Here is a 144,179-nt window from a genome sequence, read left to right on the forward strand (position 1 = left end):
GACATGAAAAAGTAAAATAATGTATTCAAATTGTATTCATATTTGGTTAATAGCCTATTTCCCAATGACTTAGTAAAGCAGGAAGGCATCATTTGGACTTCTTGTTGGGGTAGCCTAACTATTTAACATTGTTTATTCACTTCTAGGCTGCACTATAAACTTGTAAAATATAGTTGTGTTAAAATATGATTGGTACATTTGAAATGAATTCGTATGCATAATCAAAGCGACAGGCACGTTTGAGCAACTTCCTTGTCTTCAAGTAGGTCGGCTCTCTTCTGCCATCTTGCGTCGTTTTGAGTGACATGCAACCAGATAGTTACATTAAGCGTCCACTAGTAGGCTTGGCTACACATGAGGTCGGTGGAATAATTCTCCTTCAAGGGGGATTGTGCAGAGACCGCACTCACAAACCAAATATACCAATCTTTAGATCGGGATTTGACATCAAATAGAATAAAGAGAGTTATAGAAACGATACTTTACACAGACAGAAGCGAATTTCTTGGTTTTGTCCTCTTTCACGGTCACTCAAGGTCAAACGCGATCTTGAAGCGAGAGCTTCTGATTAGAGAACGGCCTAGTGTTTTACGATTCCGAAAAACCCGGCGGTCCTTCCCAGTGACGACATAGGCTGCTCGTTTTACAGGAAGGCTCTTTATTGAATTGTTCTCGCTCTGATAGGCACCCGGGACATTGAGCGTGTGTTCCCCATCGTAATTGTCTGTCGGAGGCAATACAGTCACTGAAATACATATCTATAAAATAATTCACCCTTGTCCAATGATCTAGATTGGCTGTCACCAAATATATATTAATACAAAATAAAACTCAGGAGTTATTGGAAAATACTTATTCGCAGTGTGCAGTTTTGGTTCCAATTTGAGAAGTAGGCCCATATGCCTACATGCGTTTGCATGATATTGAATTGATCAACTGGCTTAGTGGCTTCGTTATAAATAACAATGTTCGTCAGTCCTAATAGTTTTTAATTAATCCATCATGAGATCACGGGTTGCCTATCGACCATCTTTACATATCGATGTTTGATTGCTTAACACAGGTGCTGGTAGGGCCTACTGTAGGCCATGTACAGTAGACTATACAGTGTGCGGTTCTTCATACTTTTTCATTGATGTTTAAGTGTGAGACTACACTGCCCAACAGGTTAAACATGACGAAAACACCCTTTCCATTCAGAATGCAGTTTATTAGATATTGGGCCTTTTTTCAAATAAATAGCATGTCCATGTAATATACTGCATGCATGCCAAGTAGGCAGAGTGGAAACCAAGGAAAATAATTTATGAATATTCTCTTATCAGCATGTTAATTTAATCACAGGCTTTTTCAGGCTGAAGTAATAACCAATCAACTTCTCCGTCTCCCAGATTCCAGAGGGATCGTGAATAAGGCGGACTCATCATTGAGGACCCCATCCTTGCATCTTTCATGGCAGAGGGGCAGAGGGGCAGAGGGGCACACCAGAACAATACATCTAACGGCTGTGGACTAATAGAGAGAATGGAACAATGATGAAGAGGAAGATTTTTGGATGACATTGAAAGTGACTTGATAGAATTGTGGGTTGAATTGAAAACCATGTCTATTGTGGTCTGATATATCAACATGTTGGAAGAGACACTCTGTACAGGGTGTCATTGTTAAGCCCGATTTTGACCATATTATTTGGATTAATATGCTAATTGCAAGCAGACCATCAAAATCATCAGTGTTTGGGCCAAAAGTGTGTAAACTAGTCAATTTGGTTGTGCATCAGCAGTTGTTCTCTTTTGTCAGTCACTGACAGTCACTCAATTAGCGGTCAGCTTACACATTTTAGATTGATACGTTATTCTAGCCAGTTATCTAAACTTGTAGTAATCATATCTGAGTACCAACCTGAAATGCAGGGCACGTGCCCAAGGGCCCTTACCCCCAGGGGGCCCCATTGATTTTGTTAGTCACTCTCACTCATAGCATAAGTCATGGCAAAATGTATAGAACTGCAGGAAATTAGCTATAAAACTGCAACATTTTCTCTACACTCCGTGGCAAAAGGTGTAGAATTGCAGGAAATGAACTTTAAACGTACATTTTGTTCTCGGCTGTCATAAAAAATGACGCCCCCCAACCAAATATCGCGTAGGGCCCCCAAAAGGCTAGAGCCGGCCCTGGATGGAGTAGACAAACACATTCTGTGACGAGTTTGCTTTTCACATTTGTTCTTGTGTAAAACAATGTTTGGTTGTTATCTCCATGGACAGTCTTTATACTGTGTCCATCATAGGCCCCATTATAGACAGATGCTGCAGTGAAACTTAAATGTCTATATCTGGGCATTTGTGATTAAAGCTAGTATCCTTAGTTGCTACATCCATTTTTTGGACTTATAAATTGAGGATATATACCCATTGATTCTTGAAGAATATAACTTAAATACCGCATGAGCTTTGTTAAACGGTTGTATCCCACCAGAACCCAAAATATAAGCTTGTTTTAGTCCAACGTTTGTGAACAATATAAATGTAAATAAACACTGTATAGCTTTAAAACATGGTTACAACAATCATTTTGACATTATGGATGGTCAGTCCTTGGATCCATAGCTCTGTCTATGAATTTGATAGTGGTTACATTTCCCCAGGCACATCCCTGAGGGTTTTTTGTGTGTGACTAAAACATAGGCGGGTAACATCTTTTTAATTGTTTAAGTTAAGGATTCTAACTTTAAATGGTGACAAATGTATCAGTAATGTGGCAATAAAAAGACAGAGTAGATTCTCACTGCCTTATTGTTTTAGGGGCAGACACCAGTACTCTCCACTGCAGACCTTGGCAGACATAAATCAGCTTTTAGTTAATGTTCTTACAGGTGATGTTCTGGTGTCTCTATGGCAATTCAGAAAGCTGATTGAGAACCGTATTACTGATGAATGTGTTTATTTTTTTATGACCTGTTTTTCTGCTTGCATTTTGCTATTTATATTGATTTGTGTATTTTCTGTCATTTATGTCATTCAGGGCTCATCTGTAAAAGAGACATTGGTCTCAGTTTGACTCCTTGATACGATTAAGGTTGAATAAAAATACAAATAAATACAGGAGTCAAAGTTAGGCAACACTGTCACCTTCTGGTCATAGGATTGTATTGCACACCGAAGGCAGACGTTTTCTCCAACTGTCACGTCTCTCATTCAGTTTGCTTGGCGAACAGTATTTCAACTCAAAATATTAATTCAAAGGCATAGCTCTTTGCCCGTTGTCCATATATTCGTGGGATAAATAAGATGGCTTCAGCGAAATATAAAATACAGAGCAATTTTGAAATACAAGACTTTTAGATTGAGAGCATCTCATTGTGATGGCGCTAATGGATGTCTTCAATGCAAATGTTATAGAATTAATCCATTGACTTTTGAAAGGATAACTCATCATGCAATACAAATGATTTAAAGTATGCTGTTCTGAAATCTACTTATAAAGATGCAATTAAAAGAAACAAAAGCAGTCTTATAACACTCATTACCTAGAAGCAAGCTACTTAATAACAAATAAATAACAATAACAAATAACAATCAATGTACCCCGCCTTCTTCTCTCGCCTCACCTCGTTTTCGAGTTATGACAATAGCAATTACGATAATAATAATAATAGAAAATAATAATGACGGTAACAACAATAAAGATGCTTCTTAAAAAAACAGTCAACAATACTGCTACTGACAACAACAATGCTATTATTGTTGTTTTTAAATTGTAATATTTATCACAACAATACATGCAGGATATTGAAGTATTGAAAATGATGAAATACATAGCACTATAGTATATAATATAATGTTCATAATGTGTGAAACACCCTGCATTAAGCACAAGGCAATCTATTCCGTGTTGTTTAGATTCCCCCTCCTAGTTCAGCTTTGTAAATATAAAATGAGGATTTCATATTGAACGACTGCTCGGCTCTTCCATTCATGCGTTAGATGCCAAAATGGTCATCTGCCAGATAAGACTTGTTAAAGTTCAAATGTGCCATTCCATTTCTGGTTTACGACACAGGAAACGTATAATTGATAGCAGAACTTGCATGTGGGTTTGTCCATGTCCGTATGTCCCAAAGTTAACCACTTACTGTCGTTCCCACTGGGCACAGACGTCAGTTTAATGTGTAATTTTCATTTACATTTGGTTTAGTTGTCAACTAACTTGAATTTAACGTGAAATCAACAAAACATGTCACCATGTCATTCAATTTAGGTTCAAAGTTGGGTGAAAGAAATATTACGTTTCCTTACATTGACGATTTTTTGCAAATCCAATCAGTTGTCCACGTTGATTCAACATCATCACATAGTTGTTGTTGTTTTTAATGACGTGAAACAACTTTGATTCTACCAGTTTTTGCCTAGTGGGTTATTTCTCTTGTATTTTGCACGGAGCATGGTAGATCTATTTCTAGATAGTATTTCAAATGTGTGCACCGCTGAAGATTCTTACGGTATTGAAGGTAAACTTTCAGTTCTAATAGCCATTTTTGTGTATCTATTGCGTGAGTAGTCGAAACGACCGTAAACAGAGGAGATTCAGAATTCGCCATGGGCCTAGACTACTATGCTATATGAATTGTTTCAATCCTTGACCTACGAATAGGCTACTGACTTCGTCTATACCAGACAAACAGGTATACCAATACCCGTGTTGGTAATTTGGCAAAGGTCCCATGCTGGAACATATTGACTCGTGTTATTTTGAGGAAGCAGTGAGTAGCACATAGTCTATGTATAGCGATTTCCAGTAATGTAGCCCATGCACTCAACTCTTTAGTGCACGCGCTCGACCTTCCAACCTCAAGGTTAGACTTTTGCATTGTGCTGATTATAAGATATGCAAATCAGCTCGTTATAATATGGTTTAATTCTACTAATGCACTATTTGACTATTCTCAGCAAGCAATGCACTCACAATTCTATTTTCATAAAAACCAGTCTTTTTTATATAGATAACGACTCATGCATGCATGGACAGCCCGGTGGGTTTGTCTTTAAAAAAAAGCCCAGCATTCCAGCTTCGAGAGGAAATATCTGCATAAGATCGATTCCATTACCTTCCAGAGCAGCGGCATAGTATTTAGAGCCTTTATCAGCTGTAAAACTTTATAGCAATCTGGGGGCTCCGTAGTCATGGATACAGTTATACGAGTTTGGCTGTCGTTAGTGTCACCATTTGGAGAGCAATTATTTGTGATTATGAAGAAGGAATGTTCGGAATATATAAATTGTCGTTCCTTCGTTGCACAAAAAAAGTTGGGTCTAAAATTGTACTTTGCATATAAGATGGTAACCTATCTGGGCTCCTAGGACATGGCCATCATTCCAAGTTCCCCCACAAATGTTTAATTGCTTTAGTGCAGCCCGCCAGAGAAAAAGTAAACAGCCGCATGAGACTGGGGTTGTCAACGTCAAAACTGCAGTTTCTGGAATACGAACGAGGCCAAGGGCCCGCCGGAAACGATTGGATTCGTTTTTGCAAAGGAAGATACGAATTCGTTTGGTTTTGGATCAAGAGGCATACAGCTTTAATCCAAGGATGTTTACGTCAATACGTGAATATCCTCGAAGTGTGGTAAGTTTTGGTCACTTTTTTTGAGTGTAGTTTTACTGTAGGCTAATGCGTCTTCCCATAGCTTATTCTTGTTATTATTTACCATCCCATGGGGCAGGCTTTACAGGAAAATATGGGAACAGTTCATCCCACGAGGCTACGTGTTCAGTCCAAGTTAAAGCTACATTGAATGATGTAGCGTAGGCCTACTGTAGCATAGGTAAATTATATATAATATAAACAATTTAAATATAGGTGATGCTTGTATAGACATACCTATGTTAATGACAAATGTGCAGGCCTATGCAGTACTAACGCCGAAGCAGTAACAATTGTCCGTTTTTTCTCAGTTTTAACATAGTTTTTCTTCTAATGTAGGCTATATTTTCCTCAGACACGGTGCTTATGTATTCTTCTGTCGAAGTCTGACCTTAACATGTGTAGGCTAATAGACTTTATCATGAAATATTAGGCTATCAGTTTGCAATAGTGCTTTTGTTGATCAATGTGCTTTTTAGCAAAACGATTACCTGCAACGAATCTATCATTTCTAATATCGGATAGGCAGTCGCAAGGGCCTATTGGTTTGCGAGAAAGAACATGTTTTGTTACTCGATTGGAATGTAGGCAAGTTATGTTTCTTAGCTATGTGTTTCATATGTACGAAATATGGTTATAGCATACGGACCTTTTAGTTTTGATCAGTTGGCTAGTCTATAATTTAGTGACATGTAAGAATTAAGCTACATATTTATGTATTAGTTGCACGCAGTCTTTGTTGTCTGTCCAAAGCCAAAATGGTGTATTAGTTAGCCTGTAAATGCAGTGCATCAAGAAAGGTGTATAAACCTCTAGGCCCTACAAATTCACAATGTTATATCTGTACCCACTATTCAGCGTGTCATGAGCCCTTCGATTGAGTCAACTGTACAGTGACATCTGGAGGCCACAAAGGATGTTGACTCGGGGAGATTTCCAAAACGTTCAAATGTCCCTTTGTTTTAGTAAACCTCGTTTTAACTATAACCTTTACTTGCATTCAGCAGTATCTGTATTCTCTGTCAATTTTCAACATGAACATTGTCCCTTAACTTGTTTTTTCTTCATCAAACCTTTCACATCAATGCTGTAGACTTCTCCATTGATTGGGCCTTGTTGAAATGAGCACTAGGCCTGCCTATTTAAGATACATATTTTGCGCATACTTGGCACTAAAGAGCACATGTAATTTTATCGTTGAGACATACAGGTGTTTTCATTTGTTTCTAAATTCAGAATTTACGCACGTGTTTCGAAATGAAACTCTCCATTTGTTTTGTACACTGCTGTTACTCGCTGTTTATTATCGATGCATAGTCACTTATAGTCACCCCTACCTACATGTACAAATTACTTCAACTAATATGGACCCCGGTATATAGCTTCTTTATTGTTATGTCATTGTGATACTTTTTATTATTATTGTTCTTTTATGTTTTACTTGAGTTTATTTGGTAAATATTTTATTAAACTCTTCTTGAACTGCACTGTTGGTTAAGGGCTTGTAAGTAAGTATTTCACGGTAAGGTGTACACTTTTATTCGGCGCATGTGACAAATAATGTTGGATTTGATTTAGATTTTTTTAAACATACCAGCTATGCCAGCTGTTTTCTTTGCGCAATATTGCCTAATCCAGTAAAATGTTGCTGCTTAAAAAAGTACAATACTTTTACAATTTGAGGCTTAGTTATAACCCAGACTATGGGTCATGGCATTTAATTTCGTGTCATTTCAAACATGTAATACTAGATAGCCTATATCGAAAACTCTGCAGTTCGTTTTTACTTCAGCTCGTTCGTGTGCCCAGAAAAGGCCTATCCTCTAACCAAATATGAAAGACATTAAATTATTGTTTTCATGCCATGTTAAAGTGTCTATAGGTGTGACTGAAATAGTACTTTACATAAATGACAACAATTGTAGATTAGCGATGTGTTGCTAAAAAGGTAAGAACATTATAACTATTGTTGTTAATGCTATAGGCTTTAGTTGTTACTATTGTTATCAGTATTGTATTATTACTAAACAATACAGCGTCTAAAAATACATTTACAAGATGAATCCTTATATATTTTATCCATTGTTGGAAAAATTCAAGATTGTCTGTAAAGCTGGAGGGTTTATGTACAAACAATAAAACACAGTTTACAGAATATAAATCATCAACAGCAATGACTCATTAGGTTATAAGGAGCCATGGCTAAGGCACTGTATATAACCTGTACTAAAACACAAATAAGTGTGTGATTGTACAAAGTATGAAGTAATCATCCATTTAAAATAAGATATGTGGTCATAATGTCTGCATAATGATGTAAGTGATAGGCTATTGCTAGGCATGCATTTGAGCTAATAACTCTTGCGATGTATATGACATTGCTGCACATTTCGTCGAATTTATAGGCATAAATCTGACTGATAAATTGTTAAAATTGCCATTTTAACAAAGGATTGTAGCCGAAGCGAAATGATGCTTCGACTGTGTCCAAAATATAATTGAATGCAGATATTCCATCTAGCAGTGAACAACATGTCCATCTCTGCCATTTTGAAAGCCATTTTGAAAACAACTCTGCTACTTCCATTGACACATTGGCAATATGCATTTAATTAAATTAAAGATAAGCTATGGCTCTATGAGAATGGATAAGAAATCTGCAACCTATTACAGAAATCAATTAAACATGAAGTTCTGGCAATAGCAGATATAGGCGCTTGAATTAACCAGCACCGCAAGGGGAGGAGCCTGCCCGTGAACCCCAGACGCTATTGGGTCCCTTGCAGGAAGCTGCTCGCCAGACTCTTTTCGCGAAAATATGTCCTAGCAATGTCATTCTCTGAGAGATTCGTTTTCACGGCGTCCTTGGTTAACTCTTTCGTGGACTGTCGTCCAAAGGAGCCCCCCTCTGTCGCCCACCCTGACCCGGACCGCAGAGTCCAACATAACTGGTGTTCCGTGCCAAACACGGCCATACCCGGGACAATGAACCAGCACCAGCCGTTGCAGCCGCAAGAAGCTATGGCTCAGCCTCGATACCAATACCACCAGGGAATACTGAACTGGGACGAGCCACACTTGAGCCCGGTCCGAGTGCCGCAGGTCAGTGCTTGCCCTTACAGCGCGTCAAACAGAAAAGACGACTCCTCCTATTTGCTGCTGGAACCGGACAACTACTCAAAACCGTCACCGGACGTGTCTGCCTTCACCAGACTAATGTCAGAGATGGGCTCCATGACGGGTGGTTCTGGTCCAATTCAGGGCTACTTCCGCCCGGAGCAGTCATACTCCGGGTTCAAAGTCCAGGAGTACAACAACAGCGTGCACGGCTTGCACACGACCAATCCACCGCGCACTCCCCACTCAGTCTCGAGCCATTTGTACCACTTGAGCTTCCCGGTGCTGCCATATCCAGACACTGACATCAAGCGCGTTATTGATGACTTAGCGTTGGGCAGCAGTGAGTGTCCAGCCCAGAGAAGCGACAGCAGCAGCATCACCCTGGCCAGCAGTCAGACCAACACGGAAGACTTAGTCATAGGTTTACGGCGAGACAAGCCCCCATCAGACTTACCCAAGGGCGATAAAGGTCCCAGACAGGAGTCGCAAGGTGGGTAAATGGAATGAAAAGTTTTTAAAAAAGCTCTGAAAAGATAGAACGCGACCATGGCAATAGCCACAGGAAAACATTATCCGGTAATCGAGACAAGGTGTTTTTTTTACTAAGGCTGTTAAAGGGAAGAGAGAGGATAGGACAAAGGGAGCCATTGCTCAAAATTAATTTATTGCACGGAACTACCCTGCCAGGCTAAATTGCACTCGATTTTACTGTGCGCTCCTTTGAACATCAAAACAGCGGATGTCTCCTTTGTGTTTAGGGACAGTTAGCTAGGTGTAGCCTACAGTTGACTGAGGGCCCAGGTTTATGTGAGGGTAGGCTATAACCGACTGACTCAGTCTCACAATAAAATGTAGGCTAAAGCTAATGCTAGCTTCTATTTGCCTGTTGCAATGCTAGATGCTATAGCTAACATGTATATAGTTTCGAAAAATGAGCACTGAGAGGTGCCGTAAAATATCCAATTTAAGAACGGGGTCATATAACACGGACGTTAACCAATGAACCAAATATTTACATATTTCAACTCAGGTTGTAAAGTCATCACACATGACAATATTTGCCATTGAGTGTTCAAAAATTACGTAATTTTGTTCAAAATAATACTTTTCTTTCCAACTATAAGATGTTTGTCAATAGTAAATGTCGAAATAAGTTGTACAACGGCATTTGGCATATTAAAAATAAATAGTCATTATAGGCCTAGTGAAACAGTTTAATGGGTCAACAACAACCCATTTCTACTTAAAATGTTCAATTAATTTGTACATTTCTGTGTGAAATCGTCTGATTTCTATATCCTACTCAGATTAGAGCTTTGTCATATAATGATTTATTCAGTAGGCTAGCATCATTTAGCCTAACAATAGCCTATGCCTCGCTGTAAGGCTACACGCCATTCACATCATCTGCTACATTCAGATAGACTACTACTTAGCTTTTTGTCCATTTACAAATTAAACCTAGGAAAATATTGAGATGTGTAATAGATTTGATGCAAACATGGGTCTAGCATCGTTTTTTGTTTTACGTATGGGTTGCTAGGCAAATTGAATTTACTCCAGTAGGCACAGCAGTCGTTAAATTCAGTACCATACTTGTAAGACCTATTCCTATGCCTCTCCTATGCATGTCTAGTCCTACATAATTTCCATTTGTCCTTTTGATAATAGTTTGTTATTTTGACAGTACCCAATTCACGCATTCTACCCAAGTAGAATGTAATTAGTTGATAACGTGATAACAAACCCTGCATTTCAGAAAACTGCCAGAGAACTAGCAATCAGTGAATTAGAGGAGAAAATAGAACACAAAACAATTGTACTACCTCTCTCACACACACACACACACACACACACACACACACACACACACACACACACACACACACACACACACACACACACACACACACACACACACACACACACACACACACACACACACACACACACACACACACACACACACACACACACACACACACACACACACACACACACACACACCACACACACACACACACATAAGGGGGAGAGAGGCATGCCATGTGACATTATATCCCTTAATAAACTGAAATTCTCAGCCAGGTAATGCCCGCGGAAGCATTATAGAAATGTGCATATCCTGGAACAAAGAATTTGCGTTCTGCCAGTCTACCACTAAAGACTTGTTTTGTCTTGTTTTGACAGAGGATGCAACATTCGAAAATGATGCAACCTGTGGATGGCTGTGGGCGAAGGCGGGGAGGAAGAAGCGCTGTCCTTACACCAAATACCAAACACTGGAGCTGGAAAAGGAGTTCCTCTTCAACATGTATCTGACTCGCGATCGCCGCCTGGAGATCGCTCGCAGTGTCAACCTCACTGACCGTCAAGTCAAAATCTGGTTCCAGAACCGCCGCATGAAGATGAAGAAGATGACACGGGAACACAGAACCAGGGACTCGGTCACACATTTCCCAATCTGATTCCTCTCAAACATGGTGTGCAGAGACAGGCCTACATGTACGTGACACGAGATGACGCAACGTCAATAATAGGATGGACCATATACTGAAGGATGTGGTAGAGGCCCTGATCTGAAGGGTAACCTGGATGAAAGTACTATCTATGTCCTATACACTTTGCATGAGGATGTGGTGGCTGTTACCGGTTACACTTGCGTTTTTCCACGAAGGAGACATATCGGCGAAGCTTTTTCTTTCTCCATACCCCTGTCCCGCAACACCCTTCATAAAAGCACTTTATTTGATTATTGTCTTGTAGTTGTTTGTTGATAGCTCAATAGAATGATTGCAACGTTGCTTAATTTGTATTTTTGCCAGACATAGGCTACTGTCTTGAATCGAAGACTATTGTTTACAGTTCATGCTAGGCTATGGGAAGCCAATTTGAAAGGATCACTTTATTTAGAACGTGAGCACTATTTTATTTATTTGCGGACGCAATTGTATTTGTAAGCTTTGAAAAATGTGCACCAGTAAGCACAATATTTTGAACTTCAATTTTGTAAAATAGGAAGGATTTAAAACATTATTTCTTGTTTATACGGAGTTCTTTTTCAGATAGCTTGACTTGAAACAAAGAGTGTGTTGATTACAATAATGCATGATTGGATGTATAAAAATAAAAAACATGTTTTCTAAATGAGAGCATTTGAATTAAAGGTTACTCTTTCCGTGAAATAGGGAAACGTTTTCTTACGCACATGAGCCCTTGACGTTCCAAAAGGCAAGCCTGGGATAGAATATATATTTTTGTCTTGTATTATCAATGTTTGTTTTTATATAGTTTCGCCACTTCACTTCTGCTTCAATAAATATTCCCCAGTTCCCATATGTCTTAGTTTGCAACTTCGATATGTGTAGATAGATGGAGAAAAACATACAGCTGCTGAAATAAATATTTTCCCCACCATTACATTTAGTGTAATTGTTGGGTACATCCCATTGCAATAATTACTAGTTCTAGACACCTATTTACCACCCTTAGCCCATCCCTCTTCCTAGTAGCCTTCTCCTACCAGGTCATATGAGCTCGAGTAATGTGATTATTCTTCCTGTAATGACGATTGTAATTGCTGTAACTATTATTATTACGCTAGTATTTGTGGTTTGCAGTAGCCTAGTTGTATGGTGTAATGTTCTTATCCTAACAAGCAATGTCAATGCATATATTTGGTTTATGCAAGGTCTAATTGAAAACAATTTAATCTGATTTAGGAGTGATTCATTGTTAGACAAATATTTTAAAAATAATAATATATATAATATACTTTTCTGAGTTTAGCCTACATTTATCTTGTGGATTTAACTTTATTTCCCCATGTTTCACTAGCTGGGTTCAGTGGCCACCATTTACTGTGGCCAACCTTCTGAATTCAAAATACATGATTTTTTCCCCTCTTTTAAGAAAATCAGAAGCCAAGTTGCAGATGCCAGAGTTTCCGCTGCTGTCTTTCACGCCCCCTTGGGAACAGCGTTGACCTACAAGCATACCACATAGAATTTCCTCTTATTTTTGTCTTCCAGATTGTTAGAGATTGGTCGAGCTGGAATTATGATCTGGTCTGTGGCATTTATAGGCTAGAAATAAGAAGCAACGTATAGCCTTATGCCAGATCATCGTGATAACTTTTGCACGTAGTAAAAAAACGAATAACGTACGTGTATTTAGTGTTTACATAAGATTATTTAATCCCTATTGATTCCGTTTTTATCTAGATGTATGTATTCATTCGACGTCATTGACGTGATCCATGGTTTCATTCTGCATACACTTTCTATAATATTGTTTGAATATGAATATTTGATGGGCAACACATGCCGCAACTTCCCTACAGTGGACACTGGATATGCAGCTATTGGCCTTTTATCTCAAAAGGAGACTGTGTAGCGTCTCCTGCTATAGTATCGCCATGTTGAAGAGCGCACGATTTTACTGACGCTGTCTGCGGTCTCCAGATTTTTATCAGGGGCAATTGACAGGGCATTTATTGTAGACTCAGGAAGTCAGGGTAGCAGATGTGTCCCAGGGATTATAGTACTGTACTTTTCACTACAATATTATTGCCTGGTATTGTGGCTAACAAAGACGTCCTAACGTGCGTTATATGCCTTTTTGTGCATGATTGAAACGGCATGGGCATGCTACTTCCGCTCCTATTCTTTATTCCCACTGTATTGCAGTTTGTATCTATCCTATGGGAACTTGTCCAGTGGCTCAACCAGGTTCTCTGAAGGTCTTTGAAGAGAATATGTGAGACAAGCTGTTGTGTGATTTAGGTAGTTTCAAGTTGTTGGGCTGGACGCGTATCACAGGAACCTGAAACTACCTGAATTACTCCAGTAATGCACATCAACGCTCTTGCGTAATGGACGAATGCAACAACAACGAAAATACGCCGTTTCCACATGACTGCGCACGACCCTACATTTTGTAATTGCACCAAAAAAAATTGCATTCAATATTATCTAAAAGAGTTGTTATTGTTGACATGTATTTCGTCCCAAGAGTCAATTTATTGCACATGGGCGTGTGGAGAGTTAAATTGCTAATTTAGGCCTCCCCCAAAATGCCTGCGTACACTTGGGTGTGATGAACGCTTCTTCTAAAATAATAAATTTTATGAAGTACAGCAGGACCAGACGCTGTAAACCATTTCCATTAAAGACACCAGCACCAGGCTCTACCTCATGTTCACCCCAGCTTGTTTATACTTTGCGTCAGGGGCAAGGCTTACATATAATTTGCAGGCCATTTAATAGCACATTAACATTTACCGTCTACAATACATTTTCTAACTTCTATCTTGTTTTAACTTTGTAATACAAGACAAATATCATTCACCATTTTAAAATATAATTTTCTGCGTTGTGAACACAAACTTCTCAATAAAGCAACAAAAACAAACTCAGAAGCCACATATGCTTTTGATAAATGCGTTTATTTCTTACAGATAAATGTTACAGCATTACTATTGATGGTCTATATACAGTGCCTTCAGGAAGTATTCATACTCTTGACATACGACATTTTGTTGTCTTACAGCCTGAATTCAAAATGGATTAAATGTTGTTTTTTTTTCTCCCATCTACACACAATACCCATAAAGACAAAGTAAAAACATATATTCTCAAAATTGTTGCAGATTTATTACATTTTAAATAGAGAAATATCTAATTTACATAAGTATTCACACCCCTGAGTCAATACATGTTAGAATCCCTCTTGGCAGCGAATACAGCTGTGAGTCTTTCTGGGTATGTCTCTAAGAGCTTTGCACACCTGGATTGTACAATATTTGCATATTATTCTTGAAAAAAATATTCAAGCTATATCAAGTTGGTTGTTGATCATTGCTAGACAACCATTTTCAAGTCTTGCCATAGATTTTTTAAGCCAATTTAAGTCAAAGCTGTAATAAGGCCACTCAGGAACATTCAGTGTTGTCTTGGTAACCATCTCCAGTGTATATTTGACCTTGTGTTTTATGTTATTGTCCTACTGAAAGGTGAATTTGTCTCGCAGTGTCTGTTGGAAAGCAGACAGCCCCAGGTTTTTCTCTAGACATTTTCCTGTGCTTAGCTCTATTCTGTTTCTTTATATTCTAAAAAAAACTCCATAGTCTTTGCAGATGACAAGCGTACCCATAACATGATGCAGCCACCACTGTGCTAGAAAATATGAAGAGTGGTACTCAGGACATAAAGTACATTTCTTTGACACATTCGTTGTAGTTTTACTTTAGTGCCTTATTGCAAACAGGATGCATATTTTGGAATATTTGTATTCTATAGAGGCTTCTTTTTCAATCTGTCATTTAGGTTAGTATTGTAGTGTAACTGCAATGTTGATCCATCCTTAGTTATTTTCTGAGTGGTTTCCTTCCTCTCCAGCAACTGAGTTATGAAAAGACGCATGTATCTTTGTAGTGACTGGATGTATTGATACACCATCCAAAGTGCAATTAATAATATTCAATGTATTTTATATTTATTTTTACCCATCTAACAAGTTGCCCTTCTTTGTGAGCCAACGGAAAACCACCCTGGTCTTTGTGGTTGAATCTGAGGGACCTTACAGATAATTATTTGTGTTGAGTAAAGAGATGAGGTATTCGTTCAAAAATGTTAAACACTATTATTGCACACAGTGAGTCCATGCAACTTAACATGTGACTCGTTAAGCAAATGTTTACTCCTGAACTTATTTAGGCTTGTCATAACAATGGGGTTTTCATTTTTAATTAATTTGTAAATGTTTCTAAAAAACATACTTCCACTTTGACATTATAGACTATTGTGTAGGCAGGTGACACAAAATCTCAATTGAACCATTTTAAATTCAGGCTGTAACACAATAAAATGTGCAAAAAGTAACGGGGTGTAAATACTTTTTGAAGGCACTTTCCGAAGGTACATCTTAATCTATAACCCAAGAGTTACCATGAATGTTACCACAGGAATGTCTCTGTTGGGGATATGACTGTTACACGTGAATGGCTGGTACACTTTCTCTTGTTTGTTTTGATGATTTCATGGGAAAGAGTATAGACTTTTTGGACTGGTGCAAAGAGCGAGGCCCTCGGGGGTGTGTGTGTGAGTTCTGTGTTGTGTGTGTGTTTGAGAGAGAGAGAGAGATCTGTCATCGTGAAACCTAACAACGTCATTAACTTGGTCTGAAGGCGGATTCTTACACGTTCAATGGCAATGAATTTAAAACAGATTAGGCCCTATTTGCCTTTGCATTCTGCATTTCAGTTGGCATTGAAGCCTATTATCTACTTCCCCAGAGTTAGATGAACTCATGGATACTATTTGTATGTCCCTGCATACATTATGAAGGAAGTTAGAGGTAGTTTCGCGAGCCAATGCTAACTAGCGCTAGCACAATGACTGAAAGTCTATCGAGTAGCATGCTAGCAGTTACTATAGAGTTCCAGTCATTGTGCTAATGCTAGTTACCAATTGCACTAACACTAGTTAGCAAATTCCTTCAAATTGCACGCAGAGACATAAAATGGTATCCATTAGTTAATCTGCCATTGGGGAAGTAGATAAAGGGTTTCATTGCCAAAATCCTGAAGTATCCCTTTAAGGCTTATCCAGAGGGGGCTCACAGAAAGATGACAGAGTATGTACATAACGGTCATTAACAGACATAGTGTGTTTGTATACAGTCATGTCAATCTTTCAAACTTCCACATCTGTAATATTATTTCAGCAAAGTATTCACGAAAACACGACCCTTATTTAGACGCTAGCCGAAAAGGCTAAAGGCATTTGCACTTCAACTACAACTTCATGATACTGCGTTATATATATAAAAACAATATATATATATTATTTGTCATTATATTTTATCTGATCAGGATAGATAATGCAGTCCAATATCTTAAAGGCTGGTACTTTACATTCCACATAAATGTAACGCTGATTTATTGTGTCTAGTTATTGCTCAAACAGTGTTACTGTTTACTGCTTTAGGCTAGTAGCAACACTCCCCGAAAGAACTGCAGACTGCATACAGGCTAATATTAGCTGCATGCTATACTAATGCTGAAGCTTCTACTACTAACCTATATAGGCCTACTGCTGCTACTGCTTGCTTCATATAAGGCACCCCGTAAGGTTCTATATAGAATAGAATTGGTTCCATATAGAACCTTGTATGGAATGGAACCCAAGAGTTCTATATAATAATAACATATGCCATTTAGCAGACGCTTTTATCCAAAGCGACTTACAGTCATGTGTGCATACATTCTACGTATGGGTGGTCCCGGGGATCGAACCCACTACCCTGGCGTTACAAGCGCCATGCTCTACCAACTGAGCTACATGGAACCTTACGGGGGTTCTACATATAAGCTTTAGGGGTGCCATGTATGAAACAAGCAACCCTTTTTGGTTCTATCCAGAACTTTTTTCTACGAGTGTAGGCTACTCACAAAACGTATTTGATTAGCTCTCTTGTCTTTAAACACTTATAAAGAACTTGAGCATAATCATAAGGTATCATTTAATTTCCACGTCACTAGTGTTGCCCATAGCTTTGGAGAGGCTATATGATAGCTGTTATAACTCCTGCCAATATCAGGTTTCTTATTGAAAAGTGAGGGCCTCTGTAGTAGAAAGAAATATCTGATGATGAATTATAAGTTTGGATAAATATGTTTAATTTGATTGAACCATTTTGCGTTATCAAATCCTTATTATTGTAACTTGTAGGCTTATCTGCTTACCAATGATTACATTTTGTTACAATTTCTGTATTTCTCAATTTGCCATGTTAAATTGTATTTGGCAATATGTATTATCAAAATAAATTAAGTATAGTCTGAGTCTAATTTGTGTACATTTTTATGCTCAATGCATTATAGTCTACTACGATAGTCTACAACAATTAATTAAACGTTTCTCTTGACATTTTTTAAAAACATTTCGTGCGGTTTGCAGATAATGTTTTCAATGTTTACTACTCCAATGTATCTAATTAAATTGTTGGCACTTTGCACAGCGGGTATTTGGTGGAGTTCGTTAATTAAATGATCACTGCAACATTCAAACCAGTGGTAGGCAACATGCAATGCTGTTTTTTATTTAACCTTTATTTAACTAGGCAAGTCAGTTAAGAACATATTCTTATTCACAATGGCGGCCTAGGGACAGTGGGTTAACTGCCTTGTTCGGGGGCAGAACGACAGATTTGTACCTCGACGATTCGTTCTAGCAACCTTTCGGTTACTGGCCCAAAGTTATGTAGTGAAAAACATTCAAATTACCTTACATATGAGTCTCATCTACCCAATACCCCTTTCGCATGTTTTCGTGTTTTGCAATTATCATATATTTTTAACATAACAGCTGTTAGGCTATTTAGTGCTCAATAAATCTGCAGACATGTTCGAGTGCAAACACAAGGCAAAATTTTATCAGCCGTAGGTATTTCTATATTGCTGTTCTTTTTGCGCTTGATAGGAGTTATTCTGAAGCTGAAATGCATTAGTTGCTAGCACCTGAGACAGTGGAAGGCAGGGAGAGCAGTGAAGGCCGAGGCCAAAGCTTTGACCCGCTTGAATGTGACAAGTCATGCACAATACGTGGAAAGCCGCCAGAAATAAATATGAACTGTCTCCAAAACCGTTAACTTACGAGTCTTCTTTGCTTTCCCCTGTAACAGTAAAATGGTTATCTTCCGCTGGGTTTTAGAATATCCTGCTGTAGTCTCATTAGTCTCATTTCTTCCGTGTTTACTTTTTGTGTCTGAGTGTGAAGTGAGCGTTTTTGTCAGTGGCAGGAATGCTACAGCAGAGTCGTTTACGGTCCCCGCCACAGGCGATATATCAGGTCTATAAAAATCAAAGCTGCCTGATGTAGCATTTTATTATAGTATTAAACGACCAAAAAAGTTCAAGTAGTTTATTCTATAAAGACAGGGGATTGGCACGCAGTAGTGTTTAATGCGCTCGTTAAGAAACATGACTGTTAATCTGCCAATAAAGCATGAACATAGACATTTCCTACACCAGAGGAAACTCAGACGGAAGTTTGAAGAAAACAAACTAATAAAGGTCTAAAACCTGAAGATCTGAAACATAAAACGTGATAGGCAAGAGAGATGCATTTGATTTGATTTGACATCCAGAGATGAAAGCGATAGAGAAATAATGGCGCCTTAATAGTATTGTGACGTTACTTTGATTCTGATGCCGTATTGGGCATTCATACACATAATATATTGGATAAGGCTTATTGTATTCAATGGCCTTGTTCCATAAAACGCATGCATGTATCAGTTTGATTAAGAAAATAATGTGGTCGCTTATTTGTCGTCCATTGTTTCCAATATGCATTTATAATATCCTCGGGATCCATAATTTAACTGGATATTTCTACGACAGCCTATAGATACCCACATATATATGGACGCACTCCAATTTTGCATATTGCATAAACAAGACAATTTATTTAGAGAGGAAAATATGTACAGTGCTAGGAGAGGTGCAGCCCCTTGGCGGATTGATTTACGCCCCATTGACGCTTTATCAGGGTCGTGAAAAAAGTCTGACCAATCATTTCGCTCCGAGCGCACAGCCCCAGCAACCCAGCTCTACTTTGTTCGTGCGCTCGTTGAAGGGGAGTCGCGTAAAAAAAACGACTTCTGTCCTTACATGTTTTGAATTCAATGAACCGTGTTTTGTATAATGTCCGAGAATGTCAATTTCTGGAACTCTGAGCAACTATTATGTGGACTCTATAATAAGTCACGAGAGCGAAGATCCGACCTCAGCCAGGTTTTCCAATGTACAGTATTCCAACTCCAGGCAACCGGGGGGACATGGCGAGCATCCCGAATTCCCCTCTTGTAGCTTCCAGCCTAAACCTCCAGTTTTTAGCTCGTCCTGGAGCCCTTTCAGCCCCCATGCCTCCAATGGCTTACCAGCGGTTTACCATCCATACATCCCGACTCAGCCCGTGCCTTCCACCGACACCCGATACATACGCACTTGGCTCGACTGCGCTCCGCGCTCGGAGTCCCTCACCGGGCAGGGACAGGTCAAGATGGAGCCGCTACTGGGACACCTCGGGGAACCCCCCAAAATCGGTGGACACGAGTACATTTTGGAATCCTCTTCGGCAAGAGAGATGAATTCCAGCCAGGGCTCCGGATTCGAGGACAATAAGGATATTTGTGAAGTTAGCGAAGACAAAGACGGGCCAGATCAAAGTAAGTTATAAAACGAGGAAGTGAACAGTCTGTAAAGCTTTTAATGCGGTCATAAAACAGGAACAAAGAGATTGCGAGTCATAGAGGCTCACTACCAAATCTGGTTCCCGTAGTGTGCGTCTAACTTACTAGGTATGTTTACGTTCTAATTATTATCATACATTTATACATACATCTAGTCAAGGTATGGATGATACTCTGTTTTGGATTAGTGCGACATTTCACGTGCGCGGTTTTCTGCGCTGACCTGCCTTAGTTTTGGGGACCAACTGGTAGTGAATATAATTTTACTGCAGCCCTTTTCACACTGAGTTGTGTAAGTTTTGGCACACAGCCTCTGAGAACAGGTTCTCTGCGCTCAATTGCACTTTAGTGCCGTTCATTTTCTCAGCAGCTTGTTTTAATCCAGTAATAACTGAACAACACCTCAAGACAAGCGTCCCTCTATTGAACTACGTGCCAAGAGTCTATCCAATGCAGAATTAGAAGTTACCAGAGAAAGGCCCTCTTAACTCTAGTCAATATTTGAGTGTAAATATCCTCTCTAAGGGGAAACGTGTCTTTATTTCATTCACGTCTGATGGCAGTAGACTATTTATAGACGTTTAATGTCGTTTAGAATGTGGAGTGTGGGGGATTGGGCTATATGTTCGTTTCTTCAATTATTATTTTGGCAAAGAAACCGCATTGACGACATTTTCTGGAAAGCAAGTTGTATTGATGCCTTTGGGACTGCTGAGTGGGCAAGAGTTTCTCTTTGACACCAGAAAAAGAATCTGAAACATTTGCCAAGTGAGACTCTCAGTTGTTGTTTTTTTTACTAGCAGACTCATTTGTCTGAGCTATATGACATTATGTGGAGGATGTCGGCCACTACTCTCAGTTGACTCACTAGCCATGCCTATGGTTGCCTTGACAGAATAAAAATACTTTTCTGTCCTTTACCAACACTGCCTCATAAGATCAGGCTGGCTATGAATCAAGCCTGGAGCCGAGTCGGAGTAGAAACCTATTTATGTGTGCTACTCTGCAAAGCACGGTCTTGTTGAAATAGGCTGTGCGTGCTCGCCCGGTAACGTTTTGGTGCACCGGGAAACAGAGATATACCACAAATATAGGCTATCTGAGGCATAACCTTAATTGGATGGGTCAAGGTTCTGACTGATGGTCATTTTCGAGTAGCATGGACTGACGGTGGTGACGAACATTGCTTTTAATCCACAAAATGGGTTCACGCAAACGTGAACTCTCTAATGGATGGTGCGCAACAGAATTCCCCTTTGTGTTGTCCTGGGCGGCATTCCAGAATAAACTACGTGCAAAGGCAATGAAGTTGGGAATTACACGTCCCTCTTTGTGCTAGCAGCGGCTCGTGAGTGAAAAAAGTTATTGCCCCATAAGTTTATTAAGTTATAAGACCAGCCAACATCACTGTTAATTGTTGTATGTTGGCTCCCTGGGACAGGTCGGGGAAAAAAATATATAAAATACGATGCAACCTTATCGTAGAGAAATGCAATAACGAATCTCTCTTGGCATATACGAAAGGTCCATTTCTCAGACTATTAAGGTAAAATTGCAAAGAGACATGATGGTATTATAACGGTCTGTAGCCATTTTGTTTTTCCATCCCAACATTCGTCACAAATCAGACCCCCACCCCATGATTATCCAGCGACAATACCCTCTTAAACTTGCATTGTTGCAGATCATGTCTTTGAGCTGTCTCATAAGTATTTAGATGGCACACCTCTATCTCCGACGTGTCCGCCGGCAACGGATAGGTTTACAGGGTTATCAATCATCCCCGGGGGGTTATTTCCTTTCATGATAAAAATAGGATTTCATCATACGATTTAGGATATTGGAGACCGTTGATGTGGTATTAAAGTGCGTGTCTAGGGGCATGGGCCGATTGGATTTCCCTACATTGGTTGCATGTATGTAGCCTAGGAGAAATGGCCAACGGCTTCAATGAGCCCAGACTTGTTTTTATCTGTAGAAATGCCCAGATCCATTGGCCACAGCTATAACCCTTCACATATCCATACGCGTTATGGAATAGCACTGGATGGTTTGTCATGCAGTGACAGGAAAATCCCTGTCTTTGCACGGGATGAATGACACTAGGTGATTATGTACTTGGGGAATGCGAAGCACCACTTTGCGTGTCACAAAGCCCACTTCTACCTCTAGTGCCCCGGAACAGGTATTGGTGTCCACTTGCAGATGCAATCGTTCCAATGCCATGCCTGGGAGATTTATATCCCCACTGCCTTTTGAGTAATCACGGTATTCTCAGTTTAAGCTTTTCAAGGCCATTTGAATGCCAAGGTAGCCCAACATGCAGGCTCTACACAGTGACGTTATACCAAAAGCAATTGAGAAGAAATGTAGATGGGCCTACATGAAAATACATAGCATGCATTCCCGAGAAAGCCACCAGAGAGGAGAGGCGTCTCCACGGAGACAGCAAGAAATATTTCCCCTGGAACATTTCCCATAAAAAGGAGATCATCCTCTTTCCAAAGCAACCGCATTTGAGGGGGACTGCATTTTTGTTTGGGTTAGCCTCTGTTGCTCACTATACGTCTCTCATAGTTCGAATGCTTTTGGCTCTGTTGGGGGAGGATTGCTTCTCCTCATAAGGATGCTGTGCCTTCTTCCCTAATTGCATTCGGCCTGCTAACCAAGCTGAAGGGTGGAGTGCATTGCAATGATTGGAGGTTTTGACCAACAACAACTAAAAAACTACGGTATACGGATAATCATAGTTTACGAGATAACATCACATTCCAAGTGTTCCATCCACGTAGAGTGCACTTCTCACAAACAGAGTGATTTTCAAGGTCTAGTGGGGTGAGGAACACGAGGACCTTTTCCATTCTCTTTGTTTTTCCCCATGTATGAAATTGTTACGGTAACGTGAAAAGACACCTTGCGGTCCAGGAAGTACTTTCATGGTAAACATGTACAGTGAAGGAACTGCCTGTCCTCTAAACCCATTTACAAGACCCACAAAGGTCACCTTCGGCCTGAGGGGAGGTGAGGAACTACTTTCCTCTCTTCTCTTCTCTGCTCCATTACATTACCGAACACTGTTCCATTTGGAGCAATATGAGACTTGGCTTTTGATATCACTTTAACTCAATTATGTATAGCATTGGCATGGAAATCTGGTTAGTACGCAAGCATGTTTGTATTTAGTTATGTCATTAGGCTTGCTAGTCTCGGGCCTATTCTGGTCTGTGTTTGTTTGCCATTTACTAAAGGTGTATGTCTGACTTTCCCTTGCAGATGACCCCTCTGCCAACTGGTTGCATGCCCGGTCTTCCAGGAAGAAGCGGTGCCCTTACACGAAATACCAAACCCTCGAGCTCGAGAAAGAGTTCCTCTTCAACATGTACCTCACCCGGGACAGAAGGCATGAGGTAGCACGCTCGCTGAACTTGACCGAGAGACAAGTCAAAATATGGTTCCAAAACCGACGGATGAAAATGAAGAAAATGAATAAGGACCAACCCAAGGATTAAGAAAAAAAGGGAGTTATATTAAAAACACCACCATCACAAAGAGTCTGCTTTCGCGTGACTTTTTCCTTAAATAGGCATACATGGACTGTCATGGGTAAAGTGGGGATGCAGGAAGCTTGTTTTTATTATTTTCCATATCGATGTGAAAAACACCCTCTGATATTATAGAAGCGCAGACCTGTAGAGAAAACTCTTATGGTCCTTTGTAGCTGAGTTGGTATAGCATGGCGCTTGTGACGCCAGGGAAGTGGGTTTGTTTCCCGGGACCACCCCTTACATAAAATGGATACACGCATGACTGTAAGTGCTTTGGATAAAAACGTCTGCTAAATAGCATATATTACATTATATAGTAGAAAGGAGGGTGGATTCACGCGGCTCTTTCTCAAGCACTACTTTGATCACTTATTGATTGCTTTACGCATGACACCAACGCTTCATCAGGAGAGGCATGGAGGTGCTGAAACGTCGGTTCCGTGTGGTCATTAATACATAAGAGAAACGGTTGTAGTTAAAGGGATTGTGCGACCTGCATTTATTCTTATCTTTTAGTTTTTTCGCCGCTCCATTCCTCTCTTCAGCTCCATAGATGCGCCGGACATAACTGGTCTTTCACGAAAAATACATTATTTTATTATTCGAGCAGCAGTTCCCCCAACTCAGTCGCCCCAATTATGTTATATTGTAAATCGATTAATAAGCTAGTGTAAGGGGTTGGCCTATTATTATTATTATTATTATTATTATTATTATTATTATTATTATTATTAGTGTATTATTTATAATTCCTTGTAGAGTCACATCCCCCAGAGCCCCTTTGACTGGCTCGTATTTAGTAAAATATCAGGGTTCCATGTATTTGTTGTAATCCCTTTAAATACTAACTCAACAGGTATGTGCACACTCTTATATGTATCTCTTTTTTCTACATGTGCATCATTTTACCTTCAAGTTCCTTGTGCGTAAAAGTGCGTAATAACCTAATAAGGGTTTCATATGGAAAGGTCTATGGCATAGCTCTCCAACCCTGTTCCTGGAGAGGTACTTTCCTGTAGGTTTTCACTCCAACTCCAGTTGTAACTAACCTGATTCAGCTTATCAACCAGCTAAATATTAGAATCGGGTACGGTAGATGAGGGTTGGAGTGAAAAGCTTACAGGACAGTAGCTCTCCGGGAACAGGGTTGGAGAACCCTGGTCTATGGGGTATTTATCCTTTAACATTTCCTTGCGGCCAATGTTACTATTTCGTTGAGTAATTGCTAAAAAATAATTTAAAGAGTTTAAGCCGCTACTGAGAGTAAATATTTTAGACTACTTTGATGTGGAAATTAATCAGGAATACGTGTTTTCGGGTAGATAGCGCGACATGGTATATTTCCTTGAACCATCATATGCAACATGCTAGTTCACATTCAATATGGAACCTTGTTCGTGATTGGGATTTAGCCTAGTTTTATATAGTTCGGTCTGCCAATATAAGGTCAGCAGACCCATTGGCCTGTAGCCAACTTGCATTCATTTAATGACTGTGCATTCTAACAGTGGAACGTTTTTAAACATTTACGTGGAAATGAAAGGGCCTTCAATAACCCGCCCGTTTACACTTCTCTCGTTTTGATATATGCCATAAAAAGATTTACTCATATGCGCTTAAATACAGGATATAACATCCGTCGAAGAAAAACAAGCCTACATTGTCTAAGAATAAAAATGTTTACATTGTTAGCGCATGCCTAATATCATACTGAAATGTAATTTATTTCTTTACGTTTGTGTGTTTTGAAAATGAAATCTATTTGAAGAAAAGCAGTTTTTGGATGGTAATATTTCTAATTGATTGTAAATAGACCTAGGTGAATAACCTCGATTGTTTTAATTGGAATGAGTTGCATATGTTAAAAATGGGTGTTTTGGGAAATGACATCGGAGTTGAATGAGCAGAAGTCATTTTTCCAGTTTTAGATATTGTTTACATGTTCTTGTCCAGAATGTATTGAGCGTTAATTGATTTAACCGTGTTGTCGATACAATAAGGAATGATGTACTTATTTGGTGTACATGTATTTTTGTTTGTTTGTTTGTGGGAGTACTTACAAACATCCTGGGGAACTCTTATGATGCATTTTCAGTGAGATATGAAATGGGTGGCGTTTCTGGAGTCGCGCGCATGGCTGTCCTTCATTCTGAATATTAAGGAGCATTAGACCCTATTCTCTCCATGCGCTCGAGCCTCGCAGATTTCATCATAGAGGCCTTCAGGTCATCTCAGTTGGACTCTTCATTTTTAATAACAACAACGCTGTTAAGCACCGACTCCAGAAACTACTAACCCCCTCTCAGTCTTTTTTTTATATCACATTAATCTCTTGTGTCTCTCATGTAAATTGTATTCAGTCCTGTGTTGTTTATCTGTGAGATAGCACTGCTGATGTTGGATTCGTATTAAAACAATAGTTTACATTAGAACAATGTCTCGGCACTTTTTTACTGCTATTGATAACTTCATGGAATTGATCTGAAATTAAAATGAAAATAAAGCAATTGTATTTATGATAGCCAATTCATTTTAGACAGTGAGAAGGTCTCGAGAGTGCGCAACATAGGGTGCATATGCGCCTTCTCTGCGTGTGAGTGAGAACAAAACAAGTTTGAGCCTTTTCATATTTCCAAATTCATTTCATCTTTTAGGAGGAGCATGTGTTCAAAATATGTCTCGTGCGCCGGAGCATTTGTCTTGAATTGTACTTGAAGGAAAGGAGTCAATTTGGCCAAGTGTGCACATGGTTCCCTGAAGAAGATAGCCCTAGACCCTAGCATCCATTAAGATGACCCTATGGCAATGTTTATCTTGAAGTCTTCATCTCATACGTTTATGAAAATGAAAAGTTTTGGTTATGTGTATTTAAAACGTGCCACTCTGGGTAGAACCCGGGAAGGAGTTGGGGAAGGACATGGAATTAAACAAATCGGCTGTGCTGTATTGTGCGTGGAAAATACTAATCATGAGGCCTGTGACACACGACTAGTGAGGTAGGTTATGATTCTAAGGCCCATGTTCCATTTTTTTCCAAAGATGAACGCAAAGAAAACTGCATGATTTTTGAATGCGTCTTTCCAAAATATGGCACGCCCAGCAAATGCCCAACCCTTTGCATAACGAGTCCATACATTATATTGAACTAAAAAGCAGTCTATTCATGAACTTGGATTAAATAGTTCTATAGACATTGCGCATATTTTGGTACAATGTGGTGCATAATGATTCAATTCATACCCTATATCCTTCTGTAACATCCTATAATAAACTACTATGCCAAATGTTTCATTGATTTATTTTCAGAAATGGAAAATAACTACATGGGCGTATAACTCTGGAAACTGAATATAGGCTACATGAGGTTGAATGCACAATAACATTGTTGGGTGTTATTCTCTGAATCCCTGCAGCCTGTAGTAATTAAAATATATCTTGAAGTTCGGGCCAACCAGAACTACTGGCTTGCAGATGTGCATCTGAGACATTGAAGTTTTTTGCGTCGCCAAGCATATGTGAATAAAAGGCCTATTTCTTCTTAAGTAGGCTAGGGGGTCAGTATTGGTTATTACGGGTCTGTACCACCCAATCCTGGGCCTGTTATGGTATTTTTCAAGAGGAAACAAACAGCAAAGAGGATATGGGCTTTCGTTTGGGGAGGAGGAGATGGGGAAGCCGACTGTCATAAAAGGGAGAAAGAAAATGCAATGCGGTGTGCCGCAATAAAATAATATGACTGCAATAAAACTTTATAGGGTATAAATTTCTGAAGGTTAAGAACTAAACGGCTGTAAAGCAAACACCGGGAGAATGAAAAGTTTCAAGTCCTCCTTAATAACTGTTTCGAGGTGTCGTGGGGTAGGCCTAAACCACGTTCTAGACTGGGGATTTACGTTGTTCCATTGCGTTTTGTCGTTTATTGTTTGCTGCGTTTGTTGTTTACGGATTCCACTAGGAGTGGGGGGGCTTGCGTGGCCAGGTCTGGACTTCCAGATGAACCGCCGGAGTCCAGTGTTCTCGCAGCCTCCCTTTGTTTCACTTCCGAGCGCATCCTGGCCGCCCTACAGCAGTGCCATAAAACGCCACAAAAAGATTCTGGCGAGACGTCTGACATAGGGGAACCTTAATCTGTATACAACCTCGCGCCCAGGCTAGGCTGGCCATTTTGTGGCAGAACTTTACATTGTTAGGTCACGGAATAGGTTATAATAGGTGGTCAGAGTGCAGCTCTCTTACTTTTGAAAGCTCTGTTTTCCCATGTTCTCAGTTTGTAATTCTGTTGTATGACAGTATGATTGGATTTTGCAGACATTCATTGAGTAAAAAGGCAAACTCCTGGATAGAGTAAATAAAATGTATCATGGCAATTTTATCATATGCCAGATTGTCATACCAAATCTGAAATAACAATGGTCGTTGCAACCTCTTTTTGACAATCATTACCACTCGTCACTATTTGCCTACAATTAGCCTAGCTCTACGACACTTTTCAAAGAAAATACCAGAATTATAGGCTACAATTAGGCCAAACAATAATAACCAGAGATTAACGAATAGTACTAAGTCAAATGTATACTATACTGTCTCTAAATTGATTTGGCATTTAAATCTCTGCAAGCTACACTTCTCAAATATGTGCATAGTCAATGAATGTTTCTATATACATACAGATTTGTATTGTGACCAAGTTTTTTAAAGTTTTTTTTTGTTGGTTTACAGGTGAAACAAAAAAACAAAAACCAACAGAAATTACATAAATGCCCACCCCTCCGCTTCCAACCCACAGGACCTGCTTACATAAGTACACATATTAAAAATCATGACTTTATACTGCCAAGTGTTGCAGTCCATAAGTTAATATTCTCTACTTGTGCACCATGTAGTCGAGAGATCATATGAACAAATGTTCCAGGAGTACCCTGGGGGCAGAGAATACAGACAGGGGTTGAGTTTGTCTTCATATGGAAAGATTTTTTGGAGTCGCATAACTCATATGGGCTAAATGAATATTATATTGTCTCTAAATTGCTTTGACTTCTCAATCACGGCAAGCTTGACTTCCCAAATATGTGCGTAGTCAATGAGTGTTTCTATTCACATTGTTGATTATGTTTTTCCATCAACTTTGGCAAAAGTATGGAAATGATCATTTCCTAGCATGAGCGTGAGTCAATGTTCTGAAAATAAATGTTCGGATAATTCTTATTTTCGAATATGGTTGAAGCATAATTTACCCTCGTGTTTACACGTCATTCGTTTTAGAAATAATGAATAACCTCACTTGCCATATGATTACAAAGTTACATAAATATTTTTACATTTTCGTGTTTTTATTTTCTTTCCTTACAGCATCTCAAATGATATGTTTCATTTGTTGTCTGCATATTATCAAATGCAAGTTTTGCTTTCTACTAGGTAGATAGCTCATAGTGTAACAACCAAATGAAACAAATACGTGTTCTATTATTTTCCACAATATGTAGGCCCATGTAAGGTAGCTAATTATTTCTTACAAAAATACGTTTATAGTCTACATATAGATATTCCTCAATTAACAATTAAATAGACCTAGATAATGACCCATTTTTAGCAATATTAATTCATCTAGACGGCATTAGGCCTGTGTATAGACTAACATGTCTTCAGACTGTCTTCAGACTCAACCAGAGGAACAGCCCTTGTAGCCTATATGTTTTTTTTTTTTTTTTTTTCGAAATAAGGCCTATACTTTCACTGTTTAGTTGTGAAATACCTTCATTATGTGGGTGTATGTGTCGTGTTTTATAGAATCATAAACTGGTAATAATCTGAAATCCCTGCGGCACACCTAAAAACGGCCTCTTGATGGCGATGTTGGTCCACGAAAGAAAGCCACCACTGTGTTGTCCGCCTATCCGGAAGTCCTTAGAAAACTCAGACATGCCACTTACACCACCTAAACGTGGGCCAAGAGAGCCTCTTGAAGAGATTTTGAATGGCGGCAAGAAGATTAATATAGGCCTATATGTTTCTCCTATATTATGGTAAGATTTCAAATAAAGGCCTATGTATTTGGATAGTGAAATAGAAGCGCATTGACAATGATTTTAACTATTTGCTTGCTTCTTCATAAATGTTATTAGCCTAGAAATAATTTATTTGCCCCAAAGCACTTATATAGAGGGCACAGCTCTTCTGAGAAGATTATATAGCCTACTAAATTTTAAATCATTTATCTTCTGTTGGTTTAAAGTTGTTGTCCATGACTTTGGGAATAATTATTCAAATCAACCGAATGTTGTGAAGGTTTTTATGATTTATTCTTATTCGACTGCAATATGTTAAACTTTGTAGTACTAGTATTATATTCATTATTTTTGATCGAAAAACGCTGTTCATATTGATGTTTTTCATAATGTAACGAAATATGGAAATAAGAGACTCGTGCTGTAAATCGTCATACTAGATGTAAAATGCCGCAACTCTTCATTGGTAACGCTTTAGCGCTGTGAAATATCTTTGAATTTACATTAGAACCCCCTGATATGTAAAGGATAACAGTTCATTCAGTGTAGCTAATTTGAAAGTTCGTTATAATTCTAATATATAGCTAATTGGTTTGGGTTAGAACTTTTATTACAATTGCAGGACACTCCTTAACGTAACCTATCGTGAATGCACACGCTATACAATATGAACATGGCAGACAAATTGTCCTACTGTAAATTGGACATTCACATGACATATCTTTTATAGTTTTCCAAATACACGGTAAAAGGGTATTCCTCATTCAGTTCTTCCGGTCTCCTTTGTCAATAATATGTTTTTAAAATGGCAACGGTTACATTTGACAGTAGCCTAGCAGGGCCAATACTTGCATACGCACGCTAGGAATAAAATAATGCACATAAAATAGATATTTTCTCACTTCATTTCAACAATCCTGAACATATAGGCCTGTATCTTACATAATATCGGAAAACTGCATAACGCAAGAATAACAAAAAGTTACAATTCGTTTGGCTCCTACACTACAATGTAAGTCATATATCGGCTAATATAGCCTAACTAAGAAATGTTATCATAATCTTAATTTTCTAAGGCTAGTTGTCCTAATACTATAACTCTGAATAAATGCTCGAAGAGACTCCTCCTTGGCTTCATTTAGTTAATGCAAACTCCGCTCAGCCTATTTCTTAAACCAATCACGTATAGACAGGTCTATATTCTCTTTAAAACTGATTTTAGTCCCAATCCTAACAATATTTTCGTTTTTATGAGGTCATTAACGAACACAACCTTTCCACAAATTGTCCCCTCGTTAGTTATTCCAGAAAATACGTCTAGGGGTTAAAATATCAGCTTCTATAATGACAGTCCGTATGGAAAACACAACTAAAATGACAATGAAATACTTGAATATTTCTGTATCGGTGAAATTGCTCCAAGTGAAGCATTTATGGCTCTGGTCGTGGAACCTCATAAAATCCTAACAGCTTTTTTGATGCTAGGTGTAAACAACAAACAGCCTCAGCGTTTATTGCATTTTATAGTTTGTTAAACCATTTACAACCACTTTCTCCATTATACCACGAGTGGCGCGCCTTCCAGACATCACATCTTTATGAATATCATATTTATAAAAATACGATAATCAAAATGTTAAATCTGACTACCTCATTTGTTCTCAACAAGCCTCAGACGCTGGTGCCGAGGCTTTGACAAGTTGTTTTAGAACTGCAATTACATTTATAGGACTTATTAAAACTGATACCAATTACATCGTGTACTTTCACAATTTGCAAGGGCGACCCTGACATTTTCGAAAAAGAGGAACCCACCTCGTTAGAATTTAGAAATGAATGAGTAGGCTATATGTGCATCCCTTTAGGTTGACCATTACCAGCCTACATGCTAAAAATCAATCTCTTTAAGAGAGGTTTTTAGAGTGGGTGCGTTGGGGTGGGGGGTGCTCTGTATTTGATCTGATGCGAAGCGGCAGATTTCTCATTAACTTACCCGCTTGAATATATTAATGCGCATATTCTCCCCTCCTCTCTCCCTCGACCCCCCTCTCTTTCCCTTAGTCCCTTGCTCCCTCTCCGTCTCTCTCCCTTTCTCTTTTTCTCCCTTTTTCATTCTCTCACTCCTTCCATATCAGAAGCCCGCAGAGCAGAGCAGTGTCCGTGTGGGATGCGAGAAGCCAATGAGATGAGGACCCGATAATAGATGCAAATTATCGTGAAAAGACACCGCAAAATATGAAACAACTCATTTGCAGCGGAGTAAATCACAGAAAACTGTTTGTGAACTGGCACCTCATACCGGAATTGTGATGCAGGAGCACTTCAGTGGAGACGATTTTATGGAATCGGCATGATTGTGGCTCCAGCTATTTAGATTGAGTGTTTTGAAATACAACATCGGTCCATATATTGCGAACTAGCTCAGGTTCTTTTTTTTTTACCCAAGAACTCGTCAATTGCTTTCCTCTCGAGCGCTTGAGTCTTTCTAATCACAAACAACAACAAAACCAACAACAACAAAAGATGAGTTCATATTTTGTCAACTCTCTCTTCTCCAAATACAAGAGTGGAGACTCTTTACGTCCCAATTATTACGAGTGCGGGTTTGCGCAGGACCTTGGGAGTAGACCCACAGTAGTGTATGGACCAGGCACTGGAGCAACTTTCCAACATCCCCCTCAAATCCAGGAATTTTACCACCACGGCGCGTCCACGCTCTCCAGTGCCCCTTACCAACAGAGTCCCTGCGCCGTAACATGCCATGGCGAGCCGGGCAACTTCTACGGGTACGACGCTCTCCAGAGGCAAACCCTTTTTGGACCCCAGGACGCGGATTTGGTCCAGTACAACGACTGCAAGCTAGCGGCTGGTGGCATCGGGGACGAGACGGAGAGCACTGAACAGAGCCCCTCTCCAACGCAGTTATTCCCGTGGATGAGACCGCAATGTAAGTCAGAGCTAAAACTGAAACACTGCTTGTGGGTATGCATAAAAAGAGGGAAAGGGATAAAATGTTAAACCTTACACCATCCGCGAGTAGGGCTGAGGTACATTTCCTGTGTTTAAAAGGAGAGAGACCGTGCTTTTATGGTTTTATGGTGTCCAAAACTTGCGAATCACTTTACAGTTTAATGACCCCGCCATATACAAGAGAGGGGGGAATAGAGAGGAGAGCAAAGCTTTTCTCTCCATGTGCGAGCTGGCCCGCAGCTGATTCTCTTACTTCTCACCCCGGTTAAAGTTTTACTACTCGCTTTTACGACTTACAGTGGTTTCTGGGATTATTTCGCTACAAGGTGGCCATTTCCCACAGGTTAGGCGCTTTATAGCTTCACCTAATGCATTGAGTAGCCTATGTGTGGGCGTCGGACATGATTTACGTTGGATTTGACTTCATATCCTATGAATGTGTGGACATTGAACATCCAATCATTTGAATTGTATTGCAGTGCCGATAAGTCACTTCAAGTCAATCTAGGTTTAAATAACCTTGGGGATATAAAAACGAGTGGATTTTATAATTGATAGCTTCACTCTGTAGGCCGAAAGACAATAACAATTGCGTATGGGGATATTGGGGATGGAGATAAGAGAATCGTATTTGTGAACTTGTATAGGCTATTTGTAATGGCTATTTGTATGTGTTCCTCAAACATGTCCCCTCATTTTGCCAACAGCTGCCGGACGAAGGCGAGGCCGACAGACCTACAGCCGTTACCAGACACTGGAGCTAGAGAAAGAGTTCCTATTCAACCCCTACCTGACCCGCAAGCGGCGAATCGAGGTATCGCACGCCCTGGGACTGACCGAGAGACAGGTCAAAATCTGGTTTCAGAACAGGAGGATGAAATGGAAAAAGGAAAACAACAAGGACAAGTTCCCCAGCAGTAAGACAGAGCAGGAAGAGATCGAGAAGGAGAAACGACAGAAGGAGCAGGGCGCGGGGACACACTCGTCCGGGGAAGACTGCGACAAAGCCAAGCAAATGTAAGCTATAGGGAGACTGGGGGGTCAAAATCAGCACCGCGGAAAAGGCAGCGAGAGCGATAAGGAAAGAGGAGCCAGCATGTGGTTTTGTCTCGGAACATGGCAGTCTTTGGCTAGTCGTTCACGGTTTGATTCAATCGATGGGAAAGTCTCCTGACGGTGACAAAGGACAGGACCATTCACAATGTGGTTGTTGGGAGACAAAACGAAACATTTGAACGGGAAATTAAGCATTTGTACTTTTTATCTGATGTTGGAAAGTATTATTGTGTTAAAAATAGCGTCCTTTCTTTGTGGAACATTTATCGTGAACAAAAAAAAACATTTTTATTGTTAGAATTTTGACATTAACAATTATCTTGGCAGCTGTATAGTTTTTAAGTTAAATTGTGCAATTTTTACTGTTCTCACTTCAATGTTATGATGACGTAGAGAATAATGAATTCCAACAACATGAAACTGCCTATTTATGCTGTAGGCTATCCTCTTTTTACACTTGTCCTTCCTTAGTTCGTTTTGATTGATGGTATTTTGTTGTCTTCCTTATTTGGGTAAGCATGCGCACAGTGCAAAAAAAAACAAAAAAATGAATAAAAATACAATGGAAATAAAAAAGGATGTCATGTGACCCCTCGTTTAAACAGAATGTGTACTCTAGGCTACTCGTGAATTAGTTTATGGGGACTTGATGATACGCTTTATTGTTCTTCATCACTTTGTTCTATTGTCTAAACCTGGAAACGGCGGAAGACAGAGGACACAATAAAGTTTACAAGCGAGGATCTGTGACATCATTGCTGTTCTCTGCTTAATTTCCTCTCAAGGTGTGAATCCCAATAGCCACCGTCACCACACAGACTGACTCAGCCAATTAGTAATCTCACCCAAAATTACACAAGTGCATCAAAACCTTCACCAAACCAATAACTATTTATGGATACTGGGTGCATACATCTAACCATGTAGGATGACGCATGGTCAGAATTGTGTCGTACATGTTCATGTCCACACAATGTTGACGTAGATAAGGCCGTGGCATGTGGAACCACGCTGTAAAGGCTGGCTACATCATATGACCCACTTCGGAAGAAAACGTGATGATATTTCACTTCCAATAACAGTCACATTTATGTTGAGTTTTATTGGAGAAAGGAAAGAAAAAGAGGTGCATAAATGCACCTGTGCGCCAGGTGAATCCTGTCAAACACTGCGATAGGGTGGTAAGTGGCACGAGGCGACTCGAGACAGCTCCTGGCCCCCCACTTCCGTAAAAGCAAAAGTGCTTGTGTTGTCCAGGGCTTCTCTGTCGTGCTGGAGATGGTTGCTGTCGACAGAGGGATGCTCGAAAGCAGAAATTCTTCCAGAACGGGCCCGAGTGGGCACCACTGGTCCACGGACAAAGTTCAGGCTGCGTGCGCAGAGACCAGGATAACAGACACTTGCTGAGAGATCCCACCGCTGACAAGCATAAGTAAAATCAATATGGAAACAAATGGGTTTTTCTTATTTGTGTGGTAGCTAACGAGAAGTCGAGGACATTTTAAGATCTGTCTATATACATTAATTTGGATATTTGTAAGGATCAGGCCTTTTTATCATTGTGCAACGCGCCGGGTATCTTGTTAGTTCCTTGATTGGAGGTAGGCCTACCGTTCGGCGTACAGTGAATAGACTGAAGTATTTTATTTGTATGGTCAGTGGTGCAATTTTTTTCCACATTAGCTGAGCTTGTAGGAAGCTGTTGTTATTGGATGAGTTTGTATCACATGGCCCTCGTCACGTGGCCCCTGAGGAAAAAGGGGTGATTTTTGGTGTAAATCTAGACTGTAATTCTGTAATATATCACAGTACCTCGTAAAACCGACACTAAAACCTCCCGGCCTACAAATCACCGGTCAAATTATGAGTTCATTGTATTATGCGAACGCTTTGTTTTCTAAATATCAAGCTGCAAGTTCGGTTTTTCCAAGTGGGGTCTTTCCCGAGCAAACTTCTTGCGCCTTTGCGTCCAGTTCACCAGGCGCCAGCAGCTATGTCTCGGGCTCCGGCGGCGCAGGCTTCTCCTCCTCTTCCTCCACACTATCGGGACTGTACAATAACGCAGGGAACATGCCCACCCAAACCCGAAGCATGTATCCCTCTGCATATGGGCTGGGCACCGGCTCTCTGAACATGCACTGCTCCCACTTTGAACACCCCGACCTCTCCATGATTTGCTCCGGTGGTGACCCGTCCAAAGTGTCCAGCTGCGGTAAGGCGGAGCAGAGACAGAACGAGGACAGTTTACGGATCTACCCCTGGATGAGAAGCTCAGGTACGTGATCTTAAAATGTATGTTTTCAAAAGAAGAGGAAGGGAGAAAGGAATGGGGCTTTGCTCCCACCTAATAATTGCGCTAAACGGTCTTTAAACAGTGTCGTTGCGAAGTGGCCAGAGCGACTTCCTGAACTATGCTTTACACCGCTTTGCCTGCGCAGATCTTTTATTGCTATACGACCTCAATAAAACCATAATTTAAGACATCTGAATATTCATTAGGCGGTATTGTGTTAAAACAGAGAGAGGGGGCGTTGGATTATTTTACTCCGTCCTCGGGTAGAAAGAAATAGCCTATTTAGGCTATTCCATCACTTTCTGTTGTCACTTTCTGTATGATTTCCTGGTCCCTGCCCTGTGTTCACTGTCTTATATTAGTATCGCAGTAATGCCTCCGAATGTTGCAAACACCCTAAATAATACGATGCTAATAGTTGGTTAGCTCTTGGTTTGCGATGTTAGGTTGTGTTGTTTTGTTATAGAAACGCCATTGTCTAACATTCTGAACTGGCTTGTTGAATAGTTTCAGTGGGCCTTACAGCTGCCTACTGCCCACCCAGCAAACAAGTAAATCTAGTCTGAGAAAATGATGCTCACAAAATAGCAATTCATGTTACGCCACTGTTAGATTAAGTGTACTGTCAAATAATGTGTGTATGTGTGTGTAGATGTAAGTGGCTGTGTAGCTGTGGTATATGTCTGTGCGCGCGCCTGCCTGTGTTTGTGAGGTGTGCGTTTTACGCACTCAAGGAGGCTGAACAATTACACACCATCAAGGAACAACAACTTTCAGTGCGCGCGGCTCAAGTGAAAAAGTGTCTGACAACTTTTTGTCTAATGATTTTCAGTAACCTCTCAAGGCCTTGGCTACTACTACCACAAACTTCCTATCAGTCAATTGTCAATTTAGTGCTCCCTTCTCTTGTTAGCCTCTGGCGTAAAACGTACAACATCATAAATCGTTTTGAAAATGATACGTCCTCATTAGCAGGGCTTTTGACATTTAGTAGCAGGTATTCGTTGCCACACGTTTTCTCATAAATTTACACTCGTCGTGTAAGTTGGGTGTAAGCTATTTATGTCCTTGTGTGAAATATGCGTACTTGAAAAAAAAAATACTCATGGAAGCGTGCTCATGCCTGGCATGTCTGACTCTCTTTGCCAGCCTACCGCTTGCTAATTTGGTTATAGGAGCCACCAACTAACTTTGAAAACCTAATTTAGATTTTCAAGTGTCATTTAATGAGGCACCTGGTATAAAGAAATACGCTTCATTGGTGTTTGCAATAGCTAAGACTATTCATACACAAATAAATATAACAAATCAAGACATTGCTCAAGTTGACTAGGTAGACAGTGACAGGCAGTCTCTCTCTCTCTCTCTCTCTCTCTCTCTCTCTCTCTCTCTCTCTCTCTCTCTCTCTCTCTCTCTCTCTCTCTCTCTCTCTCTCTCTCTCTCTCTCTCTCTCACACACACACGCATACACACACACACACACACACACACACACAGTCTTGTACAGCTAACCTTGTGGGGACACACAATTCACTCCCATTCAAAATCCTATTTTCCCTAATCCCTAGACCTAAACCTAACCCATACTCTTACCCTAACCCTAATCTTAACCTTAACCCTAACCTTAACCCAAAAAAACTCACCTTAACCCTAAACCTAACCCTAGCTTCTAACCCTAAAACTAACCCTAGCTCCTAAACCATAACATAATTCTAACTTTAACCCTAAACCCCCTAGAAATAGCATTTGACCTCGTGGGGACTAACAAAATGTCCCCAGTTGGTCAACTTTTTGTTTGTTTACTAATCTTGTGAGGACTTCTGGTCCACACAGACACACACACACATACATACACACAAACAATCTTTCAGAGACTTTCAGTTTTCATGAGACTTGCTAAAAATAAAAAAATCCTGACATGTTCACCGGTGTGGCATGGCCTAACAATGAATTTATATAATTTAATTTAGATGAGTTGTTCAACTAGCCTATATGGGTGTGATGTTTCAGCCTAACAAAGCAAATATTTGGTCTGGAAATACACCCACTTCCCTATAACTTATCCTCAAGCAAATGTCACTTTATAAATAATACCCTTATCAAATATAGTTTATAGATAGTAACCCCCCCCCCCACACACACACTCACTTGTGTCACACTTGTGTCTTATACACTGGGACGGGTGTGTAGTAGACTATGCGCGAGCGTACTAGAGTTCCTCTGAGAGCACAATGCTCGCCCTTGTTAAAACTCCTGACAAAACTGCGATTCACGGAGAAGAATTCCAGCCAAGCCGTTTCTCTCTGCTGAAGCACAAATCACTGAGGACACCATAGGAGAGAAAAATATAATCAATATAAACACCCCCCCCCCCCTCTCTCTCTTTCTCTCTCCCTCCCTCTCCCCTTCCTCGGCGGGCTCCCCAGACCTCCAAACCTCCTCCTGTCTCATTTCGAGCCAGTTTCACCCAGAATGTGACACGTCGCCAGAGAGGAAATGAGAACCACACCAGTGACCACGTCGTGCAATAAAACCCCACAGTGCAGCAGCTCAGCTCAGACTCCATTAGATGTCTGCCTTGAGCGGAAACGGGAGGAGACCCGTCCCATTCGCATCGTATGCGGAACTTTTGGAAGTAAAACCCCTTGTGTATGTCAACAGGGAGTGATCTTGTGTTGCTCCTCGCTTATATGCCATCGAGGTTTATTCGAGAAGGCCCTACGCCTCATTATGGGATAGGGGTTCTGTTGTGTGGTGGAGGTTATGTTGTTGAGCACATCAAAACTCCCATTTCTGTTCCAAGGCAATGGAATGTTAGGTATTTTGTGCGAAAGGGAAATGCATGAATACACAGCTGAGCATTTTCAGCTGGATTTTATGGTTTTATAGCCTACTTGTATTTGAATGATACTGTATATAAGTCCATATAGCATTACAGAGTTATATTAATTGCACCATGAATGTCAATGAAAAGTAAGTGGCGCTAAGTTCGTTTAGATATTTCACAAAATATAATGTATTATGCATATGATGGAATAGGAAACCTATAGATTACCTAAAATGGTAATACTAAGCATGTAAAGGCCTATAGTATCTCATTACAAATATTGCTTATATATTACTTTTCTTTTCTTATTATTTTCATGAAACGTTGCTGGATTCCAGGGCAAAATGACACTAAGGATTTGTGGTAGGCCTATAGCTATACAGTCAACGCTATCTGACCAAGAAACACATTTCTGATAAGTGATACTTTTTTTTACTAGAATTCCGTAACAAAATAACAGTGTGGAGATTATTATCACTTCCGTTCAGGCCTATACATCCGCTTCCCTCTTACTACCCCACGGTTATACCTGCGGGGATTGTAAAACTGTTTACTGTACACTCTTAAAATTAGTAGTGGGAACAGCTCGTTAAATGTAACTTTGAGGTGTTTATATTTGCTCTGCAAGTTGTGTTTACAACATAGGCCACTACTGAGGTAGCACAACAGATGCACTACATTTGGCCCGGCTAGATTCAGAAATGTAATTATTTCCAAACTATGACAAAGATTTTCCCAGTTGCCTTTTAACCTCTGAGAAGATAGTAAAGAATAACAATATCCCATCCACAACTAATCCTTCGAATCGTATCATCTTCAGAAATATAACTCAATTGTTGCATTTATTCAGCAAATACCACCACATTTCCTTCCACTGCACTTATGCTTTCCATGCACGTTTATCAAAGCTTTGTTATTTAGTTTTTTTTTAAACTAACGACAAGCTATAGCCTATATGCCTACTCTTTCACAAGAACAAAAAACAGATTCGATCTAGATAGAGCATTCGAGCTCATTTAATTTTTTACTATTTCAAATTGCTGAGGAAAAAATGAAATATGTTTCCGCTCGATTTCTGTCTGTTCGGTGTTCTCACGCAAGCTCTGCCTCTGTTATATACAGGTGCAGACAGGAAGCGAGGTCGACAGACGTACACGCGTTACCAGACGCTGGAGCTTGAGAAGGAGTTCCACTTCAATCGCTACCTGACCCGCCGAAGACGCATAGAGATCGCACACGCGCTGTGTCTGACGGAGAGGCAGATCAAAATCTGGTTCCAGAACCGGAGGATGAAGTGGAAGAAGGAGAACAAGACGCCTGGCCGGAGCTCCCCTGCAGCCGAACCGCCGGGGGGCGAGGAGGACGAGGATGAAGACCAGTAGCGACGGTGAATGGACGGTGAAAAGACTAATGAGCACTACATGAGACTGATATTATATTAAAACCGTAGGGGAAAACCGTGTCCCCCCTATTCTTACACTGAGTTAAACATACAATACTACCTATAAGATTAATGATTAATGATTAATGTAGCCTATAGCCACGTCTTGTTTTGTTAAAAGTACAGTGAAATTGTATAAAGAAAAAAAATACTATGATTCTAAGCGATACTAAATAAGCTATTGTTGCTTAAATGTTGATTTAGGTAAATATTATCTAGTTCTTTGGCATAGACCGTAATATTGCAAAACTCTGGTTGGGAAAACTAGCCTGTATGCGAGAAAAGGGATCGGCTTTGCAGCAGTTTGGCAACTCTAAGGTCATCCTTGTTGTTATATTTTCATTCTCTGTCATCTTGTGATCTTCTGGATGTATATTTTATGACTTGTTGTAAGGGCTTTTACCCCTATGTCAAATTATTTTACGTATTTTGTTTTTATTATTGAGATGCTGGCCTACAGTGGACCACGATATGTAGGAATTTGTATAATTTCGTGTTGTGAGGAACTATGTGTTATTCAATTGCACAAGTGTTCTGTCAATAAAGCAAAAAGTAATTAATTACAAATTATTTTAGTTTTTTATTTATCTTGGATTGGTGTGTGCTACATTCCTAAATGCTTAGGCCCTATATGTATGTAATACATAGGCATATGCGAAGGCCTATCGAGGAGGCATAGGCTATTTGTTGAATCAGAAATAATATTCTTATCGAAGATTAAAAAATAAAAATAAAAACGTTAATATGTATGATGGTTCAATGACTAGGCCTAGGCTACATGTACAGCTGTAGGTGATATTTCTTAAATGAATTTCACCAAATGAGCCTACATTAAGCATTTTGTTTAACAAGACCTGTGAAAGCATAATACTATCCACAATCTTATCCGAATTTTGTCAACTTTTTGTTACGCCCATTATCACATTTGTTGATAGTAGGCTAGCCTTCCACTGACAGGCTAGTCTGATCAAATAAATAAATAGGCCTATTCATTTGTAGGCCTAATAGCAAAGTGTTATCATTTTCATTTAATATTATTTTGAATCTATGTTTATAAAGACAAGGTAGCCTGACCTGTTTAATTTCTAATGCAGCCCAATGTTTAATATTGATAATGATAGGGATACTGGCATTGCTATGAACAGCCTGTCAGTATCATGATTTCGATCCTGTTTAGTTTACTGATGCAAGCGTTTGAATTATTTTGAATATTTAGTTTAGTGGTATATATTTTAGGCTAACCTATGGATGTTATATATACCCGTTTGCCCTGGAATTGTTGGCTATAGTCTCTGCCTTGGTTCTGTGCATACAACACTGACCAAGGGAAGACGAACATTGGGGGTTGTAACTAATGCGTTTATTGCATCAATGAAAGACCGGAAACCACCATAAAAGTAACCAAAAAATCAACAAAATGGGAAACAGGTGCTTACGAAAACGTCTGCTCATGTGCCAGGATTGCAGACCCTGCAACAATACCCGTCTTCAGAGTTTAGTCTTTCCTTTTTCATATTCGTTAATAATCAACCCATTTCGTTTGCTTATAGGCAGCATCAATTTGCATCGTTTAGTTATTGCATACTAGATGGAAACGAAACCAGGACGCAAATGTGTTTCATTCTCTTTAGGACCTTCTTAACAAGATATCTTTATGAGTTGGGCCTTGGCCACAATGCGGCGATTGTATGCCGCAGTGCGAAACATTTTACGCACGCCTTTTGTAGCAAAGATGTTCAGTTGAATATTGATATTTGCACATTTCCATGGCTGTGTCGTTGCACAAGATTCGATTAAACCTTCTTTATCAAAGTATCTCCTATTGGATATTTTGGTCGACTGGAATGCTTTGTTGGTTTAGTTTACACGCATTAAAGTCTGTTTTCAATGCTATATCGCAGCCGTGCAATATTTGTTCTGAAAATGGTTTTGTTCTGAACATGCACCACCAATACACCGTCAATACACAAAGCTGGTCTCATGCAAGCAATATTAATGCGACTAATAACCCTAACATCTGAACAAAGGCCTCGGGAATGCGTCGATAGCCTATAACTAACGTAAATGGCTAACATTGATGTAATTTCAGGATGCAACTATTCAATGAGATATGCTGGTTCATCATTTTCTCTTGTTGTAAGTAGTTCTTGTTTTTTTATACAATTTCATTTTCTTTTACATTTCAACAATACAATGATAATATAACTAAACAGCTGGGAAAAGGTCAATATAAGCCTAGTCTTGTCCTCCAACGCATTGTGCCAATAGCACACAAATATATCTTTTTTCAAATATCTTTGGAGAAAAGACTAGATATGAAATGTCTGAGCAATGTAGTTGTATTAATTGCTTATAAGAGCACAGAAACATCCTCACAAGAAACGTTTATGTCTCTCCGATCGGCCTACAAAATCTTTCATGTGAAACACAAGAGAAATCCTCCCTATGCTTTTCCTATTTGAGAGAAAAAAAAGATGGCGATGGAGGAACCACTGCTGCTAAAGCAGTCATGAAGAAACGCAATAAATTCCTTGTTGTTTTATGAAAATTTACAACTTTGTGATAGAACTTTATGAGTGCCTGGGTCCTGGGATTGGCCGAGGATGGTCATGTGGATGGGTAACCGTGAACATGAACTTTTTATGATTTCCCAAGTGGTTATAATGCAGCAATCTTTTGGACACCGCACCTTCTGCAGCAACACTGTGCTCCTTCAAGGTTCTAGGCGGTTTAATCGCATGTATGAAATAAAAAAAATAACCTTGTCCCGGCGCAGTGTTTACAGAGAAACTGGGAGACCTGCCTCCTCGCCCTGCGCTATGCTAATGTGGCCGACTGTGAATGGGATTTCCGCTGCGATGGAGAGAGTGACTGACTGTGTGAGATCTGGACACACCGGAGGGTCTCGTCTAATTTTTCATACCGGGATGCTTCATTCCTGTTGACTAATGTAAATGAAACGGTATGGAGGCGGCCTGCGACACTGTAAAGCCACAGTGGTGACTTCGCGCGCTAATGGCGGTACGGAGCTGGGGCAACGGGAATGCTGTACCGCGAGCTGTGCGAGACTCGCGGATGCTATCCAAGGACTTAGTGACGGATTATCAACAAAGGTAAACGCGTGCTTGTCTGTCATTACACTCACGCTGTCTCGTTTCACAGAAAGTTTGAAAACAATTATTCAAAACGCAATCATGACTGCTCTCTCCAATGAAAATATTCACATTTTAAGTGTGCATAAACCTTTAGTAAATATTACATTCTATGATGACGTTCTATAAGATGTCGTCACTCGAAAGTGCTTGGAGATGTTTACCTTCTTATGTGTGCATGACGAATTTGCATTTGGCTCGGAGGCATAATAGAGAAATACATATCGATTTCGATATGCTCATTTGTGGCTGGCTGAGGTTGTTTGTGGTATATGGATACCCGTGTCCGGGCTGCGAGGGCGAGGTTTGATGTAGCGGCTCCTATGCAAATAGAATTTCTGATGTACAGTCTTGGGTCACCTCTTAAGTGGAATCCTTAATCAAAAAACACGGAGCTATACAACATTCCTTCGCTCTCATACGCCTCCCTAAAGCGTGGAAACGCACAAGACGAGGCACACAACATGGCGTTTTGTAGAGATAGCAGATGATCGTTTGAGTTTAGCATTGAGACTGACCGTCTTTTTTTCTAAATCCTCCATTAGGCTAGGGCTTGACAAATAGTGGTGTAGCGTATCACTTCCAGATCACCGACACAACGCTTCCAGGTTACTGGACAGTTGGTACGTCTGTGCGGTGGAGAATGTTTTTGTATGTGTCTGCGGGGTGATCTCGCTCACTTTTATTGCTTTATTTCCCCTTTCATTCCCCCTTCTGTGTCATCTTCCGGTATTGTTTTTACACGCTAGACCCTTTGGTGTCCATTTGTCGTATCCTCCTCATGAAAAGGTCCCCGCACCCACCATAAAGGTTGCTTCCACAGTGCACTTGTTATGATATCTGTTTGATTCCGTCTGTGCCTTAAACCAGACGTAGTCCACTATTTAGTTATTTCAATGTACCACCATACTACAACTACCACAAATAGCCTATACTTGCTTGCCAATCCTCATACAAAGTAATAACATATTATATTTTCCAATGTATAATCAATGGCGGTATTATTATTATTATTAGTATATAATGCGTAATTGTGTGTGATACTATTCGCTTCTAGCTGTGTATCAAGGGTCTGACAGTCTATCTGCTTATACATCGATCTGCAAGTATATCCATCTGTGTATGCGTGTGTGTGTGTGTGTGTGTGTGTGTGTGTGTGTGTGTGTGTGTGTGTGTGTGTGTGTGTGTGTGTGTGTGTGTGTGTGTGTGTGTGTGTGTGTGTGTGTGTGTGTGTGTGTGTGTGTGTGTGTGTGTGTGTGTGTGTGTGTGTCTGTGTCTGTGTCTGTGTCTGTGTCTGTGTCTGTGTCTGTCTGTCTGTAGCTTATCACAATATCTCTAATATCAAAATCTATTTTCTTTATCATCTCACTTCAGTATATGACATCCCAACAAACAAACACAACAATTCCTTATTCAGTTTATTCAGTAGCACCGCAAAATACAGACTAAAATCCAAGAAGAAAAGTGACATGAACAAAACAAAGAACCACTGGATGAGATGGTATTTAATTACAACATGTTATAATATACATTTACTATGTCATAGCATAGTACATTTGGTATTGTATCACATATTGTCAGCAAAATACGCAGCCCACTATAGAAGTTCATCCATGCAGATACAATAACTATCAAAGAAATAAACGGTAGCAGCCTAGTGCATAAACATATATCCTATTCCACTTAACGGTTATAGAGACTTTGTTTTGGATTTCATTTCCAAATGTGATAAGCTGACTTGGCAGTCTTGAAGCTTGCAGTAATGCCAGTTGATTTGATCTTGCAGTGACGCAGGTCGCTGTTTGCTGCACCTTCTGCTCCTTCCTAATTCTTTGGTGCCATCTAGCGGCCATTTTTCCATAATGCCCAACAGCCTCCAATATCAGGGCCTTCTGTCTGGTGTGCGTGTGCATGTGCATTTATGTGTGTCTCTGTGTTCGAGTGTAATAGTGTACAGTTGAACCCTGCATATTGTGCTCCTATGATTGTGCAGAAATGTGTTTGTCGCTAAGTGCGTGAGCTGTTGACAAACAGCCCACAGATGTGATATTTCCAGTGTTATTGGTCCCTCTTCTGAACTATATTGTGTCACAAAACGGTGAGGCCCTGGCTGGGGCAGGAGATAACAGGATAGCTGTAATGGGCGGGTTGGGCTCGGTGGCAGTGAAACGTAAAAGAATGCAGAGGTTGTAAATTCTCGAGCTGCTGTTGCCGCGCTTTGATGTGTCTGCGTTTGGGGGAGATTTGTGGCACACATGCAGAAGCTCAAGCCTTAAGGCTCGATTTCGTGCACCCCCCCCACTTCTCCCCTTCTAAAAAGCCCTTCACCAAGACGTAAGCGGATGACCGCTCCAAGGTTATTGCATTGTGCAGTGAGTGGAGCGTGTAGTGGCGGCCCCGTGTTAGAGCCAACCTGGATTCACTCACTCAGTGTAACTTTCACTGTTATTACCCGGCTGACTTTAGTTGGTCATTTGGTGTATTAAGTGATGTTGTGTGCTCTCTCCCCAAGAAAGCAACCGTGCTATCAATGCAATCTGGCCCTATTATTTGTGAGGGCCGTGTTGAAGTGGAGACACAGTGAGAGGGGTATGGAGCTGTGGTGGTGGATACAGGGGAGGTGTGTGTGTTGGAACCACACAGGATTTGTCCTTGGTCACTGTTTTCATTTGGTTTAGTGCGGTCGCACACTCAAGGTAGTCATTTGTAAACACCTCGTACCGTGTGTGACTTACATTGAGATGGCTAATTGTTTAGTTTAAATGTCAAATTAAATTTTACAGCTCTGGGATTCGATCTTGCAACCTTTCGGTTACAAGTCCAACGCTCTAACCACTAGGCTACCCGCCGCCTATCCAATGGTAGAACAACATAATAATTGCCATTTGAAGTGTGTATTTTTACAATATCAGAACACAGTAATGACTAAATATCTATATTTTGACTGACAACCATGATTAAAAGTGTCAAAACATGAGAATATTAGCAATACAATGTGTTAGAGGTAATTAGGTCTACAGTAGGCCTATACGAAACTCTATGAGACTAACGCTATGAAATATTTAATGAGTAACCTGTGTCCAAAGCTTTTGGCTGAAGGCTGATCAGGTAACCGTCTAGTGACTTCACAATAATTGAAAGTCCGTGAAGGACTAGTAAATTTCTGGAGAGCAATAACAAATATGTAAGAAACGATCTGCCCTATCTATCATTAACCAGTACAAGTCATTCACTTGATAGAACACCGTTGCAACACCACGACTTAAAACCACGCAATGCTGCATGGGCCTATATAGGCTACGGTAACACTATTTGCTAATATTGATACAATTAGTTTGCTACTATTTGATTATAGTTCTAAACGTTAAACTATGCATTTCCAAGCTAAACATGTGCGGAAAAGCATGGTATGGTTATAGTTATCTTTAATTCATGCATTATTCACTTAGGCTATCTACCTCCGTTTAATTCGACATTTCCACACACTGTCATGCATGTAAAGACTTGCAGAATGCCTTGGCCAGAACTGGAGTTTCTTCAGAGTTATCGAGTCGCTGTGTTTGCAATGAAAATGTATAAGACTGGTGAACCCTCGGTTTAATTTCATACAATTGACTAAAAAGTAGAATATTTCAATCACAATAATCACTTTCAATAATCAAAAAGGTTAAAAGTATGATTACTGTTTATGACAACTGTAGTAGAATGGGGCGGAGAAGTGTCAAAAACATGAATTAGGCTACGCACGCGAGTGCGCACTAAACCTGCGAATTGAAGTCAAATGGCTCTAAATACTTCTGAATTGTTTCTTGTGTTATGGATAGGTTAAGTGAACTTATATAATAAGCACTTAAAACAAATTTACAGTAAAGTAAGAGCTAAGCCAGGGACATTTGTTATAACTTCTGCTGCCACCACTTGTTTTCAATTCCAATCGTGTCTGTGAATTTACAAGCCCCCATAAAGTCATAAAACACAAAAACACTTTCCCCACCCCAGTGAAGTAAAACAGCAACTCCAAAACACAAGACACCACAACTCGTTTACAATTTTCTTGTATTTTAATGAAAGGCCTACTACATTATAACCAAGATTACAGATAGGCCTATGAAAATCTACAATCGACTAAATTGGCCTTTTGACATTATACGCAGTTATTAACTTAGCAGAACAAACAATCGAGATGTTTATTCGTGCAAAATATACTTGTAAGACAATTATTTCCATCAAAATGCTGCGCGTAAAAAACCCTTTTATCCACAGTAGAATATATAACATTTACAAAGAAATATAGGCCTATTACTACTTGACTTTGTTTCACACACATACTCATATACATACATGTATTAATATATTATATCTTAAACAAATATACAGAAGAATGCAAGAGCACATACTTACATATGCATAAGTCATGCGGAACTCGGGGGACTATGAGGTAGTTCCGGGAAATATGACAAAAAGTGACAGGCGAGTGTTTCCTCCCTGGTCTGTATAAACAAATCACAACTTTTTCTCCCTACAGTCAGACGCATCTTCACTTGGATTTCCGGTCATAGTCCATATATATTGTGTAATGTTCAATGAATTGGTATCCAGTGTGTTGCTTCTCATGCCATTTGTAGACAACTTTTCTGCAGTGCAGTTTTGTCCACAGAAGTTACCAAGTCAGAGTACTTAAGCTGGCTTTACCTTGTTGTTTGTAAAGTTATAAGGAGACCTGCAACGAGACAAAAAGCAAAATGAGAATTGGTTCAGAGGAACAGACATTAAAGTGAGTTTTTACACAATAATAGCCCCATATCATCAGATCATTATGCTAAAGACTGAAAAAAATGGCTTATGGTAGTTATTATTCATTAATTATTAACCGAGACTTAGACTGGCCCATTTCTCTGTGTACTTTAACAAATGGTCACACAATGGACGTTTTCCGTTCACACAAAACTAAGCCAAACCAAAGGAAGCTCTGTGTCCTGGTTTGAAAGGGAACCAAAATGAAAGTAAAAATACACAGACTGCCGGCGCTATTCTACAGACAACACTTGTATGAGGACCGGACTTATTTATGGAACTGGCTAATTTATGATTTTGTAAATGCCATTTGTAAATGAAAAACAGATCCAGACTTGACTTGACTTGTGGTAGAAAAGTCAGCGAAACATGTAAAGCTTTACAACGCGTAATGACCTTCCCAGTCAATAATTTTGAAATAAAAACCGGTGCATGAAATGTGGTCAGGGCAGCATGCATGTAAATACACACTCAGACTAGACACATGCGGTAATAAGGAACTTGTATGATACCGCAACGTAGGCCAGAGCCGTTCAACAAACAACCAATGGTAACATATCGACTAATGTACGGCAGCTAATTTGCTCTAAACATTTATAAAAGCCAGGGCTCTCAAAATATTGTATCATATTCAACTAATATAGGAATATTGTTTAGTGAAGGCAACTGTTGCAAAACCCAAAGCAATTCTAATGCGGAATATTCAATAAATTCCAATAAATATATTAAGCACGTGCATGTTGAAATATACTTTAAGTATATTGTCAAATACCCGGATGGAAATCGCTATGGAAATAATGGTGATGATAATGTGCTGTAAGAGGGGAGAGGACATATTTCATCACATATCTACTGTACTGAGCGAATAAATCAGACGACCAAAAATATAAACACAAAATATTTCAAATGCAGAAGATAACTCAAACTCCCATTGGTGCGTCTCTATATGATTTACGTTTTCAAGCCCTTTTTAATGTGGGGATTATTTGAAGGGTCATATTTGTTGTCTTGAGTGAGTAGAGCCTTTACCGTATATGGCTCACCAAAGACCAAAGAGAAGGGGGAGAAGTGTCTATGTATTCAATTTACCACTTTAAAATTCCAGTGTGATTCGTATTGTGCAATCTCATTGGGAGGAGAGAAAGGCGAAAGAGATGGAAGAGAAAAAATGCCTGCTCTCGGGTTTGCGCTGGGGTCCCCCGGCGCATGCAATCACAACCCCCCCCTCCAGGGTGCTATTTTGCAGACACTAACGCACGCTATTGGTCAGCGCCTGGTCAGATGGTATGGTTTCCCTCTGTCCCGCACTGGCACATCGCCACCCAGCGCCCCCCCTCAACTAAAACCCAATCTCCGATAAACTACTAATAGCTAAACCAGTTGGACTATAAAACACAACAAATCATAAACCAAGGAAAAGAACCTGTACCCTCCCAATGAGTTCCTATTTTGTAAACTCAACTTTTCCAGTGACTCTGCCTGGAGGACAAGAGTCTTTCTTGGGACAGATACCGTTATACTCCTCCGGATACACTGATCCTTTAAGACACTATCCTGGTGCTGCCTATGGCGCTACCAGCGTTCAAGACAAGGCGTATCCATCCTCGTATTACCAGCAGGCGAACGGTGCCTATGGCCGGGCCAGCGCCGCCGGTGCATGCGACTACGCAGCAGCCAGCTTTTACAGGGAAAAGGACCCCGCCTGCACCCTCGCCAGCATAGAGGAACATTCGCTCGTCCTGAGCCAAGACCATCGCAAGACGGACTGCTCGGGGCAAAATAAAAGCATATTCGGGGACAGCGAGGACCAGAAGCCCTCGACGCCCGTTTATCCGTGGATGCAGAGGATGAACTCGTGTAACGGTGAGTCCACATTGTCATGTAATTTGTTTTTTCTTACGGTTTGTTTTGGTTTTTGCCTGTCTGGGCTGATACATAGAGTTTGCCTATTACATGTGACCTGCAGCAGCACTGTATAGCGCCGGAAGAGCATACAGTGGGAAATATTGTCGTTCTGGTTGTGTCTTAACACCCAGGCTGAAAGTAAAGGAAGCAAAGCATGCTATACAAAATAAAATGTACAATTTTGATGAGTCCTCCATAAGTACATTTTTTTCTCTCCCCATAAACTGTTTTGATTATGGTTCTTATCGCCTCAAGGCTGACATTATTCACGTTGTAGATTCAAATCGCACGGCACACGAACACATCCTTGGCAACAATGGAGCAGCAGTTCCATCAAAGATGGGTTCTTATCACAAAATGGCTCGTATTGTTTTTTTGACAGGGTTCCAGCTATTAGTGCTTAGTTATTCACCACAAAAAGACTCTCACTATCACAAAGTTCAAAATGTATCACAAGGCAAATACACATAGTGACAGTGCTATGGGTTACAGTTATAAATGATGTCCGAGGCATGAGATATGATAGGGAAGCACACTACACAACAATAGAGGAATAAATTAGCACCATAAATTACACTCGAGGAATTCCGTTTCGACACACACACAAAAAAAAACTTAAACAACTCTTAATAGACAGTGAGCGAGAGCTACTCTTCCTTGAATGTTGGATATCCTAACATTTGAATTATGATCACTTTAAGTGCACCCTTCTGCATAGGCTTTTTATTGTTTTCTGTCTCTAAGCAGAAGCTGTGTGTGACTTGCCAGAAGCAGTGTGGGCAAATTAGTGAATGCTTAGAATTATGATGATCAATAAAGAGCTCCTTGTTCTTTAATGTTATGATGCGCCATGGTTTGCCCCTACTGCAGGCTAGAATGTGTTTATGAAGATAAAATACGTTGTTATTAAACTTGTCAAAACTAACACCCCTTCTCTAAATAACTTGTGTGGAAACAAACAACAGGAAATAACATTGTTTGGCGCAAAAATACAACCATGATTCAAATATCGTGCATATTTGTAAAAATTATGACATAACCCTGTGCAATATGATGTAAACAGCACTTTTACGAACTCATTTAAAGGCAGCTTCTAGGACTATAGAAATTATATCATTGTTTGCTACTGTACACCACATGTCTACCAGTAAGGCGTAAATCTTCAGCAAAAGCTCACGAGTTCAAGTCATGGTATTCGCCCCAAGCTCTTTCTCCTCGGACATAGCCTGTCTATATCAGTGGTATAAACACAAGTTAATATTTGACTCTCTCTTCCCTTTCTTTTGACAGGGACCTTCGGTAACCCCGGTCGAAGGGGTCGTCAGACGTACACCCGCTACCAGACGCTCGAGCTGGAGAAAGAGTTCCATTTTAACAGGTACCTTACCCGGAGGCGCCGTATCGAGATTGCGCACGCACTGTGCCTAACAGAACGCCAGATCAAAATTTGGTTCCAGAACAGAAGGATGAAGTGGAAAAAGGAGAATAAACTGATCAACTCCTCTCAGACCAGCGGAGAGGAGGAGGAAGAGAAGAGGTCAGAGTAAAGAAAAGAAGAAGACAAAAAAAATCATTAAATGGCTTATGGCATCATCTTCGGATATCCTACACATATGAAGATACTACCTTCATATGTCCAAAGCTCCCACCAGTAAAGTTGTGTTTGGTAAATTTGTTGTAGCATTCCAGAAGTTCACTTAACTGTCTATTTTTGTTATTGTTATTGTCATTTGATGTTTCTTTAAAAAAAATCATGTTTCTGGTAACTGAATGACAGTGTTTTTGTGCGCTTGCCTCTTGATTTCGGATGTGGCCCCAAAAAATGTTTGGTCATGTGTAACGAAACTATTTGAAATATATGTCATATTCGTGTTCATATTTAAACTGTATAGAAATAAAAGGAAATTCTCCTTGTATGGTGAATGAATGTATTTCTTTTGTAAGTTAAATACCCAGCCAGATCTAGTTGTTTTGTTGACTTGTTGTATAGTTTCATGGGGAGAACATACTCGATCTACTGATAATTGAAAAATACCAAAAGACTGGGTCAAAAGTTTATATTTTATGGATTTTATACGTGGTTTATGTTTGTGGTTTTGTCACAAATAGGTATCTACTTACGAAATCATTCAATAAAATATAATAATTATTCAACCTGTCTTGCACGGTCTGAGCGAGCATGCTTTACAGGTCTTTGAGATTTTGTCACTGCTTAGAACGCCATTTTCAGTAAGTAGACTAGAACACATTTGGCTCAGGAAGTGAAATAAGCCTAGGCCTATATAATTCAACAGTATGTCCAGAACAAAACTTGTGGATAAGGTTTTGAAACAGGAAATCATAGGAAAGCTAAATTCCTCTCTGTAAAACGTATTTTTAAAGAACTGTCTACCATTTGGCCCTGCATAAAAATAGCGACCACCGTCCATCTGCTGCAGTTATAAAGGTATGCGCAAACACTGACTTGGTCATAAACCAAGGTTTGCTCTTTCACAGGTGTATGAAACACACGAATTTGAATCTAACCGATGGAAGTGAATACTTAAGGCTCAGTGACAGCAAACTGTGCGAGGCTGATTGAATTAATGGCTGGGAGAGAAAGTTGACCTGTCAGCCCAGACACTCACCCAAACACTCAAGTGTCCATTCCACGACCCCTATGTCTCTCAATGGTCACGTTCCTTTTCCAGGTACCATCAGCGTGACATTTCATATTCAATAGAACCCTCGGGCCTGGTATTCCCTCGTAGATAATTACACACAAATGATCTGGAAATTGTCAACCGACAACTTCCCCAGTGTACATGACACATAAAGTAGCCAAGACATCATAGTGTTGTCATTTGGAGTTTGAAGGAAAACAGCACAAATACATATGGGGACTACTTGTGAACTACAGCAAAATCTATAGAAGTGGGTCTTGCTTGGAGTAGACTGATATTCTCCAGGCTTCATGTTACAGAAGTAGCACACACACTTAAAATAGCCTCAAGTGTGATATGTGGATACGTAGAATGCATAAGTATCAATCTGTCTCCCCTTGGAGATAGTCTGGACTATTTCAACTATCCTTTTCCGGTCTATATGTAAGCATAAATGTGTGTTGTGTATAGGTTTTTTTTACATATCATGGTACTCATAACCCACATGAAATAACTTGCGCCTTTCAATCAACAAACCATAAATAAATCATTACCTTATATCATGACTTTGCATTCCTCTCGTGAACAGCGACACGTTTCCAGTCAAAAACGTTGCATACGTGGTGCATTAGAAAAGAGCATAAAATACATAGACAAATGATGTGAAGTCGAAACAACACCTTTATTTCCTTTCACGGCTAGGTCTACTCACCGACGACATTTTACTTACAGGTAAGAAACATTACCCGGTGTGCCATTAGCTTAGACTGAAGGTTTACTCTTCGCTTTCGAGTCTAGACCTATTGTGTGTTATGTTCTAAACCTCAAATGAGTAACCTCAAATGAATAATACAAAAAGGGAATTATATATTAATATGACTAATATCATAGTGTTCAATATCTATCAGGTATTATTTTTATTTATTTTTTTATTATTATTATTATTATTATTATTATTATTATTATTATTATTATTATTATTATTATTATTATTATTATCTATGATGGAGAGCCAGTGTGACTAAAGTCTTACGAGACACTTCCCCTGAGCATGGTAGAATGAACATGACTCTAAAATCGGCATCATAGCTATAAACGTTATTAGCTGTAGTGTGTGTTGGTCTACTGTATTAATATTCAGTTATTAATGGTGCATTTATTGCCACGAACCCACTTTTTATCCCAAAGAAAAGGTTAGCAAAGACGCAAAATGATACTGCGATCACAACAACCGATAAAGAAAGTTATGTGGTAACAAATCATTTTTATTCTTTCCGAAAAGAGACCTAGATCATAACTAAAACTCCTTCTCTAAAGTCATTCTTTACTGCATTAAATTAAATTCCCAGTAGGTGACGCTCTCTGCCAACACGGAGCACAACCCTGCAATGGGGAGGCACACGTTGACTTGAGTCTAACGACTCCCATCTCGTCATCATTTGTAACCATAGAGCATGAATTACCTCTTGAAGTCATCAGTGAGAATTTACGACTGGTCAACAAAAGCACGTGATTCTCAAACGCACCCCCACCCCCATATTTGGCCGCATACATAGCAAAAACCAAGTACAGTGCATTGCTATAATTCATTAATACATCATAAATCGTGAAGCACAGCGTTATAACGACCAAGATCTACAAATCAAGCCCTCTAAAACAACCTAAATGAGCTCTTACTTTGTAAACTCGTTCTCAGGGCGCTACCCAAATGGCCCCGACTATCAGTTACTAAATTATGGAACTAGCAGCAGCGCTATGAACGCCTCGTACAGGGACTCCGGCACCATGCATTCAGGCTCGTACGGCTACAACTACAATGGGATGGACCTGACCGTCAATCGTTCATCCAATACGGGCCACTTTGGGGCTGTTGGGGATAACTCACGGGGTTTCCAGTCTCCCGCTCCGGAGACACGGTTCAGGCAGCCGTCAAGCTGCTCGCTGGCGTCCCCGGAGCCGCTGCCGTGCTCCAACAGCGAGAGTCTGGGACCCAAATGCTCCTCGCCCCCTTCCGACCAGAGCGCCTGCACGACGGGCAGTAACCTCACCAACACCACACATTTCACTGAAATAGACGAGGTGAGCGCTTCCTCCGAGACCGAGGAGGGCACCCATAGAGCCAGCGCCAACCCCGCCGCCCGGACGCAGCAGAAGCAAGAGTCCACAGCAACCTCCACCACCACGGCATCGAGCGATGGCCAAGCACCACAGATATTCCCTTGGATGCGGAAACTGCACATTAGCCATGGTATATAGCCTTACGTGATGTCTATCTGTACTTATTTTGATATCAGAAAGGTTGTGTTTTGTGTGTTCGTTTTATCCGTTAGCGTTTCCTCTTGTTGCTCCCGATGGTGCCTTTATTTGAGCAAATTCCACAAAAGCACCATAAATCTGTCAAGAGGGTAAGCCTCGCAAACCGAGGGCTAGAGAATGGAACGGGGTGAGAGAGAGAGGGCAAAACGGCAGGAAGACTTAAAAGTTGTTGTTCCTTTGAGAAGTTAAGCTTTATTACGTGTGGGAACTTTATTACTGCAGGGTGGGAGTAAAACGGCAATAAAATGTGGAGAACGGAGAAAGCCAGTAGAGGGAAAAAAAGAGTGCAAGAAGTTGAGGGATGTATTATTAAGGACAGTGGCTATTCAGGAAAAGAAAATACTACTGTTGTAACCAAGCATGTTCTTTGTAATGGGGAATAAGATGCCCAGTGAAAGGAATTCATTGATAGCCTAAAAAATATATAAAAAATAACCTAATACAGCCGGATGAGGCGTGTAAACACCATTTGGGGTAGTTTTATGTGCAGTGATAGCCGTTGCCTAGATCGGTGGACTCGGTCTTGTGTTGTGTTTACAAACGTGTGCTGTTCAAAGTTATTGAGTTTTTGCTTGTGTAATGCTTTTGGTCGTTCTTTCTCGTTAATGTTTATCCCCTTGCGTTTTATCCATGCTATTCAGATATGACTGGACCGGACGGCAAAAGGGCCCGAACAGCATACACTCGCTATCAGACGCTAGAGCTGGAAAAGGAGTTCCACTTCAATAGGTACCTTACCCGGAGGAGGAGAATAGAGATAGCCCACGCGCTGTGCCTCTCAGAACGGCAAATAAAGATCTGGTTCCAAAACCGAAGGATGAAATGGAAAAAGGACAATAAACTGAAGAGCATGAGTCTGGCTACTGCAGGTAACGCTTTCCAGCCATAGACGTCACGCAAGTAAATAATACAATACGAGGGGTGAAAAGAATACACACATTCAAAATAGTTTTTAAAAACACTATAACTGAGTACTGTACAGCGCGGCATCTTTTCGCATGTTGTTGATGTTTTAGGGCAACTTAACTTATACTGTGGTACTGCTTCTATAAAAAACAGTTCATATTCATATTCATATGTTGTTGTCTTTTTAATACAACGGTGATTATTGTTTGGAGGGGGGAAAAAAGAAAAATAGCTATCAATGCCGCCCGTTGTTATTGTTATAAATATCGTTTATGTGTCAAGTGCTATGTTACTGCTTTCTTGAAAGTTGGCATGTGAGCTCTTAAATGTTATAACTTATTTACAAACTATAACGAACATACTTTACGAGTTTACATCTTTAGAGACTCCTCTGCCCAAACATGAAGTTAAGCTATTTTAGACAGGCCCCTGTATTGCTTTAGCAGGAGTCACGGTGTGTTATATATGATCACCTTCATGTTTTCATACCATTGTTTGAATCATTTCTATGGATTATTGTGTCATGTGTTTAAATTACTCATTTATTTTTTGAAAAAAGGGAAACTTGTATATACAAAATCGTGACTAGAATTCCCGTATCCGTTCATACGTGTGTATAGTTATATTCCAAATGTAATTGTATATTATTGGATCATGCTTATGTTCCAGAAAGGATGTATATATTAGACATTTTTCATGTGACCAATTGGCTATTTGTATTGGGTAGAGTGAATGACAAGTGTGTGGGGGAAAATGACAATTGTCATATCGGACTGCCTGTAAGCATTCTGCCAATAAGCTTTTTGTATTTGTTTGTAGCTTACCTTGGAGTACAAAATAAAGTTCCTCATACTCAGACCAAACCCCTCGAGCACACTGCTTGTAATTCTCTACCCCCTGCCTACCTCACAAACGACCCAGCTGGGGTCAAACACGCATCTCCCAGACCCCTGTCCAAACCTGGTGGACATGTATCCTGTTTTGTACGACATCAGCTGTCAATTCGTCTCAAAACCTTATCAAAATACTTCGGGAATATGTCTTCCACAAATGCAGTCGGCCAAATGATAGAGTTAAGAGTTGAATCATAAATGGAACAATCGCAGATACGCATTACGCACAAGGACATAGCCACTACTGCAGTCATTCCCATGTTTAAAATGCAACCTGAGTGACATGTGGCAATCCCAACGACAAAAACAACTGAAACTCAACTAAAATACACACCGAGCACACACTCTTGGCCCATCTCTTGTTGACAAACGTTGACATCCAAAACATTAATGAATTGGGCACTTTTCTGTAATGATTTCCTCATTGTTAAACGGTGCCCCTCCTGTACAAATTAGTTTACGTCTCACTTTCAGTAAACAAGCACTGAACTTTCAAACTTACCGGTGGGTTCTCAACCGTTGTTTCTGGTCCTACGCTACTTTTTAGAGCCGAGTAAAGGTCCTGCCAAAAAGCTCCATCTGCCCGGCGCTGCCTGGCCAATTGCGTTTTGAAAATTTGCTTTCCCCTTTGGCCAAACTATACCAAAAGAAGCTATGACATTTACATGTCAAACGGATGAGGGTTTTATCTTGAAGTTAGATCGTAAAAATCGCCCAAGCCACCGACAGATACCCCTTACTGGCTCTCAAAAGTCACGTGGGGTCCATAAAGTTAGTTTTATGGTTTTGGGGAGTTGACAATATATATTTCACATTCTAGAATGCAAGTGACGGTTTAACTGCTTCCGAGGGATTCTAAAGGGTCAGTAGTTAGACAAGAGCTCTGTAGTAGGCCACTGCCATGCCCTTGTCTGGTACACACAATGTCAGAGCTCCGGTTCGAACCATTTCAATGCGGGAAATGTAGCCCGTGGACTGTATGAACGCACCAACTGCACAGTAAGTCCAGTTTTAAGGCTGATTTGGCTGGTGGTTAGGCCTAGGGACAGGGGGAAGAAGAGGGGAGGCACCGTGTGTAATGACTGTAATTTATTTGACTCTCAACAGTGGTATTAATATGGTGCTGATTCTCTGGAACTTCATATATGTCGGGTATTTTAGGCCTATCTGCTATGTGTGGGGACATGTGATTTGGCGTCATAGACACATGTGTTTATGTGTGCTTGTGAACATGCTTTAGTTGTGTATTTGTGGATGTAACTATACAAACCTTGACCTCTGCCTCTGAGGGAATTCATGTAGACTCAACTGTTGAGAGAAGTTACTTAGACATATAGCCTGTCGTTTTTGTATTGTCATTTTGCATCTATGAAATAAAGTTTTGTTGTGGTATACACTTTGACATCCTGATTTGAAAGTATTGTTATTAGATCTAAAATTGTAAGTCGCTCTGGATAAGAGCGTCTGCTAAATGACTTAAATGTAAATGTAAATGTAAAATTATTTAAATGTTCTTGTCAATAACCTCATAACGAATTATATATATTTTTGAAGCTAAGGCGTTAAAGTGCTTGGTAACCTGGAGTGGAGTTGCTTCAGCCACAAACAGATTACAGCATAGGCTACTCGACGGTCATGGCGATGGGTCCTTAGACAGTATAGACCTGTGAACGGAAAAGAGAAAAGTTCAAAGTGATTATTAATATGAATATGAGTGTAATATGCGTGATTATGGTTGTACATTGTTTCTACCTGTCTGATTTGAGGATCAGATATGCTGTTGTGATTATCCAGTTGGCAATAGATTACTTTTACCCACACTTTTACGCACACTTTTACGCACACTGGTTTAGTGTGTGGAATGGATATCATAGAACGACCCCCCCCTCCCCCCTACACACACACACAATAATGATATGCGTCCTAGAGGTACAAGCAAATCTTTGTTCGTACCCTGCCCAAGTATTTTCAAGCAGGGAGGGCGTGAATAACTGAACTGGATGCGAACATTCACATTCGACCCCTGTATCAAAATCTCCATGTAGGCAGGACTATTTCAAGGAAAAAAACCTTGAGTTAAAGTCCTTGAGACATATTCAATACCATGGAAATTGCACCTCTGTATGACGTATGATTAAATCATGTAAATTGTTTAATAGTTGTGTCAACGCGACACTTACATTTGAGACCAACTGTAGCTGAACTCATTTGTAAACTTTAAACTCTAAATCATTACATGTCCTTGTGTAAAGATCTTTATCGTGGAATCTCTGGCAGTTACTGTCGTTCAAAAAACAGAGGATACAGACGTCATTATTTTAACAATGAATAGCTATGTAGTCTACCCAAAGCAGAGGGCAACCGCAACAGAGATAGGCTAGCGAATCAACGGCTGCTGATAGGGAGGTATTTTATTTCGGAAGTTCCTCAGAACTCGTCTACAGATCTCCAACTCTCATTAATTATTTTCTCTCAGATCTATCCCAATGTATTTTCAATATGGGGACGACTGGCCCTCTACCAGTATTTTCAACCGTCTGGACAGTTCTTGTTTGTAAGGACAGTTGTGCGTGCACATAATGCAAAATATTAATAAAAAAACATCTTTACGCAGTGGAATATTTACCAGGAGAGTTATTCAGAATCAACAGTTTTGGTTAGCATTACTCATATTCATGACAGGCCAAAATTAATTCACAAGGATATGGGTTTTATACGTCTAATGGCAACTTTTGCATTTGATAATCTGAAAATGGAAAATCCACCATAGGCTTCTCTATGAGCCCTATTTAAACTTATATTCATAGGACGAATAACAACATATCGAACTATGAGCAAACCGATGTAAACACGTTATTAATGTTTAGTTTCACAAGAATACCTATATTACAATAACGATTGCCAATTAGGTTAATATCAGATTATTTTCACTGGGACTACATTTAATTACACTTTCTCTTTTTACAAATATTTTCCCATACGGTAGACAATTTGAGAATCCAATATTGTCCAGTGGGATCTTAGGCCTAGTTCATGTGTTTTTTAACTCTCAATCCTACAGCGTCCTATTTATAATTTAAAAAATGAATATTGGGTTTCCGGTGTATTTTACTCTTGGCTCGTGGTGTGTGTGTGTGTATATATGTGTGTGTGTGTGTGTGTGTGTGTGTGTGTGTGTGTGTGTGTGTGTGTGTGTGTGTGTGTGTGTGTGTGTGTGTGTGTGTGTGTGTGTGTGTGTGTGTGTGTGTGTGTGTGTGTGTGTGTGTGTGTGTGTGTGTGTGTGTGTGTGTGTGTGTGTGTGTGTGTGTGTGTGTGTGTGTGTGTGTGTGTGAGCGCGTAACAGACCGAGGAAGTTCCAGCCAGTAAACAGGAAGGCGAAACTCTGGTCGCGAGGAGAGGTTAGGGCTTCCATTTAATTTTTCATTGGCTTCCTTATTATAATGATAGCCAACAGTCGGTCACAGAAGTAGTGCGCGACTTATGCATTTTTTTCCGCTTCAAAGTTGTCCAACGGGTTCACCGACCTAAACCCCCACGATGTCGACCACTTAGTTTTTTCATCATCCGTTTCCCGTTTAAGTAGGCTACATGTACATTTTGAACAGTCAGAGGCTTAGCATGAGCATAAAAGTTTGTAGATGTGTGGGTGAGTAACTAGGCGACAGCTTTTTCATTGCAAGGTGTGTGTGTTTTTACGTGTGGGGTGTGTTTTGGTTATGTGTAGGCACAACATGAGAGAGCAGAGAGAAGCGTATCGGTAAATGGGTATGACAAATTGTATTGTGGTTTTAACAGAAATTCTAAGATGTGTGTCACAAGCCTTGGTATTTTGCAGTGCTTTCAATTTGAGGCGTGTATATAGCCAATTTCATTTGAGTTTAAAGAGAACATGACTGACCTAAATAATCCTGAATTATGACTGAAACTTGTTAATGGAATTTGGAGAATTGCTGTTGCTTGTGTACCATACGAGCACGACTTTCCCTTTTGTCTGTGTCTCTACTGTTATTTGGTTTCACAAAAACCTCAACATCTTTCCGGTCTTTTCGATGGAGGACTCGTGTGCCACAATTTCGAACGTTTAAATTGCCATTTGAAACCGCGTAATGTGTTTTGCATATTGATAGGGGTAATCTGGGCGCATATCTCATCCATAATACATAGGGTGTCACCGCGAGGTCAGCAGACGAGCGACGCAAAGCGAGCTCTGAGTGCGCAGGCGCAACCACATTACAGCAAGCCCATCAAGTACCATGTTTACCCACCGACAGGGGGAAAAGGAATGAAGTAAGTTGTTCTTATTTACCTATTGTTTACCCGCTTCTGTATCCGCTTCTCAGGGTGAAATAGGTGTGTGTGTGTGGGGGGGGGGCGGACGAACGAAAATATCCTAAATGTGTCTTGCACGTGGGCCATGTAGTCTCCACGTTTGAGAGAGGACTTCAACGGAAACGCGCTGAGTACTACTATAAATCTGTTTGCAATTGCAGGCTGAGCAAATCTGATATTCCTTGCGTTGAGATAAGAACTTGATAACGCCAAATCCTTGTTAATATTCGCTAAGATTTATGATAAGGGGATCACCCTCCTGCAAATATTTGAGGTTGTATATCACCTATATTGGATGTGTATTCCATGCATGTTGAAGTTTAGTGATAACTGGAGGAAAGGGAATCTGTACATCATTTCATTACTTCAACATATTCCCTTCGACGGGCTATTAATTCATCCATAAACCGCAAGTTATATTTGTGCAACTTTTAAAATTCTTATGTAGGACTATGTATGTGCTTTTATTTGCATATTGCAGATGTGTAACATTTATTTCAATTCTAAACTGGTTGTTAATGTTTTGCGTCTTTCAATTATATCTATACAATAATTATTATTATTATTATAGTTTAACAATGAAAGTGGGCCATTATTGATCAAAATGTAATGTGTGAAAGACACGTACGATATACAGGACTGTTTCATGTGAATCGAATCTCACACTTTTACCATTTGATGTCAGCATTACAAAGTATTTTCCAATAAAGTTTAGTTAACCTTGGTGATCTTATTCTTCCTCGAAAACCACTTCACCATAATCCAACCATCCACCAACAACCTCTTTTCAAAAATACTTATACAACTTAATTGGTTTAATATCTTATTTTTATCTCAATTTTACGCATGGTGCATATCTTCATCAGGCTAAATGTTTTCTGGAGTAGGCCTTAAACCACAAACACAAAAAGCTGGATGTCTTCCCCTTGTAGTTATTTTTACACAATTAGATCTGTGCCAAGGAATATTCACTTTAAATGCAACTCTCTCCCATCGCCAGCAGAGCCCGCTTTAGACCAAGTTCATAGCCACGAGAGAGAGTTGTCCGCTTATCTTCCACCCACCCAGCGCTTCGACCATTTGAAACATAACAGTCGATAACCTAAACACTGTTCTTTACTAAAATAGCCCTCTCAACTGCGTAAAATTAAACTTCGATTCTACAAAGTGGAGACCACGAATCGAAACAGTCTTACTACAATACAAACAGCAATTCACGTCAGACTGTCTATCTCCCTGTTTTTCACCGCTTTGTTAACTACACGAAGGCAACAAGAAAATAAACCAGCAGTGTCTGTTAAAAGCAGTTTTGACATAAGAGAGTAAGCAACGTAGTCTCCCGGTCTTTCTCTTCTCCCCTGGCGCTAATAAAGGAAGTTGAATCCAGTATTGGTAGAATGGCTGTATAGCTAGCTGCATGGGGTCAAACAGTTGAGGGGTCAAAAGTTTACGTCGTGCGTGACTCTGCAGTCGGCTGTCGACTCTGTATTATAGACCAATTGCTTGGTGTCAAAGGCAAAGTGGGAGAGGAGAGGGAGGGATAGAGAGGAGGGGGCGCGAGGGAGGGGGCTATAGATTGTCTCATGCGCAAAGATGAGAGAAATGATAGAGAGAGGAGAGGGATAGGTGAAGGGCTGACCTTCGTGGTAACAAAGCAAGCCCCAGCGCGCGACGGAGAGAAAAACGGACGCTTAGATTGAGGGAAGAAACGGAAGGATTTGGTGACATTGGGGGTCTCTCACGCACAATGCAGGTGTTTGCTCTCCCCAAACGTCCTGTCACAGGGACAACGGGAAATATCTAATGGCTCGTGAAATAAAATTCTATTCATTTTCAACAGAATTAAGCAATATGTCTGTTGTTGTGGTGGTCTAGTTTACCTTTTGGCAAAGGATTTACGTACAGAACGAGAGTAAACTACCCATACATGAAATGCATGATGAGGAATTTTGATAATTTTCTCTAAAATAGCTCACGTCTCTTCATCGTATTGCAATTAAATGATAGGCTAGCATGTGTGGTTCTATGTTAATTCGTGGGTGTTTTAAAAAACATCACCATATAGGCCTAGATCTAGAATTATATAGTTTCCCTCTTTCCAGCATTGGATAATCAAAATAATAGGCCTTTCAATTAAGCACACCTCACTGACACTAGCCTATATATTTCCGCTTGTGTTGCATTCTTTTAGTGTCAGAAAGTTAGTTAATTGGCCTGTATGAGGACACTCGTCAGTTGAAAAAATATGGGAAATGACAAAGTAAAATGAATGATTTGCATTATTGTTATTACTTCTACTCTTCTAACACTACAACAACTGCAACTATTATACTTGTATTAGTCGTAGTTGTAGCAGCAGCTGGCAGTAGTGATGTGCAGTAAATCATTATGGTGTTAGTGTTACTGCCATGGTGGAGGTCAAATTATACAAGTAATAGGCTATAGTATAGGCCTAATAATACAAGTTGTTTTAAACTTGAATGTAGTGAAATATCTGAAATATCTGGATACGATCTGCGGTTATGAACCCCAGAGCCCTCCCTTCCCCTCTCTGTGCTTATCAGCGTAACGCCGTCAACAAACATTTGTATCTTGCTTACCATCTTAAAAATCCCTCACCTTATCTGATTTTCCGCTCAAAAAATAATGCGCACGGAGACAGAACCAACATCTTGAAAAATGAGTCTTTAGGCATCCTAAAGAAGGTTTACGTTATAAAGGCTGGAATCCTTATTGAGCAGGTTCATTATATTTCTAGACGCTACAATTGCATATGATGGTTTTCCCCTCACAAATGTCTTGGATTGTTTTTGTTTATGTCTATTTTAAGATAATGTATTTTGCAACCCCTGTAATAATTTAAACAAAACACAACGAAGTCTGTAGGCTACTAAAGGCGAATTGCAATGTAGATTATTTCAATAATCAAAAGAAGGAAATCACTCTGATCTGTTGAAAATGTAAATGTGTCACTTCCACAAAGAACTGCAGTAAACAGTGAAAATACAAGGAAAACATCCTGCGAAAGCATGGGTAAAGGATAGTGGTTGGCAGAAAAGGGATGTTTAGACAACGTTTTGTCCACATGGTGACAACTTTCCCTAGTAAGAATATCAAAGTTGAATACCTGGAATAAGGCTATCATACAATCTGGTTGACCTTTTGAACCCTAAAACACCACCCTTCAGCAAATTCATCAACAAAAAGGCCTCCATTTTTTTCTTTACGTAAACCTCTTTATCTACGTCGAGAACTTGAATGGGTGACTTTGGACATATTGTTGAGGTATGCTCAATGTTGGGGGGAGAAAAGAGAGAAGAGAGAAACGAGATAATTGATAATGCAGTAAATAAATAATTATGTTATTGGCAAACATTTGGCCTAATGGTAGAGTTTAGGATGATACAATTCTGGTTGGTCGGTATTTTGGCAAACAAATAAGTGCATAAGTGGTGAATAATTGTGTTAGAGAACATATCCCTATTGGAGTTCATCCGGAGTTCACTGAATTAATTTCAATTCCATTGTAGCTTGTGCGGTTGCCTAGCAGGGTATTGCCGTGAATTTTAATAACTGCAGTTTGCACACGGCTAGAGAAAGACAATAATATATGTAGCTATCGTAGCTTTACATTTTTCACTACGTCAAAAGATGTTGAGCTTAAACACGATGCGTGCGTCCCTAAAATGTCCAATGTAGGCCTATTATATATTTAGATGAAAATAAGACAAAAAGTGAGCACATATGTTAGATCCACAATACTCAATAAATCTAGTGTAAGGAAAGGGTATCGAATATCCTCAACTGCAATTACTTAATACTTTTAAATCGACATGTCGTGCATTTATGGTGAAATGTAGGCTATCAACTAACAATCAATTAATCAATTTATAAAATGTTAAACAAAGCATATACATTTTAAACAAGATAGATTTCTAAATGTTAGTCTACATTAACAATATTGTAGATCACGGTTTGTTAACTGCACATTTGGTTCCCCCCATTGTGCACAGGATATTTTATTTATGCAACAAAGAAAATTAAAATCACTATGCTTGAGTTGTTTTTCGGGCTTGGAAAGCCTTTTTGAATGAGCCCCCTTCCTAGTCCATTTTTCTTCAAAGTAATGACCTGGGCACAATTCTATATGACCGAGCAAGCTATGCATACATTACTATAGAAGTTGCGTGTGGGAGAGACCCAAAGAAGGGGTGAAACGCAGGTCAGCACGTCTAACAAATATTAAAATGTCCTCGGACTCTTGACACGCCTTGCTGTTTAACAAAGACTGCCAAACTGCGAGATTAATACGAAAACTTGAGTCCACAACAAAAATGCCTTAAAGCACCCGGTGGTTTGTCGCGTTCACAACAGTGGAGGGGTAATGTGCATTTTATTTTTTTAGATGTATTAGGTGGCATGCGGTGGTGTTGAGCAGGGGGATAGACTAGCCCTCTTTAGTCGCCCACCGCAAGGTTAAAGCGACTATGTCGCATTCGTTCGACTGAGGAAGCTGGTCTCCTGCTGTTTAATCGAATTATTTTCTTCCTCTTATAGTATGTGTAGTCTACGCGTCGGAGATTGGCTTGCGCCCTTTGGAGAGTTTAATGTCCGCCTGCCCATTGTCGCCCTATGCAACCGGAGTGAAGCTTAGGCGAACACCGCGGAAATGAGAGGTAGTTTCACGCAGAAAGGTATCACGGAGAGGTCACGGGCTAAACCTGTAGCGTTAGAGAAAGGAAAAGGGGGCTTCAGGGCTCACGGTACGGGGAAAGAGAAACAACGACTTGGAGAATCGACAATAACCGGAGTAAGACCGCGTCCTGTGTGCAGCAGGAGAGATAGGGAAAGGAGGGAATCGAAGACGAGATGAAATGTGCCAAGGAGAGAAGTAAGTAAGAAATTGGCGCTTCATTTACATATCGCGGTGTTCTCCATAGAGCAGGTGCTTGCCTGGGCGGACCACGTGCTTTGCACTGCGGTGAGTGGCACTGTTCCCCCTCCTTTCATATTCCGAGTAGTTATGACTTTAATTCAACCCATTGAGGCGCAGGACCCTGAGCACCGTATGGTGTTTTGGGGGTGAATATTTACCTTGGCTATAGTTTGTGGGTGCTCTCCTTGAATGCCTGTCGGTGTACACATTAACCCCCGAAGGGGCAGATGGCTCAGGGGTCCCAATGCCGTTCAGAGGGGATGGTTAAGGGGGTGAAGGCGAGGTCGTGGACTCCAGGGGGTGAAATGGCTAGAGTGGGCACAAGGGCTGGACATTCTCCCTTATGCTATGAAAACATATTGGTCCTATTTCTGTGCATTAGAATTTAGTCGCGTGACATAAGTATGATTAAGACTGTCTGGATTAAATTTGTTCATATTGTCCACATTGTATATGATTCATTCAGCCGCGATATAAAGAATTCCAGCTTTTTGAGGAGTAAGAAATAATAGACTGAGACAATGCAAGAAAAGGACGATTTGAGTGTTCAGGACATTGTTAAGGCCTATTTGTGAATTAAGCAGCCCAACGAACATGTAAACGCTAGGGGTGCTAAAGATTTCGTAATATAGATTTGGTTGTTTTTTCCCCCTCATTACAAAGTATGAAACGAACAAAGAGAATTTTGGTATAGAGAGGTTCACTTCGATTCCATCTACATTTTTTTCGTTCTTCTGAAATTACGTTGGCATTTGCGCAGTAATAGTTCCATAAATTGAAATTGGTCCCAAATTCCATAACAAAGAGCCCTTGCGATTTCTAAACAAAGACCCATCCAAAGAATAACCTATACTCATTGATATATGAACACTTTGATGTATATATATATATAGACTAAAATGGACACATGGGATTATGAATTATCAATATGCCTACTTTTTGCTTGTTTTATCGCTCTAACTTATTAGTGACCTATTAAATAATGGCACAATATAAGATATTTCAAATTATTTTAATTCTCCATCATATGAGTAGCCTACCACTGGTATCGGGTTAGATTATTAAATCATATCTCCTCATTAAATAAATAGCCTCAATAAATATATAAATATTCTCCATAATAAATATTTGAATATGTAAAAAATATATTTTCTAAGTCAATATTGCAATTTATTTGAAAAAATGTGTATGTGAATCTAATTTGAAATGCCTCTTACAGAGGATGGTTTGAGAAACATGCTTGAGGTTGAATGGAGGTGAAGGTCTTTGTTTTAATGTGTATGTACATTATTTTATTTTTGGAAAGTAAAAGCTGTGCTCAGAGACTATTTCACATGGAGCCTGGGCCTATCATTCTCAGGGGTAGCCTATACACACATTTAATCCGAAATATTTCAACATCGTTTGATAAGCATTTTAATATAACTCTGTAAGTCATTTACATATATAAAATGCCAACGCAACCTATTTCTATTAGGTATTGTTTACAACACATTTAACACAAATTTAGCTCTTACAATGAAGTCGACATCAAATGGTATTCTCTGTAGAAGATTATTGTGGTTCTAAATGCTGTCGTACACAGGTCTTACCTTGATAGTATTGATGATATGTTAGCCTTTTGTATATGGTCAATATGCTTGCTTCTTCGTAAGGTTTGAGTCTTGAGTAGCCAGAATGAGTGTATGTGTTTTTTTCCGGGACGTTTAAAATCGAAATGAGAGACTCTGAGCGTGTTGTGAGGGGGATACTTGTTAAAAAGGTCGTAAATTCTGCTGTGCTGCTTTAAGGATGTGAGAGGAGTTGGCCACTTCTTCCTTCGTGCATATTTTATTGTTTTATATACCCTACATCCGGATATTGCCGTTTGAGTGGTGTTTGCCGGTGACTTGTAAACAAAAATGACCTGTCATAAAAAAAACAAATGTTGTATTATAGCCTGGGCTCGAGCATCGGTTGACCTTTCTGAAGTTTGACTCACTTGAGCTTTCTTACTATGTGTATCGTTGCTTGTCAATATTGTGTACAGTAGTCGATAAGGAGCTGGCTATCTTATCATCCCGCACACCCTCAAGTTTATTCACTTGGCTTTTGTTCGCTCTGCATTGTCAAATATATTACTGGCTTCGGTTATAAACGAGCTACCCTTTCTCTTTTAATTGTAGAAGTGTGAGCTTCAGTCTCCCCTGAATATTAATATTTTTTAAACCCAATTACTTTCACTGATTTGCTCTTACTATTCTTTTGTGGTTACTCAAAATCACAATGCCATTCACCTATTGTGCAATATATTTTGGTGAGTCATGATGTCTTTTTCAAAACATAAATGCATAGAAGAAACCAATGTGAATGTGTAAAGTTGATCCCTGCACATCACGAGCTAGCTATGTTTGCGAGCAAAGCACCTTTCATTATGTAGTGCTGTAGCACATTGCTGACACACTTGAAGGAAGCCTGCTTTGGGCGTTGCACGTTGACATGACGCAGTCAAGGTGAGAAGCCCCTTTCAATACCTGTCCGGAGAATACCTGTCATCTATATATACCCTGTAGATCCGGATTTGTGTGAACAGACTCACGGTCACAAATTCGTATCTAAGGGAGTATGTAGTTGATGTATACACTACAAGCCATCGATGGATACAGACGACTGCCAGTTGATGTTTATTTTGAATTGTGTTGTACCATTAGGATATCTTATCCCAATGTAGGCTAATGGGGTGAGATACTTTGTTATTGTTTTTCATTGTTGATCATTTCAGTGGAAAAGGTGAACCGAACGTTATAATGGGTTTTATTTGCCATGTTAATCTGTCAAGTGCTGTGATTTGCTTGTCTTCCACTGAAAAGCGTATTCACTGTGCCACCATTTCGATTGAGAAACAGTCAATTTGGACAACAAAGGAGTTTTATCGCATGATCACTCACCATGCATGGAGCCTTATTCCATCGATAACGTTGCACGTGTTAGGAGAATGGAGCCCTGATGAGGACCAAAACTATTATTCGGTTGGCAATGCAAGGGCGCGTGGTCTCAATTACTATGCAAGGTAGGTGTGTAAATTGGTGTGCAGGATAAACGTGGTGTTTAGGGGGGACTGACGGTGAACTCGCTTTAATGCAAGGGTCTAGCTGTGATTTAGGAGGCTTTGTAACCTGAATTAGTTGATGAATTTTCTATCGATCCTAAACAAGCCTAGATTCATCTCTGACAGCCTTCTGCTGCACGCAGAGCACGCCAGGGCATTCTCTCACCATTATTGGGGAGTGCATTTAAAAGCTTGGCAAGAACGAGCACACGGCATCACTTTTCCCAGCCCTTGTTTTCAAAAGCTCCAGCCAAAAGAAGAAAAAAATAGTGAGTGAATATGGCTTAACTATCAAGCTTGGGACGCAACTCGGTTCTTGTTTATGTACTGTATCACGAATTGGACAGGTGAGGGGGGTTGGTTAGTTGATCTGCTCTGTAGACGCTTGGAAACTCCGGTGGTATGTATTTCTGGCGTGTCTGCTTCAGGTTGTTATTGTTTTGATTCGTGCTTTTCGCGAGCGTGCAAGTGTGCAAAAAAGTATGCAACATTCGGATGCCACAAAATATGCCCAGATGATGTGCGGGTATGGCTAATCCTATTTCCTTATCCGGGAATCGTCAGGATCCACGCCATTGGCTCCTGCTGTCACATGGATTCTTAACTTTGTTCACTTGACAGAAGTAGGAGGGTTCTACGAAACAGGAAAACGAGTAAAGCGATAGATATAAATTTTAGTATATTTTGTGTGCAATTCAAAGAAATTAATGGCCATGAGTTCCTATTTGATCAACTCAAACTATGTGGACCCCAAGTTTCCACCCTGCGAGGAATATTCACAGAATGACTACCTACCCAGTCACTCTCCGGACTACTACAGCGCCCAGAGGCGAGAGCCTGCTTTTCAGAATGAGTCGATCTACAACCAGCGGTCAGGCTGCGCCGACCCGCCTTACACAACGTGCCAAGGTCCGGGGCAGCCCACGGTGGTGATATCTCCACGGGGTCACGTCCTCCCCCCAGCCGGACTCTCAACCCCTGTCCCGGAGCCTAGCCACCATTGCGACTCCGTAACTCCAAGCCCTCCACCCGCCTGTGGCCAGAATCCCCTCAACCAAAGCCCTTCCACGGCCAGCTCTCGCAAGGATCCCGTGGTTTACCCCTGGATGAAAAAAGTCCACGTAAACATCGGTAAGTGCTGCTAACTTCTCCCTAGTCTGCGTCTTTGTGAGCCTGAATCAGTTTACCTAAGGTGGGAAGCTTAGTGTTCGGTGCTAAATCTCTCTCCCCTCGTGAAGTAACCCTTGGTCTAGATTTACGATCGGCTGTTTGCAGGGCAATATAATTACATCCACCATAAATTTTTATTGCACTTCTTCGCCAAGTACCTTTGAAGTCTATGCAACCTAGCCCTTCTAATTTCCTCCTAAAATTGGTTTTATGACGACTCGACTATCCCATAAGTTAAGTTTTATGCTTTGGTAATTTGATTTTAAGTGGTTGGATGTACAAACGTGTAAATTCCTCTGTCGCCTCTATTGTTCATGGAAAACTTTTATGGAAGCTAAAATATTCATATTTATGGAGACTTCAGTAAAACACTGATGGTAAAGGCAAATAGTTGAAATCTATTATAGACCCACACAACTATTCTGCAATAATTAGAGTGTGTGCTTTGAGAACTAGGGCATGCATTCAGACAACGACAAATGAGACTATTGTAAAGTCACTGTTTAAAGACTTTGCCCTGTGCATAATACCAGCGCCATACTCCAGAAATTCAAAATGAAGGAGTTAGGGCCTTACTTTTAGATAGGTTATTAAGTTTGTATTTCATTAGGCTTTTTGTGGGTACAATCCACTGTGTTTTGTCTTGTTTTGAATTAGTTGAATCATTATCCAGCACCCATTCAGACTATAATAACACCCTCATGCGCCCCTCATTCACAGTGAACGTAAAGAAAATACAATGAGCATCCATGGACGTAGGCTTAACAAGGTTATGTCTATATAGGCCTACCCTGTGACACGTTCTGAGGCCGATTTAATATAATATTTTAAAAAACAAACATTTGAGCTGTGATTGAATTATATTTGTTTCGGCCTACAAATGCGATACATGTGTGTTTTGGGGATGGCCTGTAATATATAGCTCTCTGTCCCACAGTGAATCCAAATTACACAGGGGTGGGTGAGCCCAAGCGCTCGCGGACAGCCTACACGCGACAGCAAGTCCTGGAGCTGGAGAAAGAGTTCCACTACAATCGCTATCTGACCCGGAGACGCAGAGTGGAGATCGCCCACACCCTGGTTCTGTCCGAGCGCCAGATCAAAATCTGGTTCCAGAACCGGCGGATGAAATGGAAGAAAGACCACAAGCTGCCCAACACAAAGATCCGCTCCAACAATAACTCCAACAACACAAACTCGCAAAGCAGCGGGCTCGCGTTGGGGAGTTCTCAGAACCGAACCAGCGGGCCACCACCGAGCCTATAGCCTCCACCCTCCCCTAACCATCCACCATCCACCCACCATGCACTTTGAAACCTCCGTTTCTGGAGTGGGATACATGGATTCCACCATGTTTTTACCTCCCCTCTTTAATTCAATTACAGGGATAGAACATGTGGGGGGAAAGAGAAGGGGGAGTAAAAAACGAAGAAGAGTAAATGTGTATCTCAAAAAATGTAGAAGGGGAGACGATTCAAACACAAACACTTCCAATGATGTGTTCACAACCTGATCCAGTTCCCTTTTTTATCCCGTGCCCCTCTCCTACTGTCTCTCTCTCTCTCTCTCTCTCTCTCTCGTTCTCTCTCCCCCTCCATTAGAACAGAAGGCGGCAGATACTTTTCAGATTTGGTGAAGATGGATCCGTGTTTCATCTTTAATCATGCCAAACTCGGCGCCATTTGTCATGTTTACTCTGCAGTACAAAGGATGAACCGTGGGCCTGCCCATTACCTCGACGTCCAACGTTGTGTTTAATAAATGAGCCCTCTTGTTTCGTCAAGAGCCGTTTTCTTACTCCTTTTTCTCTCCTCAATACTAAACAATACACCGACTATGTTCTCCGAACATGAAGTTTTTTTGTAAGAGAAAATATAGCTGAATCTCAGTTATATTCTATGTTTATATATTAAGACTGACAACGATTGTGAGGTCCGTTGCTAGTTCATTTTGACAGGGACTCGTTTTTCCTTCTTTGTTTCTAGCAAAGACAGGGTGCATTTGAACAAAAGATGGTAAATCACGGTATTAACAAAGGACAGTCGTCGCAGTGGAATGATGGAGCTGGACTTATAGAATACTTACATATATGAACCAAAATCTGGTACAGACCTACCTAAGCATTATAAACACAGCACTACAATGTACTACCTAGCTATTATAATTACCTCAGTTGTACTTATGTTCATTATTTTCTTGCCTTGTGTTATGAAGTGACAGGTTGAACTCATTTTAATTTTGTGGCAAGTATCTGCAATACGAACATATTCATTTCTTGTAAGTGAAATGTAATTTAAGCAATTTTGTTGGCCAGAGTTGTAAAGAGAAAAAGGTGCGTATATTGCATGACTGAATACACATTTATTTGATATTTTATCTTTCTCTGTCTGGTATCCTTTCTTGGCACAAACATGCGCACACACTCCCTATTTCTTTCGCCCTCTCTCTGTCTCTATCTCTCTCTCTCGCTTTCTTCTCACCATGTGCCATTTTGGGTATTTTATTTGTATGTGTTCCTTTTATTTACATTCCAAAGATCAGTCCTGTCGCTGATAATGTCGAAATTTTAGTTTTTTCTTCCTCCATATTTGAATGTTGCTCTTTTTCTGCTCTTTCTCCTCAGTGTCTACCTATTATTTGTAAATAGCTATAGAAATGTAATAAATGCCTGAAAAAGCATCCATCTATCCTCTTTGTGTCCTCCTTTCCCTCTGCCTCTGTTTCCCCAATGCTATGGGTCCAAAAGATACTGAGATAAGTCGCTCTCTTCAGACCAGCTCCTTTAATAGTAAGGGATGTGTAAAAAAAAAATCAATTTAATTTCGTCTTCCCATGGTGGGTTTTCGTTTGCCTTTCTTTGTAGCCTGTCTTTAAAAAAAATCACTGAACATCTCCGTGGTGATTTATATCTTATGGTCATGAGTGATCCTGGTACATTATGCCTTGTAATCTCGTTTTAAATCACAAACCCCTTCGTTTCACTCTCTTCTCTCGTTAATTTAACGGTGCTCACTGGTGCTGAAAACAGCCTGAAAATATGGATCCTCGTTCTGAAAAAAATGCTAAATAGGTTCTCGGCTCGTGGGCTTTTAATGCTTTAATGAGTCTAATTTTTGCACAACAGTTTCTCGGTGTTTGCTGGCTCGCTGTGTATTTTTTTAAATTACAAAGGAGCGAGTCGGTGCCATAGCTCAAACCCTGACAACCAAATAGATAATCAAGAAGACAAATGGCTTCTTTTGGAAGGCGCGGCTCTTGTATTAATTTTCATTTTCTTCTCTTAGAGCAGGTATCGAAAATATAGAGCAGGAGAAAATAACATTCCGTTTGGGTGTTAAACTTTTAAACAAAAGTGTGGCCTCAAATTGGTCTGCTCACATTCTGTGGAAGAGAGAATATTTTCTATTACTTGCTGGTAGATGTAAGCCCTTGTGCCATATAGCCTCCTCCAATCACTTGATGTGATTATATTTCTCACCATATATTTATGAAATGCCTTTTGAAAACCCCCAGCGTCCTACAGGCCTAAGCTATGCCTCAAGACATTGAAGCAAGTCCAGATAAAGATACACGCATGGTACCATTGAAATACATACAATGTGATAGGCCTACTATCGAATTCGTTCCTAGTATTTTTGAATCCGCTCTTTTTTAAGTTCTAAAATGTGTTTTCGCGTGAAACTGATGGTAGGCACTACAGCTCACACACATAGATGCACACCATTGATTTTCATGTGGGGCCTTAGGCAATGTCTCTATACTTCTCAGATGGCATGTGATATTATGTCCAAATGTTGTTATATTCACAACAGTTCAAACGTCGTTTATTTGAATAGATACATTGGTCCCCACGCACATGTGTCTTCACACAAAAAGCCCCCAAGCACTTGCATAGTAAAATAAATGAATTTGCGTGTGACATCACATACAATATGCACCTTAGAATTCTATTCTTATCCTTTATTTTTATTTTTTAACTTCTGCTTTCGGAGGGTGAATAGGGCCGAACAGATTTCTAAGGGGCCCCAAAAGTTCACCACCATTATTTGCGGACAGAGCCAAGAAAAATGTGAAAATTATACAGAAAAATCATTAATCACCTCTTCTCTTTAAACACTTCTTTTCCTCTATTGTCATTCAGCAGCACAACTGCACGGACCTTCTGCTAGGAGGGGTGAGGAGTCTTGGAAGACACTTGAAGATACCCCCCCCCCCTTCTCAACCCACCACCTTCTTTTTGACCAAGACTTGCCACAAGAAAACTTTTTTCTTGAAGAAAATCCCCATAGAATCCCAACGCATTGAGAATCTTTGCATTACCAAGGATGGCAGCGACGAAGGTAATGACTTTTGTTTCGTTGGTTTGCTTTGGTTGGAGTTGTATTGCTTTATAGCCCTTGCTTTCACAGCCGGGTAACAGGCGCGCATTTGTTGTGTTCGGGGGGAAGGCTAGGTAGGTTTTATGGTCGCTTTGATATAGTGTGGGGGCTTTTGGAGCCATGCTGTTGTGTATCCATGATCGGTGTGGAGGGTAGAAATGAAGTTGCGTTTTCCTGAGAATTTGTGCAACTGTTTACTTCCCTTGGGCTCCAAGCGTCACCTCTGAAATGGTATTAACATGTCAGACGTCTCTCTCGCTCACCCCCTTCCTCTCTTGCTCTCTCCATTTGTTTCTTATTTCAATGGGCCTATGGTTTTAGTACATTATATATATGGATATTGGTGCGTAGCCTTTGTAATAGGCCTACACCCTCATGCATAATGTTGGCCTTTTGGAATGGACAGCATCCATGTCTTCAAAGCTTGACACTGCATTCTTCCAGGGTTAGGATATTTACATTATTAGAATACTGTCCTATAATTGGCCTATTTATATATTTTCGAATTGAATATACTTTTTTAGTGTTACCTGCAGTTAGATTTGAATTTGAATATGAAGGCTAAGTCCTGTCGTTTGTATACAGGTGCGTGAATGCAACAGAGGCCTGGCTATGAGTAATTAGAGGATCAATTGGTCAACCCAAAAGAACGATTCATGGGGGGATACCGAGTGCTAAAAAATAATAATTGACTTCGAAATAAACGACTTGTAGCACATCTCTGCAGCGCTATTGCATTTAGTAGTTTGCTTAGATGAGCACGAATGCCTCAGAAGTGCGTTCACTGCTGGTTGACTCATTCAAATCAATCTCTGTGGATATATATAAAAAAGTCCAAAGGTTTTGCTATGGCTTCTGCTCCCTCTGCAGGTCTGTGTGTCATGATGCGTGTTGAAGTAACCGAAACACATTGTAAAGATATAGGGACTGGTATCGAAGAGAGAGGCAGAGAGAAAATAATCGATGGGTGGAATTGACAACAGAATCGCCTGGCCGAGCGCGAGTTCAACCAGGGGACAGTCACAGACTGACCCTTGGTACCCCTTGACCCCTCGCAGACTGGACACCGCTCCATGTTACATTTCCAACAAAGACCCCGGGCGAGTTAGTCATAACACCGCGGCCAGGTCACTGTAACCTCGGGGCACGGTGCTATCTCGTCTCAGACACCCACGTAAACCAAACAGGGCCTTAAGAAAACAGACAGTGGTGCCCTTCACCAGAGCTATGGATAATTTTTTTCTTTCTCGTTCCCCTCAGATTCAGAAATATATAGGCTAAGCCTCTGGTTGCTTTCGGAGACGTTTGAGTTGTGTCTCACATCTCCTTGATAGGCCTCGCTATGAGTGAGACTGTACATTTCAGCAGCTTCAGCTTTACACAGGAAGTCATGGGGTTTAATACCCCCCTCCCTCTTCCCCCAGATACGACTACTATACGGTATGCCAACGCCTTGCATTGTATCATGCTCCCTCAGTCCCTCTCCAGCCCCGCTCCCTCTCTCCTTGGCCCTAAAACTACTCCAAGATTTGTTGGAAGCCTCTGCGCTTGGCCCGGAGAGCTGCGGTGGTGTGGTGCCTGTTTCAGATCACACCGCTAATTGCGAAACAAATAGCCTCCGCGCATTGCTGAATTATTATTGTGGACAGCCATGGAGCGGAGGTCAGCGCCATGTAGTCACATAGATATATAGCTAACGCACGCGCACTTTGTGTGCAAAAGCTGGAAGCGTATTTTTTTAAAGGAGACATTATTAAGTAAAGCAAAGCACCATTGTTACTGCTGCCAGCAACGACCCCCTTCTAACCCACTGTCCACTAATACATAGTACAGTATAACGTTTTACTGTATTATATGTGTAGGGTGTTGTTTTGTGAACACTAATGCCTCAGCTTACATTCATTGTGCACAAATGTTAACTTGCACAAGCTACCTAGAATAGTGGTTGTTCTCTTTGGACTCTTTTCCCTTTTCATTGTGGACCCATGGGCTATTACTGAATGTGTGGCTCAATATGATGCTGTTTCATCATATAATCACCAAATGCGGAAGGTGAAAATAAAAGTAAAGTTCCATGTTACTATTTTAGCGAATAAGTTTTGGTTTCAAGGCTTGTAATGCATGATAATAATGGATAATACAATGAATAATATCCTATCTATAGCATACCTCTAGCTGGCCTCTTTACTACTCTATTACTTAGCCTACTACTACTATTATTATTAGAGCCTGCTACTGCTACTACTAGCTGCTACTACTACTAGCTACTACTACTACTACTAGCTGTTACTACTTTAAGAATACTGATATTATTACAGCCTACTACTGCTACTACTATTACTCGCTGCTACTACTTTAAGAATACTGATATTATTATAGCCTACTACTGCTACTTGAATTATACTGCTAATGATAATAGCACAAATAATGACAGACAGACAGACAGACAGACAGACAGACAGACAGACAGACAGACAGACAGACAGACAGACAGACAGACAGACAGACAGACAGACAGACAGACAGACAGACAGACAGACAGACAGACAGACAGACAGACAGACAGACAGACAGACAGACAGACAGACAGACAGACAGACAGACAGACAGACAGACAGACAGACAGACAGACAGACAGACAGACAGACAGACAGACAGACAGACAGACAGACAGACAGACAGACAGACAGACAGACAGTAAATACATACAAAGGCTACAGTACATACACTAACATTATCCATAATTCATCTTTATAATTATGATCGCAACGTCAATACCTTGATACCGTTCATCATGTAGGCCTACCTTCATGTTTTATCATATTTCAGACTGGCTTCCATAGATTTAGAATAGTTTTCAGAAGCATACAGTATTGATTAAAACATACCTAAAATAACTTTAGTATAATGGCAGGTTATGTTACATACTGGCTGGATGCTGTCCTATGGAGTCCATGTCCTTCTCAGAATATATTTGAAAAAAGATTGTGTGTGTCCTGCCGGCTCTGACAGATTTACGATCCCCAATAAACGCCGGGATGTTGGGCTTCGTAAATCAATCTCTGCTTCCCCATATAAACCTATCCTTTAGCAAAACGTTGTGTTTACATAGCCAAACTTCAGCTTTGATTTTCATGGACTGCTGTTTGATATTTTTGTAGATTTATTTTGATGATTATTATTATGATGTCTTCTGTAAGCAATAGTAACCCACATATAACCAATTCTTTATTTACACAGTATTTCAATTGCTTTTTTTTATGGACACTTCAGTTTTTATGTGCAGTTTTATTCAATTCTAGAGTGATTAGGTTAATCATTTACAAGGATAAGGCTTTTGGGTGTTCCCATCGATCACGGACTTTTCTTAGACCTTTTCTTGCAATGTATCCCCCCCCCCTATTATTAGGCTATTATTAGGCCTATATAATCATCACTATTATTCTAATTAAGCTATTGGTGTTGTTGTTGATATCAATATTATTATAACAATTAGGCTACACAATATGGTGCCATTTTTTGTGAGTAGTATTCGTTTGTTGTTCTTATTGTGGTAATCTTTGTTGCGATTGTATGGGCCTACTGTGATCAGTATAATTTATAGCCATCATTAATAGTGCTATCACCCCTGCAAATATTTGATTTCAATTATGTGTGAAATCTTTTGGAACTCCTTGAAATGTGTTGTCAGTTTTGGATTTCTATGTTTCCCAGTCGTATTGTTCTACTCTGCCATCCGCATGTAGGCCTATATATCGCGTGCATTGTTCACATTTCCCCCGACCGCAAATATTTCAAAGAACCTGCTGGGCAATGTTATAGCTGCAAAATAGCTTATCTACACAGCGTTGATTTCTTTCCTAAATAGTTCTGGGTAATTACATTTGATATCAAACCCGTTTGTGCCTTTTTCCCTTCAAGCTGTTTCATTTCTTGTTTACGATATTCCTGGGGAAAAGGGAAGCAGCTTCAGTGTTCTGTTGTTCTCTGGTACTCGCAGGCACAGCACCAAGTCCTGCTATTGTTTGACCTTCAGGATTCTCCTTTAGACATAGCTGCATGGGTTTGTTGGACACAGCCCCAGGTCTATTGTTCTGAGTGAGTGCAATGGCAGAGCACACCAAAGGATTGGTACCATTGTTGCTAAGTGCTTGCGGCAGGGTCTCTCCCCATACAACTCTCTCCTTTCTGCCGCGTGCTACCTGTCTTTTATTCGCTCCATAATGGTCCCTGTAAAAATGAATCACCCTCGTGCCACGGGCTTCCACCAAACGTGTTAATAATTAGATGCCTGCTATTTAGAGATCTCGTTGGCGCAGCTATGTGTGCCATCACTTCACAACTCCTATCGAAGTCATTCGAAAATAAGGATACCACAAAAAGGTAGTTGTTTTCTTTGATCTTTTAGCAATTTTGCGGTATTGAATCACCATCAGTAACGATAGTGTTATTATGAAATTGTCTGTGGGTGAAAGAGCGTATTCAACGATTTCATTTCTTCCAGAATGGCCAAAGATGTATTTAATTATTGTGTAAACAAAAGATCTGTGCAAACCAACAAGGGCTTCAACGAATAACACGACATCAATAAAATCAACAATAGACCAAGCAAACAAGTTAATACAACATTGGCTTTTAGTGTACCCCTTCTGTGCATACATCTATATCTAAATAAGGATGTCTTGTTTTTAATCGAAATAAAAACACCCTTATCTCGAAATACATAAACAGGGGTGGTAAGGAATAAAGACCAAACGAACGCACCCAAGAGTTTCACTATCCTCCTCTATTCGTATCATGTCATCCCTCTCATATGGCCACTTACCACAAGTTCTTTCAGTAGCCTACATAGCACAAACATTGCATAAGACGTATTTCTCCCTTTCACAAAGAGCTGTAGAGTAAACGGTGCAGGCCTATAGGCTAGTCTTTATTGTATATTTCTGTAAAAGATTTAAGTTAGAACGTGGGCTCTGGAGTGTTGGGTCAGAGTGGTCCGGGGAGCGTGCAAGGAGAGGTACCCCATCCCCTCCTGGTCACGTGATTCATTAAATAATTAATGCAGAGGTTGCAAAATAGATATGTATTCGTCAGGAATATCGCAGACATGGTCTCCTCGTGTCTGACGTGAAATTCAACTGTCCTTTTAAAAACAAGCCCTATAGCGGAGGGGGAAAAAAAGAGAGGGGAGAGACACACAGAGGCTGCAATAAAACAAATTTGGACGGGAGTCTCTCGTCGTGTGGACATTGTGAGTATAGCGGAAACGGGGACGCCACTTCTACGCAAGTGCATTGCTGCGCCGTTGGCTTACCCGAGTCAATGAATTATATGCTGTTTGTAATATTGTGGTAAATATGTAAAAAATACTAATCTTGCCGTACTTTGACATCATGCATGTGGTTGCACCCATCATCCCATCGTTTGACTTCAGCCTTGGTTACATGAACAATAGTAGCCTTTACATGTCATAGTACTGCACTGTGTTGCAATGCAATGATAGCGATGTATATATTTTTAAAACAGCCGTATTACTATTCTCATCCGTCCCCCATCCCATCTCGGTCTTCCTCATGTCTGCATGTCTCTCTCTCCCTCTCTCTTCTTTTCAGCCAGCTACTTCGCTTGATTTATAGTGATATGTGTGTCAGCGGTAGCGGGCTGCCATTGTGTGTTTGTAAGGCAGTTGTGTTGTTTATGGCCGTCTCCACGATAAATCATTTATCGGGGAAAATGATTGGCGAGTGATGATAAACGGGAATGAGGAAGAGATTCCTGGATCTTCGTTTCTCACTCTGGCTTTTTCGGTGCTTCTTGTCTCTCGCCGGTCGAGAAAAGCGTTTGCCTTTTTCACACTCCTCTCTCCCCCCCGCAGTTGATTATCGCGGGCGATTTACGGCAATGGATCAGCGACTAATATGAAGGCTAAGTAGCTGGAGGTTTTGAGTTACTGCATATGCGATTACCAATTAAGGGAAGATTTGTTTAAATTTGGCAAAATGGGAACGCCTCGTCGCCATGTGAATCTCATAAAAGCGCTGGAGCTCGCCAGCATAGGCCTAGTCATAGCCAGGGGTGTAAATACCTGAGCTCCAGACGTTTTTCTGGACAAGATAGATAGACAACTTAATTGGAATTCAAACTTAGTAGGAGAAGAGTAGGCTATAATTCAACTAGATGGGATGTGTTGTATAGAGGGGTGGCATGACGAGCATAGCTAAAGGGACTGAAGGATTCATTTTTAGAATATTTTCCGACATATTTTTTCGATACATTTTCTCTGGATTTTGTTCGACCATGAAATGATGCAACATTCGATAACCTATGTCTGTCAGTATGGTGGTGTTTAGCAAACATAATATAGTATTTTATTATTATTTGGTGTGATATTGTGTCCATTATGCCATCGAATGTGTGCAGGTTGTGAGAATAGCACAGGCTTCATTTTTATTGGTTGTGGTGTCATTTTTTTCGGGGGGGGGGGGGGGTATGTTATTTTCTGGGCTAACCGTAGTCAATGTCGTATATGACGCGTTAACGTTATTTTGGTGTGGATATAAAATATGTGTATGCTGCATTGATGCTACTGAAAGAGAAAACTACAAAGACAGACAAAGACTGCAACAGTTTTCCATTTGAAAATGCTTTACTCACATTTTGGTTTGAAAAAGGATGACATTACATATAATGAAATCAGTATGTTGTCGGATAATGATAATAGGCCTGATAATAACAATAATGATAATAATACATATTTATGATAGAGTGCCTCTTTTTTTGTATTCATGAATACAAAAGCAGCTTATAAATGTCATTACCATGGCTGGCTCCTTCCACAATCCTCCCCTTCGCCTCGCTAGTGTAAACCTTTGTGTAACAAAATTAGAACAACTCTGTGGCTCCCATCAAATATTAATGGGCATAGCAGCGAGGGGCAGCACTTTTCAAAATGTCTATTCCAGCGGCGCTACTTGTTGTCGGGCGCTGTGTCAAAAACAATATTCCAGCTCATTTCGGTGGATGCTCAGGGGGCGATGAGAAGGGGACATTGTGCGTGTAAGAGATCACGGTTGCTCACTGAAACCGCCTCATGTCTGATTTCAATGACAGCCCAGCGTTGGAAAAAATTATTCCAAATGCCAGTCAGATGGGTAGCTAGGCTGGGTGCTCAGATTCTGGGTGGAAACAATTGTACATCATCATCATCATAGTAAAAAAACGAACTATTAACATTACGCACAGCTCCAATACACGTAAATAGGCTACAACTAGATTAGCAGTAACACTTGTAAGTAACATGTAATGGTAGCAACAGTGGGTTATGAGGCTTCTATAATAGCATCAGTATAATACTATTGCAAATGTTCTATATGACCCTCCCTGCCTTAACTAGAGGTTGAAAGCTGAAAGTGGGCCCTTTGTTTGAATGGCTCTTCGGTTCGATTCTATAGCATAGGCTACTGCACTTCAAAACCTTTCAACAACCTGCAACTGATTCACGGCGTCCAGATTGTATATGTTTATCTTTATAGGGCCCTATGTGTGTATACAGTAAGTGTGTCGGATTATTGTTTATTATTTGTGTCCCAGACAAGGTCGTTAGAATCCCATAAGAGACGAGGCAGCAAGAGCGCATCTTCCCGCTCAACAGCGTTGGGAACAATACAAATATATGGCAGCCATATTGAGCCCTTCTCTCACAAAAAGGCGCGACCCTCCAAGAATACACCATTCATAAGCATAGCCCCTTTTCTCCGGAATATTCTCTCGCTTACCTCTAACTATTCGTTTTGTAGTGCTACAGCAAACATCTCGAGATAATTGTATTGCCATCCGTTAACATACCAGTGTTTTGGAGGTAGCTTAAATTCGATTGTTGCACTTTGTTTTAACAATTATAAATGGACTACCACACTGCTTACTACACTCATTGTACTATAAAAACAATAATGGAACCTGTATGTAAAATAGCATGCATGGTACATAACACTGCAGGCGATAAAAGATTCACTAGAACACGATACTTTTCCTGTGGACAAAGAACAAAGACGTACTATTAATAATTAATTCACGCGTAAATAAGTAACACATGTATCCACCAAATAAAAGCCTGGACAAGAGGGTCCACAAAACGCCATGGGATTGTTTTAATACATCCAAACAAGAGATAATTGTTCCATCTAAAGCCTATCCTTACCTCGATCTAACTTAGCTCTATATTTGCAAATTTTTGCAATTTTTTTCCATTGTAAACAAATATCGAAAGCATTAGGTTAACTTTTACGCAATGGATATCTAACCACCTAACATATCTTGCACTTATCCAAATGCCTGTAAAACATAAGCGTAATATGTATCCTCTTTATTTCAGTCACATTGACCGCCCTTAGCCATAATATTAAGCAGAAATGTAACATAATAGCTTACGAGTAGCCTAATACAATTTCGATATAATGTTACTGAATGACTTGCCCAAAAGCTACACAATAATTTAGCTCCCCAAACCATCTATTAAAAGCAGGTGAAAATACAGATAAAATATACATCTAGTGGTCAGTTTAGTCTTAAACTTGAGTCTGAAACTTGAGAAGAATAGCTGTTATTTCCCCCAAGTTATATTACTTCTACTATTATTATTATTATCCTTGTGAGTAGTCTATTTCAAACTCCTAATTCTGTTCAGAGGGCCAGGTAGGTATTGGTTGGCCAGGTAGGTATTTCCCCGGCCTTCAGTGATGCAGGAATGATTACCCCTTCGGAAATAAATCAATATGAAGCCCCGCGCTAATTTATAATGATCTGCAAGAGTAGCAATTCAAAGGCGCATGAAAAATGACCGGCGAAACCGTATCCAGAGGCTGCAAGGAGAATATTCACCCGGCTGAAGAGCTTGCAGGAGAGCGATAAGAGTACTAAGCCGGAAATGTTCAGAAGAAAGGCAATGTTTTTCATGCAGGACTAAAAATAACTCGGATACTATCGTGGCACATTTGCATCAGCATAATTGAATTTCCCACTATTCGTGTGGGTATCTCTCCCTCCCTCTCCCTACATTCTCTCCTTCTCTCTCCCCCTTTCTTTCCAACTATCTATCCCTCTCTCTCTATTTATTTCTCTCTGTCACTGTGTGCGTGTGTGTGTTTGTCTGTGTGTGTTTCTTTGTGTTGTCTGAGCGTAGGCAGATAACACTCAGACGCACAAAAGGATCGGCCAAGAAACAAAGCCAAGTGCATCCGACTTAGTCACAAATTCTAAAACGCAATAATCTACATTTACAAACGTTAGTGAGCTTTTACATCAAGATATAGGTAATTTATTTTCATATCCCCTTACTAGCCCTCTGCTATGATGCAAGCCTATTTCATTCGTGAATAACATACTATCCGCTATCCGCAAACCATCCCCAGCCTAAAAATGAATTTAACTCTGACAAGAAAATGGCAGTATCGGAATGAGGTTGACCACGTTCACCCCTGCAGAAGCCCGCAGGTTGTAATCGCCATATGGCCCGCGTGTCGGCCTCGCAGCCGTGCAGTCAGATCCCTATTGGACAGAAGAACCCCTTTGCCTTCTCCACCCTGTGTGTCCTGTCAGTCCACTGGTTCAGTAGTTCACCTTGTCAATCCACCCCGCTCCATGCAAGTAGCTATAGGCGGAAAAAAGAGGCAGAGGGTAGAGGTGGAATCTATCGCCTACTGCTGACTGCTAAGCCCGAAGGAATCGCATGCAGGGTTCGAAGAGTTCGGAAGTGCAAAGGGGGGCTCCGTGTTCGGGAGTGCTCGGGCTCGGAAGACCCGCTCGTGTTGATGGGTGCGCGCGCGCATGTGTTGTGAGCAGACCGTCCTGCTCGCTGTTGAGGATATATAGCATTCTAAAGCCGCCATGTAGATTCTCTTTTTTGTTTTGTTTAGTGGAGAGATATCATTACCAAATTACGCACAACGCATCCAAGGTCACCAAAAAGCAAAAAAACGATATATTCCAAGCGCGTCTACAATAGATAATCCCTCAAACGCTGGCCAAGCTTGGCTCGTGAGACCCAGAGAAGTGCTGGAAGTCAGGTAAGGTTTTCAGGCATCTACTGACGCCGGATGCTTGGGCTCTTCCCAGTGTCCTATGCTCCTCTGTAGACAAGTCATTAATTATCCGTTGTGTGACCCATCTTTGGGTGTGCCTGAGCTCGCAAACTTTTGTGTTTTCGAACAGCCGAAGACAGATGCCTTCGAATAGGTAACCGAGGAGGGCTAAAGGGTGACTCGCTGCCCTCACTCTCTTTTCCCTCACCCTCTCTCCATTTTCTCCCTCTCAGTGCATTTCTTTACCTCTCCCTGACTGTCCCCCTTCTTCTTCGTTCTACTTCTCTGTCAAGCATTAATATCTGGGCTCCCACACCCCTATTTAAAAGTTTACTCATTGCGTAAAGTGCGGTGCATCAAATGTTAATAAGAGAGGGGAGTGGGGGACTCGCGGTGTGGGGTGAGCCGTGAATGGATCTGATGGCTAGGTGTAAAAAGAAGATGCATGTGGTCCTGATTTATGACCGTGTGAAAGGATTGCTTACTCTAGCTGCTCCCAATTTACCCTCCGCTTTTTCTCTCCCCCCAGGAATCCCAATATACTATCAAGTCCATCACTACGGGCTCTCTTTGTTATTATTTTCAATATTGCTGTTTGTGGAACAACTGGTGCGCCACACAAACCAACAAATGGCGTTTTAGGCCTATGTCAATTAATGTAGATTAGCGCTATTAATTCTAACACGACCTGGAGGTTCATGGGATATTGAAAGATATTGTATTTCATACTATAACTGTTAATAATATATAATAATAATATATGCCATTTAGCAGACGCTTTTATCCAAAGCGACTTACAGTCATGTGTGCATACATTCTACCTCTAGGCGTGTAAAATAGAAGACGTTCTAGTAAAATAGAAAATGTTGACTTCAGAGGACCTCGAGAGCTCACTGATAATAGTAAGATAGTCATTCATAGGCCCTCAGTGAGCCTACACCCATATTGCTAATTATGCATCTCCCAATGCATCTCGGTCTGTACATCTGCAAACACCAAATACTTTTTGAGTCGATTAAATATATTGTTTCTATTCTAAATGACCCATCCGTGAAATGTTGAGATATAGATAAAGGAATATGTCACACAACCTCACTAACAACATGTTCTAACGTTGCAAGAACATGAAAATAAACGGTGTAAGAGGACTTTGTACAGATGCAGTAAACGAAGCTATTACATGCAGATGTCAACTTTGCACAACGTTAAACCATTGTAAACCGAATATCTGCAACTGCCATTTTACAAGTACACATTGTAAACACATTATCTATGCACACATGATCTAGACGACCCTCGAGATAAACACGAGCAAGACGTCAGTGAAAAAGACATCTTCAAGGCACGTGGACTTGCAACTATATAGGAACCAATGATGCTACACGAACATTGTGCCAACTATAGCTTCTTTAACCCACAATAAGTAGCTGCGCGCAAAGGAAAACCTAACAAGACACCCACATATGTGGGACACCTGTGTTATTCTTGTTGTTCTTTCTGGTTTAAATATATATATATTTCATTATTTGTGAACCTGTTTGACATTTTACTGCATTGTTAGGAGCTAATAACATACGCATTTCGCTGCACCCGCTATAACATCTAAACGGTGTACGCGACCAATACACGTTGATTTGATTTGAACATGGTCCATGGGTCATCTCACTACATGACGACCATTGCTTTGACAATACCATTACACTTCCATAAAATACATTTACCTCTATAGACTGTCTATAGGCTATAGTCTGTAATGCATATCAATCGGTAGTTGGATAGCTCGGTGGAAATCATGACCTGGCAGTTTGTGCGTCATGGTGGTGGAAAACTGAATGAAACCACAAACGTCTAAGTGGCCATGATTTAATTGATTTTATCATACATCACTGACAATATAGGCAAGCTCCAATGGAAAAAGGGAAAGTAAAACTACTGTGTGTCAGTATATAATATCTGACAGCTTTGGACAGCATCCATGTGACCTTTATGCAAGTTATTTGCAATAATAGCATCTGCTTAAGACGCCTTGGATCACGTTGCAACACAGCAATCATTAGCATCATCTCTAAAGAACAAAAGGTGTAATGAAAATCTAAACTTTCAATTTAAGTCGTTTTTAGGTCCAGGTTCCAGTAAAGCCGACTATATTCAACCATTAATTACCGAACGCTTGGTCACGTCCCCCTACCCCATCCTCACATGTCACATTGGTGAGGTTAGCACTTTTTAGTTCCCTGGAGCAGAAAGGGTACTGTGACCTATAAGGCCCCCAACCAACGGTCTCCAAGTCAGTGTCCTCTTTTGAATTCTCGGTTAAAGATTACCACCTAGAGCCCTTCTCTCATACAGATTAACCCTGATCGCTCAATGAAACTAGCTGATGGAAGCGATTCCTTGTTGAGCATTTAGAACACGAAATATGTTCTATGTTCTGCAACCAAAAGCCAATATGCTGAAGTCCCTCATATGCAGAGAGGTCAGTGGCACTGATGCCATAGAGCAAGGCATCCATTTCTTCCCTCCCCATTGGCACCTTTCTCTCTCCATTCGCACCTTCAACAAAGGAGGTGAACAAATTAAATAAACACTTAGTAAAATTAGCTAGAACACATAAGAACTTAATCTACTGACATTCACTCTAAAAGCACAAAGAGCTAATCTGGCATAGACATATTTGGCCATATGTCTTATTCAAACACTAGCACACCACTTCGGAACTTGCGTAGGTCCTCTTTCACAATGACAACTAGCTCCACGGGGATCGATACAGACATAACGCTCAGGTCACCGGGCCTCAAATGGGAGTTTAATTGTAATCTGGAGATCTTTAGTAGAGAGCTATCTGCGTGGGTGTACAACCAAGCCCACTTGCTCCACCAGTCGCCCAGTGAGCAGTGCAGAAACCCCTTTTATCACCCAAAGATTGGAGGCAGAGGCCTCGCATCCACACTGGTCTCGCTCACTAAGTCCGTGGTGTAGAAAATCTCATGTCATCCGGCAGAATGGGAGAGAAAATAAGATGTGTCATGACTCTCCTCGTTTAGAACAATTTGTCGCTTGCCATTTGGGATGCCAGTCGTTAGATCTCATTCCATTCGGCGAATGGACTCAATAAAAACGACACCCTCCCAGAGATTGGGAGAAAATTATAATTTTTGGGGTGGGGGGTGCCATTCAACATGGGGCAAAAGTCAGAGAAGCAACCAATCCGGAAAAGGTGAAGGAAAATATATTTCTCCGTCGTTTTGGAGGCATCAAACAAGGGGAGAAGAGTAGCCACAATTCTATCAAAACCAGAGTATGTTGACGTACGCGCATCACGTGAGCGCATGATACCGGGGCATTATTTTGGATTTGGAAAGGACCTTATTGTTGCTCGCTGGCTGTGTTTTCGCCCAGTCACTAACTCTGCTGTTATCAACTGCCTGGTAATTACACATTAAATGGGATTTCGGCGTTTCGCTGACTTCCAGAAGCCAATGCGGCCTCTTTGAAAGCCTTGGACAGCAAGGCCCGGATGAATACATAAATATAATACATTAATAGAGGACTGCAAAGTATACTTCTTCCGTTGATTGATCATTAATCTGGTGAGTTATTGCTCTTCAACGCAAAGGTCACTTGGAAAACCGAACGCCAATCCGTCACATCGAGACGTAGCCTCGCTGCATGCTTGTTAATTCCGCGTGTTTTGCACCCAGCTCGTGTTCATAAACATGTTGAAGTTGTGATGGTGGAGAACCGTTTGTCGGTAAACGAATGGCTACGGAGGGTGTGAGGGAACCATGGCCAGACGCAGGCTGGTGAACGGACAGCTAACGGAGTGTTGAGGGGGGGGGGGGTAATAAAGTTGGACAGAAACTGTTTGTGTACCAGGGCTCTAGTGTGGAACTACAGGGCTGTGATCATTGGCATAGATTTCATAGAAATTTTCCAAGCAGGCAGCATTCCCCGTTCCCCCTAATGCCCGTGCATCCACTTAATATGCATTTTGATAAATTATTCAGGAGCCCTTTGTTGCAACCCGTGCAGAAACGAACCAGCCAAATCCCTATGTTGTTTATCTCCGTTATTCCAATAGCCCTTTGCACATGCCAGGCTTTTTGGATGTTGTTCGTTGAATTAGTGCTTGGTTAGTCGTCATTTCTTCTGAATTTCCTCGCTCCCTGGCTTCTTTCAACATTTTTCCACCCCAAAAAAATTGGCTCATCAGCTCTTCTGCTTGTAGCTGCCTCCTCCCTTTGTTCTGAGCGTGCAGCGTTGCTAGCTGCGGGGGCTGTAGCACCCTGCACTTTGTAGGTAACTTTACGTTAGTCCAGTAGGGCTCCGGGTCGAGCGAGCTATCGGTGCCGAAAATCTTCAAAACTACCAGGGTAGCAGTGGAGTAAAAACCGGGGCAACAGGGATGGAAGCGAGCCAATGCTGTGCGTGAGTGCGGGGATGCAATAAATAACTTTATATCGCTATAGGCCGCAAAGTCGGGGAGGTCGGGGAATCCTCGTTTTGATTTATGTGTTTGGGGTAGCTGTCAGGAGCCGGCGAACGAGAGCGTCCAACGTTTTTATTCCACTTTTAATAAGAGCTACTATGCAGACCATCATGGCCATTTGATTTCATTTCTGCTCCGGCCCTGTCTCTGGATAAAGCCCTTTTCTGTCTACTTTTACTCTGAAACTGGATATAGTGCTACATTTACCTAGACTTTGGGATTATTTTCCCAGAATGGTGGGGCTTTTATTTACGGTGTTTCTCAGTGGGCGCTACACTTTCGTTTATTTTCGATTTCATTCGTTGAGCTGTTCCGTTTATTGGGACTTTGTAAGATATTTCTCACCTTCATAGCTATCTATATTATAATAATGATATGTTTTCCCTTATTATTGTGTTTATTATTTTCCTTATTATTAGCCTGTGGATATTATTGTTGTTGTTCTTATTAGGCTATTAGAATATGATAGTCATTAGAACATATTTTCATCCCTACTGCCTTGATTGCTAAATTAATAATAATGAGTCAATGTCAACATAGCAACAACTAGCCTACTATTATGGATGATTATAATATGATTCCATCAATATACACATAATTACTTTTATATGTATCAACATTGCGGGAACAATTTTGTTTATTTATTCAACATGAACCTCACTGTCGTGTGGATTGATTGACTTGCTCCAGATGTAGGCCTACTACACGAGATTACGGAATCTCAAAAATAAATAATGAGAAATAGGATATGCAATCTGATAGATAATTGAAATCAATATAATGGGTTCATGAGAACACACTGGATTCTATCCTTTGGCTTTGCATTTATTCCGTGATTCCACGGGAATAATTTAAGGTTAACGATATCTGTCACCTGTGTTAAACTCTCAGGTTGCCTGTGTGTTCGATTTGTAGACAAGAGGTCATATGTAGGCTGTGGGATGTAGGCTGTATTGGATTTTTTTATGACCTCCTTTGATTGCATCTTTCTATTTTTTCCCCTCCTCTGCAGTTCCCTCAAGCCTTTAGGAAGCTGTATTCTTGCATAAAATCCAGTGATAAGAAGCAACATAATCTCGGTAAGTCACCCTATGACAAGTATATACACATTGCAAATGATTATTTGCTCGTTATTATGAATATGAATGAAAAACGGATGTGCGATTGAATGCAATCTCTTCGATGAATATTTTCATTATCCCATTGAAATGATATTTTTGAACATAAGAAAACATACTTTTACATATTTTAAAGTAAATATGTTTTTATTGGAATGAAGTATGCATACATCGCATACATTCAACAATGATGATTTAGTCTGCATATGACATTCACATAATCGGTAAACATTTCCTATGCCAAGATTGTTTATTCTAATCTTCTCTAGTATGGCATGCATGTAGCCTGTGAAAATGGCTTGTGATATATTTTTTGAGGCGTTGGAATATAAGTATGAGCTTTTAAATTGAGCTTTAAAAAAAACATCTCATGCATAAAGCACCACAGATGAATCAAAATCATTGTCAAAATGGTGGTGTGTGTGTGTGTGTGTCCTTGTGTGTGCTTGCTCTCTCTTCTTTCGATGAGTCAATGAATGCCATAGTGTAATATCTGGAGAGAAAAAAACATTGTGGATTATGAAAGTATGGGCGTGTAGCGTTATGTAGATTAGCCATGCAATAAAATCGTAGGGTAACTCACAGTCAAATAGGCACAGAGGTGGCAATGTCCTATTGTCCAAAATAGAAAACGAACACTTTCAATATATATAATAAATAGATAGGCTATGTATTTCAATGTAAGTGGTATGTCATATGAATACAGTAGACAATTGCTCAACCATTTCCAATTAAATATATTCACACTCAATGGCGTATTCAGCACACAATCACAAGCATTTACCATTGGAAAAAAAACAATACACAAAATTCAAAACACTTTCCACCTAAAAAGCTTTCCTTCTCATTAACAAAATAGGAAATCCACAACGAAATGTCTCATTGGAGTTTGTAGTCTCTTTATGTAATATGTTGGTTGCAATGCAGGAAAAAATGAAAACCTTGGACCCCCAAATCTGTCCATATATTCCACCGTTGAAATAGTATAGCCATGACTTAGTCAACTCCAATATATTAGGAAGACTGATGCATCTCTTGTCATCCTATGAAAATAACGAATATACTCTTCCTCGATCTTCTAACAAGCACTGGCATGTTGTAATCCCAAAAATCAAGTTGGTATAGACGATTCTTTTCCCGGTATGTGCATAGTCGTGGAAAAAAATACCAGTTGTAAATAGAACAATACTGGAGTGTTTGGGTTTTTAGTTCATTAGTAATCTTTTAAGTGGGTTGCATTTGTCCATTTAGCAGTAGTTGCAAATCGAGAACAATGTCAGTCAGATAAAGTTGCAGACACCTACATTTTTGTCTCCTACCTTCTTCCTACACGGTTGGTGATCCTCTCTATTCAAGTTCCCATACGAAATGCATCTTTTTAAAGTAGCTGTTTACAGCTAGTCCTGTGTGGTAGAAGTCATAAATCTTACGTAGCCATAAACGAAGGGGGTAGTGTCCTGAATAATAAAAAATAGAGAGAGAGGGAGAGAGAGGGAGGGAGAGCTAGTGAAGAGAGAATATAAAACCTGTAAAACACCTTCGTGTTTTCGTGTTTTCATTTCTCCTCGTTTCCTTCTCAGTTTTTCTTCTTGTTGATTTACTTTTCTCTTTCCATTGGGTGTTAAAGTCCAACATAGCCTACAGTAAAAACACAGGAAGCCCTTTCTTCTATTTTTAACATGGACTCGCTATTGACGTTTTTCTAAGAAGTTTGTGTGGCACCGGCTCGTCCTAGCTGTTAAATACCACAGATTCTCTCTTCTTTTTCCCCTTTTACTGATTTGTTTTTACACCCCTCCCTTGTTTTTCAAGTGCGCCTGTTGTCTGTTCCCGGAGCCCCCCACCAGCCTCCCTTTTTCATTTTGTCCATTTGTTATTACACTAGTTGTGTGTGTTGGGAGAGATGTGTTGAAACATTAACAATACAGGGAGAATTCGGTTTCTGCCGCGAGTCAAGCGGGAGCCGGCTGTGGAAACCCACTTCCTGGTAATTTAATATAGGCTACACCAGTGGAGGAAAAAAACAGTCTCCTCTCATATACTTAACAATATTACCATGGCTTGACACCTAACCAGGAAACACGTGAATCATCAAAAAGTACTAGCGCTGTCTCTCCGCTTGTAGGCCCCTGTCCTGTCCAGCACGTCTGCAATTAGCATAATTTTTCACTGGTGACGTTGTTTGATGGGGATTAACAGCCGCGACTGGCGCTCTAAATCAACCCCGCTATATCCGAATAGCTGCACCAAGGCCTTGTGTTGACAATACAATAACCCACCGAAAGAGCTACGAGGAGCGAGAATAATCACGGAGAGAAACACACGCATGGGGGGAAATGCATTGGGGTTATTTCGCGGCGAGCCGCGGCTCTGCTCGGATTATGATGTTAAGGTTTGCGCTGTGAGAGAAAGGGAAATCTGAGGCCATTGTTATCAGCGAGCAGGGCGTACCAGTCGACAGGGCAGCCAGGCACTTGCTGCCTGTCCATTCGCAGCCCCCTAGCATTCCTCAGATCTTTCATGCCAGACCGTCTCCCCCCTTCCCAAGCCGAGGGGATCCGTGCAGGAGCACCCGGACTCAGGCTCGGGGCAGCAGTCCTCGAGATACCGGCGGATTTACATTCGCTGCGAGTTTTTGAAGGGAAGTGGAGAGCTCTCGTTTTATTGATTGCATCGAGACCGAATGTGAAAAATATATGATGCCTGCCCGTGCTTCCTTCGTCAGAGGCTAAGGTAAGCTGGTCTGAAATAGGCTATCAGTTTGTGAATGGCGGAGAGTGTGTCCCGGTGATTTATGACCATATGACTCCAATCGCGGTTCAAGAAGAGTTCACAATGCTTTAAGCTTCCTTCAACGCCGTATCCCCCCCACACCCCCCTTTTTCCCTTTAGAATTTCTCTCCAACAGATTCATTTTCCCCTCTTATATTTATTTAAAAAGCAACGGGGAAATAATTTTTGGGCTATCTGTTTTCGTGGGCTTTGATGTTCAGACATGGGTACGGCGTTTATTTTCAGCTAGTACCGAGGCATGGATCCCCATGTTATTGGACTGCCGTGCTAAACTAATCTCCATTTTTATTCTATCTGGCCATCTTTCTAAATGTTTTGATAAGGTGTTTTTCGTTTGACGTGCCATTCAGACGTCCAAGGCCTATTGTTTTTAATTGAACGAAGGCAAGGAGCAAATGAAGACGGCTCGACATGAGAGACCATTGCAATACTCATTTGTTGTTTTGATGCAATAATTGCCATTTCTCAATCTGTAAATGGGCTAACACATGTCTCGATACATAATGTCTTTATGTGTGTGTATTACAGGCGCCATTTGTAATTTTATCCATGCTAAACTACAAATTGGACATCCAAACTGGTGTCTAGCTCGTCTCCATGTTGTTGTTGACGTCCTTGTATGGGATCGCTTTTTTATCCAGCCCCCATTCGCTCTGGACCCCATAATTGTATTAGAGCGAATCTATAAGAAAGTTAGTTATTGTGTTAGTGTTACAAGCAGGCCAGGACATTACGTGTTCCATTTAATGGCATTGCGATATGATTTAATATATATTATTCCCGTTGCCACCCCCCCCCCTTCTTTCTCTCGGTCTCTCCCTCGAACAATTCCTTAGAGAAAATAATTAGGATTGCAGCCGTCTACTGGAAAGATAAATGAGCGACATTTGTGACGTGGTGAGAGTTGGTGTCCTAAAGCTGTAGCCCAGGATCCCCTTCCTTCTCTCAGACATAGTACTGCTCTCATCTCATTTAGCCTATTTCTTACCTCTTACACATATTTTTTCTTCAAATTGGAGAATGTCTCCATATTCCATTTTGTTCGTGGTTTTAGTGGGTACGCCTATATTATTAGGATGTGCTATAAGTCTCACAAAGGATATACATAAAATAAGATTCATTATTTATTTATGAACACAAGCTTGTATGTGTAAGAATGATCTTGTTTTTATGGATCGTTGATTTTAGCCTTAAAAACGTGTATAATGATTATTCTTTGGATTATTCAGATAGGCAATAGTATTGTTTATTGTTGTCCAGGGATTTTCTAGTGATTATATAATTTCAATTTCCGTCTACCATTTATGTAATTGTAGGCTATTGGGTCATTTATAATATATATTAATAGGCAATGACATAAAATGTGTCAATATTATTATGCAAAAAGACTAATAATAGAACAATTTCATTGATATAACTATATTCACTGTTAGATTATTTGGTGGAATTTGCCATCAGAGTACCAAGTGTAACCACAAACACAAAGCATGTGTTTTTGTTTTGACTTATATGTAAGTGAACCAGCTAGTTGGCTTTCCAACTGAAGGCTGCCTACTACAAAAAAAATACTATTCCTCAAAGCTTCCATGGTCTTTTCAAATCTATTTTCCAACGTTTTATCTCGGTTGTCAAGCGTCCAAACGAAATTAATCCCAGGTGCATTATGGTGCTTGGCAGGTGACACGCACACTGCCCTCTTGGCCACCCCAGCAGTTAGCACATATAAGGTCTCGAGCTTTTTTTAGCGCTTTAGTCCTCTTTTGCCGAGCGACCGTTATGAATCAAACTCGCCTGAAGCTTCCGGGACGCTCTCTCGTTCTCCTTCTATGGGGACCTGCAACAACGTTCACAACGGAGTCTCAAGTGCCGTTTTTTTCTGCGTTTTAATGTTGCCCAAATACAATGTTGTGTAACCTGAGAAAACCTGGCAGGAAATGGAGTTAAGAGCGACATATGCACTGATTTCCCCCCCAACAAAATTGTAAAGGCCCATTCCTAGCTTTCTGTACAGGCTAGATAGCATTTTACAGACAGCATTTTAAGACATTTTTTTCCAAACATCCCTAATTGTATATTGCTCGTTTTCATTCATGAAGACAAACGAGAATACATGCCACTATATAGCCTAGCTTGTTTTTAACACCGAAATGCACCTTCTTTACTTACGTTTCTATCTTTATCTTTCAATTGTGCAAATAAATAAGACTTTTCTATTACAACCACAACACAAGACATGTTAGGATAGTATTTTAATACAAACAACCTTCCGTATGAAAACGAACAAATCGCTCGATCGCAATTCAAACGACTTTAAATGTATGAAAAAAGAATGATAACAAAAACACGTTTTATTATCTTAGAAATCACAAAGGCCAACGCTGAAACATTATTCAAAATGTTAGATTGTGAAAATCCGGACAATATGCACAAGTAATGGGATATACCTACCCAAATAATGCAATCACCACATATTTGTGAGGTTATATTCGTTATTTATTCATGGACAACATCTTGAAGACAATCGTGTCCGTGCTCCCATGTGCGAGTGCAGAGTCACTGCCTGGATGTTGTTTGTGTTCAGTTGTGTGTATGTGTGTGTTTGAGAGAAGGAGAAAGAGAGAGAGAGATGGGAGAGGGGGAGTGCTGCTCATAGTGAGATAGAGTAGGCCCAGTGCACTGTGGCCTGACATGGCATCTGCAAGCCGTGTTGTGGGAAAGCGCTATTCATGTCATGGCGCCTTTCAGCGGCAGAAGATGGATTTATTTTGCGCCTCTCTTATTATGTGCTTCTTATAACCTTTCAGGTCAGCTTCCAAGAGGCCTTTGGAAAGAGACCGTCACGTGACATCTGGTGCCAATGTTCTTCCAGAAGGTCATCAGGACCCTGGTAGCCGGTAACTCCACTTTTGGAAATGCAGAAAACGACCTACTACGACAACTCGACGCTTTTCGGAGGTTACTCGTACCAAGGGGCCAACGGCTTTGGCTATGATGCTCCTCAACCGGCCTTCCAGTCCGCGGCTCACCTCGAAAGCGACTACCAGAGGTCCGCCTGCTCGCTGCAGTCCCTCGGTGGCAACAGCGCTCCTCCCCAGCAGCATGCCAAGACGAAAGAGCTGAATGGCAGCTGCATGCGGCCCAGCCTGCCACCTGAACACCAACCACCACCCCAGGTGTCCCCTCCGGTCAACCCCGCCAACGCCACCAGCAGCAGTGCCACCGCCACTAGCAGCAGTGCCACCGCGCAGCAGCCGGGAGGCAGCGGTGGGGCCGCCAAATCAGCGCCCAAGACGTACACTCTGTCCACCAACCCCACCCTCAACAAGCAGATATTCCCCTGGATGAAAGAGTCGAGGCAGAATACTAAGCAAAAAAACAGCTCTCCAAGCGCAAGTTCAGCTAACGGTGTGTGCCCCGCTCCCCCTCCCCCCCTCCCCAATGCCCGTTACCCGTTATCCGTTATATACACATTCAAAGCTGGATAGCTTAACTACAACACAGTTACAATACATAATCATGGATTTGTATCTAATGACCTAACTTATTATTTATATATTTAAAGCCTGATTTTTTTTTCCCCGAGTTAGGTCGTTAGGAAAAGCCCTCTAGTAACTGAGACCTCTATTAATTGGACTCACAGAAAATAGAAGCAGTCATTCTCTTTATTGATGAGCATTTGAAACAATTGCATTAGAACATGGAAGTGTTTGGCATATACTGTGTATCTTTCATCAGACAGATATGATACGTTTGGAATCCGAATGTTCTTGTTTATTTGTAGATAAGAGGAATGCTTAATCTAAACTGTAGGTGGTCAAAGATGATTGATATGAACATATTGACACACAAACACAGACACCAATTTATGTACATTCATTGAACCTCAGATATGTGTGACACAATTCAAGTGAAAACAGTTAACGTGCAGCTCCTTCAAATATAGTAGGCTACAGTTCTGGCTGTGGGCTTTGTCTATGATGCAATTTACGTACATGGTCAATGTAGGGTCTCGAATCTCTTAATAAATGACAAAGTTAGGAAGTGTTGACAACTCATATCTAGGGGATACGTTTCGTTTCCTGGCCTCTGCTTTATTAGGAAATGATGCATTCAATTTCCGTGTGTAGTAATTATGTTTTATTTCATTCCCACCCCAGCAGAGAGCAGCGGAGGTGAAAAAAGCCCCCCGGGTTCTGCAGCCTCCAAGAGAGCGCGCACCGCGTACACGAGCGCGCAGCTGGTGGAGCTAGAAAAGGAGTTCCATTTCAACCGTTACCTGTGTAGGCCTCGCCGCGTGGAAATGGCCAACTTGCTCAACCTCAGCGAGCGCCAGATCAAGATTTGGTTCCAGAACCGGCGTATGAAGTACAAAAAGGATCAGAAATGTAAAGGGCTGGGCTCATCATCAGGGGGGCCCTCTCCAACCGGAAGCCCACCCCTACCCATGCAGTCCTCAGCTGGCTTCATGAACTCCATGCATTCAATGGCAGGCAACTACGACGCCCCCTCCCCGCCATCTTTTAACAAGTCCCATCAAAACGCATATGCCATGTCCTCAGCCTACCAAAACCCCATGAAAAACTGCCCCTCCCAACAGAAGTATGCCAACACAGCACCAGAATACGACCCACACGGGCTACAGGGTAACAGTGGCAATTATGGGACTCCCAACATGCAGGGCAGCCCCGTGTATGTGGGAGGAAACTACGTGGAGACGATGCCCACCTCTGGGCCGTCCATGTACGGCCTCAATCATCTACCACACCACCAGGCTGGGAACATGGACTACAACGGTGCCACGCAGATGTCAGCAAGCCAACACCACGGACCGTGCGACCCCCACCCGACATACACGGAGTTGGCAGCGCACCATCCTTCTCAGGGTAGAATCCAGGAAGCTCCCAAGTTAACTCATCTGTAGTAGCAGGTTTGGGAGAAAAAACTAAATGACAACTACAAATAACTAACCCATGGGACGCTGCAATGGGGTTGAACAAAAAATATGATCCAGTGGTTTCTTGCCATGGCCAAAAAAGTATTGTCTGTTGTCTTTATCATTGTGCGTATTAGTAACATTCACTTGAATTTGCGTTTTGATTAACAGTTTATTTCCTTGAATATGGAGCCCTCCCTTGAATACAAGTAATTAAACAGTAATAGTTGGGTTTAATGGACAGCTAACAAGGTGGGAAATGTATTACTGTCAGACCTTTTTGACTCGATGGAACACATGTTATGTCAACGAGGAATAATGCTTAGCCTGATTCCCTGCAGTCAGCACAAATGGCTAAGCTTGACTGACATCAATATGCATTCTTCAATTGGTGCAAGCAAACCACTGGATTGTTTTAGATTACTTCCCTTATTCATATTACCTCTCTTTGGAAATGTCTCACTAACCCACTTTCCAGTGACGTTTTTTTTTTTTTTTACATGTCCTCGCCAAACATTGTGGCTTCAAGGGAAGTGGCCCTTCAGCATCCCACAGATGCATAGTAGACCTACACCTCCACTGGGTTTATGGTGTTTGGGTTCACATTGCTATGCTATGCTAGCTAACATCCATAAACAAACAAACACACACACTAGGACATAAAATAGATATTTGTTATGTTGTTATATCATCGTCACAGGGTAAAAAGGAGTTGAGAACTCTTTTGAAAACTATGATAGGCTCATTGCCCCCTCCTCCCCCTCTCTCCCTTCCTTCCTACTCTCGCTCTCTTTTCTATCACTCCCTACTCTCGCTCTCCCTACTCTCTCTCACTTTCTCTCTTTCAATCGATAGGGTTCACTTACATTAGCCAAGACTAATGCGAAAGGCTCACATTTTCTCATGTCTTGACTTAACGTGGAAACAGGGTATATTTGAACAAAATGCATGTCCGGGAACCAAGCTGAAGTGTAGGTTTACACTAAAGCTTTCTCGTCTGGGCATCATTGTTGCACTTAGAGTTTACATTTTGATGGTTAAGGAAAAATACATCTTATTTCGGAAACGGAAGACCTCCAATCAGCGTCTTTCTCAATGTATGTTCAAGTGAACATTCATAAATATATATTTATTTGTTATAGCCAGATTAAATACTTTCTTTTTGTATTATTTATCCCCCATGTATTTATATCAAGAAAAAAAATGTAATTTTTTAGTATTTACCTGTTATAAAGACGTTGTGTTCTTGTCATTGTAAGGAATTAATTTTTAGTTATTGTATTTTAGAAATAAATAGTTTAATGTTACCCTTGTACATAAATAATGTCTTGACTTGTACAGGGGACGCGAGGACGGAATCAGACCGTTTCTGCATAGTCGAGAATTAGACGAAATATAGCTAAACACTTTTGGAGAACTTCCTTTGTCCTTTGTAGCTCCTTTTATTTCATTGTTAAGAGTTGTCTGTTGAACAATTCTTTAATAAAATGTTATGTTATTCAGTTCTATCTGGTCATTTCAAGTTTTCACCTGAGGCAAAACGAGGGCCATACTTTTAAAGTTGTTAAAAAACGCAGAGGTATTCATTCGTATAGTAGACATGTGCACAAACTCTATTGCTCCCTCGCAGGCTCTATTCCCCTCTCTCTCTTTCAACGGCACACACGCACACGCACGCACACGCGCGCATTCACGCACACAGCTTCTTGGGAGCATCTTTCCTCGTGCTATAGTGCCAGACCACTGAAAGAGCCCTCGGGTATGCGCTTGGGTTGGTCACGTGGTCCAAGGCAACACAATCTTTGCCAAATAGTTTAGTACATAATTTACACATAGATCGCCTCATATCCCGAATCCTATTTTAACGAGAGGAGGTCTACTGTATGAAGACAATCAAAGTATAGAAAATAACATTTATTTGAATAGAAATCAATATTTATTTGCAAATAAGCAGATCACAGATGTTGGAATATGCCTATACCTAAATCTAAGAAAATATAGTTTAATAGCTTGGATTGCTACCGAAAATACTCATTATCGTTGAAAATGCAATTAAGTTCCCTTTCAGATGCTGTTAAATATTGAAAGACAACCATCAAGACTAATACCCTTGCTAAAACTAACTTCAACTGAGGAAGTTGATTAATATAGCAGTACTAACACAAATAACACTAACAGAATAGTAATAATAATTAGTAATACAATACACGGTTTATGCTACGCTTCTACTTCGAAACACATTTGCCTTGTCTTAAACTGATCAAATTAACTTACACCTAATTGTTAATGTGTGAAAACACTCATCACCCAACATGAATAATAAAAGACAACATATAGCCTAGCTAATAGTCTGTTAAACAGTAGTTAGAAGAGAAGAGTCGTTTTTCGAATTGTTTGCTTAGCTGTAAAAAAAAATATATATAAAAACAGTAAAAAGAGCACACTCCAAATATGAAAGAGCAGATTCCCAATAAATAAATAAATAAATAAACAAATAACGTTGCAAGTCCATGTTCCGTCAAGCATTAAGATTTTTGTGGCACAAACAAACCACATGTAAAAACGCAGAGCTTCTCAAACACATAAAAAGTCCAAACAAATAGGAATAAAACATAGGAATACAATTCCTGATGGTGAGAAATACTCCCCAGTTGTCCCAGTTTTTGCACCGTCAGCTCCAATATAAGCAAAGAGAGCCCGTGCTTCTGACCTCCTTTCCATATTCTACAGCCAGCATGTATGGGAGAAACGCGGCCTTCTCACTGCCTTGTATTTAGCTTTAAATGGGCCAAACACCCACGCACATTTCTCCCGTCGTTGTTTTTAAAAGTCAAATGGATTTGAATAGTGCACTGCAATCTTCGCCCTTTTCGTCTATTTTGAGATAGTACTGAAGCTTATTTCAGCAACAGGGTTTTATGCGCAATGGAAAACAATTATTAGGCCTGCGTTTGGGTTGTTAGACTATTGGCTTTTGCGTTAAAATCAGTAGGCCTATTCTGGGGGATAGAAAGAGCGTTTCTTTGTTGCGATCTTGAAGGAAAGAGAAGAATTCTTGAGGCTGGTTGCTGTCAAGCGCTTTGCCTGGGAAAAGATTGATCACCGCAGTTCTTTTCCCCCCCACTAATTCTTCGTTTCCAAAAATATCCTAGTAGCAAGGCTACTATCCGTGTTAAACTTCTACAATATCCTTCAAATCAATACATGTAACCTAGCCCTATAGGCAATATACTACGTCCTTGCTTATCGATAACAACGAATTCGTAGTGTAAACACAGACCAAGTTTTTCGTTTTTAAGAAGCTAGGATTCCCAGTTGTACAAGCGACCTCGCTGTGAACTTTAGTCAGTCGGCTCAGTAAACAAGCCGTCCATTTTTTACACTGTGAGAGAAAACTCCAAGCTAGCAGTCAGTGGAAGGCCTTGATGGGCTGCATATTTTTAGGACCATTTCACACACACACACACACACACACACACACACACACACACACACACACACACACACACACACACACACACACACACACACACACACACACACACACACACACACACACACACACACACACACACACACACACACACACACACACACACACACACACACACACACACACACACACAAACACACACACAAAATACATAATTTAGTAGCATATCTCTCTGCAAGGTGTGATAAAGAGCTAGGCTAGCAGTTATAGAAAGATAACATAATATAATTATACACTTACACACACTGACCTGGCTCGTATCTCTGTAGCTTCCATTTATGAAAACAAAAATATAGCAGTCTCCCATTACAACATGCAGGCAGCTAATCTGCACTATGCTAGGCTCTAGGAAACCGTTTTTCAGTATTTTGCCAAGCGAATCTCAGCCTCTTGTTGAGACATCTTCTATCTAGGTTGAGTGGAGTTATTTTTACCTTAAGTCTGCTCCTCTTGTCAAACTTTTAAGATTAATGGGCTTCTTTTGTATAAACACGCCGTTTGCCATATTGTATATGTGCTCTTAACAACAACCAAATTTTACTGGATTACATCATCAGGGTCCAGGCAGAATCTCTGCATGCAAATCTCCATTGTTTGACATGAAGGCCCTCACATAACCTCCCACTCGAAACAACGAGGTGAGACAGTTGGCAACCGAACACTTTTTTTTCTTCTCGAAAATAATACCCCCCTGCTAACACAAACCAATATCTTTTGGTATTTTTGACTATTTGTTGAAAATAATGCTTTCTTTAGCCACCAGGCCCCGGCTTTCCATTGGTTGAATCGTGTCATGTGACCAGGAATTGGCTGCAATTTCGCCCATAGTCTTCAGTTTAGTAGACCAAGGTCCCCATACGCTAGTAATATCACCAATATACACAATTATTAAAGCCCGCAAATACGGGATAGCGGGGAGCTAATAATCACGCGTTTTTATTTTTATTTTACTCGTTTTGATCTCGCCGTCCGTCTGTGGACCAGGATAAGCTATGAATTTTGAATTTGAGAGGGAGATTGGGTTCATAAACAGCCAGCCTTCCCTTGCAGAGTGCCTGACGTCTTTTCCCGCTGTCCTGGAGTCATTTCAAACTTCATCAATCAAGGACTCGACAGTAATTCCTCCTCCTTTCGAGCACACCATCCCCAGCCTGAGTCCCTGCACAAGCAGCCAGGCGCGACCGAGGAACCAAAAGCGAACCTCCAATGGCCTCCAGCTTCGGACGCCACAGCCGCAACAGGGCCCAGCCCCGCCGGCGAGCGCGGCTGGCCCGCTGGCACACGAGTTCCCCTGGATGAAAGAGAAGAAATCCTCGAAAAAGGGACCCAAATCTGGGAATGCCACGGTAGCCTCCTCTTCTCCCTCTCCTGCATCCTCCGGGTACGCCACTGCAGGACTTGAATCACCGACAGGTCGGTACATGATGTAAAAGACAAGGCTATACATTTGTTCTGCATTTTCTTTTCCATTTTGTTTATTTGCATGGTTCCATTGCATGTTGGTCTATACTGCTGCACCTCATAGAAACATATATGGAAGCCTAATCTTTCTCAAATTATTGTTGCAGGGCATTTCTCTCATGTTGACGTTAATAAAAGGACAAGAACCATGCATTTATTTCTGAAATATGAGTGCCATTCTCCTCTGTGTCGTGTGTATGGAGGAGTCAAAGAGACCTGCATTATGCTGCAGTGTTGCTTTGCATGAGCTATTTCCCGTCATAATCCTTATTACTAATCTATTACACAACTTTCGATTGTATTTCACTGTAACATATCCATATCTTGCATTGCGTGAATTGATGTCAGGCATATAAACATTGATATAGCCTACACATAATCGGCTATATGTTAGCTATATTGCAAAGTCTTTGTTATGCCTGTATGTGTCAGATATTCTATGCATAATGCGGATGTGTGTGTGTGTGTGTGTATTCTTGCTGATAAAGTTGCATTTCTCAAGATACAGATTGCAGATCTTGTCCTAGAATAACGATTTAATCGCAGTCAGTGTCAGTGCTGTCTTAATGATATATATTCATAACCATGTCTAGAGGTTTGGGGTAGCCATGTTGGATGTCAGTACATAACGTGGAGGCAATGGGACAAAACAAAATATGGGGCTTAGATGAATAACGCGTGTTCTCTGCAAACCTGATACACTGACATCAGAGAAGCACTGCAGTCATTTGAAAACAATGCACGTGTGGTAGGCCTATTGGGATTTTGATACGCCTCGTTCATTTTTATGGTTTTCAGTAGCTGCGTGCCAAATGTCTAGGCTCAACCCTATTAGCTTGCTATTTTGGACTTATTTATGTTCTATGTCTGGGTTCTTGCAGAGGCGCAGGGTGGATTGGACAGCGGAAGCGGATCCCGGAGGCTGAGGACTGCCTACACCAACACGCAGCTACTGGAGCTGGAGAAGGAGTTCCACTTCAACAAATATCTCTGTCGGCCCCGACGTGTGGAGATAGCTGCCCTTCTGGATCTAACCGAGAGACAGGTCAAAGTGTGGTTCCAGAACCGGAGGATGAAGCACAAGCGGCAAACGACACACCACAGGGAAGGCCAAGAGGGCGATCCCGGCGGGTTCGAGCCCCTGGAAGGTGCCGATGCTTCCTCGCCTTACTCGAGCCAGCCACTGGAAGCCTCGGGCTCGGCTGCGTCCGAGGAAGAGACGTGTAACTCGGCAGCCTCCTACACGAACAGCAGTGACAATAACCAGCCCACGCCTGAGGAGGGCCAGCTGAGCTGCCAGGAGCCCGCATCAGTCTCTGACACAACAGTGCGGTCGACTCCGTTCCCAACGCCCACTGCAGATAACCCCGCAACAATGGGCAACGGTGGCGCATCTGGCCCGGATCATTCTTTTTCAGAGCAGCAGGACGCCTCCTCCCTGCCCGATTTGAATTTCTTTTCTGCTGATTCCTGCCTCCAGATTTCTGACGCTTTATCGCCCAGCTTGCAGAGCTCACTCGACAGCCCGGTAGATTTCTCCGAGGCAGACTTTGACTTATTTACAAGCACACTTTGTACAATAGATTTACAACATTTACAGTTCTAACAACAAGAATAGTGCAGAGCAATCGAATTAAGGAGAATGTCCCACCGTCTTACAATGGTATGAATGCTTCTCCGCAACAGTCCTGAAACACACTTATGAAAAAGATTCCTGGGTTTATTTTGAAGATAACATAGAACCTGAGATAGCAAAGGAGCTATTATGTTCTTTCCTGGCATTATAATTTTGGTTTACTCCATCGAAATCACATACGGATTTCCCCTTGTTCAAATTTCAGGTATTTATTGCCTTCTTGTTTTCTGACAGTATTAATTGGCAGTTATAGTAATAGACTATACTGTCTCCTTAATGTTTCAAAACTGTTCAGTGCAGCTCAATCTTTTAATTCTCAGGAAATGTAGGCCTATCAGATATATAAGCCTAAAGGATAGTTGAACTGCTTTTAGAAATTCTCTCGAGACGGGCGTTGAACCTGTTGATGAGGTTTAGAACTAGTTTATTTATTGAGATTCTTTAATAGTACATTTCAAATTATTTATTGTACATTATTTTCATAGTTGAAATAAAAACAAACTTTTATAATGTGGCCTAAGTGTTTTTGATTATGTAGTTACTAGTAAATGGAAAGTGCAATTATTTATTTCAGATAAAGAAACATATAGATATATTTCAAATAGAGACTGTTTGAGATGTATTAGTCTACCAAATATCTGTTACTGGTCTTGGCAAATGCATAATTTGCTATTGCATAGTTGATATAATAATTCTAATAATATTAATAATAATAAGTCATATTATTATTGTCGTTAATATTATTTCCACACAATTATGTTGTGATGGTTTCATCTATTATATGGCAACACATGGAATCTCCAAAGGTTGTATAACCCGATGGTTTCAGATTTGGGGGTATTAAAGAAACACAAACGAATAATTTGCTATTTTAAATATTATTGAAATATTTTAATTATTATCTTCCAATAAGATATTTCTGGGGGAAATGCATTCTTATTGTGAATGAATTCTGTGCAAAAATAAACACGACACATATGATAAAACTATTTGGGTAAAGACGTTAGCCAAGAGAAATCCTCATAATCAAGAGCTGATACAGAACACAATGTGTTGGCCAAGTTATTGTTTTTGTCTAGCCTAGCCTGGTGGGAATTTGGTGCATGGTAGGCTAGCCGACCTAGCTTAGCTTACTTTAGATAGCATTGTAGCATGAGGGAATGACTGAGCTAACGGCGCTCATGGCTGCTGTCATGCTGATGTAAAATGGCGCTGAGAACACAATGGGCGATATGAACAATAATGCGGCAGCCATTATAGGACATTTGGGGTATGTGGCTTCACAGCCCAGCATCCTGCAACACTTTCAATGATAATTGGGTAATAAATAGGCCTATAGCCAAATAGATTTTTAAAAAACAGTTATGTAATTGAACCGTACCTTATGTTAATTAATGAGATAGGCCTGGAATATTTAGCACTACTGACTATTTATACGTTTGTTTGGTTTATACCTAAATTATTGACATGGTCAGAACTAAAATAATAACATAATAATAAGAATAACATGAATAATAATTATAATAATAATACAAATGATAATAATAATTATCATTATGTGCAGTATTGCATTGTTTATGTAGGACTAATATGCCTAATAATCAGGCATTATAGTAGGCCTAAAATTCACAATGAATAATGTGTATTCCTAAGACATAAATGAAGCTCTTCTTTGACTCAGCCTGTCTACTGAACCTATTTAAAATGCATCTCCTGGATCTGTGTTCCAATAAGCACTCTCCTCCATGTCAACTTTACCACTGCCTGTCTTACCCGCCTCTCCATAATCACATAGTCTACACACATACATGTTATCTTATAAAGCAGTATTACTATGCCATCACTACATAACTCACTAGCTAGTCCAATATTCCCTTTTATGATGGTACTTAGAGGGAGTTATTTTATTAAAGACATTGATATTAAGTTCCTATATCAAACATGAATACTATCATTATTTCATACTGCAATTACTTAGCCTACTGTGTCTCTGCCAAAGTAATGGCCCTTACATTGTACTCCTGGTGGGGAAACCAAATGTATAGTGTGCACCAGCTAGACCCAGAATGGCTTCCTAGTGTGCATGGAATCAAGTTTAAGGAGAGGAAACTGAGAACTAGAACTGGGTCACAGACCTTTGGAATCATCAGACTCAGGGGGCCATCAGGGAAAAACAGTGGAGTGGTCCAGACAGGGTTCAGCTAAGACTAGTGTGTGTGTGGCAGGAATCGTCACCCCCCCCCCCTCCCTTCCATGAAAGACAAAGACACCTGATCGATCCCAACTTCAGAGGTCCCTATCTGCCTCATCAATGGCAGAGCACACTCACAACCCTGGGACCCTAGCAGTGACAGGTATGAATCAATTGAACGTTCAAATAACCACCGGAATGAATGGGGTCAGTTCAGTTCACTGGTGTACCTTGGTGTGTGTGTTTGTGTAGGTGTGTACGTGGCGGAGATACAGGAGAGTGGGATTGAGGTGGTGTGTGTTCATATTTGACACGGGTGTGTATCACTTGATCCTTTCAGGATATATCAGCTGATCAACATACATCGCGAAGGCTATGGAAACATGGGTTGTGACAAAGTGAGATGTTATCAAAATTAGCATTAGTGAAAGGTGAAGAATTACGATTAATGTCAAGTTTAAGGTTGAAAAGGGCAACTGGGGTGTCTTATCGACCAAAAGAAAGCCTAAACTGTCGAAACGTGTTGCATCTCAGCAGAGAGTCACTTCTTGGCTCAACTTCAGCTAGCTTAAGCTAACACTTCCCACCCTCCTGAAGTGAGTCGCTATGGGAATGGACATGTTCATTCAGCTTCTCATGTGAAACATCTAGTCCAGTCTACCTGGGACCAGACCAAAACCTGGACATAAGCACAAGGAAGACCCCGGCCATTGTTTAGACAACAGAAGTCACGCCCCGAAGCCCTTACTAGATCAGTAAACACAGGAGCAGGAGGTAATGGCCGACTGATATGGTTTAGGTGCTTGATAATTGGAGGTGTGGTGCCTGTGTCTATGCTTCTCCATCTGTATTTGTTTTCTTTGGACTCCTGCCACTACTAAGAGAGAGAGTTTATCAGCCGGGTCCCCTCACAATCGGCGAAAATCAAGACGTTTGTTTATTTCCCTCTTAGAGAGCGGCCATTGCTGTGAAGTTCTTGCGAGGTGTTTCTCTTGGACGGCACAGGCTTGTAAGGTGGAGCAAGGCAGAGATTTGTTGCATAAAGAGGAATGTCACTGCCCCAGATTTTTCAATATGATGTTTACATAGTTATGTTTACACATAAATGTGGGATCGGTAAGTGTTCGTAATAGCCAATCACATTTGAATGAGCCTAATGAGTGTTGGCTATAACTCATCTGATTGGCTATGAGGGCTCACATGAGGAGGAAGTAGGAGGGAGGCCAGGAAAAGCAGCAGCTGCATGCACAAACTGTCTTCACATTGGAAACCTTACTAGGTGGACCTGTATGTGCGGTGCCTTCAGAAAGTATTTGTACCCCTTGACTTATTCCACATTTTGTTGTGTTACAGTCTGAATTCAGAATTGATGAAAGATTTTTCTCTCTCACCCATCTACACACAATACCCCATAATCACAAAGTGAAACATGTTTTTCAATTTAAAAAAATAATAAAAAAATAAAAAAAGAATACAGAAATGTTTCATTTACATACGTTTTCACACCCCTGAGTTAATACATGTTAGAATATCCTTTGGCAAAGATGACAGCTGTGAGTTATTCTGGGTAAATCTAAGAGATTGGCACACCTGGATTGTACGATATTTTCACATTATTCTTTTTAAATTCTTCAAGCTCTGTCAAGTGGATTGTTAATCATTGCTAGACAACCCTTTTCAAGTTTTGCCATAGATTTTCAAGCCAATTTAAGTCAAAACTGTAACTGGGCCACTCAAAAATATTAAATGTCATCTTGGTAAGCAACTCCATTGTATATTGGGCCTTGGTGTTTTAGGTTATTGTCCTGCTGAAAGGTGAATTTCTCTCCCAGTGTCTGTTGAAAAGCAAACTGAACCAGGTTTTGGATTTTGCTTGTGCTTAGCTCTATTCTGTTTATTTTTATCCTAAACAATGTTCTTGATCCATCCTCAGTTTTATCTTATCACAGCCATTAAACTATGTATAATATATATAATATATGCCATTTAGCAGACGCTTTTATCCAAAGCGACTTACAGTCATGTGTGCATACATTCTACGTATGGGTGGTCCCGGGAATCGAACCCACTACCCTGTAACTGTTTTAAAGTCACCATTGGCCTCATGTTGAAATCCCTGAGTGGTTTCCTTCCTCGCCAGCAACTGAGTTAGGAAGGACATCTGTATCTTTGTAGTGACTGAGTGTATTGATTAACCATCCAAAGTGTAATTAATAACTTCACCATGCTTAAAGGGGCATTCAATGTCTGCTTTTAAATTTTTACCCATCTCCCAACATCTCCTTTCTTATCAAGGCATTGGAAAAACCTCCCTGGTCTTTTTGTTTGAAATTCCCTGCTTGACTGAGGGATCTTACAGATAACTGTATGTGTGGGGTACAGACATGAGGTACTCATTCGAAAATCATGTTAAACACCATTATTTCACAGAGTCATGCAACTTATTATGTGACTTGTGAAGCAAATATTTACTACTGTATGTATTTAGGCTTGCCGTAACAAAGACTCAAGACATTTCAGCTTTTCATTTGAATTAATTTGTAAGAAATCCCTAAAAACATAATTCCACTTTGATATTGTGGGGTATTATGTGTAAGGTCAGTGACACACAATCTACATTTAACCCATTTCAGGCTGTAACAGATAAAAATGTGGAAAAAGTCAAGGGGTGTGAATACTTTCTGAAGGCACTGTAGCTAAAGATGTACCATAACAGTGTAAGGTATCAAACCCTGACAATATTCATCACTTTGTTCTTTGATTCACGTGGATCTTTATGACCACAACATTGTTGTTATAGTAGATAAACAGTTGAAATGTCATATTATGATCATAACAACATAGATTTAATATTTGACATTAAAGTATGACGTAGGGTTTGACATTATCTCACACAATAATTCAATAAACCCTAACTGAAAAGTGGAGAACTTATCACATTTCTTTTCATATTGTCTGAATTAAACAAAGGGTTTTGCTGAGGAAAATGAGCGACACCAAGACTTTGGTTGCTGCTGTTACGGTTTGATCACAGAAGCCGCCACATCAAAGATTTCCAGGATGGAAAAAGGCAGGTCCTGTGAGCAGCTCCTGACACACCAGAGAGAATGGTAGGCAGTAGCCTCAAGTGATGTCCACAATGCCGCGGAGTCACGTCTTGTCATATCTGTATGGTGTACACTGGTGAAATTACAATGAAACTATCCTCGTTTCAATAGGACAGGTAACACTTTACATGTAGTTCTCCTTTTATTATCTGGTTACTGGCTGGGCTGGGTTACATCTTTGATAGCCAGAATACAAAATCACCCAGAATTACTTTATATCGGCTGATAAAGTAGTCCTAACATGTAATAATACATAATCATTAGGCCTACACACGTTACACTAAACCTCCATATTACTAGTCTGTGTATTGTAATACAATCGGTATTTACACAATTATTACCAAATAAATTGAAATTATACGTGATGTTTGGTCAACTTTAGAATAAAAAGGGACCTACATTATAAATGGTATGGAACGTAAAGTCGAACCTTTTAAAGTACACGGTATATGAACATGATGTCACCATCGCTCCTCCTGGAATTTCCCTGTGTTTCTCCAGGTGGCAATCTGAGGTGATAACGTTGGTTGACAGCCAGATAACTTTTTAACCTTATCAGCGATGGTTGCACACAGATAAGACAAATCCAATGTGGCAGTGAACCAATATGGCTGCCGACACATTGTCTCAGCCCACAACTGCTGACGTCCTTCAAACACAACTGGGGCAATCCACATGGAAAGAGGTGCAAAAGCAAAGAAACAAACAAATTGTATTTGAGAACCATGTAAATATGGCTATGAAATATGTCACATGTTTTGATAGGCGATACAGATTCAGTAGTTCTCCATTGTTCCGTAACGTTCTTCATATCTCATCATTCCATAGCCTCACAGATGTGCCAGACTCCCATACACACAGACACATTCACTCACGTGTATCAGGTCAGAGTTCAGGGGATATCACAACTGAAGTTTCTGCCACCATTTAAATAGGAATTTCTCAATATACAGTAAAGACAGTGATAAACATTGGTAACACTTGATATCGTAGGTTACATTGCCCTCAATTATTCTATAACCACTACGGTAACCTCTGAACTGTAACTTCTCAGCATTACACACACAGTAACTGAAGAGAAGTAATAGGCAACAGGACATGACTTGGCAACGTGACACTTGATTTGGCAACCGACCAGATTCTGTTACTACCAGCATCGTTTCCATGTAGTTACATGATAAAAACATGTTGGAATTATAAAGCATGCACATATCTATATCCTGCAAGTGTCACCCCACCCCCACCTCACACACACATTTTGACTGTGTTGGAATTATACTGTAGATTCCTCACATTGAGCTTTTCTACACATATCAAGTTAAGAACTTCAACAACCTACAGTTGTGTGTATTGTGACCAACTGAAATATGTCTGACTATAGCATGAGCAGCCTGGAGGGGCCTATAGAAAGGCGGGTTGTGGGAAGAGGATTTTGGGGTCATATCCTGTGGTCTAGAAGATGGGCGGAGAACCGTGCTGCTTGTGAGCCAGGATAGTCCCCTCCGTCAGCACCTCATTCAGAACCTCAGCAGCCATACGAGATGACCTCACCCAAACTAAGGATTCCATATGGCCATCCACATCTGAGGGGGAAAACTAACCAATCAAGGTTGTTGTCATGTCAACCCCATTGCTTCATTAGCAACTTCTCACTGATACTTGACGTGATTACGACACACACAAAGGCAATGGTGAGTTTAATAAACCAATAATCTGTGACACATGAGAATATCACTATATACCGGCACTTTCTTTCTCCTCTAGTCTTGTTTGTTTCGTGGTTCTGGTGTGGAGAGTGGTTCTACATTCTACATTGCGGCGGTGTTAATGTAATAGGCTGCCTATTCAGCAGTCGAGAGGGAAATCTCCTCAACCCGTCGCCTATCACATTCCACGCTTTTCGGGAAAGACGGGGGCCTGCTTCCAGGAATGCTGTAATGGGCCCGGAGGGTCATGTGACTGTCTAAAAGCCCAGAGTGCGCTCAGTGGTTCTCAGACCGCGCTCTGTATAACGGAAGGATCCGATGACGCAGCGCTTAGAGAATAATGCGTTGTTTTATCAAAATCAGTATGTCTAGGTGTCAGGATATGGCCCATACACTGCTAGAAAGTAGAAGAACACACACTCCCAGAAGGACACACACTCACTCCTCCTTGAGGAGTGCATCTCACACGAAGTGGGTTTTGTCAAATGACGGAGCTCGAACCAGTCATGAGGTCATGAGGTCATTATCGAATCAAACTGTTAATATCTACGATGGAGAGATGAAGTAGCCAGTTATTGCACTGAAGTCACTAACTTACAATAAAGCAGGAGATGAGATATAATTATTTTTTAACCTGATATTGCGCAAATGAAATGAGATCATTTGACACATATCTGTTTGCTATATTCAATATTCAACTTGGTAAATATTGAACTAAATATAGCATGGTTTTATCAGAGCCATATACACTGTATGTACAAACATAAGGAACACCTTCTCTTTCCATGACATTGACTGACCAGGTGACAGCTATGATTCCTTATTGATGTCACTTGTTAAATCCACAACAAATCAGTGTAGATGAAGGGGAGGAGACAGGTTAAAGAATGATTTTTAAGCCTGGAGGCAAAAGGGGGTGCAACTCAATATTAGGAAGGTGTTAATAATGTTTTGTACACTCAGTGAATAGCGATGTATTCTATGTGGTGCTGGGTATACTGTATTATGACAACACAATATTCTAATGTGTTTTATTACCAGTTGATGGACTTAATTTTCTCCCTTGGGATACTGCAAAACCCATCACAATGGTGTTGTCACCGAGCACTGTACAAATTATTACATTGAGTGGCCGGATAGACAATAACTGTGGTGACAACAGTTGACTAATCATACCTGAGAAATACCTTACTCTCAAGTATTGACACACAGTATGACAGGTACCATTATGAAATGAAAAACTAGCTGTCAAAACTGACTATCCTTGCATTGTGAAAAAAAATGGTTTCAAAGTCGTACCATCTGGTTTAACTACAGTAAATCAAGTCAAAATAAGCCACAGTCAATAGATACAAAGGCTGAAATAACTATGTATTGTTGTTATGTTTTTTAAAGACGAAATGAAGAACAAAGAAGAAAATAAGATAAATATCTATCTGAAGGGTAAGTTTGGAAAAAGTGTGTGGAGGGAAATACAAGAAAGCCCTTCCCACAATAAAACCATTTTAAGACGACATTAGGGAATACTGGTAATGTGATGTCATAGAACAGTTTCTGCCGCTGATTGGCTGAAAACCTGGGGCGTGGGGTGGTTGGAATTGTCAACAAAGCAACATGACAGAAATAGAAATATTTATTTCAAACTACAGTTTGTTTCTTTGAGAAGATTTATAAAGCAATCTGTGCATTTTAACAACAGCTACAGTGGGGCAAAAAAAGTATTTAGTCAGCCACCAATTGTGCAAGTTCTCCCACTTAAAAAGATGAGAGAGGCCTGTAATTGTCATCATAGGTACACTATAACTATGACAGACAAAATCAGAAAAAAAATCCAGAAAATCACATTGTAGGATTTTTTATGAATTTATTAGCAAATTATGGTGGAAAATAAGTATTTGGTCAATAGCAAAAGTTTAACTCTATACTTTGTTATATACCCTTTGTTGGCAATGACAGAGTCAAACGTTTTCTGTAAGTTTTCACACACTGTTGCTGGTATTTTGGCCCATTCCTCCATGTAGATCTCCTCTAGAGCAGTGATGTTTTGGGGCTGTTGCTGGGCAACACAGACTTTCAACTCCCTCCAAAGATTTTCTATGGGGTTGAGATCTGGAGACTGGTTAGGCCACTCCAGGACCTTGAAATGCTTCTTACGAAGCCACTCCTTCGTTGCCCGGGCGGTGTGTTTGGGATCATTGTCATGATGAAAGACCCAGCCACGTTTCATCTTCAATGCCCTTGCTGATGGAAGGAGGTATTCACTCAAAATCTCACGATACATGGCCCCATTCATTCTTTCCTTTACACGGATCAGTCGTCCTGGTCCCTTTGCAGAAAAACAGCCCCAAAGCATGATGTTTTTACCCCCATGCTTCACAGTAGGTATGGTGTTCTTTGGATGCAACTCAGAATTCTTTGTCCTCCAAACACGACGAGTTGAGTTTTTACCAAAAAGTTATATTTTGGTTTCATCTGACCATATGACATTCTCCCAATCTTCTTCCGGATCATCCAAATGCTCTCTAGCAAACTTCAGACGGGCCTGGACATGTACTGGCTTAAGCAGGGGGACACGTCTGGCACTGCAGGATTTGAGTCCCTGGCGGTGTAGTGTGTTACTGATGGTAGGCTTTGTTACTTTGGTCCCAGCTCTCTGCAGGTCATTTACTAGGTCCCCCCGTGTGGTTCTGGGATTTTTGCTCACCGTTCTTGTGATCATTTTGACCCCACGGGGTAAGATCTTGCGTGGAGCCCCAGATCGAGGGAGATTATCAGTGGTCTTGTATGTCTTCCATTTCCTAATAATTGCTCCCACAGTTGATTTCTTCAAACCAAGCTGCTTACCTATTGCAGATTCCATCTTCCCAGCCTGGTGCAGGTCTACAATTTTGTTTCTGGTGTCCTTTGACAGCTCTTTGGTCTTGGCCATAGTGGAGTTTGGAGTGTGACTGTTTGAGGCTGTGGACAGGTGATACTGATAACAAGTTCAAACAGGTGCCATTAATACAGGTAACGAGTGGAGGACAAGAGGAGCCTCTTAACTTCTTGCGTTGAGCCAACCCGGATCCGGTATCATGACTACAGCCTCAAGCCCATTACCATAACGCAACGTTAACTATTCATGAAAATCGCAAATGAAATGAAATAAATATGCTAGCTCTCATGCTTAGCCTTTTGTTAACAACACTGTCATCTCAGATTTTCAAAAATATGCTTCTCTACCATAGCAAACTAGCATTTAGCATTTAGCGTTAGCATTTAGCATTAGCATTTAGCGTTAGCATTAGCAGACAACATTTTCACAAAAACCAGCAAAAACATTCAATAAATCATTTACCTTTGAAGAACTTCGGATGTTTTCAATGAGGAGACTCTTAGTTATATAGCAAATGTTCAGTGTTTCCTGAAAGATTTTTTGGGCTGGAGAAATCGGTCTGTTTGGTGCGTCACGTTTGGCTACCAAAAACAAAAAGAAAATTCAGTTATCCAAACGCCAAACTTTTTTTCCAAATTAACTCCATAATATCGACTGAAACATGGCAAACTTTGTTTAGAACCAATCCTCAAGGTGTTTTTCACATATCTCTTCAATGATGTATCGTTCCTGGAAGTATGAGTCTCCTTCTGTATCGCATGGTAAAATAATTGCCACTGGGAATTACGCACCAAATTAGACAAAGGATACCGGACGGCCCCCTGGCAAATGTAGTCTCTTATGGCCAATCTTCCAATGATATGCCTACAAATACGTCACAATGCTGCAGACATCTTGGACGAACGGCAGAGCGCATAAACTCGTTCACAGCATATTCACAGCCATATAAGGAGACCAGAGTAAAACAGAGCGTCAAAAATCCTGCTCATTTCCTGTTTGAAGTTTCATCTTGGTTTCGCCTGTAAAATCAGTTCTGGGGCACTCACAGATAATATCTTTGCAGTTTTGAAAACGTCAGAGTGTTTTCTTTCCAAAGCTGGCAATTATATGCATAGTCGAGCATCTTTTCATGACAAAATATTGCGCTTAAAACGGGCACGTTTTTTAATCCAATAATGACATAGCGCCCCCATAGGTTGAAGAGGTTAAAGAAGAAGTTACAGGTCTGTGAGAGCCAGAAATCTTGCTTGTTTGTAGGTGACCAAATACTTATTTTCCACCATAATTTGCAAATAAATTCATTAAAAATCCTACAATGTTATTTTCTGGATTTTTCTTCTCATTTTATCTGTCATAGTTGAAGTGTACCTATGATGAAAATTACAGGCCTCTCTCATCTTTTTAAGTGGGAGAACTTGCACAATTGGTGGCTGACTAAATACTTTTTTTTGCCCCACTGTATCTTCTGCTGTAGAGGTAACCTTCCTGGTCTTCCTGTCCTGTGGCGGTCTTCATGAGAGCCAGTTTCATCATAGCGCTTGATGGTTTTTGCGACTGCAGTAGAAGAAACTTTAAACGTTTTAGAAATGTTCTGAATTGACTGACTTTCATGTCTTAAAGTAATGATGGACTGTCGTTTCTCTTTGGTTATTAAAGATGTTCTTGCCATAATATGAACTTGGGCAATCGTCTATACACCACCCCTACCTTGTCACAACACAACTGATTGGCTAATTTGCATTAAGAATGAAAGAAATTCCACAAATTAACTTCTAATGAGGCACACCTGTTAATTGAAATGCATTCCAGGTGACTATCTCATAAAGCTGGTTGAGAGAATGCCAAGAGTGTGCAAAGCTTTCAACAAGGCAAAGGGTGGCTACTTTGAAGAATTTCAAATGTAAAATAGATTTTGGTTTATTTAAAACTTGCATGATTCCATATGTGTTATTTCATAGGTTTTGATGTATTCACTATTATTCTACAATGTAGAAAATATAAAAAATAAAGAAAAAACCTTGAATGAGTTTTTGCATCCAAACCTTTGACTGGTACTTTATATAATTTTATATACGTGTTTATTTATTTTTGGGGACCAATCACAAACTGGGCGTTGTCCCTAACACCCTAATGAGCGGGCCACCACTGTCGTAGAATCAAAAACATCAAGCATCCACTGGTTACCAAAACATTACCCTTTGCAGTACCATATCTAGCCAGCAGTGGAGACAACTATATGGATTCCATAGTGACAGGATGCCTGGCCACATTCCTCCAACATTTTCATCAATCAATCACAGTTTAATAGTGCCTTCATTTTGTTGTGATACAGCCTGAATTCAAATGGGATTACATTTATTTTTCTCAGCCATCTACACATACATTACCCCATAATGACAAAGTGAAAACTTTTTCAAAATTGATGCAAACTTATTGAAAATTAAATATCTCATTTACACTGGGAATTACGCACCAATACCCCTGAGTCAATACTTTGTAGAAGCCCATTTGGTGGCAATTACAGCTTTGAGTTGTCTTGGGTATGTCTGCATCAGCTTTGCACATCTGTATTTGTGGATTTTCTCCCATTCTTCCTTGCATATTTTCTCAAGCTCTGTTAAGTTAGACAGGGAGCAGCAGTGAACAGCATGTCTTTCCACCAATTTTCAATAGGATTCAAGTCTAGGCTTTGGCTGGGCCACTCAAGGACTTTCACATTCTTGATCTGAAGCCGTTCCAGCATTTCTTTGGCTGTATGCTTGGGGTCATTGTCCTGTTGGAACATAAAAATTCCCCCCAGTCAAAGGTCTTTGCACTCTAAAGCAAGTTCTCATCAAAGATTGGCCTGTATTTAGCTCCATTCATTGTTCCCTTTATCCTTACAGTCTCCCAGTCCCTGCAGCTGAAAAGTATCCCCCATAACATGATGCTGCCACCACCATGCTTACCAGTGGGGATGGTGTTAGACGGGTAATGAGCTGTGCCTGGTTTTACATTTTTGTCTCATCGGCCCACAGAATCTTTTACCTTATGATCTCAGAGTCTTTCACATGCATTTTATTTTGCAAACTCCAGGCATGCTGTCATGTGCCTTTTTCTCAGGATTGGCTTCTGTCTGGCTACTCTCCCACAAAGCTCAGATTTGTGAAGTGCTGTAAAGATTGTTGTCCTTCTGGCAGGTTCTCCCATCTCAGCCAAGGAACTCTATAGTTCTGTCAGTGTGGTCATTGGGTTCCAAGTCACCTCCCTGACCAAGGTCGTTCTTGTCCTGTTGCTCAGTTTGCTCGGATGGCCAGCTCTAGGCAGAGTCTGGTTATTTCTATATTTTTTCCACTTCCAAATGATGGAGACCACTGTGCTCTTGGAAACTTTCAACACTATAGAAATGGTTTAATACCCTTCCCCAGATATATGCCTCATCACAATTCTCATAGATCTACTCACAGTTCCTTGGACTTCATGCTATATTTTCTGCTCCGACATGCACTGTCAACTCTGGGACCTTATATAGACAGGTGTGTTTTGCTCTAAATCATGTCCAAATAATTTAATTGGCCACAGCTGGACTCCAATCAAGTTGTAGCGATATCTCAAGGACTATCAAAGGAAATTGGATGCACTTGAGCTCTGTTTGGAGTTTCATAGCAAAGGGATGAAGTGATTACTTATGTAAATGAGATCTTTCTGTGTTTCATTTTCACTTTGTCATTATGGGGTATAGTGTGTAGATTGGTGAGAAAATTATTAATATTTATTTTGAATTCAGGCTGTAACACAACTAAATGTGGAATAAGTCAAGTTGGTATGATTACTTTTTGAAGGCACTGTACATTCATTTGGCAAATTAGAGAAGTGATATGATAGTGCATTGGTATATTGAGTTTAGATCAACTGGTCCATATCACTAGAAAACTACGAGACTAAGCTATCCATGAAACACAACAAACACCCCACTCATTTCTATCATTCTGAATATCAAAACATAGCACCATATGAGTGTCTCTGAGCCTCACTACGTTCACCTTCTCAAAGCTTGTGAGACAAAATGCAAAAAAGTCAAAGCTATGTGTGTACAGTACACAGAGTGAGTTAACATCCCTGAGAGAACACATCAAATACACTTTCCTTGCTTGGATAGAGCTGGAGGACAGTAGCTTTGCATGTAGGTAAATAATGTTGTCCGTATCTGGAGGCAGTAGGACATGTCTGAAAATAAGGGTCCGGTGATGATGGCATCTCCACGCTCAGCCAGCTGAAACGAAAACAGCAGCGTATACTGACGCAAATCGCATAGCGCCATTTGCATCATCATTTGCAAAAACACTTGGGCAGAGTCCTTTGGGCTGTGTCTCAAATGACACTTAATTCCCTATATTGTGCATTATGGGATCCAATGGAACCTGGTCAAAAGTAGTGGACTAAATAGGGAATAGGGCCCTGGTTAAAAAGCAGTGCACTAAATAGGGAATAGGGTGCCATTTGGGACAGAGCCTTGGTCAATGCCAGATCGCAGCATCGGAGCACTTGAGGATGGAGGAGAGGATGATGCCACTGCCACTATGTAGAGTCAACAGAGTCTGGCTGCAGTGACATTGCTAACAAAACAAGGCTTGTAGATTGTGATGTAATGATTATGATTTTTGCCGCCTATCTGCATCTGCTGCATGATTCATGTCAGCTAACAAAACAACAGGGCACAGCCTGCTTTGGGGATCAGACAAGTACCCAATGGCAGCTTAGAAGTCCACATTCAGATCCAGAGTGTACACTGCAAATAACCCAAGAGAGTGTTCCAAACCTTCTCAGATACATTTGCCCCCCTTTGGACTCACACTAGCCACGACACCAATACGACAAACCCAGGTCTCCTGTGTGCAAACAAAGTGTTAACCTGCTAAGCTGAAGATCACGGAGCCAACATAAGTCTTCACAGGTCTCAAGCAAAGTTACTTATCATGTGAGTGTGGTGAACCAGACATAATGGTCTGGGAAAATGAAGAGGTTTTAGGGCTATGCTTCAGCTGTAATATAATGTCTTAAAGGAATTCCTGACTCATTCTTAAAGATTCCTCTTTACACTTAGGGCCTAAGTGTTCCTTATCTAGAATCAGCCCTGGAATATTGCACGGAGCAGTAGACCAACTAAAGGGGAAAAAATGATTTGGCTTTATGCAAGAGAATCATATTAAAAACAACATAAAGATGTTAACATAACTTTCTCCCCTTTCAAGCATTGGGGCTTATTTTACATCCACTGGGCTATCAATACAATTATATTCATAATGTAGCCGTATTTATAGTTTATCTTTCATTCGCTATTGTCCTCCCTTATAAACCACTAATATAGCCTACTATTTTCATTATCGTTTTATTATGATTACAGGCTGTGAAATCAAATGGATTCTTGTATAATGTTCTCATAAAATGTTTTTGTTATCATTTCGAGTGGTACTACAAAGATAACTTTTATGCTCCTGAACAGATAAAACAAGCTGGAATGGGACGCATTAAAAACGTCGCTAAGAAGAAGACTTCGAAGTCCCTGAGCTGTTGTTACCTCGTCGTACCGCTAGGTGGGTCCTACTAGTGTCATTACCATTTGCTTGTATGGCCGTATCTGTTCTGTTTGTTAGCAGTTTCTGTGAAGGGATTACATGCTGCGAAGTGTTAAGAAGTGGGCAATGATCAGAGCGTTAGATTCTAATCCCTGTTTACATTTGCATTTGAATTCATCTTTAGATGGATTAAAATTTCTTTCTCGGTGACCTTTCGTTAACCTCGCAGCTAACTGTTGATTTTGCCACACCAGTTTGTTTACAGCAGAAACGTAGCCTAATGTTTCCTCAATGGCCTATAAAAGTCTGCAATGTAAATTACTGATTGTGTTAAGGTAAATTATATGTTTATTATAAACTCACGAACTTTGCTATATTGGAGAGCATATTAGCTGTTACATTTTTTTTTCTCAATAATCCCAAAAAGTTTTTTCATAAATAAACGAACACAAATGATCGAAGGAATTCGTAGCCTATGCATAGTCAGATGCGTCCGTGCATTAAATCCCTCCAATAGGAAATTTGCTCATTCAATGTGAAAATACCAATAACAATTTCCATAGTTAATTAATATTTTAATAAACGTTAAACATATATATTTAGTTTTATCTGGAGCGTAGTGTACAACGTGTAATGGTATTTGTATATGATTGTAGGCTATTGCTTTTTATTTCATTTTCTACCTTTTCTTTATTGTTAACAATTTGTAGTGTTTATTGAAATGTACCATGTAACAAATAGGCCTGCTATAACCACAAACAAACACAGCCTAATGTGGGCAATTCGTTTACACCTAGCTTTTAAAACGTTTTGCAGGCTGCTTGCTCATTGGTAGATTGAATAGCGTTTGGACGTTTTTTTAAACTTTTCATTGCCAGCTTGAATAACTTTCAGAAATTAATTCTTATTTAAAAAAATAAGTCATGTTTTATGTTAAAGTGAAGGATAGACATGTATGCATTGTTTTACTTTAATGCATGGCTAGTTTACTTTTTTTTCTTCATAAGATTATTGTTAATGAAAAAGACAACATCCCAGATTAGAGTTCACGTCTAACACAGTCGATAAAGAATATCATGTAATCTAGCCTATGTTTTGCATTGAATAAACAAAGATCGATTGTGAGTTACAAAAACATAGCTGTTTAGAATAAGAACAGCCGTTTTGAGTGTCAATAAAATTATTAAGCTCTAGTTTAAAACTCCAATTGAAACAAGAAAGCAAAATCAAGATAGCACATTATTTTATTGTTGTTATTAAGGCGTTAAAACGCTCCTCAACTAATGATATGGGTCACTCGTCAAGGGCAGTGTGTTGTTGTGTGTGTGAGGGGATGGTGGGGGTAAGCAGGTTGAGATGGGGTTTTCTCCTGAGAAATGCCAGGCCTGGTTGACTTGCTTGCAATCAATGTTTTCTGAAGAAACATGCTGAGGTTAACCAAAATACTGAATTTTCCGATATGGTCAATGACAAAATGATTGTAAACTGAGTAAACTACTAAACTTATAATGACCGACTATATAACCCATTAATACTATTTAGAAAACTAGGACTACTTTGCAGTGAGGCAGCATATCGAATGACTCTATGGGTTGGCTCTACTAAACCGATAAGCACATTTGAGGGGTGGTTAACTAAAAGGTTGGGAGTACTCTTAAGAGAGAAAAGATATCGCCAAGGTAAACAACAAGCTACTTGGTTTGAACTTTTGGCCGCGCAATGCAACCATCCTGTTCTCATGGATGCGAGCCGAACAGTAAACATCCTGACAAGTAACAAATTACTGTGGGCGTAGTTTTGTTAGTCCCTCTCGTCCACCATGTATCAACGAGCAAATATATTAGAGATTCTTCAGTCTCCCTCCTTTGAGCGTGGGCTGCTTCATGAACAGGCAGACTTTCTTACCTATTGTCACCACAATTAATCATTAGCCTTTGCCATTTCCTCTTCTTTTTCACCTCTGCCACCTACGCTTGTTAACCACTGGTCTAGACAACTCACCCATTACACTATTGACGGCGTCCTGGTTGTTGTGGAATGTGGATGACAAAATGTATCACATTTCAACATATGTATAGTGCCTCTAATATGCTCAGTAATACTTTTTCTGCCTTCATAAGCACAAGGTTCTATTCAACACTTATGGAACTGTACATACAAAAGACTCCGTAACAGTGAAAGATATCTTGACTTCTTTCTGCTGGTCTTTCTGCTACCAGAAGGCTTTGCTGTCGGCCTAACCTCGTTTCAGTAATAGATCAGCTCATTGATTAAATTAGATAGGCCAATGCAGGCTCGGGACCGATCTGAAAACGATGGCGTCACTTCCAATCCGAGTGTTAAACAGATTTCAACCCAAAAACAGATATTGGGTTCTGTGGTGAGCCCTTTTCGCTTGGGCCAGAAGTATCTAATGACATTATGCAGTCCTCGTTGTGTAATACGGGCCAGGCCATGGAATACAGTGGATGTTATGTGTTTAGTTGTAGCAATGAGAAAAGTGCATCCACCTCTCACCATAGCTCAACCCTCTGATAGGCCTAACCAAATGGACTTCTACACTTTTAAAGTAAGTATAGGGAATCCAATAATAGGGGAGAAACGAAATGGGGGGCTAGCGAATTTCCAACTCTTTCTTTATTTAATTCTCTGCCGGTTCGGTAGAGGTTTCTTCAGAGGGGTTTGACATATACGTGCTGTTATCAGATTGATGGGCCGGTTTGATTGAAGTGGCTTTGTCATGCAAATGTCAGCCGCGTGATCGATGATCGCGGTGCGCTGACAAACTTCTGGAGGTCCCCATCACCATTGGCGCCGTGACGGCTCACGTGACCAGCAGCTGAGGTTAAAAAAAAGTGTTATAGGGAATCCCAGGGTGACTTCTCCGTGAGGTGAGAGCTTCTTTTTTTCTCTTCCACATGACATACCGAGAGGTTGCAGGGTAGGAGGAATCCCCCGAAACGCAGGTTGATCCTCCGTCATCAATTTGCGCATGGAGAATTCCAGAATGAACTCTTTCATAGAGTACTCAATTTGTAGCCGTGGACCGAACGCCTACTCACCCAAGTCCGGATACCACCACTTGGATCAAGGCTTCCCGGCCCCTTTTCACTCGGGCTCCGGCACAACAAGTGATAACGGCGATGGACGGCTTTACGTGGCGGGCAGCGCCCAGGCAGTGGTGGCCCAACATCAGCACCAGAGCAGTAGCTACGCGCATCATCATCAGCCCCAGTCGCATCATGCCAACATGGTCCTTCCATATGGCAGTACAGGGACTGCGGGATATGGGACGGAAGCGTGTGCAAACCCGGACTATGGACACCCACAATACTTTATCAACGAGCAGGACGGGATGTACTATCAATCAACGGGCCTTTCCGCCTCCAATGTAGGCCCCAACTACGGCTCCCTGGCCGGGGCATACTGCGGGGCGCAGGGGGCTGTCCCAGCGGCACAGTACCAGCACCACGGCTGCGAGGGCCAGGACCACCAGCGGGGTTATTTGCAGAGCACCTATGTTGACATTTCGGCCTCTCAGGAGAGGGAGAAGGACGCAGAGCAAACACCACAAGGAAAGACTTTCGACTGGATGAAAGTCAAGAGGAACCCCCCTAAAACAGGTGAGATGGGAGAGTCCAAGGAAAAATCGGACCCATGCACGAAATCGAAACGTTCTTGTCAGATAAGGTAATTCAAAGTTCATTAGGTCCACCAGGTGACCCAAACATGTCGACCCACCGCTCAGGTAGGCTAATGGATGTGGTATGCAAATGCACTCTCCAGCCCCATAAGGGACATGACTGAGGACTGAGGATAGTGTTGCCTCACTCCACTATCTCTGATCCACAACATATGGGGATTTCTCAGCACCATTCCGAGTCATAGCGGTATCTCTGACCAGACATGCCTCTGGTAGATTTGCTTGATGTGTTATTTTCTCCCCGTCTACTCAGCCTTTGCCAATGCATCGAGCAGACGTGCTTTCTTACGCCCTAGGAAGTGACCCAACTCTGTTATCTTTAACTTGTCCCAGTTCTCGTTTCAGTTGTCCTCCATTGTATTCCCCAGCCTTTCCTTCCTCGCCATGCTTGGCCCGTCTGAATTGAATGCACCGACCCACGTTTTAACCTCACGTAGTAGGCCTGCTACCGTGGGCATAGATCGTAAAATATTACGGTCGGAATATGGAATTACACGTATCAAATGCGTTTATGTCTCCCCCAACGTGGGCCAGCTTTAGTTCATTCTTCAGGAGTGAGTAATGGGAAAAGAAGTAGGAGGTTGAGTCTGTGAACTTACCTATATACAGTAGTCAACAGTTTGGGGCTTGAAATGGTTGGGTGCGTAATTGATGAACCCTTTAGTATGACATTAGTATGACATTAGTATGACATTATCCAAATCATTTAATCATTAATAATGATTTATGCGGTATTGGTGTCAAATCACATATTTTTTCTCTCTTTATGGGCTTAAACATTTAACGACGGATTGGTGAATTTAAATTAATATGACTTCGAATATGGGACAATTTTCATATTTTACACATACAATTTCCATATTTTAGGCATACAATCTATTCCAGATTATAATGCGTTTCTCCCCTCTTTCTTTCTCTCTCTCTCTTTTTTTCACAGCTAAAGTGGCTGACTATGGAATGGGACCCCAGAACACCATCCGCACCAACTTTACAACCAAGCAGCTGACCGAGCTCGAAAAGGAATTCCACTTCAGCAAGTACTTGACGCGGGCCAGGCGCGTGGAAATCGCTGCCACCCTCGAGCTCAACGAAACGCAGGTGAAAATCTGGTTCCAGAACCGCAGGATGAAACAGAAGAAGCGCGAGAAAGAGGGCCTGGCCTCAGCCTCGAGCACGGGTTCCTCCAAGGACCTGGAAGACAACTCGGACCATTCCAGCTCCATTTCTCCTGGCGCGTCTCCCAGTTCCGAGACCTAATGGACCAAATAAACTGCAATTTGCAGACACTGAACTTCAAAGTGATGAACTCGAATGGGAAGAACAAGTGAACGAATTGATAATAAGTCAAAACATTCCTATCCATGCTTGAATAGACTATTCCACCCGTTATGCAACACGTCTGTAAGAGGAGTTTGTTTTGTATATGATTTAAACTCAAATAATATCTTCGAAACGCACACTTCGAGGGAGAAAAAACGAGGTGACAAAGGTACAACTGTGGATGATGTGCGCAACATCCTTCTTGACTAGACGTTGCTTTCCACCCCACAAAATCTGTTTGGATGTACAGGGTCGTAAAACTTCATACCCACGACTATTGGAGTGATGCACTTTTGCAAGTTTACAAATCTCAAAGCGAGCCTTATAATAATGTTTATACAGGGAGCCTCTTGGCAAAACATAGTATTGTTGAATTTATTTCTATTTTGTAGTGTTAAAAAAATGTATTTCTTCTTATTTGTATAGAAGTTTTGACATTAAACGACTTTACCGTCAGTAAGTTAGGTAGAAAGGGTTCATGTGCTACTGACTCTTTGCACTATAGAATTATTACTTTACACGGGAAGTTGTGTGTGTGATTTGGCAATGTTCTTTAATTGAAATATACAGTGAAATGACTCATTTAAACACGAGCGGGTGGATTACCCAAAGCTATTCACTCTAGTAATGTCAACACATGTCTGTATAGCCAATTGTTATTGTCTAAATAGCAGACGTGAACTAAACCTATACAGGGAATGGTTCACGCAAGATGACGTTATCCAACATGACGAATGATGATTAGAGGGAGTATTTATATTATTAAATGGCCAGAGGATAGAAAACGTTTATCATGTCATACAACTAAAAGGAAAGTTTATTGCAACTTTTAACACCTGCCTGAGTGAAACCAACTCGACAATTTACTTTTGAATTATGCCTTTTTGGATTAATAGGCTGTAACTTTTCCAGGATGGAGTCAAACGTTTTGATAATAGGCTAGTGTCTTGCGAAAAACAGGGTATTCTGAAGTTAGTTTTATTTTCTACGGTTAGGCCTACATTTCTATTTCAAGGCAATAGGAGTGAATTGTATTATTTGTATGTGCAGATCGACTGAGTTGTATTAGTTAATGTCTGTTTCACATGTTTTGGAAAGGATCTCAATCAATGCTGGTTCATCTCTGTCTACCTCAAATAAAAATAAGATATTGCAGATTGTGTTGTTAGTTTTATTATAATTTATGGTAGTTAACGTGCATTTATAATATTTCTTAATGAATATATTGATTGTAAACATTACAAAAAAGTTTATTTCATGAGGCCTATGCAAATACGCAGCATGAACCAGGGCATAGAGTAACCTATAGCCTAATTGTTGCCATGGTCAATTCCTTTTGAATGAGTTTTGTCCCAAAATATGTGATAGCTAGTAAATCACACACGTGACATACAGGTAAAGTATTTCAATGGTATTACTGCGTACAGTAAGTCTACCCTTGGTTTGACCCCCGTGGAATTTACGAAACTAACCCAACACGCCCAATAGTGTTGCCCTGCACGCTGCATGGGGTGGGGAATGTTGCGGTGCATTCCAGGTGGCTCGCGCTGACCTTTTTACCTATGGACGCCTCTGGAATATCTAAACATGTAAACATACTCTCCCCTTCTCAAGTCGCTCTCCGCCTCACACTCTCCGTAAAGGCTAAAAACAAACATTCTCTGAAACACACCCTTGAAGGTTTGGAGAGGTAAACTCATGAGAAAAAAAATATTTAGCGAGCGGTGTTGTTTGTCCATGTTCAGGCCTATCAAGGTCTCATCAACAGCTATGACAATGCTGTCCCCATGCGTGACCCTATAGCAGGTGAAGACTAAACAGAGTACATACAACTGGGAATAAAAGTCATATACAGGCGTAGACGGCCAACCTGGATGTACGTACAATGCCATTAGCCCACGGCAAGACTGTTTACTAAACAATCTTCTGATAATAAGCCAGGTGTATGATAATTAGGCCGACATAGAACACAATAGATGATATTTCAATTATTAGTACCATGCAGGTATATCACAATATTGTGTTAATACAGACCACTATATCTGTAATAAAAAACGTTCAAAAGTTGTAGTAGTTACAATGTCTGGCTATTTCAAACACTGAACTTTGATTAGCAGGTACACACATCCCTTGAATAGGGATGTGGGGGTTCTTTTTTGACTGTGTGTGTCAAGCTCGATCATCAGCACACACACACACACACACACACACACACACACACACACACACACACACACACACACACACACACACACACACACACACACACACACACACACACACACACGCACACGCACACGCACACGCACACGCACACGCACACGCACACGCACACACACACACACACACAGGACGAACCGCTGCTTCCACTTCACCTATTAAACAATGACTTATCAACTGATAAAAGACTTACAACTATATCTGCTGATGGTGGGTGTCTATTTGACAGTTGCTGAGCTTCTTTCATCGTTGACAACTAGAGCGTTGGACTAGTAATCGAAAGGTTCTAAGTTCGAGTCCCCGAGCTGACAAGGTACAAATCTGTCGTTCTTCCCCTGAACAGGCAGTTAACCCACAGTTCCTAGGCCGTCATTGAAAATAAAACTTTGTTCTTAACTGAATTGCCTAGTAAAATATTATATCTTCATCAATGGCATTAGTAAAATAGGTGATGTATGACATTTTATAGACATATATTATATTGCTTTTAATGTACACTTTTAGAGAGGACATAAACGTTGTTATAGTGTGAAGAGTAAGATCACAATAACTTACAATAAAGGACAGACTCCATTGTAATATATACATTATAATGCAACATAAAATCGTGCATGATAGTACTGTGGATCCACACAGTGGCAATGATGTGCCCCTGTGACCATTTGGGGTGCAGTTGGTGTTAGTTTCAAACCTGCTGTTTGGGCGTTTGGCCTGTGCTCCCCCCTGCACTCCCTCTGCAGAGCTTTGATCCTGCGGCTGATCCCCGCAGTGGCGTGCACATCGTCACAGAATGACGAAGACGCTATAGGCCTACTATGGTATACCGAGTTGTCCAAACAGGCCGTTGTATAGGCCGTGGGTCTCCAACAGGTAGCTCACTGCCAAACTATGAGTAGCTCACCAAACAATTCTGAAAGTACATGCAATTTTCAGGTGTTTCACCACAAACTGTCAAACAAATCTCACAAGTATCAGACACCGCAAGCTCCCAGCTATTATCTAATCAACACTTTGGCATTATCCAATTCCTGGTTAGCCACTATTGGTTTAAAAAGCCCAAACTAACACAATATCTGATAATTAATTTCCAACAATAATGCTCATGTCTGTCTGTGGGCTGGTCTGTGTGATGTGTCTAATCACTCCGTGTGTAGCCAGTCGATATGATAACCGTCTTGTGGGTTGACAGAAATACTCTCCCGAAAATCTTCTCAATTATAACTTCAAAGTAGGCTTACCTGGCAGAAGTATATAATTTGTATCTATTATTTGTTAATTTGCAAACTTTCCCATGAAATGGAGCAGCACTAGTACAGCACCATAGCTAGACAGGCACATTAGATAGCACATTCCTCACTAGCTAGATGCACAATTAAAGAGCGAGATGCGCAATTAAGGGGGAATTACACAACTAATTCAATTTTTTTCGTTATCTTCCAGACCCCCAAAAAAGGCCCTCAGATGTGATTTAAGCATTGGCATGGACTCAGAACATCCTGTTCCGTTGTTTGTCTATGAACAATTGTCAGTTTCTAAGTGAAAAAAAAAATCAATCTCAGACCAAAGATAAATAAAACTGAGAAAACATAATTTATAGGGCCCCCCTTAGTTGTTTATTAACCATTATTTTACCATATACAGCTGAAGTCAGAAGTTTACATACACCTTAGCCAAATACATTTAAACTCAGTTGTTCACAATTCCTGACATTTAATCCTATCAAAAAAGTCCCGGTTTTAGGTCAGTTAGGATCACCACTTTATTGTTAGTATGTGAAATGTCACAATAATAGAATAGAGAATGATTTATTTCAGCTTTTATTTCTTTCATCACATTCCCAGTGGGTCAGAAGTTTACATAAACTCAATTAGTATTTGGTTGCATTGCCTTTAAATTGTTTAACTTGGGCCAAACATTTCAGATAGCCTTCCACAACCCTCCCACAATAAGTTTGGTGTATTTTGGCCCATTCCTCCTGACAGAGCTGGTGTAACTGAGTCAGGTTTGTAGGCCTCCTTGCTCGCACACGCTTTTTCAGTTCTGCCCACAAATTTTCTATAGGACTGAGGTCAGAGCTTTGTGATGGCCACTCCAATACCTTGACTTTGTTGTCCTTAAGCCATTTTGCCACAACTTTGCCACAACTTTGGAAGTATCCTTGGGGTCATTGTCCATTTGGAAGACCCATTTGCGACCAAGCTTTAACTGATGTCTTGAGATGTTGCTTCAATATATCCATATACTTTTCCTTCTCGTGATGCCATCTATTTTGTGAAGTGCACCAGTCCCTCCTGCAGCAAAGCACCCCCACAACATGATGCTGCCACCCCCATGTTTTACGGTTGGGATGGTGTTCTTCGGCTTGCAAGCCTCCCCCTTTATCCTCCAAACATAACGATGGTCATTATGACAAAACAGTTAAAAACAATTCATCAGCCCAGAGGAGATTTCTCCAAAAAGTACAATCTTTGTCCCCCATGTGCGGTTTTGGAGCAGTGTCTTCTTCCTTGCTGAGCAGCCTTTCAGGTTATGTCGATATAGGGCTTGTTTTACTGTGGATACAGATACTTTTGTACCTGTTTCCTCCAGCATCTTCACAAGGTCCTTCGCCGTTGTTCTGGGATTGATTTGCACTTTTCCAAGCTGTTTAAAGGCACAGTCAACTTTGTGTATGTAAACTTCTGACCCACTTGAATTGTGATACAGTGAATTATAAGTGAAATAATCTGTCTGTAAACAATTGTTGGAAACATTACATGTGTCATGCACAAAGTGGATGTCCTAACAGACTTGACAAAACTACTGTTTGTTAACAAGACATTTGTGGAGTGGTTGAAAAACGAGTTTTAATGACTCCACCCTAAGTGTATGTAAAGTTTTGACTTCAACTGTACACTGACAGAAAACAGTAAACTTTTTCTTGTACACTTAGGACCTGGGGAAGAGTTGCAGGGAGAGGAGAAGAGAAGATGTGCCTATTTGAAAGCTAGGAAAGGTTGGAGACTACTGGTATATGCCCAAAACCAAAAATTCCCATGAATGATACTGGTATAAACCTTTCAGATAAACCTTCATATAATCTAGACATTTAATGTAATATATGCCATTGTAGGCCAATAGGCAACATAATTTTGATAACAAAGAATTTTAAGACATTTCTGTGTTTCACTAGGTGACCTGTTTTGATTATCTGTAAAGTGGAGCCCTGAACTATTGAACCTGAACTATTGAACCACCATATTAACCATTTGCCTTAAAATAAATCTCGTTTCAACTCATGTCAGGCTCACATACTCTCCCCAAAATCAAATAATTAATCAAAGATGAAAACAATATTTGCAGAAACCTCAGCCTCCTGAAATTGTGATGAGTTATGGAAGGAAAAACAGAAGTCAGGGGGTAACCTGATGAGTTCACCCTGAAAGAATCTCAACCCTTACCCCCCTCCACATCTCCTCCCCTCCAGCCAAAGCAAGAATCGCGAGATAGCCCGTTCTAAATTTGCCACGCAATTAGAATGCCCAATTTAGCCTCTCTGAGCTAACAGGACGCGCTCGCAGTGGGCAGGTAAGTCCGAGGGCAAGCTTTACATCATGTGTTAGGGATTGAGTTCTGGAGGGTGCTGACAACATGAGAGGGGATGGGAGTGTAGGGTGGGGGGAACTTTAGGGGGTGGGGGGTTACCAGTTGAGGAAACGAGTTTGACAACGTTTTTTTTCCAAGCTCTCTCTCGTGGCCTCACCTCTTCTCCAAAGTTTACGCAGACTTGACAGTTCCATTTCATCCACGACCCTCTGACGGACTGGTTCAATATTTACACAGGCGGATAGGTTTGCCCAGGCCCCTGCCTCAAACAGCCCCGGCTTGCCAGCTTCGCTCTCCCCAGGCCCAGGTTCACCCCGAGTTCAGGCCCAAATTAATTCTCGAAAGGCGTGGGTCAGCCTGTCAGGAGCCGCAGATGAGCTTCCATCTCTCCGGGGTCATCTGCAGGTCTCTCTCTCCAAGCGCGCGTCCTGGATGGAGCAGCACTCGGGGCTCGCTTTGTCCTGCCCAAATTCTATAGGATCTCGCCGTTCTATCGTTTCTTTTCTATTTTCCTTTCATTTTATTCAAACTAGGGTGTTCTCTTGTGTAAATGTACATTTTGGAGGCGATAAAAGGCCCAGCTTTTCAATCTCATGGCCAGCGAACCTGTTTCTACATGAATGACGGGAGTTTTGTTGTTCCTCTTGTTGCCTGTAAAAAGGTCAAAGTTCAGGCCTTCACTGAATACATGCATACATAAACTGTACGCATAATGTCCCGCGTCCACGCATAGCACAGACAGACCTGACATCAGAAATGGTTGTGTAAAATGGTAGGCTATCGGTGGCAAAAATGATATTTCAAACAATATAAACTTTCAACTTAAATCATTAAAATTAGCCCACAAACTATTGTTTTCGATTTAGGCTAATTATGAAATAGGTTCAAAGGTCACACTTTGCATTGAGTTTTCAGAGATATCGTGTATTTACATTAGATGCTAGGCTATTTCTTGAGCGTTTACTATAGCTAACTAATTTACCAGAATGTGTCTAGTTTCCTTTTTTTTTTAATCAGTCGATGTAGACCTACCATTTCTGAAGTGGCCTTGTACAGCTAAATACTAACATGTTGATTACCAAACCATAATAGTTAGTACAAATTCGTTTAAAAGTTGTGTAAAAGGACCCATGACAACTTTATTACAATGTTAGAATTCACAAGTTCACTTATTTTCTATTGTAAAAACGTAAAGGAGAAATACGGATCGTTTGAATCGTTATTCTGATATGCAACAATAGTTTCCACATATATATTTATTAAGCTTTTAGTATGATTATTATCGTTAATAATTGGTGTTGTTATGTTGTTCCATTCTGACAGCCATTTTGGATGTCTAACTTCCGCCAATGCTGATTCTTCAAGGTATGTTTTTTTCTTTATTTAAATGTAAATAATGTAATTACAAAAATAGATGTTACAGTAAACCGATCTAATCTAATATTCGCGAGGATATCTTAATCGAAATGTGTCTATATAGGCCTATAGTTATTATTATAGCCTAAGGATCGCAGCAGAACTATTTAGCATGAATTCATAAGCAAAAGCTCAAACAGCTTCGTAATAATCACTGGATAAAGCTTTGATTTTTAAATTTGTTCATAAAATATTAGTCGTCGTTTCATTAGACCTGTTTTCTATTAACACGTTGAGACAATATAGTTTTGAACTTGCGTGCCTGCAACAACAACAAAAACAGTTTAAACTTTTTTGTTTCATTAAACATAATGCAGAAAATAGTGTAGGACAGACGGTATATGAGCGTTGGGCCAGTAACCGGAAGGTTGTGAGATCGAATCCCCGAGCTGATAAGGTAAAAATATGTCGTTCTGCCCGTGAACAAGACAGGGCCACTGTTCCTAGGCCGTCATTTTAAATACAAATTTGTTCTTAACTGACTTGCCTAGTTAAATAAAGGTTAAAAAAAATATAAAGGCTGTAGGCCCATGACATTATGACTTACAGAGCAGTATCAACACTTTGACGGGTCATAATAATAGCTGTAACGGAGCTAATGGACTGGCATCAAAGACATGGAAACCACCAGCCATTTCCCAAAGCCCGTTCTCCCCAATTAAGGTGGGTCATAGAATGTACAGGGTGCCTTTCCAATGCTGCTCAATCGAATGAAGCACGAGAGCCCTGTGAGTGAGCCTCCCTGCAAGACATCATTTTAAGAGCACTGTCGTTTTATCATGGTCCCACACCACGTCCAATGTTGCACAATATTTAGAAAGGAATAACAATATATCAGTACATATGGAAATTAATCCTATAATACGAATCCTAAAATAAAATTACATTACATTTCAATAGCGACTAAATGCGTCTAAAATATTCTCAAACTCAAATTACAATCAAGGTAGATTTCTGGAGTGTAGTTTTTTTATTCCCCTTTTTTTTGTAGTTTCAAGTGTTACGGACAGCCTCTTCCTACTTCGCATCACATTTTTGGGTGAATCCAGATCCAGAGGTTATCCGCATAACATCCCTAACTCCAGCGCACCGGAGTGAAAAGGGCCAGAGAAAACATCAGACACACAGATTGAATGTTCTCACAACGCAAAAGTTGAATTGACAATTGTACAGAAACAGTTGAACCGAGGAGCTGTCTATTTTATAAGTATTAAACTTTCAACTTACGTGACTGCTAGGGTGATGTCATGCTCAGGTGAGTGAAATGTGCCCACGCCTTTATGCTTTGAAGGGCTAAAACCGTTTAACCCATATTATGTCATGATGTGCTGAAATTAATAACAGGTGGTATGAGTCGATATGATATCTAGTACAGATAAGAGATGGTCATCCCTGAACTTTGACCAAATGTGACTGTGGCCACCTATTCAATGAAGAAATAAAAGGATGGATGTGTACTAGGGGGCAACTGGGTTACACTGACATAATTAACAAAATAGATAAAAACCATAATAACATGGACCTCTGGACTTGCATTCGTCTTTGTGAAGTACTGAGAGGGATCAGAGGTTGGCAGAACACAACACAGTTACAGCGGAAGAAAACGAGCTAACTGTTAGAGTGAGGACGTGTGTGTGTGGAGTGGAGTGAGCCTTGTCAGGTGGTTGGTTGTCAGGTGATTGAGGGAGGACTAGTTTGCTCCTTCCTGACCCCATGTCCTCATCCCCACCCAATCACACACACACACACCTTTACTTACTGGTGGGTGCTGAATGAAGCTGGCACAATAGCAATGTTTATCTTGGACTAACACTGCATGTGGACACTTGTTTCTCTTGGCACAGAGAGGAAATTAGCAGCTTGAGCTAAAATGCCATTCTGTTCCTTTATTAGGGCCCAGGCAAGGGCTGATCAATCATGTAGACAACAATGACCACCCTGCAACCACACTAGGACCACAGTGGTCAAACAGCAAACACACCATCACCACAATCGATCAATTTCTGCTACTTCTGTGACAACCCAATGGTCCATCATCATTGATAAGGAACAAGCATCGGCAAATTACTTTCCAAACAATTTGTCTACATTTTATATTCCTCGTACTTTACTGAATTACATTAACACTCTCTCTTTATAAGATACGCTAGTTACTAAATTGATTAATGTATATGAGACAACAAACCACATACAGGTAACTGTCAAAATAAAGGAAACACCAACATAAAGTGTCTTAATAGGACAGTGGGGCACCACGAACCACCAGAACAGTTTCAATGCTCCTTAGCATAGTGTCTGGAAATCTATTGGAGGGATGCGACGCCCTTCCTCCACGAGAAATTCCATAATTTGGTGTTTTGTTGAGGGTGGTGGAAAATGCTGTCTCAGGCACCGCTCCAGAATCTCCCATAAGTGTTTACTTGGGTTAAGATCTGGTGATGGAGATACGTTCGCACCCACACCCACCCACCCACTCACACACTCCCTATGCTCCTTTGAGACACCTCTTTCAAAGTCACCGAGATCTCTTCTTCTAGCCATGGTAGCCAAAATAATAAGCAACTTGGCATTTTATACATTGTCCTAATCATGATGGATGTTAATTGCTTAATTAACTCAGGAAACACCTTTGTAGAAGCACCTGCTTTCAATAAAAAAAAAAGAAAAAAAAGATGCCATTTAGCAGACACTTTTATCCAAAGCGACTTACAGTCATGTGTGCATACATTCTACGTATGGGTGGTCCCGGGAATAGAACCCACTATCCTGGCGTTACAAGCACCATGCTCTACCAACTGAGCTACAGAAGGACCACTTGCAATACACTTTGCATCCCTCATTTACTCAAGTGGTTCCTTTATTTTGGCAGTTACCTGTTACCTGTACATACAGTATGATCTCATTTCAACACCCATGACCACACGTTGACTGTGTTTCAACTTCAATGCCCTGACAACCTTACGGTCACTCATTATGGGTCCTTGGGTTGCCAGGTTAGACTGCCAGGTCTGGAATCCCCTGCCCCAGTAGATGAGTTTGTCTCTTGATTATGACTGCTGCCCACCCTGTCACCTCCGACTTGATGAAGACATCCTAACGTCACTGAGCCATCCAGTAAATCACTTGGGTTCAGTCGCAGAGTTGACAAACAGAGCGATGCATGCACGTCAGTGACATTTAGGGTCAAAAGGAGCGTGTCCATCAAATGTAAGCACCCTTGTTGGTCCCTCTAGTCCCTACATTGACAATCCCTCTAATGTAATGTTTGTATTGGTCAAACATGCTACAGGCCAACCAAGCTATAGAAGTTGGCTTGACGTGTTCCAAGGGTCTTCAGATAATCGCTAGCGTCATGTCTTATGAAATAAGCACACAGAGGTACCTCTAAGATGTGTTGTGTGTGCACCAGTCAGTGTTTCACCACAAACAGATTATTTGGCCTAAATCTAAATGAACAATGTTTCTCTTCCCCCCCCCTCCCTGTTTTTCTTGTGGTTTGTTGTAGTCCATCACAAGCATGGGTTTGACTCCAACTCCCAGAATTCCCCAGAGCTTTGGAGTAAATTCAGACAGAGGAGGTGTGATGCTCAATGAAAGGTTTCAGACCGCAGACTTTCCCCACTGCATGCCCCTCTGACTCCGGTCTGAGCCTCAGCCATCACACAGGGTCTCCCATGGGCCTCTTCAGGGGCCCCACACTTAGAACTCCAAACAGAGGGAAAGCGATGGAAGTCGAAGAGAGTGAGAGAGAGAAAACAAGGGGGAAATAGGGAGTTAAGAGAGGGATGAGGTAGGGAAAAATAATAGGAGGCAGGAGACTTAGGGTGATAAACAGGGCTAAAATAATTTATTACGTCTGGAAATGCACACACCATTACTACATTTTGCATACATATGCAAATATATTAACAGGATTCAGATATTTCTATACTACTTGCCCTCCCCTTTTCCTATTTTCATCCTCTCTTATTGCTCAGTCCTAATTTGTTCTCCCTCCCAAACCTTTTATTTCACTCTCTCTTCCCCTTTCTGTTTATTTGACCTGGTTTTGATTTGTCTTCCAATTTATTTATTCTCCATCTCTCTTGCTAGCTCTAACTTGCACCTTGTATATCCCCAGCCCCTCTCTCTCTCTCCTCTATTCCCTCTCCCTCACCGCATGTAAAAAACAAGAGTCTGGGTCAGGCTGGATTCGGTTGGGCCGCTGATGCATGGCGTGTTGAAACCTATATGCAGGAGCCTTCACTTTTCTCATCACCAGCGCTATCAATAAACAATGAGCTCTCTCCAATTATAGTCAGCTCCCGCTACCCGACACCCCCTCTCCCACTGCTAGCCAAGGAGGAGAGTGAGTGTGTGTGTTTGAGTGTGTGCGCATGGTGCGAGTGTGTGAATAAAAGAGTAACAGAGTGTGTGTGTGTTTAAATGTGAGTGTGTGTGCACGCGCGTGTGTGTGTGTGCAGGTGTATGTGTGTAATGGAGTGAGTGTGGTTGTTGTGGAAGGAGGAGGTAGGGTGGAGTGTTGGGAAGACAGGGTGACATGGAGACAGGTCAAACTCAGTGCATTTGCCCCGTCCCCTCCGAAACACCCACAGTTCACAGCGGGAGAGAGGAGAGGAAGGATGAAGGGCTTGAGGGAGGAAGGGGTTAAAGGCTGCAGGGGCAGGGGGTAAGGGTCGGTCAGCTGTCATTCCAAACATTTTTTTTTCTGCCCGTCCTTTTTCGTGTTCGCGTCAGCAGTGCGTTGGTTGCGGTCCCGTGACCGGTCGGAGAGCCATTCCTACCAAACCTTCCTTCCTCTTCCTCCTTCGCCAAGAATAACAGGAGAGCTCGGCCTGTCAGTCTCCTGTCCCTCCTGCCTGTTTGACTGTCCGCGCGCTAATTCTCAACATGTGGAACGGAACAGGAGAGGGGAGTCCAGCTCATATACTCGCCATGAATGTGTGGCACAGAGCTCATGTGTTTTCATGTGTTGGAGAATGTTGTCTGTGTGAGTCTCCATCTATCAAATGTTTCACTCCTCATGTACAAGAGAGTAATTGTACACTAAATGCAGAGCGAAACCACACCATATCCTATCTGAAAGGTTACGGAGAGGTGAAAGTGGTGGTGGGGGACAAGGAGGAGTTAAGGGGCAAGGTCAGGGCAGGGTCATCCACCGGCAACATCCATCCACCATATCCATCTTCCATATCCTGCCCACTGACAACAAACACACAGACAGTATGTAGTTCCACCACTGTCTAAGGAACATCTCCAACTCCAGACCACCCCTCATCCCTGGCCAGCACATGCCCCCTTTTGATCCACTTGGCTTGTGTTGAGGCTGCAGCCTGGCTAGGTCTATGTCTGTGTTGAAAGGTCCAGCCAGGGAACCAGAGACCTGGGGAATTCCAACCAGCAAGCCTCAGTAGGAGTGCCCCTCCCTCTGGAAGCTTATAAGCCATCAGGGCCTGTCAGGAGCCCAGCGGATGGAGGGGTATGAAGGGTATAGAGGGAGGGAGTGGAAAGATAGAGGGATGGGAGACAGGTGCAGCTCAGATGCCGAGGAGGAAAGTGAAACTCAGGTCAATTTATCTTCTCCAGACCTTTTACACCCTTCAGTGCCTGTCATTCTCCCGTCTTCTCCTTCCCTCAGTTCTCCTCTCCTGTAGCCCTCACTTGGCATATTCCAGCTTGAACCATTCTTTGAAACTCTTAATAAGAGATAACACATTGTTAAGTTGATAGGAAGAGGACACATGCAATGACTGTACATGGGTTGGACCAATTGTGCAAGTAAATTAAAAAGAGAGGCATACCTTTCTCATCTGTTTTACATGCGCACAAATGTGTTTTGGTTTGATGGTGATGATGACAGTTTGGACCCTTTGGTCGCAGAACAAACACCAGAGGCTTGACATGTCTAAAGTTCTTTTTTTTTTTTTACAGAGGTTAACAGGTAGGAGAGGGTGAGCGAGAGAGAGAGGACCCTGAGGCCACAGTAAGTTGACCTCCTGAATGGTTACAGCCAGGTCAGTCCAAGACACTCGACACTCTCCCCTCCCTTCTCCTTTTTCCAATTCTCCATGCAGGCCTTAGCAACACCCACAAAACCTATACAACACCTACACACCAAGCTTGTAGTATACAGCTAATGAAGTACAATCCCTTCATTGAGCAGTAAACAGTACCTCATGTCTACCCACCTGAGCATCATTTAGTACAATCACTTTCAATGCCAGCTAATTGAACAGGATAGTTTGAAATTAAATTTTTATGGAAACATCTGTCTCTCCTTCTCCCTTCCCCCTCTACTCCCTTCTCCATATCTCCTCTCTTTCCCCTCTTTCCTGTCTTGTCCAGAGAGCCATTCATACCATGCTATAATCGGAGCTGATCTAGGGCTTAGCGTTACTAGACTGAGGTGAAGAGAAGGTGGGAGTTATGTGTGCCCCTGTCTGGACCAGAGTAAATCACAGCCACCCAGGAGAGAGACAGTGTGAGTCTCAGTATGGCTGTGGCTGGGATTCAGGCTGGGGCTGAGCTGGAGGTTGATTGGCTTCCATGAGGGAGATCCATCGGCCAGAGGCCTGTCCCTATAAATCAGAAGGATAATTAGGTGCGGAGAAGAGCTTAAGTGGGCCTATCACTGTGATGTATACGGGTCTTCCTGAGCTCTCCGGATGGACCCACGGGCCTTCTGGGTTGTTTACGAGCTGCGCCAGGAGAGAGAGGGAGTATAGGGTGACAGGGCTGGGGGAGTGATGGCTCCACAAGGATGAGTGTGTGTTTGTGTTTGTACAGTGGGGTCTGAAATGATTGACGCCCTTGATAAAGAGGAGCAATAATGACTGCATAAAATAAATCAAATACTGAGCCATACTGTACACTCCAAAGAAAATGGAAATTATATTATTTTCTACTAATACAATTGCTCAGATAAAGATTTTGTTTAACAAAAAAACATTTTTCTCAAAAAGGTAGGAGTCAATATTACACACTTAAAGATTCTTAAAAATAAAATAGTCAAAAGTTTATTATTTGGTCGCATATTCCTAGAACACAATAAGTTCATCAAGCTTGTGCCTCTACAAACTTGTTGGATGCATTTGCATTTTTTCTCCAGATTATTTTGTGCCCAATAGAAATGAATGGTAAATAATGTATTGTCATTTTGGAGTAAATTTTATTAAAAATAACGATATAATATGTTTCTAAACACTTCTATATTAATGTGGATGTTATCACGATCATGGATAATCCTGATTGAATCTTGAATAATGATTAGTGAGAAAGTTACAGAGGGTCAAAGACCCCCTTAAGGAAAAACACATGATTTAACATGGAAAATCACATTATTTCCCATGTGAACTCATATGAAAACCTGACATTTTACAGTACATGTGAATTAATGTGTTTTGGGAATGAGTCATGATGACACAGACAGTGCTTTTAACATACAGTATTTTCATCTTACATATTTGACACACATGACTACATTTTGTATGTTTATATACAGTGCTTTCAGAAAGTATTCATACCCCTTGACTTTTTCCACATTTTACAGCCAGAATTGAAAATGTAATAAATGTAGATGTTTTGTCACTGGCCTACAAACTATACCCCATAATGGCAAAGTGGAATTATGTTTTTTGACATTTTTGAAAGTTACAAATGAAAAGCTGAAATGTCTTGAGTCAATAAATATTGAACCCCTTTGTTATGGCAAGCCTAAATAAGTTCAGGAGTAAACATTTGCTTAACAAGTCATAAAAAGTTTGCATGGACTCACAGTGTACAATAATACTGTTTAACATGATTTTTGAATGACAACCTAATCTCTGTACCTAATCACACATACACTGATCTGTAAGGTCTCTCAGTTGAGCAGTGATGTTCAAATACAGATTCAGCCACAAAGACCAGGGAGGTTTTCCAATGCTTCACAAAGAAGGGCACCCATTGGTAGATGGGAAAAAGTAGACATTGAATATCCCTTTGAGCATGGTGACTTACACTTTGGATGGTGTATCAATGCACCCAGTCACTACATTGCTACAGGCGTCCTTTCTAACTCAGTTGCCGGAGAATTATGAAACCGCTCAGGGATTTCACCATGAGGCCAATGGTGATTTTAAAACAATTAGAGTTTAATGGCTGTTATAGGAGAAAACTGAGGATGGATCAACAACATTGTAGTTACTCCACAATACTAATCTAATTGGCAGAGTGTCAAGGAAGAGTGTACAGAATAAAAATATTCCAAAACATGCATCCTGTTTGCAACAAGGCACTACAGTAAAACTGCAAAAAATGTGGCAAAGCAATTACCTTTTTCCTGAATACAAACTGTTGTGTTTGGGGCAAATCCAATAAAACACATCACTGAGTGCCTCTTTCCATAGTTTAAAGCAATTCATGGCTGCATCATGTTATGGGTGTGCTTGTTATTGTTAAGGACTTGGGGGGGTTTCAGGATAATAAAACAAATGTAATGGAGCTAAGCACAGGCAAAATCCTAGAGGAAAACCTGGTTGTCTGCTTTCCACCAGACACTGGGAGATGAATTCACCTTTCAGCAGGACAATAACCTAAAACACACCGCCAAATCTACACTGGAGTTGTTTACAAAGACAGTGAATGTGTGGCCGAGTTACAGTCTTGACTTAAATCTGCTTGGAAATCTATGGCAAGACTTGAAATTGGTTGTCTAGCAATGATTAACAACCAATTTGACAGAGCTTGAAGAATTCTGAAAATAATAAATGGGCAAATATTGTACAATTCACATGTGCAAATCTCTTCGAGACTTACCCAGAAAGACTCAACTGTAATAGCTGCCAAAGGTGATTTTAACATGTATTGATTGAATACTCAGGTAAATTAGAAATGTCTTTTCATTTTCAATAAATTAGCAAACATTTCTAAAAACATGTTTTCACTTTGTCATTATGTGGTATTGGGTGTAGAGGGGTGAGATTTTTAAATATTTTTTATCCATTTTGAATTCAGGCTGTAACACAACAAAATGTGGAATAAGTCAATACTGTAATTATTATTAGATGTGTCCTCACCTGGGATTTCAACAAACTCCTGATTCATTGCATCCTGATATCTTTGCTTTTTTTAAAACCTTTATTTAACCAGGCAAGTCAGTTAAGAACAAATTCTTATTTTCAATGATGGCCTTGGAACAGTGGGTTAACAAATCTGTTCAGGGGCAGAAAGACAGATTTGTACTTTGTCAGCTCGGGGATCTGAACTTGCAACCTTCTGGTTACTAGCCCAACACTCTAACCACTAGGCTACCCTGCCGCCACAATGTCTGTGTCAACGGCTGGTTTCACCTGTAATCCTACACTTTAGACTTCAAAGTAAATCTCAGCTTTGTATAATACACTCAAGAAAAAATATTATATTTATCAGTGTTTCAGGAGTAACATTAAAACAGAATCATATGCCCCTCCAACAATAGACAACTATACAGAAAACCCTCAAATTGCTTAAATAAGTAAACTAAATCAATGAGAGAATAATCAGATGAACTCATAACTAAAATAGCAGTGCAGAATCCACTCTTTTGCTAGGTGTGGAGATGTAATATATGGAATGAATATGTGGGACACTGCGACAGACCGTCGCACAGCAGAAAGATCAGCACACCTCAAATCCAGAGGTTCCAATCCCAGGTGGGGTCATATTTTAGATGAATAGCTTACCACCATACCATTACTTTATTATAATGGTTTGAGACCATTTGAAGCCATCATGTGACGTCCTGACGACTGGTAAAACAAGTGTCTTGAGAAGATCTTCTCGCCTGAGATCACATGAATTTCACATGATCACGTGTTTTGCATGTGAAGTTAATGGGATAACATGTGACAACATGAAAGTAAACATATGACAACATGTGAGCACCACCCGATGTTACAGGAAGGCCATAAAGATCATCAAGGACATCAACCACCCGAGCCACTGCCTGTTTACCCCGCTATCATCCAGAAGGCGAGGTCAGTACAGGTGCATCAAAGCTGGGACCGAGAGACTGAAAAACAGCTTCTATCTCAAGGCCATCAGACTGTTAAACAGCCACCACTAACATTGAGTGGCTGCTGCCAACACACTGTCATTGACACTGACCCAACTCCAGCCACTTTAATAATGGGAATTGATGGGAAATGATGTAAATATATCACTAGCCACTTTAAACAATGCTACCTTATATAATGTTACTTACCCTACATTATTCATCTCATATGCATACGTATATACTGTACTCTACATCATCGACTGCATCCTTATGTAATACATGTATTACTAGCCACTTTAACTATGCCACTTTGTTTACTTGTCTACATACTCATCTCATATGTATATACTGTACTCGATACCATCTACTGTATGCTGCTCTGTACCATCACTCATTCATATATCCTTATGTACATATTCTTTATCCCCTTACACTGTGTATAAGACAGTAGTTTTGGAATTGTTAGTTAGGTTACTTGTCGGTTATCACTGCATTGTCGGAACTAGAAGCACAAGCATTTCGCTACACTCGCATTAACATCTGCTAACCATGTGTATGTGACAAATACAATTTGATTTGATTTGATTTGATTGGTGCACATGCAAACATAGAGTTCTATTAACCTGAGCCTTGGTGTACCCGGCTATGACCTATGACGTGAACGGGCAAAACCCTTCTCAAATCGAACACCACTTGTTGTCAATAAGGCAGCATGGAGCATCATCCAGAAACAGACATCAATATTCCATCAAATATACGCTGAGTCTACAAAACATTAGGAACATTGAGTTGCAGAACAGCCTCGACTCATCGGGGCATGGACTCTACAAGATGTCGAAAGCGTTCCACAGGGATGCTGGCTCATGTTGACTCCAATGGTTCCAACAGTTGTGTCAAGTTGGCTGGATGTCCTTTGGGTGGTGGACCATTCTTGAGCATGAAAAGCCCAGCAGCGTTGCAGTTCTCGACACACTCAAACCGGTGTGCTTGGCACCTACTACCATACCCCGTTCAAAGGCGGTTAAATCTTTTGTCTTGCTCATTCACCCTCTGAATGGCACACATACAGAATCCATGTCTCTAGGCTTAACAATTCTTCATAAACCGGTCTCCTGCCTTTCATCTATACTGATTGAAGTGGATTTAAAAGGTGACAATAAGAGATCATAGCTTTCACCTGGATTACCCTGGTCCGTCTATTGCTATGTACACTCAGTGTATGCTGTAATTTTCAAACTCATTTTCATTAGGAAGGCAGATAAGGTGTTTTAATCAAAATCAATCACTTTTGCATGTGAAAACACAGAATCCTACTCATTAGTCCATGTGCTTAATTTACGTCACTTTTTGTTTCTGAGACGATTTCACTGTGGGCTCTGAAACAAATGAAATACCTTTTCACCCGGTGCAAACTCCTCCCACCGGGGTAACCTGTGCCAGCTAATAGTATCTCCGCCAATTCACAGCGTAGCCTAGTGGTTAGAGCGTTGGACTAGTAACCGGAAGGTTGTGAGTTCAAACCCCGAGCTCACAAGGTACAAATCTGTCGTTCTGCCCCTGAACAGGCAGTTAACCCACTGTTCCCAGGCCTTCATTGAAAATAAGAATATGTTCTTAACTGACTTGCCTGGTTAAATAAAATAAAAAAAATACACAAAAAAAAACATGTGAAGTGTTCCAAAAACACATGTTTTCACATGTAAATGTAGTTTCACATGTTAATTCACATTTGATCAGATTAACTTCCCATAAAATCAAATGATCACTTGTTCACATGAGTAATTCATGTGTCTTTTCCTGTAAGGGTCATACCCCCAGACA

The 144,179-nt window shown here is 40.7% G+C and overlaps 10 protein-coding genes across 21 annotated transcripts; all 10 read left to right on the plus strand.

Annotated features, from left to right (window-relative positions):
* The first annotated feature begins 8,427 nt into the window (after positions 1-8,427).
* LOC124000206 (homeobox protein Hox-B10a-like) lies at positions 8,428-12,101 on the plus strand. The gene is made up of 2 exons (XM_046306410.1): positions 8,428-9,253; positions 10,954-12,101. The coding sequence occupies exons 1-2, from the start codon at positions 8,473-8,475 to the stop codon at positions 11,229-11,231; spliced, it is 1,059 nt and encodes a 352-aa protein (XP_046162366.1). The 5' UTR covers positions 8,428-8,472; the 3' UTR covers positions 11,232-12,101.
* Positions 12,102-19,358: 7,257 nt separating this feature from the next.
* On the plus strand, positions 19,359-25,996 carry LOC123998635 (homeobox protein Hox-B9a-like). Its single transcript, XM_046303688.1, has 2 exons — positions 19,359-19,995; positions 23,293-25,996. The coding sequence occupies exons 1-2, from the start codon at positions 19,482-19,484 to the stop codon at positions 23,526-23,528; spliced, it is 750 nt and encodes a 249-aa protein (XP_046159644.1). The 5' UTR covers positions 19,359-19,481; the 3' UTR covers positions 23,529-25,996.
* A 5,665-nt stretch (positions 25,997-31,661) lies between these two features.
* On the plus strand, positions 31,662-34,336 carry LOC124000058 (homeobox protein Hox-B8a). Its single transcript, XM_046306162.1, has 2 exons — positions 31,662-32,516; positions 33,247-34,336. Exons 1-2 carry the CDS (start codon positions 32,093-32,095, stop codon positions 33,558-33,560), a joined length of 738 nt encoding a protein of 245 aa, XP_046162118.1. The 5' UTR covers positions 31,662-32,092; the 3' UTR covers positions 33,561-34,336.
* Positions 34,337-35,348: 1,012 nt separating this feature from the next.
* LOC123999890 (homeobox protein Hox-B7a-like) lies at positions 35,349-40,719 on the plus strand. Its single transcript, XM_046305903.1, has 2 exons — positions 35,349-35,870; positions 39,838-40,719. Exons 1-2 carry the CDS (start codon positions 35,459-35,461, stop codon positions 40,095-40,097), a joined length of 672 nt encoding a protein of 223 aa, XP_046161859.1. The 5' UTR covers positions 35,349-35,458; the 3' UTR covers positions 40,098-40,719.
* A 1,930-nt stretch (positions 40,720-42,649) lies between these two features.
* LOC123999254 (homeobox protein Hox-B3a) lies at positions 42,650-99,583 on the plus strand. 12 transcript variants are annotated; one of them, XM_046304826.1, is made up of 6 exons: positions 60,155-60,410; positions 60,929-61,051; positions 74,429-74,627; positions 90,244-90,310; positions 95,947-96,547; positions 97,300-99,583. In XM_046304826.1, the coding sequence occupies exons 5-6, from the start codon at positions 96,055-96,057 to the stop codon at positions 98,061-98,063; spliced, it is 1,257 nt and encodes a 418-aa protein (XP_046160782.1). In that variant the 5' UTR covers positions 60,155-60,410; positions 60,929-61,051; positions 74,429-74,627; positions 90,244-90,310; positions 95,947-96,054; the 3' UTR covers positions 98,064-99,583. The 12 variants fall into 12 exon arrangements, with proteins under 12 accessions (XP_046160783.1, XP_046160784.1, XP_046160785.1 ...); XM_046304827.1 differs by lacking the exons at positions 60,155-60,410; positions 60,929-61,051 and adding an exon at positions 42,650-43,269; XM_046304828.1 differs by lacking the exons at positions 60,155-60,410; positions 60,929-61,051 and adding an exon at positions 56,825-57,763.
* On the plus strand, positions 46,705-52,165 carry LOC123999258 (homeobox protein Hox-B6a). Its single transcript, XM_046304840.1, has 2 exons — positions 46,705-49,965; positions 51,298-52,165. Exons 1-2 carry the CDS (start codon positions 49,539-49,541, stop codon positions 51,552-51,554), a joined length of 684 nt encoding a protein of 227 aa, XP_046160796.1. The 5' UTR covers positions 46,705-49,538; the 3' UTR covers positions 51,555-52,165.
* On the plus strand, positions 54,147-56,734 carry LOC123999256 (homeobox protein Hox-B5a). Its single transcript, XM_046304837.1, has 2 exons — positions 54,147-54,897; positions 55,607-56,734. The coding sequence occupies exons 1-2, from the start codon at positions 54,315-54,317 to the stop codon at positions 55,852-55,854; spliced, it is 831 nt and encodes a 276-aa protein (XP_046160793.1). The 5' UTR covers positions 54,147-54,314; the 3' UTR covers positions 55,855-56,734.
* LOC123999257 (homeobox protein Hox-B4a-like) lies at positions 68,651-72,974 on the plus strand. The gene is made up of 2 exons (XM_046304838.1): positions 68,651-70,248; positions 71,225-72,974. The coding sequence occupies exons 1-2, from the start codon at positions 69,825-69,827 to the stop codon at positions 71,551-71,553; spliced, it is 753 nt and encodes a 250-aa protein (XP_046160794.1). The 5' UTR covers positions 68,651-69,824; the 3' UTR covers positions 71,554-72,974.
* A 2,246-nt stretch (positions 99,584-101,829) lies between the features above and the next one.
* On the plus strand, positions 101,830-105,169 carry LOC124000228 (homeobox protein Hox-B2a-like). The gene is made up of 2 exons (XM_046306447.1): positions 101,830-102,981; positions 103,911-105,169. Exons 1-2 carry the CDS (start codon positions 102,561-102,563, stop codon positions 104,633-104,635), a joined length of 1,146 nt encoding a protein of 381 aa, XP_046162403.1. The 5' UTR covers positions 101,830-102,560; the 3' UTR covers positions 104,636-105,169.
* Positions 105,170-123,091: 17,922 nt separating this feature from the next.
* On the plus strand, positions 123,092-126,218 carry LOC124000689 (homeobox protein Hox-B1-like). Its single transcript, XM_046307250.1, has 2 exons — positions 123,092-123,722; positions 124,740-126,218. The coding sequence occupies exons 1-2, from the start codon at positions 123,092-123,094 to the stop codon at positions 125,057-125,059; spliced, it is 951 nt and encodes a 316-aa protein (XP_046163206.1). The 3' UTR covers positions 125,060-126,218.
* The last annotated feature ends 17,961 nt before the right edge of the window (positions 126,219-144,179 follow it).

This window comes from Oncorhynchus gorbuscha, linkage group LG16 (genome assembly GCF_021184085.1).
Source record: "Oncorhynchus gorbuscha isolate QuinsamMale2020 ecotype Even-year linkage group LG16, OgorEven_v1.0, whole genome shotgun sequence".
In the NCBI taxonomy this organism is placed as follows: Eukaryota; Metazoa; Chordata; class Actinopteri; order Salmoniformes; family Salmonidae; genus Oncorhynchus; species Oncorhynchus gorbuscha.

Excerpts from the sequence above, each read along its gene's own strand:
- LOC124000206 (XM_046306410.1), top strand. The coding sequence starts at position 8,473 with ATGTCATTCTCTGAGAGATTCGTTTTCACGGCGTCCTTGGTTAACTCT. Across the intron at positions 9,254-10,953 it reads TCCCAGACAGGAGTCGCAAG|AGGATGCAACATTCGAAAAT; the intron begins GTGGGTAAATGG and ends TTGTTTTGACAG.
- LOC123998635 (XM_046303688.1), top strand. The coding sequence starts at position 19,482 with ATGTCAATTTCTGGAACTCTGAGCAACTATTATGTGGACTCTATAATA. Across the intron at positions 19,996-23,292 it reads CAAAGACGGGCCAGATCAAA|ATGACCCCTCTGCCAACTGG; the intron begins GTAAGTTATAAA and ends TTTCCCTTGCAG.
- LOC124000058 (XM_046306162.1), top strand. The coding sequence starts at position 32,093 with ATGAGTTCATATTTTGTCAACTCTCTCTTCTCCAAATACAAGAGTGGA. Across the intron at positions 32,517-33,246 it reads CCCGTGGATGAGACCGCAAT|CTGCCGGACGAAGGCGAGGC; the intron begins GTAAGTCAGAGC and ends TTTTGCCAACAG.
- LOC123999890 (XM_046305903.1), top strand. The coding sequence starts at position 35,459 with ATGAGTTCATTGTATTATGCGAACGCTTTGTTTTCTAAATATCAAGCT. Across the intron at positions 35,871-39,837 it reads CCCCTGGATGAGAAGCTCAG|GTGCAGACAGGAAGCGAGGT; the intron begins GTACGTGATCTT and ends TGTTATATACAG.
- LOC123999258 (XM_046304840.1), top strand. The coding sequence starts at position 49,539 with ATGAGTTCCTATTTTGTAAACTCAACTTTTCCAGTGACTCTGCCTGGA. Across the intron at positions 49,966-51,297 it reads GAGGATGAACTCGTGTAACG|GGACCTTCGGTAACCCCGGT; the intron begins GTGAGTCCACAT and ends TTCTTTTGACAG.
- LOC123999256 (XM_046304837.1), top strand. The coding sequence starts at position 54,315 with ATGAGCTCTTACTTTGTAAACTCGTTCTCAGGGCGCTACCCAAATGGC. Across the intron at positions 54,898-55,606 it reads GAAACTGCACATTAGCCATG|ATATGACTGGACCGGACGGC; the intron begins GTATATAGCCTT and ends CATGCTATTCAG.
- LOC123999257 (XM_046304838.1), top strand. The coding sequence starts at position 69,825 with ATGGCCATGAGTTCCTATTTGATCAACTCAAACTATGTGGACCCCAAG. Across the intron at positions 70,249-71,224 it reads AAAAGTCCACGTAAACATCG|TGAATCCAAATTACACAGGG; the intron begins GTAAGTGCTGCT and ends TCTGTCCCACAG.
- LOC123999254 (XM_046304827.1), top strand. The coding sequence starts at position 96,055 with ATGCAGAAAACGACCTACTACGACAACTCGACGCTTTTCGGAGGTTAC. Across the intron at positions 96,548-97,299 it reads AAGCGCAAGTTCAGCTAACG|CAGAGAGCAGCGGAGGTGAA; the intron begins GTGTGTGCCCCG and ends TTCCCACCCCAG.
- LOC124000228 (XM_046306447.1), top strand. The coding sequence starts at position 102,561 with ATGAATTTTGAATTTGAGAGGGAGATTGGGTTCATAAACAGCCAGCCT. Across the intron at positions 102,982-103,910 it reads AGGACTTGAATCACCGACAG|AGGCGCAGGGTGGATTGGAC; the intron begins GTCGGTACATGA and ends GGGTTCTTGCAG.
- LOC124000689 (XM_046307250.1), top strand. The coding sequence starts at position 123,092 with ATGGAGAATTCCAGAATGAACTCTTTCATAGAGTACTCAATTTGTAGC. Across the intron at positions 123,723-124,739 it reads GAGGAACCCCCCTAAAACAG|CTAAAGTGGCTGACTATGGA; the intron begins GTGAGATGGGAG and ends TTTTTTTCACAG.